Source organism: Mus musculus, chromosome 14, assembly GCF_000001635.26.
Source record: "Mus musculus strain C57BL/6J chromosome 14, GRCm38.p6 C57BL/6J".
Taxonomy (NCBI): domain Eukaryota; kingdom Metazoa; phylum Chordata; class Mammalia; order Rodentia; family Muridae; genus Mus; species Mus musculus.
This window is the reverse complement of record NC_000080.6, coordinates 17,299,241-17,443,419: the sequence shown is the minus strand read 5'-3', so window position 1 is coordinate 17,443,419 and position 144,179 is coordinate 17,299,241. Positions and strand designations below refer to the sequence as shown.

The window sequence follows — 144,179 nt, the reverse complement described above, 5'->3', positions numbered from 1 at the left end:
GAACTGCTGAATAATGCATGTTTTTTTGTGAGTTTTTGATTTTTGTTTTTTAATATTCTGAGAGCACACCATAGTCACACTGAACACACATAGTCATGCTACACAGTCACACTGCACAATCATTGCACACATGGTCACACCATACTGTCACACCACAGTCACTTCACATAGTCACACTCCACATACAGTCACACTGCACAGTCACACCACAGTCACATCACACAGTCACACTGCACAGTCACACCACACAGTCACAGCACAGTCATATCACACAATCACACTGCAAATACAGTCACATTTACCACACAGTCACATCTCACAGTCACACTGAACAGTAACAATGCATAGTCACAATATAAACCACCCTGGTAACTTAGTATTTTTCTTCCCAAGCTTGATACTTTAGAAAAAATACGGTTACGAAATTTCTTCATTTAACATTAAATCACAATCTTATGAACATTAGTGAAATGTCATGTAAATTCATTACACATATATTTTCAGTAATGCTTAAATCAGTTCATACAGTTCTGTCCCCCAACTTACTTACCATTTAATAATGGTGAAAGCACTCAGAGACTGAAACCATTCAGAGACGAGCCTGGTCTTTGGCCCTGAGGGTGGCAAATCTCAAAAGAGCTTCTTTCTGTCATACAACCAATAGCTAAGCACAGCACTTGCCCAGAGTGACACCCTGATCTCTCAATTACCCCAAGATTACACTGAGACCAGAGAGCTGTACCTTTTAAGTAAGGATGTGCTGAAAGCGAAGCAGCCTCCAGAAATCTGGTGTTGAGTCCCTATGTTGACCCAAAATCACCTTATAGAGCTAGCCATGTGAGTGACTAGCAGAAGTTAATAAAAACCCTCTCAGAGGAGGATGACATCTTCCCCAGTCTAAAAATCACTTGCATAGGCAATTAAGCATATTTAATTAATCCAAATTAAAAATAACATGTAAAAAATAACTATTTTTAAATTAATTCATTTATTTTAAAAGCCTATAGGACCTGACATAACTAGGTGATCTTCTGGTCTCTACACTGCTTAGCCTTAATAGATCAGATCATATTGAGTGCATTAGGGTAGTATGACCATAGACAATAATAAATTATTATATATATCATGATTAGAAATAACTTTTTCACCCAATTAAATAAGCCTAATATGAAAAACAGAGAAGAGGAAGAAAAACAAAACCAGATGGTGGACAATTCAAAAAAGTAAAAATTGAAAACAGTATGATAATTCTATTTTTCAACTTGACACAATCTTGAGTCACTTGGAAAGTAAGTTTCAGTGACGAACTGTCTGGATCAGGTTAGCCGAGGGGCATGTCAGTGAAGGACTGTATTTGTGATAGCGTTAACTGAAATGGGAAGACCCGCCTGGAGTGGTCACTGGGTTTGACTCTGGAGTTGTAGAAGAAAAAAGTAAACCATGTGAGAACATGCATGCAATCCTTTCTCTCTGTTCTCACCTCTGAATGTGCCTAGCTACTCTGAGATCTTGCCTTAAATTCCCCGCAGTGATTGACTGTAACCTAGACATGGAAGTTAAACCTTTCCTCTCCAAGTGGAAATAACACTGTAAGATGCCAGTCACTTCCTGCTTCTCACGGTTAGAGTGGCTGTGGAAGAAGACTTCCCGGACATGGCATCCTATTTCCTCTCTTCAACCATCACCAATGAAGTGACAGCTGAGTTATCTTTACCCACAGACTAAAATTTGAGACTCTTGGAGCCACTCCTTGGTCCTAAGTCCCTCTGACTTCAAAGTCCGTTGGTATTTATGAAATCTAGCTGATATTTTGCCACATAATTGCAGTGAAGTCTGCTGTTGTTCATTTACCATTAAGTTATTGAGCTACAATCCCCAGTTCCTAGTGTGCTGTGCATTGATGTCTTAGAGATGAGGATGGTTAAAATCCTCTTTACCTACAAGCAGCAGTGGGTCATTGTTCCGAATTTTTATAGCCATTCATATGTCTTAATTTGGGAAATACATTAGCACCTGGGGGCTTTATTAATGGATCCACTGAACAAATACTTACTAGTAAACTTAACCAGAAATCAAATTGAACAAGTACCCATTAAATACTCAAATTGATCCTGGGCAGCAGCATGTCCTCACTACTGGCCCCAATATTCTGGGTGAAAACACATACAGCCTTTATATTTTTATATGCCTGAAACTGTTCAATGGCTGGGCCACCTCCTAACCTCCACATGGTTAATCCAGCTCCTTCCAATATTCCCAAATCACTACTTATACTAAAATCTATATTCCATCTTTGTTGCCCTGGGCCCAGTCAGGGAACCCTCTTTGGGCCGCACTTCCTTTGGCTCCTACATTGCAGCTATGCTCTTTTTCTCTTGCACCTTCTCAGGCATGGCATCTTTCTTCTCCTTCCTCCCTGTCCCTAGCTTGGGAATCCTGAAAGTTCCATCTCCATCTGCCCTGCGCAGCCATTGTCTGCCTAGAACTTTATTTAAGAATCAGAACCAAATGGGGGTAGGGTCCTTCAGTGCAGATGTGTGGATTGTCAGGCAAACAATTTTGGAGACCCAAATTCACATGATATAAGCAGCATTAGGCAAAACCCACAATAAATAAGAATCAAGATTTCTGTCTGCATCCTAGCAGAGTCTTGGGTCCACACTGGAAAATTTCTAGCAGGATTGCCAAACCCTTAGGGAACTCTGTTAAATGTGTTCTAGAACAACTAGCCTTCTTTTCTAATAACTGCACAAATGGTGACACTTGCTGCAGAATCTGATATGATATCAGTTTGCATATGAATGGAAAGAATATATAATGACTAATCCTTGGATTCCTGAATTAGTGAGCTAAGTGGAAGGTGGCTAACTGTGCAGACCTTCAACCATGCACCTATTTGAGAGTATTGCAGAAGGAAGCCAGTGATGTATTTGTACCAAGGGACAGAGAGCCACCATTCAGGTATTCTTAGGTAGGATATCATCTAAGCTTTTATAAGTTATTTTTATAATTGTGGTCAAATATCTGACCAGAAGTAATTTAAGGGAGGAAGGGTTTATTCTGGCTTGCAGTTGAGGGGATGTAGCTCATCTCAGCAGGGAAGGTATGATTATAGGGATTTAAGGTTAAATGGCATCTACCATCAGGAAACAGACTAAATAGGAAGTGAGACTACACTATCAAGCGTCAGTGCCTTACCCAGGGTGACCAACTTCTTCCAGTGCCACTCCATCTCCCAAAGGTTCCATGACTTTCTAAAACAGTGCCACTACCTGGATACCGGATGTTCAAACGTAGGAGCTTACTGGCAAGTATTCCACAGAGAAACACAATTGGCTAAGCAGATTATGATAGTATGTTAGGATATCTTCACAGAAGGACATTCATTTTGAAATACAAAAAAATGAAATATAGACGATGACCTAGTTAACATTAACTGTCAACCTGACTATGGTGTTTGAATGAGAATGATCTCAATAGGCTCATGGGTTTGAATACTCGGTAGCCAGTTGTTGGAACCCTTTGGGAAGGGTTAAGAGGAGTTGGACCCTTGAAGGAGATGTGTCCCTGGTGGTGGGGCTTAGAGGTTTCCAAAGTCATGCCTTTTTCTCTCCCTCCCATTTGAAGATCAAGCTGTGAGCTCTCAGCTGCTGTTCTGCCACTGTGTCTTGGTTCCACTATTACTGATTCTAACTCTCTGAAACCATAAGCCAAATATTTTTATTTATTTATTGTAAATTGCTTGATTATGATGTAACAATACAGAAGTAACTAAGACACTGACACAGCATAGAGCCACCTTAAAAATGTCTAAACTGAGCAATTATCTTTATGCAAGTGACCTACAGGTATGTCTCTAATGAACTGTCATGATTCTCCTATCCCACTGTCAGCAGAGCCATTTCTTCTGCAGGTGATCCTGGACAATATAAATAAACTATGTAAATAAGAGTCTAAGCCTGCAACCGTCATTCCTCTATGGTTTTTGCCTTCAGGTTGCTGCCTTGAGATCCTGTTCTGATTCCCATCTGTGATGACATGTGACTTGGAAGTACAATGTAAAATAAACCCTTTCCTACCCAAGTTGTTTTTCATTAGAATGCTTTATCACAGCAACAGAGTAATACTGGAATGGATGGGTAGTATATGGATTTGAAAGAGAATGTCCCCATGGCATACATTTGAATACTTTGTGCCCAGCCGATAGCAGTGTTTGGGGAGGTTTAGAAGATATGTTATTGCTGGAGGAAGTATGTCACTGGAGGTAGTTCTCAGAAAATTCCCTCACTGCTTCCAGCTTTCTGTCTCTGCTTTGTTCTTGCAATTTAGATATGAGCTCTCAGCCTCCTGCTCCTGCCACGATGCCTTTGGGATGACTCAAAGCTTGCATTTTATCTTCTGAGCTCTACTAAGGTGTGATTATTAAAAACATTTCTATTTCATCTTTCTTGTCATTAACATGAGAGTTGTCTTAGTTAGGGTTCTACTGCTGTGAACAGACACCATGACCAAGGCAAGTCTTATAAAAAACAACATTTAATTGGGGCTGGCTTACAGGCTCAGAGGTTCAGTCCATTATCATCAAGGTGAGAGCATGTCAGTATCCAGGCAGGCATGGTGCAGGCAGAGCTGAGTGTTCTATGTCTTCATCCAAAGGCTACTAGTCGAACACTGACTTCCAGGCAACTAGGGTGAGGGTCTTAAGCCCACACCCACAGTGACACACCTACTCCTACCAGGTCACACCTGTTCCAACAAGGCCACACCTCCAAACGGTGCCACTTCCTGGTGCAAGAATATACAAACCATCACATTCCACTCCCTGGCCCCCATAGACTTGTTCAAACACATGAGTCTTTGGGAGGTAATACTTAAACATAGCATAATGCAAAATGCATTTAGTCCAACTTTTAAAGTCCTCATAGTCTATAGCAGTCTCAAAAGTGTTAAAAATCCAAAGTTCAAGGCCTCTTCTGAGATTCATCCAACCACTTAACTGTAATCCCCAAAGAAAGACAGTAAACCAGCTGGGCAAACTCCAAACTCTGCATCTCCATGGCTGATGTCAACGCAGTCTTCAGATCTCCACTCCTTTTTCCTCTTTGTTGACTGCAGCAAACTGCTTTCTCCTGGGTTGGTTTTACTCCCAGTTAGCAGCTTTCCTCAGCATGCATCCCATGGCTCTCACATCTTTGCATCTTTAACATCTTTGAGTCTCCAAGGCAATTTCAATGTTACAGCTTCTTGTTTCAGTGTCTGAGATTCCATTTGATCTTTTGGGCTCCTCCTAATGGCTGGCATCACTTCTCCAGCTCTGCCCTCTGTAGTACTCTAAGCTCAGGTTGATCCACTCCACTAAGGCTTCTGTTCTTGGTGATCATCCCATATTACTGACATCTCCAATACAATGGAGTGTTCCACTCCAACTAGGCCTTACCAATAGCCTCTCATAGGCTCTCTTCATGATGCCAAGCCTCAAATTTTTTGCATGACCCCTTCAGTCCTGGGCCATCAACTACAACTGAGGCTGCACCTTCATCAACGGCCTCTCACTGTGCAAAGCCTCAGCTGCTCTTCATAACTCTTCATGCTTTCAAAACCAGTACCACCTTAGTGACTCTTACACATTACCAAATACAGCTGCAGTGAGAAGTAAAACCTTGGCTATCTCTGGAACACAGCTTTTTTGTGCTCACAGAAAACACTTCCCAGAAGAGTTCACCTCAGTGACGCTGGTCTCTTTTTAATTACTGCTAATTTCTTAGCTCCAGCTAACTAGCATCGATTGTCCAAGTAGTCCCTTCTATTATTCCCTCTAAAGCCAGAGCCACATGGCTGAAACTGCAGAGTTCTGGTGCTTGCAGGGGCTGGAACATGGCCCCCTTGTTCTATTACATTATCACCAGCTTTCTGTTCTCCAACTCCTTCACTACCTAAGATTGGCTCTTCTGGATCTTGCTCTGTAGATTGACCTTGAACACAGAGATCAGCATGCCTGTCTCAGTCTCCTGAGATTAAAGGTGTATACCACCATGCCTGGATCTAAATTTAGCTGTGTAGGATCTTGCCCCAAGGTCCCACTCCCTTAATTTGTTATCTCTTAGAACACAAGAGTTTACTCCATTTCACTTCCTGCTACTCCTTTAATACTCGAACCATATAATTTATATTTTTCCTTTCTAAGCTTGCTATGCTTGTTCAAACATCTCTTCATAAGACTTAACCAGAGAACAAAGTATCTGCTGGGCTTTTTTGAAACTTCCCTTGACAATGCAATTAATCTGAGTCTTTTCACCTTAGTCTCAAACAGACTTTTCAGACAAGGGCAAAAAGTAGCCACATTCTTCACCAAAATACCACCAAAACAGTCTTTATGCCACAGTCTGAAATTTTTCTCCTTTGAAATCTCTTGGGCCAGGTCAACACAGTTCAAATTACTCCCAGCAACAAAGTCTTCCATATTCCTACTGGGATGACTCATTAAGCCCCAGCATTCCACTGCTTTCCAAATCCAAAGTTCCAAAATCCACATTATTTCAAATAAAAGCATGGTCAGACCTATCACGGCAATACCCCAGTCCCTGGTACCAACTTCTGTCTTACTTGGGGTTCTACTGCTGTGAACAGACACCATAACCAAGGCAAATCTTATAAAAAACAACATTTAATTGGGACTGGCTTACAGACTCAGAGGTTAAGTTCATTATCATCAAGGTGCATGGCAGTATCCAGGCAGGCATAGTGCAGGAGGAGCTGAGAGTTCTATGTTTTCATGCAAAGGCTGCTAGTGGAAGACTGACTTCCAGGCAACTAGAGTGAGGGTCTTAAGCCTACACCCACAGTGACACACCTACTCCTACCAGGACACACCTATTGTTACAAGGCCACACCTTCAAATGATGCCACTCCCTGGTGCAAGAATATACAAACCATCACAAGAATCTTATTTATATATTCTCCTTATGTTTGTGGGAGTCTTGAACTCCTTATAAAAGGCTTTACCTGTGCTGTACATTTGAATTTGATGGTAATATGTTAGGAGAATGTGTAGAATATATTTGTTCTCAGATAAAATATATTTGTGTGTCAGATAAAATTCGATATAGTCTATTTATAGTTTGTACACTTATAACAGTGGCTCCTTCCTCCAGAGAACTTGAAATCTCTTCACACAGGAAAAGACTAGTTCATTTTTATAGACTCATACGAATGGATGAGTCAGGTGAGGAGGAAATGTTTATAAGATTTGTTGCTGGGAGTAATTTGAACTGTGTTGACCTGGCCCAAGAGATTTCAAAGGAGAAAAATTTCAGAATGTGGCATAAAGACTGTTTTGGTGGTATTTTGGTGAAGAATGTGGCTACTTTTTGAAAGCATGAATAACTACTATCTTCTCAAATGAATATATCTTCTCAAATGAATCTTTAGCTTTATTAATTTTTAATTATTAAGAAATTCACAAGTACATTCTTCCTCTATCGGCAAAAATCCTAGATCACTGTCACAACCAAATCTTATAAACATTTCCTCCTCACCTGACTCATCCATCTTATGAGTCTATAAAAATGGACTAGTCTTTTCCTGTGTGAAGAGATTTCAAGTTCTCTGGAGGAAGGAGCCACTGTTATAAGTGTACAGACTATAAATAGACTCTATCGAATTTTATCTGACACACAAATAGGTGCTCAAGTGGTGTATTTGAAATGAATATAAGCCTGAAAAACAGAATAATTAAATATTGCATATATCGCAACAAATAGAGCTGTACCAAGTAGCAGAAGCTAGTAATACCAATGACTCAGGAGGCTCGTCAGGGAAATAGGAAGTTCAAGACCAGTTGGGGATGCAGTCAGCCTGAAAAGTTATTGCACACAGGGACAGGGTAGAATATTTACATGCTTAGAGGTAGAATATTTACATGTTGGAACTCACTTTCTCTGACCACCATATATCTATTTACACCTTGTCTTTCCAATTCAACTCACAAACAGTTATGGATCACAAGTATCTCTTTCCAAAACTGTATCTCAGTGGGTTCCTCACAAATGCCTTGATGTAGGCAGCTGGCAAGCTTTCTCGGTAACCTAGTTGTAAAGCATTTGGGGTTGCAACATGGCTTTTCAAATTAAGCACTGAAGACCATTCTTTGTCCTATTTATAGTAGGGCTTATCCAATATCCCTGACTTTCACCCACTACATGCTAATGGCTCTCATGTTGCAATAGTTGAACAAGGTCCCATACATTGGCTAGGGCTCTTATGAGAGAACACAAAACAAAACAAAATAAAACAAAACAACAATAAAAACCACTCTTCCATGAAAAGTGTTGGTCACAGTGATGCTATAGTCTCTGCCCTGGCTGCTACTATATACTAGGTCCCCCCTTTTTTTTTTTTTTTTTTTGAGGCAGAACTTCATGTACATTTGGCTGGCCTGGAACCTGAATTTTGACTTGGTTGTCTTTAAACTCAAGGAGATCTGTCAGGCTCTGCCTCCTGAATGCTGGGACTAAAGGCCTTGTCTCCACATTCAGCTCCAAGATCCCTGATGAACACAGTTGTTCTATCAAGTGAGACTTGAAGACTCTCTACTTTCCTCTTTGGTGTCTAGAAATGTCTTGTTCTGGCATTGTAAAGAGAAAGTGTCCCACTGCTATCCATTGACAGTGAGTCTGCAATACTTTCTCTTTGAGAAGATGGCACGTGTATGCTTGGGAAGGAAGGGAGAACAGGTCAGAAGTCGCCTTCAAAGTTTTCAAAGATAACCTGTAATCTACTCCTTCGGGGAAAACTTCCCATCCCATTCTAGTAGGCCTGAATGGAAGTAGCACCCCTCCAAGCTTCCACATCATGAGAAGACCCCCACTAATCCCCAGGACATCTATCAAGCTGGAGCTAGACCCTCAGGTAAAATTCTCTGAGCTTAGCATAGAAAATAAGAGTTACCAAATCAAAGACCTTAGTAAACAATGAGTGGCCAGATGGATGAGTCATGTTTTCAATGGTGAGCTTGATCTGGTACCAAGCTATTTCTATTTGAAGAACAACTGTTGACCCTGCTCAGCAGGTACTGGCTTTTGATCTTTTTACTTGCAATACTACCAAATGCATTTTCTTTTCCCAGTGAACATCTGCTAACCATTAAGTATTTTCAAAAGTCACACCAATTTGAGCTGGAGAGTAACTACTGAAAGTGCTCTCTGTGTTAGCATAAAGACTGAGTATGGAGCCCCAACATCCTATTTGAGAACTAGGTATGGGACATGGAATGCCTTTGTGACCCCAGGGCTTTCTGGGTTAGGGGGACAGCAGAGGGAATAAGGGAGATTCTGGGGTTTGATGGCAAGGCAGTCTAAGCAACCGGTATGTTTCAGAATTAGTGAGAGACTATCTGGAAAGCTAAGTTGGGAAATCAGTTCAGGAACACACACACACACACACACACACACACGATACCAATTTAACAAAGGATATAGTTTAAGGATACTTTAAAGGTTTTTCTGAAACGCTTTCTGTCTCCCTCTGACTGATCTGGCATTGGTCTGTAGGCTGACATCAGGCTCGCAGCAATCCTCCTGCCTCATCTCCACACATTCTGTGATTAAAGTTATGTAGTAATCTGCTCAGTTGTTAATATTTTCTAAAAATTACTGTTTAATTTATATGGCAAACAAACATTTTCCATCAAGATTTCAGTTGAATTCTATCATAAATAGTGTTTCAGTTCTAGTCTGCTCTGTTCTATATCTCTCCTAGACTTTGAAGTAAAGATGGATCTTTAAAACCATATCCATTTACTTTGAAAATAGAACAGCAGCTTCCATTCATTCTAAACAGATGTACTGTGGGTGTAATGTGCAAAAGGTATCAGTCCTTACTCTAAAGAAAGACATTTCATTCACATCCGAGCTGAATACATAAGGCCCAAACCATTCTCTTCTCTGTGACTGTTTCACACAAATCATTTATTAGTCACATCTTTTACATAACAAATTACATCATGTATGTCTGTTAAGAAGAATTATAATTTAATTACATAAATTTGAAATGAAGGCAAAAAATTTCCCTGGTGTGTTCTATATTTATACTTGAACTTCTTTCCTCTCTGGAGTATACAGTCCTGCCTTGACCCTGGGGAACTGTGGCTTCATCTTCTGAAAACACTTCTCTATTTTTATACCCTCATTAAAAAAAAAAAAAGACAAAAAATAAACCCTCCAACCTACAACAGAATTCCAGATACATAGCAGTCTGAAATACATAGGCAGGCCTACTCTCTTAGAAGCAGAAAAATCATCATGCAACCTGGGTTCCACATTCTTGATTCTTGACTGATAATAACCTAGTTCCGTTTCCTGAAGGAAAAAAGGAAGCCCATTTATTATCGACAGAGGCACCCTACACAATCAATCCTTCTTTAATGTCTCTGAGAAACCAGAAAATGTTATTTATGGCAGTTAATTTATCAGCTAAAGCAATAATAACAGATTGCTTATAAATGGTGTCACCATGGGCTGATGTGGGAGTCAGGCAGAACCAAGGGACAAGTCCCCTCCGTGGCTTTATGTATACTATTGGACATAGGACCCGAAGATCAGCTACAAAGCTTTAGCTTCTTAATTTTTCTTAGGACAATAATCGTTTCACAAAGCAAATGAGCTTAGACAAACATGGCTATTGAAATCTAATTTGAAAATGCAAGAAATGCTTAAGAGGGCTAAATTTTTGGATGGTAATGTAGCATCCTAAATACTAAATTTAAAAAAGTGGTACAACTGGGAATTGTTTATAAAGATGCGTGAACCTTAGCATTTGATTGGTGATGTTTCACTGTATGAATGAATGACTAGTGATGAAGGATAATTGGCAGCTGGCATAAGTGCACCCTGCATGCTTACTTGGTTATATCCTGCTACATCTATTATGTCCAGAAATGCCCCGCATTTCTAGAGCAGCAACAATGTTATTTACTTGGTTTGCATGAGTAAATTATTAACAAACCACTCAAATGACATTTTGTTTTTGCTTTTCCTCACAGGTTCCTTCACCATCGTTTACTGGGCAAGAGAAGGGCGTTTAAACCTGGCAGCAAAACTTGCCAGATATGGAAGGTCACACTTCTCTAGGGAATCTAGAACGCTTGTTTCTCTCTTTAGATAAACCAAGAAAACTTGAAGCTATCTAGTCTCAAGAGCCAAAGCCAAGTCCACAAGAAGACACCTTAATGTTATTTTTTTTTAATCCATACTGAATTTTAATCCATACTGAATGCTCAGCCTTGTCTTTCCCAGCTATCCTCACTAAATTAACTTGCATAAATTTTCTCTCAGACCCAAACTTCCCTAAGTCATTGTTCCCCTTTTATGGCAGTGGTCTTAGAAACACACTTAGTGTACAGAAGACACCTGGAAGATAATAGGATTAGTATCTGTGGAAGATAATAGGATTAGTATCTGAGCATTGTCTGACTATGCACTAGAGAAGCAACGGCTGACAACAGTCTCTCACATTTATTCCTATGGTTGCTACCCCTAGGTAGAAACATTATCAATAACCTCTTAACAACATAGTAATTAGTCTAAAATGAAAGGCTTCCATTATGAGCCACATCTTCTGGGGTTCTGATCTTTGAATCCTCACTCTCTGCATTAAATACAGCTCACCCTGTAAGCTGAATCTACAAACTGTTGAATCAGAGATGAGCTGTATCAGATGTGAAATTAAGACGAAAAGGTCGAGAAGTCCTTAGGCTACATTTTAGGAGCCCTGAGCTCAGACATAAGAAGTCCACAAACTGTACAGAAAGATCATCAGGAGAGGCAGGATGCTAAGCCCTGAGATACCTGTCAAGAGACAAAGAGGTGATCCCAGCTTCCTGTTCATCTCTGGATCCCTATAACAAGCCCACACCCACCAAGATCCAGTTCTGACCACCTTCTTGCAGCAGTTGCTAATAGATCACAGCTCAACTATGACCAGCAAAAACATCAACACATTAAACAGAACTCTATTATTTAACCCCCAAATGGTACTCAGGATACTGCAAAATTTTTAAATGGTCACTTTGAGCGCAAACATTTGGAGTAGTTTGATATTTCATAATAAATAGCTAGAGGCAAGAGGGGAAAAACAGCTTTGCCTTCTGTTTTAAGCCCACATTGACTAACACTTTTCTCTGCCCACTCCTTGCCTACTTTAACTTTTGATTATACATTTGACTATCACATATGACTAAGGTAAGAAAGTGCCTGCATGATATGTTAATCCTTGTTAATGGATCCCACTCATGGATGCATGTGGGGCATTGGGAGTGGGGGAAAGAGGGAGTGGGAGAAAATCCGTTTCCTACCAGAGTTTCGGTACTCTGGGCAGGCAGACATGGAAGGACTGCTGCATGCTTTCCACGAGGTCCCGGGTGGTGTCTGGCTGTGTGAAGCCACGGAATCTGAGCTTGCTGGGGGTGGGGGTGGGGGTAGGGAAGGACAAGGTGCAGTCCTAATAACAGGTTCTCAGTCTCTGGCATCTCACACTGGATACCACGGAAAATCTGAAAGCCAGCCCCAGGGCCGAAGGGAGGAAAGGGCAGGAGGAGGGGGTGGGGGTGGGGCGCTAGGTGGTTCTCACGTGGGCAAGAGTCCCTGGTCTGCGGTGGCTGGAGTGCAGGAAGGCCTTCCGGAGGAAAGTTAGACATGGCTCATTAAGGGAAAGTCTATCCCATCATTCATGTATTGTTGGGAGCCGCCCCCACATTCGCCGTCACAAGATGGCGCTGACATCCTGTGTTCTAAGTGGTAAACAAATAATCTGCGCATGTGCCAAGGGTATTTTTCCACTACATGTACTCTGCCTTTCCCGTGACGTCAACTCGGCCATGGGCTGCAGCCAATCAGGGAGTGATGCGTCCTAGGCGAAGGATAATTCTCCTTAAAGGGGACGGGGTTTCCGCCATTCTCTCTCTTGCTCTGCGCTCTGGCGCTCTGACGCTCTGGCGCTCTGGCTCCTAAAGATGTAAGCGGGGGGCCTTTCGTTTTTGGGGCTTGGGGCTTGCGCTCCTGCTCCTGAAGATGTAAGCAATAAAGTTTTGCCGCAGAAGATTCTGGTTTGTTGTGTTCTTCCTGGCCGGTCGTGAGAACGCGTTTAAGAATGTATGGTGGGCCTTGATAAACAGAGACAGTCTGTGGTTTTTAGAGCTTTATTGTAGAAAGAGAGAGGGGCAACCATAGCCACGTGGAAAGAAGGGGAAAGGGAGAGAGAGAGAGAGAAAGAGGGCTAGAGATGAGATTAGGAAAGTGAAAGCTTAAAGAGAGTGAGGAGGGGCCAAGCAGCCCCTTTTATAGTGGGCTGGGCTATCTTGATGATGTCAGGTAACTGTGGGGAGGAGCATACCTGGCTATATAGTCAGGTAACTGTGGGGGGTGGAGTCTAGACAGAATGCCAGAAGCTTGGGACATTGTCTGCATGACTGATGGTCACAGAATTATGGACTTGGGGGCCCTGTGGTGACAGGCACCTGGCTCTGGGAACATGGCTCGCTTTTCTGCCCCTTGTAGAGTTTTCTACTGTGTCACCAGAGCAAGCCTCATTCAACCAAAATAGGCCCCACAGATCCATTATGTATAAGGCTGTTTTTTTTCCCTCCTCTCTCTGTTTCTATTAACTTCTTGGACAAAGCTCTTCATTCTCTTGTGTAGCCCCTGGGCACCTGTTCCTTACAAATGCCAGAGGCTGTCACCAGAGAAGCTGCAGGTGGATCCTGCTGGCAGAGGGGGTCTGCTGGCATAGCTTGCTCTCCTTGCTTGTCCCACTTGCACACAGGGCTCCCTGCCAGGGCAGTGGTCTTTCAACAGCCTGTGTTCCTGACTGGGGGAAGAGGTGTACTGTTCAGGAGCAGCGGTGGAAGCATGCTGAATTTCACCCTATTTGCTGCAGCCTGGGTACTGAGAAACACCAGACTTAAAAGAGGCCTCCAATGCCTTCAAAGCTTTCTAGGTAGGCAAGGGCAGGGCAAGGTCCTGGTGACATTCAGGTCTCAAGCACAATGCTTGACTTTCAGTTCCATGTCTATGCCCTCTTGACCTCTTAAGTGTTTTACCCTGCAAATAACTCCTTCAGAGGTGCCAAGAATGTTCAAGAAGCATCTGCTACTACTGCCAGAGCCTTTCTTATACTGTTCTACCTCAGCCGAAGGCACCCTGGATTTCTATTTTTCGGCCAGCACCAGCATCCTGCAAGTATGGCAGGGTGGCCACAGACTATAGTCTGCTGTGCGTTCCCTGAAGACCCAGTAGCAAGTTGCTCAAAGAACCTAAAAGGAAAAGGTCTGTCTGATCAGTTTGCTACATCCATGTGGGGACAAATCCCAATGAACCACATTAAGATGTACAATTATAACACATTTACTACTGGTTTGAAAACACATTACAAATAAAATTTTTATCTTTGAAAAATAGAGTTTCATATTTTGTCAGGATTTGAGGAATTTAAGAACTGATTTTTTAAATAGTGACTCCTTGTGGGCTTTACTTTGCTTTCCGGACATTATTGAGATAACAACAATATTTCAGTAAGGCCTATAAACAAAATTTTGACTCTTTTTTTCAGTTCTTAAAATTTTTGTGGTTGTATGCAAGAATTCCCTGTATTTGGAAAACATTCAAAGGTGAAAGAGGATTCTGCTTGCACAATACTGGGTTCAGAACAATCATAGGTGGCAGAGAGTGTGTTGTTATTTGCAAGTATGTAACTGTAATAAGTTTTTTAAAATTAAAGACACATAAGACTTGGGTCTTAGCTCCACAGAAGCTCTATATGAAGAGCCTTTGGAATAGTGCCTACCTGTTGGTATTCATATAGCTCCCAGATAGTTCTACTGTGTAGCTCAAGATGACAAATACTGTATGAACCCTGCCAATAAGGAGAGGAGAGAATGGAAAGGATCGAGGCTGGTAGACAGTGAGCTAGCTTTGGTACTTCAAGTTCAGCCGGAGGTATACAAATGTCAAAGCAGATTTCCTAGCACTGTCTGCCTTAGTTACTGCTGTGAACAGACACCATGACCAAGGCAATTATTATAAGGACAACATTTAATTAGGGTTGGCTTACAGGTTCAGAGATCCAGTCCATTATCATTAAGGCTGGTCCATGGCAGAATGGTGCAGGAAAATTTCTACATCTTCATCTGAAGGCCGCTAGGAGAAAACTGACTCTCACATGGGTAGGAGGAGAATCTCCTTGCCTAGCCCGACAGTGACATACTTCCTCCAACAAGGCCATACCCCTTGAGAATGCCACTCCCTGAGCCAATCATAGTCAAACTACTATATTGTCTCCTATCTTTCTCCAGAGGTGTGGATGCTCAGCAACAGTGACCTGACAAACATCATTTTAACAAAAAAGTCATACACAGCAATGGGAGCAGAGATGCCCTGTTAACTTTAGAGAACTGAAAGTACAGAGTGTCCATTCTCACCCCTCCATGGTGTAAAAGAGAATGTAGTGGAACAGAATATGAGTTGGCATGTGTGGCCCCTGCTGGTGAGTAGACATCCTGCCTGTCACATACAGAATCCACCTGAATTTGTGTGGGCAACTAGCCTACTACTTCAGAACCAGCCAGGTAATTGTCACAGAAGCAGGAAATAAGCCAGACATGGTAGTTCACACCGACAAGCTGAGTCAGGGTAATTGTCATGAGTTTTAAGCCAGAGTGGGACATGAAGCATGTTTGGGGCTGGCCTGGCCTATGTAGAAAGCTCCAGACCACCCTGACCTACAGTGAGGCCCTCACTTAAAACAAAAACATAAAAACAAACAGAAAAAGATGAAAAAAAGAATGATAAACAACAACAACAACAACAAAAAACAAGAGAAATAATTTTTTATAAACCTTTTCTGCTATCTCCTGCAAACATCATGATGCATTTTATTTGCTTTTTAATCTGATTCTAAAAAGAAAATTAGCATTCTGAATAATTTGCATAAATATTGCTGCTCATGTTTGCACACTGCAATGCAAGTTTTAAGTACAAATGTGGGAGTATTTAAGGTACATGCACAATGACCGCGACAGCACAGTTTGCAGTTTGCAGTGGGGACATGCATATGGATTCAGGTTTGACAGAACAGCAAAAGTGCTGCACAACACCAGCCCAAAGGTTTGCATCTCCTCTGAGATAAGCTCTGGTTCTTTTCATATGCTCTCCCTCCTGGTTAGGTAACTCCACAAGGCAGAAAACTAGTATGGTCTGAGCCCCTTCCCCATAAGCCCACACAGTTCACTTTAAATGTTCTCAAGGTCCTGGTTTACAACCATGTTCACAAGTCACACTGCCAGCTGTTTCTGCTGGCCTTGCAAATTTATATCTATTCCTAACTGAAATAGAACAGAACTCTTTGCTTCCTGCTTTTGGCCTAGTTATGTTTCTGCCTTTCCAAGCCTGGAGAGAGCAGCGTGCAGTTAACAGCTAAGAGGGAAACACATTTCAGGTTGTCTTCCATCTGCAGACACACACAAACTGGCCATTGAAGTGCTGATTGATGAATTCAGTCTTACAGAGACTCAAATGTCTTTGAAGTATGGATAATATTGAAAATTTGTTGCATGTTTGAAAGAAAAAGGCAGCTCTGGACCCCTAAGACCAAGTTCTCAGCACAAGAGAGATTCATTTGCCCCAGAAGGCAGGGAATAAGAGGCAAAGACAGAAAATGGAGGACAAGGGGAAGGGCAGGGAACAAGGGAGAGGAAAGAGGGGTATTAGTCCTGGAGGAACAGAGAGCACCCTCTGGATAGAGAGTAGACAGATGTGGCCCATAGAATAATGACAGTTTATAAAGTTAAAAGAGGAAGCCCCATATTAGAATGATATGTTTAATTTTAATTGGCCATGTTAATTAGATGAGCCAAAGGGGCTGTTAATTGCTGGACTTCCATACTTTGATGGATGGACCTTGGTAGTCAGCCTCAGGAGAAGGTAGTCACAAAATAAGGGAATAGATTTTGGGGGTCGGGGTAGTTCAAGAATGTAATCTAATGGGTTTTAGCAAGGCAGGGGGAATGGAGGAGAAGGGCTTGGCTTGCCAGAGCCATGCTTGCCACACTCAAGCTGGCCAGAGTCCCTCAAGGCTGTTCTACTCTATTGAAAAGCCTAGTTCTGGAGTTGGAATTTGGGCTAACTGTTCCAGACTCATGCATGTTTGTTTAAAATTTCCCTCCAAATCAGTCAGGGTGGTCACCTTACTCTATGATGGGAACACAGATAGCAAAATAGAACTTCCCAGGAAAAGACCCTTAGCTTCAGAACCAGAGAGAAGTAACCTATTTCCCTTGAGGTTAGCAATGGCAAGGTGGCTCACTAAATACTGCCTCCTCATTTTGGGTTTCTGTATTTGAAGGTTTGCTTTTTTTGATAATTTAACTTTGTATATTTTAGGATTTATAAGTTTATTGAGTATGTTTCCTAAGGGAGCTATAAAATTTAAAGTTAGCTTATAATCTGTGACAAAAGGGAGAAAATAACTACATAGATAATCTTCATTTGTTATAGCATACACATTAGTAATTTGGACCCAACTCTTGCTTAGAAAAAGGCTATGTGCCTCATGAGCTCATCTTGGAACACTGTGTGGCTTGCCACCACCTTGGTTGGTACCCTCATCAAGATGGAAGCATGCTGTGTGACTTTACTAACGTATTGGTTAGAGTGACTGTTCACAAGGTATTCATCTATTGACAATTGTACTCCTCCTTTGAGACCAGCCTTTCCAGACAGCTTGTTTTAAAACCGGGTCATTAAAAAACCCTGAGATATTGTTGCTATTTTTGTTAAGCTTTAACTATTTGGAGAAACTGACTCATATAAAAAAGCAGAATTTTGTAAAACTAGACTATCAAAATGAAGTTCTCATTCTCTCTGTGGACTGCATTTGTGGTAATGGGTTTATTTTGTCACTAAAGGATCTTTAATTCATAATTATCCTTTTTTAAGACTCAAATTTAACATGGATAAAATTGAAAAACTATAACCCTATAAAAGGTACTGCTTAGTCAGGGTTTCTATTCCTGGACAAAACATCATGACTAAGAAGCAAGTTGGGGAAGAAAGGGTTTATTCAACTTACACTTCCATACTGCTATTCATCACCAAGGAAATCAGGACTGGAACTCAAGCAGGTTTGAAAGCAGGAGCTCATGCAGAAGCAATGGAGGGATGTTCTTTACTGGCTTGCTTCCCCTGGCTTGCTCAGCCTGCTCTCTTATAGAACCAAGACTACTAGCCCAGAGATGGCACCACCAACAAGGGAACCTCCCCCTTGATCACTAATTGAGAAAAGGCCTGACAGCTGGATCCTGTGGAGGCATTTCCCCAACTGAAGCTCCTTTCTCTGTGATAACTCCAGCCTGTGTCAAGTTGACACAAAAACTAGCCAGTACAATTGATCCCTTGTCAACTTGACACACAAACACATCACAAGTAAGCCTCAACCTTACTTATTCATTCCCAAGATCTAAACAACTTTAAAAGTCCCACAGTCTTTACATATTAAAAGTTAAATCCCTTTAAAAGATCTAATATCCTTTAAAATTCAAAATTTTTTAAAAATTCAAAGTCTCTTAACTGTGGACTCCAATAAAATATCTTCTTTCTTCAAGAGGGAAAATATATCAGGGCACAGTCACAATCAAAAGCGAAAATTAAACTCCAACTGTCCAATGCCTGGGATCCAACTCACGATCTTCTGGGCTCCTCCTAGGGCTGGGGTCTCTTCTCTAGCCCTTTCCTTTGTAGCAGACGTCTTGTCTTCTAGGCTCCAGCTACTGTTCTTGGTGGTCATCTCATGGTACTGGCATCTCCAAAATGCTGCTGTCTTCCACTGTAACAAGACTTCACCAATAGCCTCTCATAGGCTCTCTTCATGTTGCCAAGCCTCAACTCCTTTGCATGACCCTTTCAGTCCTGGGCCATCAATTGCAACTGAGGCCGCACCTTCACCAATGACCTTCCATGGCCTCTAGCCGTGCTGAGACTCAGCTGTTCTGCGTGACCCTTTCATGCCTTCAAAACCAGTACCACCTGGGAAACTCTTACACATTACCAAGTCCAATCACAGAACAAGGTATAACCTTGGCTATCTCTGGAACACAGCCTCTGTGCTCTCAGAAAACACTTCCCAGAAGGTGTCTCCTCAATGATTGATGTTGGTCTCTTCTTAATCACCGCTAATTTCTTAGCTTCAGCTAACCAACATCAATAGTCCCAGTAATGCAAAGGTTTCACTCTAGTAGTTCTGGTATCTTGTTAATCACAGCTGATTCTTCAGCCCCAGCTAACCAGAACCACAGTCTTCACAATCAAAATAACGATGGCCCTGAAAAGAGTCTTTAATTTTCCCTCTGAAATTTCACAAGCCAGTCCTCCATCTTCTGCACTGTTCTCAACAATATCTTCCAAGCTCCTACACACAGAATGGATCTTCTAGCCCAAAGTTCCAAATTCTTTCCACAGTCCTCCCCGAAACATGGTCAGTTTGTCACAGGAATACCTACTATGCTGATATCAATTTGTCTTTTTTTTTAATTAGGTATTTTACTCATTTAGATTTCCAATGCTATCCCAAAAGTTCCCCCATACCCTCCCCCCCCCACTCCCCTACCCACCTACTCCCTCTTTTTGGCCCTGGCGTTCCCTTGAACTGGGGCATATAAAGTTTTCAAGTCCAATGGGCCTCTTTTTCCAGTGATGGCCGACTAGGCCATCTTTTGATACATATGCAGCTAGAATCAAGAGCTCCAGGGTACTGGTTAGTTCATAATGTTGTTCCACCTATAGGGTTGCAGATCCCTTTAGATCCTTGGGTATTTTCTCTAGCTCCTACATTGGGGGCCCTGTGATCCATCCAATAGCTGACTGTGAGCATCAATGTATGTGTTTGCTAGGCCCCGGCGTAGTCGCACAAGAGGCAGCTATATCAGGGTCCTTTCAGCAAAATCTTGCTAGTGTATGCAATGGTGTCAGTGTTTGGAGGCTGATTATGGGATGGATCCCTGGATATGGCAATCTCTAGATGGTCCATCCTTTCATCTCAGCTCCAAACTTTGTCTCTGTAACTCCTTCCATGGGTGTTTTCTTCCCAATTCTAAGAAGGGGCAAAATGTCCACACTTTGGTCCTCATTCTTCTTGAGTTTCATGTGTTTTGCAAATTGTAACTTATATCTTGGGTATTTCTATCAGACCTTAAAAGAAGATCTAATTCCAGTTCTGCACAAACTATTCCACAAAATAGAAGTAGAAGGTACTCTACCCAACTCATTCTATGAAGCCACAATTACTCTGATACCTAAACCACAGAAAGATCCAACAAAGATGGAGAACTTCAGACCAATTTCCCTTATGAATATCGATGCAAAAATACTCAATAAAATTCTCGCTATCCGAATCCAAGAACACATTAAAACAATCATCCATCCTGACCAAGTAGGTTTTATTCAAGCGATACAGGGATGGTTTAATATATGGAAATCCATCAACATAATGCATTATATAAACAAACTCAAAGACAAAAACCACAGAATCATCTCGTTAGATGCAGAAAAAGCATTTGACAAAATCCAACACCCATTCATGATAAAAGTCTTGGAAAGATCAGGAATTCAAGGCCCATACCTAAACATGATAAAAGCAATCTACAGCAAACCAGTAGCCAACATCAAAGTAAATGGTGAGAAGCTGGAAGCAATCCCACTAAAATCAGGGACTAGACACGGCTGTCCACTTTCTCCCTACCTATTCAACATTGTACTTGAAGTCCTAGCCAGAGCAATTCGACAACAAAAGGAGATCAAGGGGATACAAATTGGAAAGGAAGAAGTCAAAATATCACTTTTTGCAGATGATATGATAGTATATATAAGTGACCCTAAAAATTCCACCAGAGAACTCCTAAACCTGATAAACAGCTTCAATGAAGTAGCTGGATATAAAATTAACTCAAACAAGTCAATGACATTTCTGTACACAAAGGATAAACAGGCTGAGAAAGAAATTAGGGAAACAACACCCTTCTCAATAGTCACAAATAATATAAAATACCTTGGTCTGACTCTAACTAAGGAAGTGAAAGATCTGTATGATAAGAAATTCAAGTCTTCTAAGAAAGAAATTAAAGAAGATCTCAGAAGATGGAAAGATCTCCCATGCTCATGGATTGGCAGGATCAACATTGTAAAAATGGCTATCTTGCCAAAAGCAATCTACAGATTCAATGCAATCCCCATCAAATTTCCAACTCAATTCTTCAATGAATTAGAAAGAGCAATCTGCAAATTCATCTGAAATAACAAAAAATCTAGGATAGCAAAAACTCATCTCAAGGATAACAGAACCTCTGGTGGAATCACCATGCCTGACCTAAAGCTGTACTACAGAGCAATTGTGATAAAAACGGCATGGTACTGGTATAGTGACAGAAAAGTAGACCAATGGAATAGAATTGAAGACCCAGAAATGAACCCACACACCTATGGTCACTTGATCTTTTACAAGGGAGCTAAAACCATCCAGTGGAAAAAAGACAGCATTTTCAACAAATGGTGCTGGCACAACTGGTTGTTATCATGTAGAAGAATGCGAATTGATCCATTCCTATCTCCTTGTACTAAGGTCAATTTGTCTTAGTCAGGGTTTCTATTCCTGGACAAAACATCATTACAAAGAAGCAAGTTGGTGAGGAAAGGGTTTATTTAACTTACACTTCCATACTGCTGTTCATCACCAAGGAAGTCAAGACTGGAATTCAAGCAGGTCTGAAAGCAGGAGCTGATGCAGAAGCAATGGAGGGATGTTCTTTACTGGCTTGCTTCCCCTGGCTTGCTCAGCCTGCTTTCTTATAGAACCCACGACTACCAACCCAGAGATGGTCCCACGCACAAGGGGACCTCCCCCCTTGATCACTAATTGAAAAAAATGCCTTACAGCTGGATCCTGTGGAGGCATTTCCCCAACTGAAGCTCCTTTCTCTGTGATAACTCCAGCCTGTGTCAAGTTGACACAAAACTAGCCAGTACAGGTACCAACTTGTAAACTGTTAAAGGTAATTAAGATATACAAGCTAGTTCAATTAGTGTTGCCCTTTACATTGGCTATTGTTAAGTACAGATATAATTTCTTTTCAGAGGCAAGCTTAGCAGAAGAGATTGGTCTAGCTTACTCATGATATAGCTTTCTGTATACATTTTCAAAATTAATCCTGAAGCAACTAACTCAAAACAAGTTTGAAGTAAATTTGATTTGCTTAACATAGAATAATGTTTAAATCAGGAATATAAAATTGGTTATGAAAAATTGAATGCTTGAGTAAAATGGATTAAATTTATAATACATTTGCATGGCAGGATATCCCCAGGCTCAAGTAACCCCCTTGGATAGAGCACAGTTTAGTTCCCTTAGATGGAGCACAAGTTTCTTGGATGGAACACCATCCCACCAGAGTAAGTCCCATGCTGGCTCATTACAGGACACGAATGCATGGTAAAAAAAATACCTGTTCAAAGTCTGCTCATTTTGCCTGTTGCTGCATAGGCCTGAGCAGCTCCAATCATGTAGAATAAACCAGAAAGAATTTCCTCCTTATGGATTACTCCTCTTGTCTCACACAGCAGAGGGTATATTCTCAGTGGAGAATCTCTATCTGCACCCACATCTTAAATGTCGAAAACAACAGAGAGTCAAATGACAATGACTCTGCCCTCCATGACTCCTGAACTGACTTCTAAGAAGACTGTAAACAAGGAACCTTGTACCTTTCATTTACTGGTATGAGAACTACATACCAGTTTGATTGGCCATGCTCTTTACCTGGTATTCGATTCCTCCTCTTACCACAAGCTAAATATAGGGTCCACCCTCTAGTTATGCTATTCCCTGAGTAAAAGAGGATGCCAGATACTGTCATGCAACTCACAGCTTTGGGAATTCATTCAGAATAACCAATAAGTGTCTATTACAGTTGTTTTTGTATCTGTAGAGTCAACAACTGATTCTATTTAGTGGTGATATCCCAAGGTCTCCAATTTTTTAGGAAGATATGACTTACATGAAAGAGATTTTCTCCAACCTCAGCTCATCTGTGGTGCTTTGAGAATATAATCTGGTCTCTACCCAGATAGAGAGCCAAGACCTTAAGAGCTCTTACCTTGAAGCCTACAAGGTAAGATGGTCTTTGGCAGTGAAGTAAAGTGTGTGCCTGAAAAGGAGATATCACTGTTCTCCAAGAGCTGAGCTAAGTTTTCTAAAAAATTCTAAAAGCCAATATTTGTTAAAACATTTAATTTGGTTATTTTACTTTACAAATCATGCCTCTAAACAACTGATCTATTTTTTTTTAATAAAATGGTATGAAGAAACTTGCTTACTGCTGTCAGAATGTAGTGAAATACCTAGAGATATGTCCAAAACCAAATGAACTAAAGAGTTTTAGCCTTCTTTGTTAGTTCACTCTACATTACAAACAGATTATTTGTTATAGGGTTGGCATAACTGACTGCTTTCGTTTTTCATCTTTTTGGTTGAGTGTATGGAACGAAAATGTTTTAGAGAATTTTTCAAAGGTTCTAATAGGGTTAATTTTAGAATACTTTGTAAAAATGAACCATTTATTCTTCACATGGCAGTCAGTGGATCAGATGTTCTAGAGTGTTCTGAAGAAGTGCCTGTTAAGAAAAAAGCAACACAATGTCTCTGGGAATATTTTTACATTGAAAATTAAGAGTTTTTTTTTTTTGGGAGATTACAACTTAGAATTGCATTGTTTCTTTATGTAGACTGCTAGTATAAAATACATTTACTGTGTATGTGGAACCGTGAAAGGCAGCCTGTTTTCTGGTTGAGCTAGGTTTAAACACCAGAGACCCAGCAGATAACTGCAAGGGATGGAAGGCTTTGGCCTGCCATACTTTTAGACACCAGGCTCCTGACATGTGGCCTCAGCTCTCCATAATTCTGTGGCCATCAGTCACTTAGGAGCAGCACCAAGCCCTTCCACATGCACATTAGGTATCTCCAAGCTCTCAGACTGAGCCAATGAAAAGTGCCTGCTGTCAGAACCTGACCCACCCCAAGACTGTATATAAGAATCCTATCCAGAAGGAATAAAGGTGTGTGAGAAATACTCCAACATCTGAGAGCTTTCATCATAAGATCTGTAACACTGCTGCTTGGGAAGAGGTCTGCTCTCCTGTAGCGCCACCTGAAGTTCCCCCGAACTCCTCTCTGGCTATTCTGCCTCCCAGCCCAGTCCAACTCAGCACAGGGGGGACATCAGAGTAACTGAGACAGCAACAGTGGAGACAGAGGTGGAACAGAGGTGGAGCGAGGCAACGGTGATGACTACCCCTTCCTGCTCACAGTCTCTCCCCTTTGCCTCTTTGCAGTCTTCCCTCGCACCTGGCTGGGCCAGAGATTTCCCTGGAAAGCCTCCAGTACTCAGGCCCACATGTGTATAGATAAAACAATTTAATATTTATTAACAAAATATGTTTACATATCTTACATGTTTACATATGATCATTTAAGGTAATAGTGCCATTTTAAAAAATTCCCATCAAATTGTTTATAAACAAAAATAATGTTTTACTTGAGATACTTGGCTTTTGTTCTATTGCTGATATCAGTAATATTTGAAGCAAATATGCAATATCATCTGTGGAAGCAAGGAATATTAACAACTTTTGTCAGATTTGATTCTGCCTTTAACTGACTTCTTTTACACAGGACCCAGGTTCTCATTCCTTCTGCAGGAGCCTGATTAATAAATTGCTGATTGCAGTGTCCTTTTCATGGTTCTGCCAGTTGTACAGTGACTACATCTAACTCATGTTAACCTTGATGTAAAGGTCTTCCTCACATAACTTTGTTTCTTAATGTCCTCCCCATAGCTGCATGGTAATTACCTCCTGATTTAGGTTCTGGATCTTTGCCATCTTTACGTTTTGTCATGGCCCCTTGGATGAATCTTGGTTTGAAGCATTCTAACCACTGCTCCCGTTGTCTTGCTTCTGTCATCCTCAAGGCAGTTACTGAGAGACTGATGCCCTCAAACCCCTAAAAGCCTTTTAGTGATCTCAAAAAGGAAGCAATGGGAACATGGCCCATCTCTCCTCCTGCTACCCTGGACAATGTTTTCAAGACTCAGACCCAAGACAGCTGTACTAAAATTAATGGGTTTTTATTAATTAGTAATTAATTAACCAAGAAATTAATCACTTAACCTCTCTGTCTCATCAGCTCAGACCAGCTTAACACCCTTCAGGACCAGCTTGACCCCTTGACGACTGCAGAGTTCCTAATTTAAAAGGGGCTAAACTCAATTGCTGCTGAGGATGAGATTTGTGACTTTGACTGCAAACGATACTGCTTACACACCAAGTCCTAACTGCTTTGCAATGGGGCCTAAGGACACAGGGATCAGACAAAAAGCTGCTTCCATTTCTCTCACTCTCTAATTCCTCCCTGTGATCTCTCTTCCCTCATTACCCTCACACCTACATTTCTTACTGTCTTTTTAAGTGTTTTACATATTGAAATTCACCCTATATGCAAACAAAACCTCCCATGAAAGCCTTCCTAATAGTTCACACCCTAAACAGCTCCATTTGTTCTCTATATACCTACAAAAAGACCTTTTAGATAGTGTGGGGAAAACTCTGGCTAAAAGTGACTGTCCTTTTTTCACCCCAAGCTAGACACAATCCTTTGCATTAGTCCTCATATCCTCTGGTTCCCTTCCTTGGATGCTCATAGAAATCATTACACCAGTTTAGTCTCCCAAAGTTCTGAGGTGCTTCCTTCCATAGTCAAGGTAGCCCCACCTACTGTTTGGGCAGGACATTGGTATAAGAGCTATGCACAGCAGATATCACAGGATATGCAGGAATATTTTAAGAGTGAATTAGAGCATTTTTTCTCAAAATGAATTGAGATATATTCTTGCTCATTTTGTATTGAAGATATATAATTTTCTTGTCAACAAAACAAGTAGGTAAGAGTATATTTTATCAAGCTTATAGCAAGATAAATTCATAGACAATGTCTAGCCATTAACCTCAGTCTGTTGAGAAGTCCTCTAAGCAAAGCTGAGCTAAAGTGACCCCTTTCCAAGTAAAAAACCTTGAATAAATTCCTGACAATTTTTGTTACATTCTATTTTTTCATAGAATAAGGCACGGTTTTAAAAATGAGACCAGATCCTATCATAGTTCTGACACAAAGTGTATTTGTCAGATTCTCTTTGTGGGAGAATTCACCAGGGTTCTCTAGCCATGGATCTACAGTTTAGAAAACTGATAGTTCAATATGAATCTGTGAAGAATCTGAGATTTCACCAACAAGAGCATCTCTTATAGGATCCTATACTTAACTTGACAGACGCCTGGGAGAGTCAGGTGACAGGAGCCAGAGAGGAAGACAAGCTCCCATGCTCTGTCACCTTCCTAGTCCCTGACTCCCCCAGAGAGGGGGCAAGTGCCAGTTTATGATTATATGGACTACATGATAGGAGAACTCAGAAAATCAAGGAACCCCAATATTTTATGGAGTTGTTGGTAGATCTCCTTGCCTCATCTAGGGGATAAAAGGAGGGAGGGAAAAAGAAAGGGAGGGAGATTGAGGAGAGGGACAGGGAAGGAGGGCAAAGTAGGAACATAGGAGAACCCTGCTATTTGGATGTTTCCAAATCTCTCTCTAGCTCTCAAGGCTGGAAGTGGAGCAACCTTGTCTTTGGTTTATAAGATCTGTGCCACTGGGGGGCAGAGAGTAATAGACAGAGAATTGTTTAGTAATACTGGCTTGCCATTCTAGAAACTCTGGCTCAGCAGAAGTTGCTATAGAGTGACAGGGTTTACGTTAAAGTCAAATTATTAAAAAATAAAAATAAAAAAATAAAAGAACAATGTAGTGTAGGTGATATCAACTTACAATAAAGCAGTAGCTGCAACCAATGAAAAAATTGCCAGCCTGCATTACAGTTGACATTGAAGGTACAGCATGGAGAGAGGAAGGAGAGAAGATACATTGTGAATTCTCACTAATGTTCTGCAAAGGATTTAATCACTATGAGTCATTACTTTTCACAGTACAGGTGCTGTGATAAGATTGTGTCACTGGTGTTGGCTTAAATAAACTATTTCCCTCAGGGATGGAGGCAGAGACTCACAAGATCCAGAGGACTTCTGGTCTCTGACGTTTTTTTGAGGAAGGCACAAATCTCATCATGGTTGCTCCATCTTCATAATGCAACCTAAATCTAGTTAGTCCCAGATTAAAGCTTTAATGTATGAGCTTTGTGGAACACATGTATTAGGCCCACATATTTTGATATATAATTTTTACTGGAAATGATGAGTATAATATACCACATTTGAACCTTTGGGTTTCTGCCAAAGAAATTGTTGTTGGTTATTTCTGCCATTCAAGTGGCATAAAATGCTTTCCCTGATGTGGACCCTCCTCTGTAAACTTTGTATACATTTTGTATACTTTGTAAACTTTGTAAACCCTCAAGACAGAATAGTGACCAGGCCTCTGCCTAAAGCTCTCCTTCAGCCAGGCTCTTCCCCAAGACCTCCCTAACTGCCACAATAGCTCTTTCATTCTCTGTAAGTGTCACAAAGGTTATGGCCAATAGCCTCAATAAGGCACTCCCCAGATTATGCTAATTTTATTAGCTATCAAAGTGTGTAAGAGCGTGCACTCTTACACACACACACATACACATAAATTATGAATTTAGTATTGCAGAGAAGGAATGAATACAAAAGACTTGGTATTGCATAAAAAATTATTTTAAAATATTTTACATAGACTTATGTTAGCTTGTCCCTTTCGCTTTTCCTCCTGATGATACTGTTGGAAGATCTTTCCCTTGTCCTATCACTACTGGGCCTCAATCAGAAGAACTCAGGTCACAAAGAGTGCTGTCTGGGCCAGAGATGATTGCCTGGGTAGACATATAGAGATAATTTAAACCTAAATATGTAACACATTTTATTTGTTCTACTTAATTATGAGAAAAGGAAGAAAGCTATTTTAGAAGAGAGATGGTTGCAGCAGAGGTGCTAAACTTCTTATAAAATTCACAGTAACATTGTAAGAAACGGATATAGGATCTTAGTAAAACAACTATGCAATTCAAAGTATTCCAGCAAGGTAAATAGCTCTCAGAATAGCAGAAGGGAGCAAACAAACACCCCTACAGAGGGTTTTTATTCCTAAAGCTAGGAAGTCTCCTGTGTCACATTGAGTAGAGGAATATGACTTCACATTCTTATGCTACTGGGTAATACAGTTTACAGGGAGACAGTAAACTTCAGCATATATTTTTATTCAACATCAGAGGAATTTGAGTTCCTGCCAAGTGGCTTCTTTACAATTATTGTCCGAGTGAAGTTTTACTTATTTAAATCTTTGGAAGAAAAGGCAGTGCATTTTGTTTAGGTTTACTACACATGCTCACACAGTGGGTCTTCCTGAAGGCTCTGTAAGGGAACACTTATAGAGTGTGGCCTTAGGGGTATTCTGTGTAAATTGGTTCTTCATGGACCTGTGAAGCTGTCCTCAGTCTGGACAATCAGCAAACTCTGATAAAGCCCCAACTCTCTACCATGCATTACACAAGGAACTGAGGCAAGCCCTGTCACCAGGAAGAGCTCACATGCTAGAGCTCATTTACTACTGTGCAAGTAACAAAGAGGAAGGAATAGTGCTAAGACATGATGAGAGCCTGCAGGGGCTGGGATAGCAGCAGTGTAGGAGAGATCCAATGTAATGGGCTATGGAGGGTAAGATTGCCTCAGACAAAAAGAGATTTTGTCAAAGAGTAAACGAGAGATCAAAACACTTAGGAAAGTTCAGTGGGTCTAAGGTATGAGAACTGAGAACAAGTGGTCATGTGACGAAGTTACAGAGCCGCATAAGCACTGAAGTCCAGGAAGTGCTGAGTCATGACATGTTGCAAACAGATGAGCATTTTGCAATTGTTTTTCTCACGGTGTGAAAAGTTTGGTCTCTCTTAGATCACTGCAGAAGCCAGCTATGGGGTGAGAATAAGTGTCTGCTCATCTATACAGAAGTATCATCTATACGGAAGTATCATCTATATGGAAGTATCATCTATACGGAAGTATCATCTATACGGAAGTATCATCTATACGGAAGTATCATCTATATGGAAGTATCATCTATATGGAAGTATCATCTATATGGAAGTATCATCTATATGGAAGTATACAGAGTATCTTCTACAGAAGACATTCAGGGAAGGGGGAACAAGGGTCTAGGCTGCCACCATGGCCCAGTCCAGCCTGGTCCAGATAGGAGGTCTTGAGACTGGAATGTGACCAGCTGCCCAGAAGGCACTAGGTGCTCCTATTTGGGTTGTCCATGGCTCATGAGCTCTCCCTGAGGGATGAACTTCCACATGCATCCAGTGCTAAACATCTGCAGGAAGCCCCTCTTGGCCAAGAGCAGTTCTCTGGAAGTAGCTCATGAGCAAGTCAGAAGTAAATCCCAGAGATGCTGAATGAGAGCACAAAAGAACTTCAGGAAACCTGGCAGAGCACTGGGATTATCCTCACTGCCCGGAAAGATGGACAGACAAGGTGTGCTAGCCAAGGTACAGCAGTGCGTACAAAACACTACAGTAACAATTTAAGACCCTGGCAAGCCTTAGCTTACTGGGGACTCCCTGAGTGAACAACACAGAGCCAGGAATCAATGCAAAAAGCAAGAAGAATTTGTTGTTCCAACATGTTGGGGTCGAACATGGAGAGAGAGGACAACCACAAGCAACCTTTATACAGTTCTCCAGGAAGCAGCCATTAGGCACAATGTGATTGGCAGAGCAGTGTGACTTTTAAACTGATTGGTCTATAGGGAATGAGGTAGGTGGCCAAAGGTCTTGGAATGTGTCTACCCCTACCCGCAGGTGGCCGGTGGTCAGTCCCTCCTCCCTGTGGTCTGAGGAATGTAATTAGCCCCTCCCTTCCAGAGGGGAGGGGTGCCTATGTTCTTTATGACCATTTGTTTCCAGGAGGGAAGGGGTCTGGTATAAAGTTCCTTGAGATGCCAAAGCTTTTAAATTCAGACTCCACTTTAGAGAACCTGACCTAACTTTGAACTCAGGTAGACTAACAGGTTGGTATCTAGCATTAGTTTCCAAATTGCCACCAACAAAAGCTGAGCCTAGCTCCAGTATCTAAGCTAATCCTCAACAAAAGCAGATTTTCTAGGTTACACCACCAACAAGACCAGTGTCTCTTGGCCCCCAACAAACCTGCACTCCAGGTTACAAGCCCACCCCTTGAATAATGACCACCAAAGCAGAGGGGAGCAGAAGTTAAGTTTATGATATGACTCCCAGAACCAGCCAGTTATGTTAAAGGCCACAGCAGCTTTCTAATTAGATGCTTGCACGCATATTCCCTGTTTCCTGATTACTAGAAAGCCTTGCCCCGTAGACCTTTGCGTCTTCTCCACCACCAAACCCATCCTGCATGATGGTGGTGCATTGAGGGAGTCTGAGCTAGCTGGAATAGAATAAAGACATTGCTGTGAGCATCAGAATGGCTCCTATGTGTTTTGGGGGATCACGAACATTTCCGTGGCACAACAACCTCTTCAACATAAGCTCAAATAATTATGGACAGTGTTTAAGAAGAAAGGCACCTATAGCCAAGAATATGCTCTACTCTATAAAACACATGTAAAATTTAGAGTAACACTGTGGGAGCATCCCCAGACTTTGAACTGATGCACAAACCAATGGAAATGCTTCCAGTGCGAAGACAGAGCCCAGACTAGGATGGAGCTGAAGAAAAAAAAAAATGTGTGAAGCATCCATTGGCCAGTAAGGAGCTTAGCTACTGGGTTTTAGTTAATTAATTCTTGATACATGGCCTCACCAGCCCTGTCTAGACTGGAATTCTCCATGTAAGCATCGCCAGCCTATAACTCACAGAGATCTGCCTACCTCTCCTTTGCTGAGATTAGAGGTGAGTGCTGTTTGGTTGTTGTTGTTGTTGTTGTTGTTGTTGTTGTTGTTTTAATGAGTCTCAGTCTGTAGAGGAGTACTGAAAAGATCTATGCAGGCATCTCTTCTGCTGTATTCTTAGCTAGTCTCTCAGAGTTTATTTACTAAAAGGAAGACAACATATTTTTTTCTGAAAGTGTTGTTGGTTGGATGCCCTTGGAAAAAGCAAACAGATGAATCAAGGCATTAGTCTCATTAGCTTATACTAAAATTCTGCCCTCTTTCTGAAATACGTCTTTGGCTGCTCTAGTTGGTTTCACTAATGGAAAGACTGGCTGAAAAAGTGTGCAAGAAACATAGTGTACTGATTCCATTTGATAATTGCCTCTAGAGCTCCTTGGGGAAAACACATATCTGAAAATGGAATTTTTATAACATTCTCAAAATAATCCTTGAATAACTTAGAAAATAGGTTTGTCAATTAATCTTTTGTTCAGTGTACATCTTGCAGAGCCAGTCAGTACAGACATGTTCAAAACATTCCTTCCTGTCTTTGGGAATCAGCAATATCTCTTTAGTAACAAGATATATAGAAGACAGTGTCCCAGAGTAGAGGCCAAGTGTGTAGGAGTAAGTTCCCATTGCTTATGGAAGATAGAAAGTGCCGAAAATAAGGCATTTTATTTACCTAGCCACAGAAGTCATGCCTATCATATATTTCTTTTAACTTGGATTTCCTTTCAGGGTAGCAAGAGGCTCTAAAAAAACCCAGCTTTTAAAACATTCTTTCTGTTTTTAAACCTTCCTTGTCCATAGGACTGTACCCCCTGGCTGGTCAGCGGTAATAGCTGGCTTTTGTTTGAGCAGACCTTGTAAGACCTGCCCAGGGTTTTCTTGACAGAACAGCATTTATAGTGGTGCAGTCAACAATGATTGGTTACTCAGAGTCTGTGCTTAAACAAGTCTGGGAAGTGTGAAACTGGCCCAAGTGTAAGAGGCTGGGAGTCCTTCAGAGTAAATGGTCTAGGGTAGAAAAATGGGGACAGAAAGAGTAAAGAATTGTGGCAAACCTGGTTCATGTCAAAAAGGGTTTTAGCCTCTGGCTTGTGAGAGGTTCTGCTCCACAGCAGACTAATAGCATATCTGACCATCACAGGAGATCAGCTTTGCAGGAAATTTGTTAGGTAGAAATTTTGTATCCTAGGTATCAAATATTCAGATTCTTAAATTTTAGACATTTGATTGCTTTGGTATAAGTGCTAAAATACCCCTAATGTTAGTAAGATCTTGTTATCTTAACTTTGCATTAAGTGGCCCTACTTACACTCTCATGATTGTTTAGCTGAAAGGAAGGCTCCTAGTGCTTTGTTTCATAGGTCAGTGTTTGCTCTCAGCTAGCTTTTGGTTTCAGTTCCCTTAGTTCTCAAGTTACAACATGCCCCGCCTCCACTTATCTTCCCTTCTTACTATAACCTCTCTTCATCTGGACCTCCTTGAGTGTCTGCAGTGTGTACACGCTGCCTGCCTGCTCTTCCTTTGTTGCCCTGGGCCCACTCTGGCTTACACATACTTATGCACTCCATCTTCCTCTGCCCCGCAGACTTCCCAAGCACTCATGTGCACACATGGAAACCTCAGCCATACTAGGAAGAAATTTTCTCTAAGTAAATCACAGGTGCTATATATTCCTTAGATAGTGGTGGAGCCCCCAAGATCATCTTAACTCTCTGGACCACCCATGTCTATTATGTACTCTTAGTCATAGTTATCTGCATCTATAACCAAGGCTTCATTTATTACTTTCAACGTAGTGGATGTTGGTCTTGATCACTCTCAGTATATACTGGATTTCCCCAAGGTTGGAACGAGAGTTCATTCCCCTTACTCATGACTGCTGCTGGCACAGGCATCCCATTGACACTCACACACACAGGTATTTTCTATATGCAAATTTCCATTAAATTTCTGTGCCTAGTCCCAAACTACTGCTTTCTGAACTATCTCTCTCTCCCCCCCCCACACACAAACACATCACATATTTTATAATCTGTAAGTATTTTTGAATGAATTAAGGAACTTGTATATATTTTTTAATTATTCCCTTGTGGGAAACCACAGATTATTTAAGGCATGTTCTATATCCCCCAAATCCCACAACCTAAATTCAATCTGCTACAGTATACATTTTTATTTTAATATTGCCTTGTTTCTTTTAGAATATGCAAGAATGTCTTGTCCAAGAATTCCCTTGAGCCTCAGTTGTGACAGGTTGTGGTATCTGATAATGGGCACTTTCTGTCATGGACATAAACAATTTTTTATGTAGGTTTAGCTCCATCTTGCATAGTGCCATGTTTATTCAGGCACCATCCATTGACTTCCTGTATGCCCATACCCTTGGAGATAACCCATCTTTCCAGCGAGAGAAGAAATAGGGTGTCACAGAAAACACCGGCCTGAACATATGTTCTTCTTACAGTACAGGAAGTGTTCACTTCATAAAAGGTGAGGCACCTCATTTGAAGTTCTTTTGTAACTCCAGTGGGGCTGCATCTTCCGAGTGTTAAATGCCGTTCTGTACACTGCGTCTAACTCAGAAGGAGGACCTTTGTGGGATGTAGGGACTTTTGCTTTTGCTCAGTTAGTTTTGTGGCATACATATCAGCTCAGGAACCAAGAGAGGAGGGTATGAGAAGGGCTACTATTCTTATGAATCAGATGAAGGGAAGTGTGATTCATTTTCCTATGACTCGGGACCTTGCTGCTGTTTTAGAGTCATAGCTGTGGATGGAATGCTTCTATAAAGGAAGGTTGCCTTTGACTTGTCTCCTAGGACATTTGAGGCCATTGCCGTTTTAGGGGACAATTTACCGTGACACATTTGACACTGGTTCTCAAGGACTAATAGGGTGCATTTACAGTTTGGGGACCAAAAAAGGTAAGTATAGAACCTGAGGCATCCCTTGTGATACTAGAACTTTAGAGATGGAAAACAGACCATTTTACAACTTGAAGAACCTTGATCAACTTGGTCATGAAAGTTTGCAATGGAGACCAGCAGATAGATGCCATAAATACAAACCGGCCAGGTGTCTAGCTGGAAAACTGAGCATCGCCCCACGGTTTCTGCTTGTTCTTCTCCTGCTGGGATGTGCACTGATTTGCTTCCATTACCTTTGATCTCATTCCAGTTTCCTTCATGCTGTTGTGTTATGTGGTATCTTAATTGTTTGGGACTCTTAATTATTTGGGAATGATTGTAACTGTCTAACTGGGTCCAACGAGAAAGCAGCTACACTAGCATAATGAAGTCAGAGTAATATCCTGGCCTATATCTGGATGCAAAAATAATTAGACTTTCAGTTTCTTCTCTTTGGCAGGACTGAATGTTTACAACTGCAGACTGAGTATCCCTTATCTGAAATGCTGGAAGCCAGACATGTTTCAAGTTTCAGACACTTTTATGAGGTTGGAATACTTGCATAGACTTTACTAGATGAATATCCTAATTCAAAATCTAAAATGTGGACTATTTTAAATTCTATGTCCTTCAGTATTCCAAAAGCTTCAGATTTCAGAGCATTTTATATTCTCAGATTAAGCACTCTCAGCCTGAGGTACAGTTTTATAGAGTGTTTACCAGCGAAGTGGGGAGGGGGTGGGGAGTCTGTTAGGCTCAGCTCTCCTTTATGTTCGCTGTCTGGCCTCCAAGCTCCTGTTTCTGATTTCAGGAACCCCTCATTCTGTGAATTCTTTTAGTGGCAGAAGCTAGTTATCACTTACATTTTCAAAGACTAGATGTTTATGTAACACATTGGCAGATGAGAGAGTACCCGGTTTATGTTCAGTCCAGCACACTTGGCCTGGATTTTAGTCACGTCTGATGGTAGCATCAACTATACTGTGAAACCAAGCATTGTCTAGTCTTCAGAAGCCACCATAGCGCTGGGTTGTGGTGTGTCTAAGAGCCCCACTGAACGGACCCATGTCCAGGGGAAGCCCAGTTACTTATTGTCTGTTTTTGTTTTCTGCTGCCTTTGGAGTTCAAGTCCCATGCCCTGGGCTTCAGAGTAATCCTGGAAGATAGCTGTGTTAACTGTAAGTTGTTTATTCTCCCTCTGCCATCCAGATTCACCTTTCTGTTTCTTGAAATATGTTTAAGATCTGCGCTGAGATGTCCTCAAGGAACATGTTCAACTGGCTCCTCTGCATGTGGGATGTGGGCTGGGTGTTCAAAGGGACCCCTGAATCTCCCTTACCCAGAAGGCCCTGCTTGGTTGTACAAAACACTTGTCTCCATTCAGATGTTTATCCTTAGCAGTCAAGGAGAGAGCAAGATTAGCCCTGCGGTTGCCCTGACTACATGATTCATGGATACAGTCTCAATTTCCTGAGTCAGAAAACCTCAGGTGGGCTGCACAGTCCCAGGGAACTTTTGTGGTCTTTTTATCCTGATATTGCAACAAGAATATGAGCTACAGATCCTCCTTTCTCGTCTCAAAATGCCACAAAGACATTAACATAAATGCTTTGAAAAACAAATGAGCAAACCAAAGAGGGAGGACACAGGAAGAAGTGGGATCCAAAAATATGTGGCCTCCATTCCATTCACGCTGCGGAAGATGGGGAACCTGATGGTGTACTACGCAGCTTCTCCTTGCCTTCCACTGGAAACCAACTTAAATGGATAGAAAGGTGAGATTCCAAATCAGCAAAATCATAGATGAGTCCTTTCCAGACCTCGTGAAATCATCAGCTAATGACATGGTTTGGCAAAAGGGGCAATAGGAATCAACTAGTTGTTTACTGGAAAAACTTAGCTAAGCGTGGTTATTTTTTAATATGAAAAATATGTGGCTATCCCAGTTACTCATGAATGCTGGAAAAAATCACTAAAAGCACTTCTAAGAGAGTCAGATCAGACAGCAGGAGTAGAAGACAGGGCATGTTTGTGACCCTAGGATAGACCTGCAGGGGATTGAGGAGCAAATACTGAAGGTAGCTTTTATGGCTAGGTTAGAGAAGGATAAAACAGCCTCTAAAAACTACAGATACTGTAGGCAACTGGACCAAAGGAAAATGATCTTGGGCTGTAGAGACCCAGTGAGCAATCAGGGCATAATTCTGTGAATGAGCATAGCACTTCAGTTTATGCTCACTGCAGGTTATAGCTTGCCCCAGGTTACATTCAAGGACCAGGACTTTTGTTGAGGGAGCAAAGGCTGAAAATAGCCACACTTGGGCTCAGGCCAGCATCTGCTGCTATGTACATTTGGTTGGATTGCCACCACAAAGTGCTAAGGAGTCAGTTTCTTTTCAACAGTTTCTCTCACAGGCTAAAGTACAAGAGCAGGGTGAAGGTGTGGCCAGGCTGCAAACCTCAGAAGGGTGTGTTCCCAGCCACTCTTTGATGAGCACCAGCCTTCTCCCTGTTCTTCACATGGCCTTTCCTTAGTAACCATCAGTGTCCAATTTGTCTTCTCTTAGGGTTGCCAATCCTATAGGTTATCCCTCCTCCCCAACATCTCAGCTCAGCTTAACAAATCCTCCAAGGACCTGTATCCAACGCTGGAGTATCTAGGGATCACCTGGAGTTCAAGATTAGCCTCTCTCTGAAACAAAATTAAAACAAGGCAAAGAACCTTCGAGGTGCTTGGAGTTAGGACAGCAACATGAATTTTGAGTTAATTACTTTCTACATTTTACTGGAAATTTACTTAGCTCTTCTGAGACATCTTCTTCTTCTTAAATAAGATAGGGACTGCAGATAGTAGTGTGATGAGAATATATCAACTACAACCACAGCTAATGCTAATGTAGCAGAATACCATGAGCAGACAGTTCTAAGGCAATGGATGGCCTGGGAACTTGGAAGGCTATCCCAGCCCAGCCATGCCTGTGATTTCAGAACAGTCTCTGTCCTTCACAAGCTTGTTCTTGACTCCTGCTGCAGCATGGCTTTGAACAGAGGCTATCTCTCCATCTGGTCATTATCTCTCAGTCAGAAAGACATGACAGCTGACTATAAAAAATAGTTTGAATTACTTAAGAAAATTTTTGTTTTAGGAAATTGAAACAGAATGGTAGCAAAAGAGGATAAGTTTACATATATTACATTTCTTAGGCCCTGGTAACCTCTTGTGTTAATCATTCTTTTAACACAGCCATTTCCATTGAACCTTTCTCAGCATTAAATCAGGGACTTGATGCTAGGTTGAGAGATGTCAGCAGAGGGCAGCAGAGTGCCAGGTACCTGGGCTATGTGGGCTGACACCTACAAGAGAAAAAACAAAACAAAACAAAAAACCAGAAAAACCATCTCTACAGGGGAGGCACTCTGCATGTCCTCCTGGAAGCATGAAGAACTCCAATGCTGCATATTGTTGCAGACAGGAGCCATTAGCTTAGACAAGAAGGAGGCAGAGACCACACTGGAGGGTAGCAGTGGCTTATGCAGCCATCTAATAGAAGCCCAAGAAAGTTAGTTTTGAAACTGGGGAAGGGCTAGTATAGCTCGTAAAAATGACCAAATGACAGCCAGGCATGCTGCTCCAATGACAACCCATCCTAGAGAAGAATGTTTTGGAGTTTCTAAGTTGTGTTGGATTGAAGAGATTAGACAGGTCTTTTAAAGATACTTGTCAAGCACATTGGAACAGCAGGTGTTGGTGAGACAATAACTCAGGGCTATTCATGAGATCATCAGACACAAATGAAGACAGGTGGGCTCTAAGCATATGAATGAGGACAGAGAGGAGACAAGCCATTGAAAGGTTTGCAGAGGTCAGAAGGAAGACAAAACACCTACTCTGGACAGCCGCATGGGAAGCACTGTTATAGTGCCAATATACAGGTCTTCAAAAGCACAGAGATCCAAGGTTTGGCTCCTAGCTGCTGAGTCTGTTCCTTGAGAGACTGACTGGTCCAAAAGGCTCAGTGAATTATTGATGGAGTTCTGATTTGAGGATTTAGGAGCTTTAGACTGGTCAGTGGAGATGGCTTACAGGGTGGGAGGGTAGCTTTGCAGGGTCTCTTGCTCTGGCCCTTTTTTGTCTGGCTTTGTGTTTCTTGGATACCATGAGATACACAGTTGCACATCATGATTCTCCTGATTCTACAATGCTCTGTCTCATCTCAGTCCCTAAGCAAAGGCTTGGCTGACTGTGGCCTGATGCCTTGGAAAATATGAGCCCAAAGGCATCCTTTTTTCTCATTTCCCAACTCTAGCTACAACGTGTCTTTAGGCGGGAGGGAGTAATCAGAGGAAAGCTTATATACAGTAGTAGCTCATGCTTCGAATAACAGAACTCAGGAAGCAGGAGGATTGCCATGTAGTGCAAGCCTGCACTACAGTGTGAGACTCTATGAGAGAGAGAGAGAGAGAGAGAGAGAGAGAGAGAGAGAGAGAGAGAGAGAGAGAGAGAGAGGACATTCTGAATCATATGTACTTATGACACCTTGAGCCCCACTTGAGCCCTAGGAAGAGGCAGCAGGGCCTCTGCAGCTTCCTTCCACACGCACAGGGCAATTTTAGATCTACTGGCTGAATGGTTGATTGCTAGGTAGGTGGTGAGACAGAGGTTTTCAAATTCTGTTTGCCAATAATTTGAGGGAAACTTTTTCCCCCTGCAATGTGGTACTTTTGAGTCATCTTTTGTTTGAAATTATCTAAAAAGGTCAATTATGCAGCCCTGAGAATTAGCAAATCACAGGTATGTTTATTTTTGGAATAGAAATTCAGAATTGTAGAATGCATGAGGAGATTTGCTGGGAGCCAGGGTTTCTGGCACCCCAGATAGCCTGTTGGAGGATTTGTTTATCTTGCAAGTTCTCAAGGGAAGCCACGATTTCTAGTCTAGGGACTATACACTGAGAGTCACTGTGATAAAGGGGTCCTCCCTGTTCACTGGGTACATGGACATGCTTATTCTCTTTTTAACTCAGGCTTTAGTTATTCATGGAACCCCTGGACAGCATTAGACACACTGATATGTACCTGCCTTCCTCATGTCTGGTTGACTACTTTGGCCTGGGTATCAGTGGATTCCTAAATAAATAAGACACTACAGTTGAATGCCATTAGCTGGCTAGCCATGTACTGGCTACAGAGAGTCCTGTTTACAGAGAGTCTCAGAAACTGTGGGTTCAGATTCATGAGTCACCCTGCTGATGTTGAAAGCTTTTGAGAGTCAGCATAATTAGAAGCACCTAGTGAGGATATAAGCTTCACAGTCAGACATGGCTCATAAGCAATAGGCAGGGGTATCTAGGATCAGTGACTTGGCAGCAAAGTACAGAAATGGTTGAGACTTTGAAGGAATATATTGGTTTTCCAGAGTGAGGAGAAAACTGAAGAGCTGAACTTGAAATTATAAATTGGCAGCATAATAAAGTACTCAGAGACTTTTAGATGACTACTCATCTTCTCTTTTGTAAGACTATTTTTGTGCCCAGTGTCCATGAATGTTTTGAAAGACCCTGTTCTGGGGTTGTTAGGTGGCTCAGTGGTTAAGAGCCCTTGCTGTTTTTGCAGAAGACCAGGGTCAATTTCCAGCATCCACAACAGCTGCAATACCTGCAACTCCAGCTCCAAAGGATCTGATGCCATCTTTTGGACTCCCTAGGCACCTGCTACCATGTACACATATGCCTACACTACACTTCATTATACTACACTACACTACACACACACACACATTTCAAATCAAATTTTAAAAGTCTTTTAAAGGTCCTACTCATAGCATGCTGAACGTATTAGCCTCATTTTATAAGATATAAAATCTGAAGCATAGAGGACTTGAAATCACTTACTTTAACTCACACAACTAAGCACTGGGCAAAAAAGTATTTGAATTCAGAGATTCAAGAACTATGTGTCCAAGTGGGACAGTACAACAACACAGTGCAGCATGATGTTATTTATTGATTTCACACATGTGTGCCCCACACACATTTGGATTCATTATAGAATTGCAGTTACAAGGTGTTTCAAATGATCTCTAGGAATCTGTGGCTCATTAAGTTCTTTGGCCTGTGGCCACTGAGTGCAGCAGCCATGAGGAGGGAGGCACAATTAGTGCCCCTTGCCACATCCGGGTGCTCTGGTGTCACTGGAGTTGGCATTGAGGCAAATGTACATCCCAGCTCTGAAGCTCATTCTTGGATGGTGTCACTGGCCTTGTGTTCTAGGCCCCGGTTCTGTTCAAGAAGCAGCCTCTGCTCAAGTACTAAGCAGGAGCTGATCGCTGGTTTTTATGAAGAAAGAGCCTGGGAGCTGTGATCCTGAGAGCATCTCTCCCACGTTCCTTCTGTACAGAAGGGAGACCAGGTCCTATGAGCAGTGAATAAGGCCTGCTGACACTGCCATATGTCATGTGACAGAGAGCAGATGTGTGAAAGTCCACTGCAGGGGTATGCACTAACCTGCATGGTGAAAAAGGAGAGGACCCTGATGGGGGTAGCTTAGCAGGCATACATTCCGAGCAACCTCAGGCTTAGATTCCTTCTCCTCGCCTGCCCTCTAGTGGTACTTCTGAATACACAGTCTGTTGTCAAAGCCCAGCAGACATTTCCACAAACTTAGTTTTGAGGTCACTGTTGATTGCCCTGACGTTTTCTGGGTGATTAAGTATATTTTATTTGTTGTGTAGAAGAGAAAAATGGGCTTGCAATTCTTTTCTGACCAAAGTATTTCATTTCTGCTCAATAAATCATTTCTTAAACTTAATTATGAGATGCTTAATAGTACCACTTTGGAATACAGACAGTTATAAATTTTTTTATCTAGAACGGAAAATCAGAACAAGCAATAACGTGGATATTATTTTAAAATACAAGTCATTAGTTGCTTTGGTAGAAAATGCTAAAAAAGGAAACAAAACAAAAGAAAACAAACAAACACAAAGATTGGGATTTGGAAACGTCTTGAACTGACCTCAGAAGGTGGGGACTCGGGCAGGTTGGCTTCTATTCTCAGGTAGCACAGAGTGGTGTTTGGAATTAATGAACTCCAGCAGTAATGAAGGAAGTGCTGCTTTTTGCTACATCATTTCTGTGACCATGAGCTTTCCTGCTTTCCTGTGCATCATGAGTTTGTATAAAATCACTGTGGCTTCTCTACAGAATCAAGCAAGCATGGCTCATACTCTTCCTTAGCTTCCTGCTTCCCTAATACACACTGTATCTACTGGGCTAACAAGGGCTCATTTCTCCTCTAAAACTCTAATCTGGCAAACATTTGCCCTGATGAGTGAAGCATTCCACTATGTAAAAGTCAAACACAAAATTACAAGCAACAAAATGACACTTCAAATCAACATAATGCATCTTCAAGCCCCACTGATAATTACAAATTAAAACAGAATAGAAAGTTACATTTATTTGTTGGCAAGGTTAACTGAGTATTCAAATGCCAATATGCCATTAGTGTTTCTTGTCAACACAAAGGATAACTGAGCATAGTTGCTTGATTAAGCAATGTGTACTAAATGCTTAAACCTCTCAGTTGAAAAGTGATTTTTAAATATTGCTTATGCTACTCACAAATGTAGTTGAAATTCTTGAAAATCACTAGTAGGTTAGAGAAACAATTTGATGCTTTGATTCAACAGGCAGTGAACACTTATTGCAGGACACATGATTTGGCCTTATCTGGACTGCTGTGCTCACTTTCCAGCCCTGTATGTAAGATGTTTAGGAGCAGGGTGAAAAACAATGAAGTATCATGAGGTTCCTTGTAAAATTGGATCAATCAGACGGTGTGTTGCTTTGCTGGTTACCATGGATTTTCCCAATGCTCTATTCCAGAAATTTGTGGCTTCTTTAGCAGAAAAAGCTGAGAGGAAGCTGCCTGTTTTCTGTTTCCTGTTATAATAGAATTTTATAATAAAGGGAGAACTAAAAGACATCTACCTTATGAGAGAAACCTAAGGCACAAAAAAAGGTCGTGATGTTTCTGAGACCAGAGCTAGGAAGAGAGAAAATAAATCACAAGGCTTCTGATCTTCTCTTCCCAGTGCATTGGCTTAAAACCATAAAGACTTTCCAGCCATAACCAGAATGCAATGTCATCTTGTGAGCAACAATTAAACCAACATTCTTCAATAGTACCTTTAAATTTGGTCTTTTTGCATGAGGCCCTTATGTGGGATGTGTGGACCCACTCGCTGGGCTGCTTGGTCACCACACTTGTGACAGCACTGAGAACTCAGCTGGAACTTGCTACAAAGCCCACTTAAAACTGACTTTAATAAACTCGTAATCCTGCCTCCACTTGAACACTCACAGAACACATCTTGTCATAGTTTATTAGTAGCAAAGTCTTCTTTGTATATCCAGAAGATAGATGAATGTATGCTACAAATGTTTTACTTTGATAATTTTATGATTATCTTATAATGAGTTCATAGCAGGCAGGATTTTTTAGAAGAAAAACAATCAAACTGATCAGTTCAGTATCTGTACCTAATAGTATTAATCTGATTGTTAAAGATCAAACTTGAATAGAGGCATAACTAGTCACTCCACATGAGGTTATATCTGTAAGATCAAAACTGAAAAATGAGAAAAAATAGAATTAAAAAATAACAGGTTTGTGTAAATGCTCCAAATATAGAGAAACTGTCAGTCTATCCCGGATGCTGTAATGAAATCCTGAGTGCTTTATGAAGACAAAGATGTATTTCTCAGAGGTTTGGACCTGGGGAAGTCAAAGTTGTAGCTGTCCATGTCTGGTGAGGACAAACCTGGTGGTCATAGATGACATCTGTTTGCTTTGTCTTTATACACCTCAGAAGGCATGGGATCTCCCTCGGACCTATTTTGCAAAGACTCTTTGAGTGTTCTGATTTCATGACCTAAGCACAGTCCAGAGGCCCCTTGTAATACCATCCCTGGGGACTAGGGTTTCAATAGATGAATCTGGAATGACAGGCCTACACAAACCCTCTGACTGTAGCAGAGGTCTACTTGATAGTTTTGTCTGCACTTTTAGATCTATAAATCCTCATCCTGTCAAGGATGAATTCCCAGACATTAGACTCAGAAGCACTATGCTGCGTTCCAAGTGGATAGACACATCCTGTGGACCAATAGTGATAAACTATGGGCTTGGGCATGCACAGGACTCGAGAAGCCCCAGTGTGACCATAGGTAATGCGTGAAATTGGATATGTGCTATTTTTATTTGTTTTTCACTTTCCTTTTGAAAAATTGCCTTAAAATGCAAATACAACAATAACAACCCCCCCCTCACCTGCCATAAAACTGAAGGCATAAATATTGGAGAGTGGAAAGGGAAAAGGAGCAAGGGAGGGCAGTAAAGGAAGTGGTAACTTTGGGACAGCCTAGTCTACAGCAATGGCATAAGGAATCTCTTTACCTTGTACAATCAATGTATGTGCACATTTTTAAATTGCTTTCTTCATCAGATGACCGGAAACAATGGCAGTGAGCATTCTGTAAGTCTCTGGGCTGTGTCCTGAGCACAGACAATGTGAAATAGCAGCTCATTCTGTCCTTGAGACTCAGTGCAGCCTTGGTTTCCACTGGGTGATTTGACACCACCTCCAGAAATGATGTTTAAAAAATAAGGCATTAAATCACTTGCCCACTTTCTGATGAGCTTATTGCTTTTGAGCACTTACCTTTGCCTGTTAGATGTCAATTCAGTGCACTTGGAAGCAGAAAGTAATCCTTCAGAGAATGCACACAGCTCAGTCAAATACATTTGCCCATAAAACCTTCTGGCTTTTCAATAAGCAATGAGCCAGAGATAGGTATATTCCTGATGTCTGTCACTAGCAGCACACACAGAAAATCCCCTCCAGACATTCAACTTCAGGACTATGTACAATATAGCTTTTGTTCAGCCATTTTATTTTAATCTGAATGTGCAGAGACTTTCAGCAACTGTTTTTTATGGGCTGTATGCTACATAATGTTGACAAACCAGCTTTTTATTGGCACATAAAAGCCTTTCGAGTCAAACAAGTCAGCACTGCTATCTATTTTTTCGTGTTAATATGAATATGAATCTTGTGCATCCTAGTTCAGACTTTTGAAACCTCAGAGTGGGTTAGCTTATACTTCTAAGTAGGCTCAATTTGATTCTGTAGAGTATCTCTTTTACAGAGTTCTGTGTTTAAGGATGGCATTGATGCCTACCTTAAAAAAACAAACAAAAACAAAAAGAAAAAAATCAAAACAAAACATGTAATCTCCTACTTACAATGTCTGAGTCTTGAAACTCACAAGTCTCTGGTGGAGCCAGGTGCCACTTGTCAACGTACACATCATACCTTACAGGGTATAGTCACCAGTTCTCAGATAACTTACTTAGCTTAGGTCTACAGCACTGCTTAACAAATTGTACACTGCATCTACTCATTAAGCATGCACAGCTAAGCTTGCAAATACCAGGTGGAAGGGCCAACTTCATCTCTGATCATTGAGTATGTGCAGTTTGGGGCTTTACAGTTACTGTGGCTGTGCCACATAAGAAAGCCAGGACTTCTGGTCATAGCATTTGCCCAGGGAGTGTTAGAAGATCATCAATGGGGGTTGGCGAAGGATTTGGCCTGGTAATGTTAGTGGTTGGAATATTTATATTTTATAAATCCATGACCAATTCAAAGGACCCTTATGTTTCTACATTCCGAGATAAAATGAATGTTCCTATAACCCGAACTTCCACATAAGTTATCACAGTATCTGTTGCCATTTTGTATCTGAGATGTTGTGAGCTCCCGACTTGCCAGCAAGAATGATGCCACAACAGGATCCTTCTGCACATGTTTATTGGGAGAGCTTGATTGCAGAGGCGAAAAGACTCCAAGCCCAGAACTGGTGCTGCTTATATAGGCCTAGGAGAGGCGTGTCTCACACCTGGATTGGTTATGCATTCTACCTCATTTGCATGTCTCACATCTGATTGGTTATACTCTCTCAGTACCTCTCAGAACCTCACAGAACCTCATTATCATACCTCATTTACATGTCTCTCATCCAATTGGTTATACTCTCAGTACCTCACAGAACCTCACAGAACCTCATTATCATGCCCGGGCCAGGCAGTGACTTGGCAAAAAACTTTACTGCATATGTACACATTGGTTGTTTACCCAACCTTATGCGTGGTGGCCAGCGGTAGCCAGCGCCACCTTGTAATGGCATATGTGGCTTCCCACAAGATGTGCTGTCCCTTGTGCCTCTGGCCTGGTGGAGTGGTTACAGTCTCATTTGAACAGGGAGGCCTGTTCCAGTTCTGGCTCTGGGCAGCCAATGCCTGACTGTCCCTTGGCTGGTTCTCATCAGTTGCCTGCCTCTCTTTTCCCTTTTGTGAGTCCTCTCTACTCTTCAATATATTTCTTTTTCTCCTGCTTACAACCACATTATCTCTGAGTTCCCTGAACCCCAGTAAACTGCACCACACACTACTGTGCACAATTTATGCAGAGCACGTCTACACAGTGGTAGTTGCTGAGGAATTCTACAGGAAGAGAAAGGGCCTGCAATTATTTCATTTGATGAAAGTATTGGTTACAGATTTACACATAAATGGACATAAAAAGTTATGCACTGTGCTTAGACCTAATAAGACACAGGTCAGCCAGGGGTTGTGGTATTTTGTCCAGCCAGAGTCTTTGGGGCTCCCTGAAGACAGGACACAGCTTCTGTTCTTTATATGCTTTATACTCGTCTTAAGATCTCAAGTTAGATTTTCCCTGCCAAAAATAAAGACTTCTTTACCACGATTTTCAACCTCAGCAATATTTCCCCCCTCATTTTACTGAATGCATTTTTAAAGTACTGTAACTTTTTAATCCTATGATTTCATAATTACTCTTTATTTGTTTCTTTGTTTCCATGCTGGAGATAGAACCCAGGGTCTCATACATACTACACAAGTTCTCTTTGTTCTCAGCCTTTACATACTGTATTATGGCCTCTTCTATATTTGGCTACTGAAGAACCTCTTTATTACAATACTAGCTCATTGGGGAGGGAAGAAGAAGCTTTCACTGCCTCAAATAAAACATTTCTGTACAGGTACTGGTAATACCGTGTCAAGACCATGATAAAACATTCCCTTGGCTGAGAAAATAGTTCATGCTGTTGCTGAATGAGCTAAGGCTATTGTAGTTTGAATGAGAATGGCCCTCATTGGCTAGTATATTTGCATACTTAGTCACCAGAGAGTGACAGTGTTAGAAAGGATTGCAAGGATTAGGAGGTGTGGCCTTGTTGGAGGAAGTGTGCCATTTTGAGGTTTCAAAAGCCTATGCCCAACTCTCTCCCTTTGATTAATGCTTAGAGATCAGGATGTGACTCTAGGCTTCTTCTCCAGTACCATGTCTACATTGTTCCCATCATGATGATAATAGAGTAAGCATCTGAAATTGTAAGCCAGACTCTAATAGAGTGTTTTCCTTTAAATGAGTTGTCATGGTCATGTTATTTCTTCACAGTGATAGAACTCTGACTCAGTTTCTTTTTATGTAAGAGAAGAAAATTCCTGAGACAAAAGTTTTGATAAGTTGTCTTGTCATATTTCTGCATTCTTATTTCTAGTCGTGTCACAATGTTTGCTAGTGAGATAGGCCACAGAAAAGTAATTCTCACAGTTTGAGGGTCCAGTGTCAAATTGGACATGGGTTTGGTCAGGGCTCACTTACTAGCCCATGGCATGGCTTTCTCTCATATGGCAATGTTATATCAGGAAACATTCATGAACCCTAAAAAGACCACTAAGGAGCTGATTCTGGTGCAATCGCATTAGGGTCTCTTTATTCAAGCTCAAGCTTGGGCAACACTACCATATCTGATACAGGAGAATGGGGGGGGGGCAAGCCTAGTTTTAGGCAAGCATTTATAGAGGGACTATCTAGCCTGGAAGAAAGGACCATTATGGCTTTTAACATAATTGGCTAGTATTGGGAACCAAATCATAAACTTAACCTCTGTTTTCCTCCTGATTGATGGTTGTTAGGAAGTGAGAGTGGGCTTATAACCTGGAGGTGTAGATTTGTTGGGGAATAACCTGGAAACTGGTGCTAGACTCAAGTTTTGTTGGGGATAACCTGGAAATTCGAGTTAGGTATGGGCCTGTTAGTTAACTTGAGCTTAACGTTAGGTCTGGTTTTCTAAGAAGGAATCTGAACTCAAAAGATCTGGTCTCTCAGCAGAAAGAACAAAGATTCTAGCAGATGCTTTTTTTATAAGGGATTTTTTTTTCCAGTGCTGTGTCTTCTGTCCTTGGGATATAATTAACTTCCAAAGGCTTACTTCCTAGTAAGGGTTCAGAATTCAATAGGAGTTTTGTGGAGCTTGACATACATGGGACAAACAGCAGGTAAGGCTTTAAGTTAGCAAAGCACCACAAAAGAATACTGAAAGACCCCCGTTCCTGGGGAGACCCTCGCTCAAGTCCTAGGATGAACCGATGCTCCAATCACTCAAGAAAAACCATTCTTGATGCAATATCACATGAGATTTATTCGGAAATCAGCATGTTCATAACCCACACGGGGGCACAGGAGATCAACCCTCAGCAGTTGCAGTCAAAGGTTTTAAAGACTAAACCACAAAGTTAGGAGAGGATAAGACCACAAAGAATGGGGATGCTGACTAAACATCGTGAGAATGCGGATGGTGAATTACTGCTCATCTCTCATGGAAAGGTTACAGGCTATATTTTCCAAACATTTTTGGTCCCTTAAAGAATGAGAAAGTTGGACTTTGTCAGAGCACCTGAGGGAGTCATCTTGGTTCCTGGATCCCTCAGAGACTAGTCTGCACAGGTGAGAGTTTGGACTATGGAAGCTAACAGCTTCTGGGACAGGTGGAAGCCACACAACTTCTGGGACAGGCCCTGTTTTGGGCCTTCATCTTCTGCCAGGAGGCAGGTCCGAATGCCAGATACCTGTGCACCTTTGCTGCAAGAGGAGAGCTTGCCTGCAGAAAGTACTCTGACCACTGAAACTAAGGAGAGAGCTAGTCTCCCAGGTCTGCTGATAGAGGCTAACAGAATCACAGAAGGAACAAGCTCTAACCAGAGACAACTATAACAACTAACTTCAGAGATTACCAGATAGCGAAAGGCAAGCATACGAATCTTACTAGCAGAAACCAAGACCACTCACCATCATCAGAACCCAGCACTCCCACCTCAGCCAGTCCTGGGCACGCCAACACACCCGAAAAGCTAGACCCAGATTTAAAAGCAAATCTCATGATGATGGTAGAGGACATCAAGAAGGACTTTAATAACGCACTTAAAGAAATAAAGGAGAACACTGCTAAAGAGGTACAAGTCCTTAAGTAGAACAGGAAAACACAACCAAACAGGTAGAAGTCTCCGAGCCCAGAACTGGTGCTGCTTATATAGGCCTAGGAGAGGTGTGTCTCACACGTGGATTGGTTATGCATTCTACCTCATTTGCATGTCTCACATCTGATTGGTTATACTCTCTCAGTACCTCTCAGAACCTTACAGAACCTCATTATCTTTAGCAAACCTCAAAGCACACATTGCACCTCACACAATAATAGTGGGAGATTTCAACACACCACTTTTATCAATGGACAGATCAGGGAAACAGAAACTAAACAGGGAAACAGTGAAACTAACAGAAGTTGTGAAACAAATGGATTTGACAGATATCTACAGAACATTTTATCTTAAAACAAAAGGATATACCTTCTTCTCAGCACCTCATGGTACCTTCTTCAAAACTGACCGTATAATTGGCCACAAAACAGGCCTCAACATATACAAAAATATTGAAATTGTCCCATGTATCTTATCAGATCACCATGGACTAAGGCTTATCTTGAATAGCAACATAAATAATAGAAAGCCACCATTCATGTGGAACCTGAACAACAATCTACTCAATGATACCTTGGTCAAGAAGGAATAAAGAAAGAAATTAAAGACTTTTTAGAGTTTAATGATTGAAGTAACAACATACCCAAACTTATGGGACACAATGAAAGCATTTGTAAGAGGAAAACTCATAGCTCTGAGTGCCTCCAAAAAGAAACTAGAGAGAGCACACACTAGCAGCTTGATAACACACCTAAAAGCTATAGAACAGTCATTAATAGTCTCCCAACCAAAAAAAAAAAAAACCCCAGGATCAGATGGGTTTAGTGCAGAGTTCTACCAGACCTTCAAAGAAGATCTAATTCCAGTTCTTCACAAACTATTCCACAAAATAGAAGCAGAAGGTACTCTACCCAATTCATTCTATGAAGCCACATTTACTCTGATACCTAAACCACAGAAAGACCCAACAAAGATCGAGAATTTCAGACCAATTTCCCTTATGAATATTGATGCAAAAATACTCAATAAAATTCTCACTAACCGAATCCAAGAACACATCAAAACAATCATCCATCCTGACCAAGTAGGTTTCTCTCCAGGGATGAGGGATGGTTTAATATACAGAAATCCATCAACGTAATCCACTATATAAACAAACTCAAAGACAAAAACTACATGATCATCTCGTTAGATGCAGAGAAAGCATTTGACAAAACCCAACACCTCCTCATGATAAAAGTCTTGGAAAGATCAGGAATTCAAGGCCCATATCCAAACATTATAGAAGCAATATACAGAAATTCAGTAGGCAACATCAAACTAAATGGAGAGAAACTTGAAGCAATCCCATTAAAATCAGGGACTAGACAAGGCTGCCCACTTTCTCTCTACCTATTCAACATGATACTTGAAGTCCTAGCCAGAGGAATTAGACAACAAAAGGAGATCAAGGGGATACAAATTGGAAAGGAAGAAGTCAAAATATCACTTTTTGCAGATGATATGATAGTATATATAAGTGACCCTAAAAATTCCACCAGAGAACTCCTAAACCTGATAAACAGCTTCAGTGAAGTAGCTGAATATAAAATTAACTCAAACAAGTCAATGGCCTTTCTCTACACAAAGGACAAACAGGATGAGAAAGAAATTAGGGAAACAACACCCTTCTCAATAGTCACAGATAATATAAAATACCTTGGTGTGACTCTAACTAAGGAAGTGAAAGATCTGTATGATAAGAACTTCAAGTCTCTGAAGAAGGAAATTAAAGAAGATCTCAGAAGATGGAAAGATCTCCCATGCTCATGGATTGGCAGGATCAATATAGTAGAAATGGCTATCTTGCCAAAAGCAATCTACAGATTCAATGCAATCCCCATCAAAATTCTAACTCAATTCTCCAACGAATTAGAAAGGGCATTTTGCATATTCATCTGGAATAAAAAAAAAACTAGGATAGCAAAAACTCTTCTCAAGGATAAAAGAACCTCGGGTGAAATCACCATGCCTGAACTAAAGCTGTACTACAGAGCAATTGTAATAAAAACTGCATGGTACTGGTATAGTGACAGACAAGTAGACCAATGAAATAGAATTGAAGACCCAGAAATGAACCCACACACCCATGGTCACTTGATCTTTGACAAGGGAGCTAAAACCATCCAGTGGAAAAAAGACAGCATCTTCAACCCCTGGTGCTGGCACAACTGGCAGTTATCATGTAGAAGAATTGGAATTGATCCATTCCTGTCTCCTTGTACTAAGGTCAAATCTAAGTGGATCAAGGAACTCCACATAAAACCAGATACAGTGAAACGTATAGAGGAGAAAGTGGGGAACAGTCTCGAAGATATGGGCACAGGGGAAAAATTCCTGAATAGAACAGCAATGGCTTGTGCTATAAGATTGAGAATCGACAATGGGACCTCATAAAATTACAAAGCTTCTGTAAGCTAAATGACACTGTCAATAAGACAAAAAGGACACCAACAGATTGGGAAAGGATCTTTAACAATCCTAAATCAGATAGGGGACTTATATCCTATATATATAAAGAAATTAAGAAGGTGGACTCCAGAAAATCAAATAACCCCATTAAAAATGGGGTTCAGAGCTAAACAAACAATTCTCACCTGAGGAATACTGAATGGCTGAGAAGCACCTGAAAAAATATTTAGCATCCTTAATCATCAGGGAAATGCAAATCAAAACAACCCTGAGATTCCACCTAATACCAGTCAGTTTGGCTAAGATCAAAATTCAGGTAACAGCAGATGCTGGCAAGGATGTGGAGAAAGAGGCACACTCCTCCATTGTTGGTGGGTTGCAAGCTTGTACAACCACTCTGGAAATCAGTCTGGCAATTCCTCAGAAAATTGGACAAAGCACTACTGGAGGATCCTGCAATACCTCTCCTGGGCATATATCCTGATGATGTTCCAACTGGTAAGAAGGACACGTGCTCCGCTATGTTCATAGCAGCCTTATTTATAATAACCAGAAGCTGGAAAGAACCCAGATGTCCCTCAACAGAGGAATGGATACAGAAAATGTGGTACATTTACACAATGGAGTACTACTTAGCTATTAAAAATAATGAATTTATGAAATTCTTAGGCAAATGGATGGACCTGGAGGGCATCATCCTGAGTGAGGTAATCCAATCATAAAAGATCTCACAAGATATGTAGTCACTGATAAGTGGATATTAGCCCAGAAACTTAGAATACCCAAGATATAAGATACAATTTGCAAAACACATGAAACTCAAGAAGACCAAAGACCAAAGTGTGGAAACTTTGCCCCTTCTTAGAATTGGGAACAAAACACCCATGGAAGGAGTTATAGAGACAAAGATTGGAGCTGAGAGGAAAGGATGGACCATGTAGAGACTGCCATACCCGGGGATCCATCCCATAATCAGTCTCTAAATGCTGACACCATTGCATACACCAGCAAGATTTTGCTGAAAGGACCCTGATATAGCTGTCTCTTGTGAGGCTAATTTGGTGCCTGGCAAACACAGAAGTGGATGCTCATAGTCAGCTATTTAATGGAACGTAGGGGCCCCAATGGAGGAGCTAGAAAAAGTACCCAAGGAGCTAAAGGGGTCTGCAACCGTATAGGTGGAACAACAATATTAACTAACCAGTTCCCCAGGAGCTTGTGTCTAGCTGCATATGTATCAGAAGATGACCTAGTAGGCCATCATCATTGGGAAGAGAGGCCCCTTGGTCTTACAAACTTTATATGCCTCAGTAAGGGGAATGCCATAGTCAAAAATGGAAGTGGTTGGGTAGGGAAGTGTGTGTGTGGGAGGGTCTGGGGGACTTTTGGGATAGCATTTGAAATGTAAATGAAGAAAATGCCTAATTACAAAAAATAAATTAAAAAAAATGTGGAAGTTGAGTAAACAATGTAAAAATGGGGATGGTGAATTACAGCTCATCTTTCATGCTGAAGGTGAAAGTACAAAGAACTCCATGCTGGGCTTTGTTTCTAGGGGTCTAAGAAACACATTGAGTTGGGGTCTTACAATACTATAGCTCTGTTGTGGATAGCCCTGGGGCTAATTATATTTGATGTTAAATTCTCCTGTGAGTAACACTTTGAACAAGGAATGAGTCAGAACCCAGGTGATTTCCTGTAAACCTGCTTCCCACCTTAATTTGTAAAATAAAGGAGAGCTGATAATTGGGCAGATAAAAGGAAAGGTGGAGCAGAATGTGGGAGAGAGAAGGAGAAAATGGAAGAGGGAGAGGGTGCAGAGGAGGAGGAAGATGAAGAAAAGTGGAGCAGAAGTACGTGGCCTGGAGAAACTGCAAGTTCTAAGGGGTCTCATAAGCTGTGGAAGATGGTAGATCTGCCCAGTCTAGGCATGCAGCATGTAATCATATTAACTGTGTTGTGTTTTCATTGCTGAGGCATATTTGAAAGGAGATTTACAGCAACATAGATCCATTTTTAGTTTTGCTCTGTCCATTTATGAGATTTATTCATGTTTTGATGTGCTCACATTTCTCTAAGAAGCAGGTTGGGAGCATAGTACATACCTGGTATCACAGCACTCAGACTGAAGCAAAAGGATTTAGAGTTGGAGGCCAGATTGGACTACAAGAGAGACTCTGCCTCAGAAACAGACAAGTAAAGAAACAAACATCACAAAGAGTGGCTTTTTTCTTAATGTGGTCTGTGTAGATGCACTGTTCTTCCTGCTTTTTTTTTTTTTCCTGAATCTCTTTCCTGATTCATCTGTTCATTCTGTCTACCCACATCACCAAGGCTGTTCTCACTTGAAACCCCATTAGGTAAACAGTGAAACCTTGTGATCCAGCACCCAAGAGAGAAAGAAGATGGACTGAAATGTTTAAAAGTCCTGTGGCCAAGGCTTACCCCCACCTCACGGAGACAAAGCTGTTCATCTCTTTCTGCATGGCTGATTTCATCCTTTAGTGTGATCCCTTTAAGGAGCTGAGTGTCGAATGCCACTCCATGTCAAGTTGCAGCATGATTTTGCTTTAATTACCACAGACATGGGAACAGGAAGCCAAAAAAAAACAGGAGGCACCAATTTAACTGCTCTCTAACATGATTGACAGAGAGAGCTCTTTGAAGACTTGAGACAAACCTGACTCTACTGCATGCTGTACAAATTGAGTTATCAATTCCTGGTATCATGGAATATTTAAATTATACAGTCAGTTGTTCTTGCTTTTTGTTCTGTGCTAAACGAGGATTCTCTGAGTATTGATTGGAAACTTGAGTTTCTTCTTACCAGATACAGAGATCATTTAACTCGGTGGTTGAAGACAATGTTCCACAGCTTTGTGTCATGACATTCTCCATGATGAGCTGCTATCCTTAGTCAGAATAATTCCGTTGCATGGAATTTCCAACTCTGGTCCACCCAGTCTGTTGTGAAGACGGAAGTGTCCCAAGTGATGTGCTACAGATACACTGTGATTTTAGTACCAAAATATTCTGAGACCCACAGAACTTCCTCACCTGGCTGGTACTTCTTTTTTGGAATTGGCTTTACTGAAGGGAGTCACCTTCTCCAAAGTCCTGCCCCTTCCCAGGACTCAGGTCATCCAGAAACTGGTCAGAACAGAACAAAGGCCTTTTCCTAATGGGGAGCATCTCTGGAGCTCAAAATGGGTCCTCAGGGCATCTGCTAAGACTGAATTCGAGCCCTGCTTCTTCCACACTATCCATTTCTTCCTCCACCCTCTGTGGGTGTTGTGATCAAGAACACTTCTTATGTAAGTGTCTCCTATATGCTCAGAATCTATTTCCTGAAAAATGTATCCTTTGGTGACCCTTGGCTATGAACTGAGTTTCTATATCTCGCTTTACACATTGAAGCTCCAACCTCTTAACGTGGCAGTTGTTTTTAAATTACTTATTTTAAAGATGAACTGGCCTCTACTTGTGATCATCCTGCCCACATGCTAAGGTTACAGACACATTATAACATTTGGAAAAAACAAACAAACACAAAAGCAAAAACAACTTTGTGGAGCTAACTCAGGCTAGATGAGCCCATAAAAATTAGGGTTCCAAATACAGGCATCCTTAAAAGAAGAAAGGAAAATATGTCTATATATACTTACTAAGAAAGGACACAGAAACCATCTGTCTGCAAACCACTGTGTGAGTAGACCCTAACCTGTGCAGCCAGTCTCCAGAAAAACAGCTCTGTTGATCCTGTCATCTGTGGCATTTCCTCACAAGATGAAAACTGACACTGTCCCACTCCCTAACTTTGTGTGACCCCCCACTGATCTTCTCTCTCACTTCATGTTTGCTTTAAACTTGGAGAGTGGTCAGTCAAAGACTTGAGCACTTACACCCTGAGTCACTTTTTTTTTTTTTTTTTTTTTTTTTTTTTTTTTTTTTTGCTAAACTATTTACTGAGGTCAGTTTGTCAGTCAAAGACTTGAGCACTTACACCCTGAGTCACTTTTTTTTTTTTTTTTTTTTTTTTTTTGCTAAACTATTTACTGAGGTCAGTTTGCATACAATCCACCCCTGGACTGGGAGAGGGACGGTCAGTGGAGTTTCACAAAAGCAACAGGTAAGACACAGGCACCAAGGATGAACAAAGCAACTGTCTTTTAGTCCCAAATGGCCACTTTGGTTTTTTGGTTCATTTGAACAACTGTGATTTATACATTTTTTTTTTCTCTGGAAGGAAAAAGAAGTACTGATTTTAAAGCCTCTGTTTTGCTCACTTTCATCTTAATTCTGTTCTTTCATTATTTCCTTCCTATTTACTTACACATGATTACCTTCTTATCTAAAAAATTTCACATTCTTGATTTTAGATCTTCCTTTATTTCTGATATTAGCATTTACCACAACAGAGTCAGCTGGAAACATGTCTTTAAATATACCCCCTATATTCAGTATATGTCATTTTAACTGTATTAATTAGAAATGCTCTGAAGTTTCCTTATAATTGTCTTTTCTCTGAGACAAAGCTTACTTAAAAACACCTGAGTTACTTTTTGCTTATTTGATTTTTTTCTATGAATTTTGCTACTCACATCTAGACTAATTTTATTTTTATCAGAGAGCAATTATAATCACAATTTTTAAAATGTATTTTCTGTCTGTGAATGTATATGTGTGCATGCACACACACATGTACCTAAGTGAGTAAATTTTCAGGTAATCCTTATTTGTCTGAGAAGGGATTTAATGTTTCAGTTATGATAAGAGAGTAATCTGCTTCATATTTAATTCAATATTGAGTTCGTGGATTTTGAGTTTGATTTGGGGATTTGATGTGCTTAAGTTTGCTGCAGATTTTCTAGAAGAGTGATATTCTATCACTTTTCTTCTTTGACACAAAGTTTTATTGATCTAATATTACCAGAATCAGTTCAACTTTCTCAATATTTTATTTAATTTTCAAACTTCTTACTTTCTGACCATAACTGAGTCACCATGCTTTTAAATCTTTTCCCCTCTGCATTATGATACTTTATCCTTTAATATTTAAAGTTAATTATAGACATTAGAAATTTAAATAGGTCATTTTACTAACATTTGTTTATGTACTTTTCATTTCTCCTTATATTTTTATTGGATTGGTAGATATTTTTATAATTCTACTCTAATCAATATTTTAAGTATATAAATACTTGAATTTTCATTAACATTTTTCTAGAGATTAGAATGAGTCTTTAGCTCACCCAGTGCTTTGTTAAAAGCAACACTGGAATCTTTCATTTTCCCTCCATCATTCAGGGGGTAGTTTTTACATGTGTAGTACCTATTTATGTAAAAAAATTTGAAGAATCTCAATGCATATAGCTTTCTTTTAAAATTTTAGGTACACTAAATTTAAATCTTTCTAGCCACATATTTGCTCTTCTTTTTCTTCTTTTTCTTGTGGAGTTGTCTTAGTTACTTTTCTTTCACTGGGGCAGTCCATCATGGCAGGATGTCTCTTTAGTAGGCCATCATGGCAGCAGACGCTTGAGTGAAACTGCATCTGCACCAAGAAGCAGAAATGATGAATGCAAGTGTTGGGCTTACTTTCTTCTTTCTATATAGTCCAGGACCACAGCAAATGCATGGTGCCACCCACAGTAGTAGGTAGTGATTCTAATTCTCTTCAATTGAAAATTAGGATAAATTATCACAAGTATCACTCACTTATTGAATGACTCCTTTAGCATCTGTTTTAGTCTAATTTGCTGGGGCTATAGATGGTTTTTTTCACATGTAAATATTTTATTTAACATTCATTCTTACTGATTGGCATAAACATTCAGGTTGATAGTTTGCATGCTATCTCAGCTACATTAATTATTTTATTTTCTCTTAATTTCAATAATTAATAATATAATGACAGTGACATTTTGATTCTCTAATATATAAATAAACTAATTTTTTCTGGTTAATTTTAATTTTTACTTACTTTTTAGAATTAAATATTTTAACAAATACCTTACTGTTTTGGTTTATTTGTTTAATCCCTTACAAAACAAGCAGAGTTATAAATTAAAATGAAAACATATACATATGTTTTTACCAAATTTAAAATATTGTGAGCCATTCTTTTTTTTGTTCTTTTTATCTTCTTCTCGTTGCATATATTTTTGCCTTTTAGTCCTGAAATTTCATATTTTAAATAGACTTATTATAATGTTAAAATGATGACATGTGACTCCTTTTGTCATCCATTTTATATTTTCCTTCCATAAGTTCATGTTCTCAAGCCCTGTAAACTGAGTGACTGGTTCAGTGTGAAGGGATTTCCTGTCTTTCTGACACGCAGTTACCTTCCCTTTGGTCAATTTCCATGTCTAAGATTCTGAGTTCTCTTGGGAATCTTTGAGTGAGGGTAGATATGTTACCAAAAATATACTGGGGGATTCCAAAGGTGCGATCTGACACTAATCACTGTTGTATAAGGCATTGCACAATCAGGTCAAGCTGCAGGCCAGAGGAGTCTGCTGCTATATTTGCTTAGTAGCTGGTTTCTTTGCACTTCATATCCTCTCAGAAGACAAAGCTGTCTTCTTTTACTGCAGCCTCTGTGGCGTTGCTTATGAGTAGAGACATCAGCATGTGCTGGCTTCAGTCTGAGAACAGGAAAATTACTACAGAAAGTGGCCACACTGGAATTGGAAGTGTAATGCCCATGTCTGCCCATTGCCACAGTATGAAACCACATGGGCAAAAAGGACTTAGCTCAGTTTACTCACTGTGCTTCCTTAAGGGAAATGCCACCCACCAGTATTTATTAGGGTACTTGGCTGTAATAGCTCTGGTTTATTCTTATTTAACTTTTTTAAAGATTTGTTTTACTTTTATTTATGTGTATGTGTGTTTATCAGTGTATGGTGCCTGTAGAGGTGGGAAAAGACCTGTAGATCCCCTGTAGCTGGAATTACAGGTGGTTGTGTGCTGCTTCATATGGATGTTGGGAATCACACTGGGATTCTTTTCAAGAGCACCAAGCTGAGCCATCTATCTAGCCCCCTTAGATGATTTTATTTTTAAATAGACAGTATTTTGTGAAAAACTTTCCATTACAAATTCTTTCAATCAGAAATTTAAAATTCCATGTCACTGAGTAAAGAGTTGGGAATTTCAAAGTAGCAGAAGTAGGAAGATGTGCCTTAGAAACAGTGATTGAATCAGGAGTTACACCTCCTTTATTGATCCTGGGTTTGTGACCCAAGCAGAGAGACACTAGCCACACTGAAAGAGAAAGGAGGCATGCTCCAAGGACTGGTCCCCTGCTGCCTGGGAGCTAGTATAAAGGAGGATTTGGGGGAGGAAAGGAAGAAGTGACAGTTAGGGACTTATTGCCCAACTTGTTTCTGGTAGAAATGTTTCCAGACATTGATGGGTGCAATCTGGGGTGAAAATTGTCTCCAGATGAAAACCACTGCTCTAAGGCTTAGCAAATATCAGACAGATCAGAGTTTGAGTTATTGCCATATGTTCAGCAGGAATTGTATAATTGAAAGCTAAGTCCTAATATCATCCTTTGGATTAAGAGAGCACAGAACATTTGAAAAATGTTTTATGTCTAAATAATCCATTTATTAGGCTCCTGTTAATACAAATAATCTGGCATTTAGGTAAATAGCTGATGGTTCTTTCACCTGCTGGTACCCACAGCTATCTATTTCAGCTTGGTCAACATTCTTGCTACTACTTCAGAAAAGACTTGGAATATTCCCATAGAAAGCTTAGCACCTTCATTCAGTTCAATCTTGCTCTATTATGACCGAGAACTCTTGCCAGAAGAACACTGCCAAGTTGGTAACATTCCAAGAACACTTTCTAGTTCTAATGAAATTGTACAACCTTTTAAGAGAATAACAAGTTACATGTAATTATCCAAAGAACTTTGTCATGCAGGATTGAAAATTCAGAAGAAATATTTTCAACCCACAAGGTCATCAGCTAAGACAAGAGTAAGTGATGGGTGGGGACAGGAGAACTGTGGTCTCTTAGTATCTGAGGGGTTTAAATTCCACCATCAGATCCAACTGCATCAATGTCACTTAAACACAATTGCTCATTTATAAAGAGAAGTAGAAGAGTGTCTAGAGAACTGCCTTTATTTTTCTCTTTCCATATAATTTTCAGTGACATCCTATAGTTTTAAGCATTCATCCAAACACAATGACACTCCTTTGTGTGTGGGATTATGGTGGGGTAGCTGGAACAATGGCTAAGCCACTAAAGTACAAACATGAATACCTAAACTTGACCCAAAGTACCCATGCAAAAGGCTGTGTGTGGTGGCAAACACTTGTGATGCCAGCATTGGAAATCAACTACAGGGGCATCTCTGAGGATCTCTGGTGTCTGAAAAAAAACAAAGTGATTCCTCCTAAGGAGTGACACCTGAGATTGACCTCTGGCCTCCACAAACAATAGCACACACATGTACTCATATAACATGAATATCTTTTTGGATACCCATTTAACCCTATGGTTTGTACCTGAGAGGTACCAGTAGGTGCCATAGGTTGGTGCTTCCCATTGAGACACTTGTATTGAATCTCAACCAAAGAATGAAGAAGGTGTGTGAAAGCAAATCTCCATTGAAAAAGTCAAACTATCATGTGTTACTAAAACTTCTAGACCTTTATAGGAAATAGAAGTCTCTTGAGTAACAACTGTGGATGAATTTCTTTCCATTGCCTTTCTATCAAAATGTATATGCAGTGTGATGGGATACATGCCAATAAAGGGTAACCTGTGTTGAGTCCTTACATTTTGCCAGGGAGTTCTTAAGCTCTATCTACTATAAATCACAATGCTGGGTCAAAGTGCAAAAGATTCATTTAAGGAAAGAAATCAGCAGAGCCACTTTCTTCCCTCCCCCTACACACAGTCCTGAAGAGGGCTCAAGTGATGTCTTTTAAGGTTTGGAAACCATGGAAGGTGGTGACCTCTGAAGTCACACAAATAATCTTGTCAAAATATGGTAACGTTGCATTGGGAGGCCTTGTGTGAGGACTTAGAACTGCCCTGTATGTGCCATAGCTCTGCCATTAGCTGGATAATAGTCATTCCATAGCAATCCCCAGGAAAATGTGAACAAACAGCCCATCCTAACTGTAACTTTGGCTTTCAGTGGATACCAGTCTAGGCTGTTGGTGAGGATGAGCCGAGTATTCCAGCATGTTACTAACCTGTTTTCCTTATCTAGACTTTCAATGATAGTTAATTGTCAACTTGTTAAAAGTTAAAATCACCTGAGGGATGGGGCTCTGGGTCTGTCTCTGGGGTATTGATTACCTTTATTGAGGTAGGAAGACATATATACTGTGGATAGCACAATTCCCTGGGCAGGGAATCCTGGATTGTATAAGAGTGGACAAAGTGAGCCAAGAACTGGTATGCATGCATTCATTGCTGCCCTGTGATTGTAGACGTACTTTGACCAGCTGCTTAATGTTCTTTATGTCTTGAATTCCCCACATGATAGACTGTGCCCTGGAACTGTGAGTTAAAATATGCCCATTCTCCTCCTTTAAGTTGCCTTTGCCAGGATTCTTTCTTCCTTCCTTCCTTCCTTCCTTCCTTCCTTTCTTTCTTTCTTTCTTTCTCTCTCTTTTTTTCTTTCTTTCTTTCCTTATTTATTTATGTGTGTATTTAGTGTGTGCAACTTTTATATTATGAATGTGAATTATGTTTGTGCCTCCAGTTGGTTCTGATTGGTAAATAAAGATGCAGCAACCAATAGCTGGGCAGGGCAGACAGAGGTGGGACTTTGGAATTCCTGGACTTGGGACTGGGAGGGGAGAAAGATGGAGATCCGGTATGCAGGGATATTGTGGAGGAAAGGAGAGACACCATGTTTGAAAATAGTATAGGACAGAGAAACATGGCCACCATATGAAGGAGCCAGGAGAATGCACCCCAGAGCAGCCAAGATAGAATATAGAATAACGGGATTATTGGCAGGAGGTTGATTAGCCTGGTGTATACTTATAAAGGGATATAAGTATACACTCACAGATATTAATCTCCTTAAAAGGGAGGAATAAAGGAAAGTTTGTACTCTCTTCAGGATAGAAAGAAGAAATAGTGACAATTATTTATACTTAGAAAAATAAAGAAATCCAGGTCTTTGAACACAAATGTAGGAAACAAAGGCACAGGCACCTAATAATAATGGTTTAAAATTATTTTAATTGCTTTGAGTTGTTTTAATTATGAAAATAAAGATGGTTATAAGTTTGATGGTATTAATGACACTACTAATCCCCTGAGAGAGAGGCCAAAGTAGAACAGGCCCTAAGAAAAAGGAGGCTGTAAAATTGAACAATGGATTTCAGGCTGTTGGACCAAGAACATGGTATTTTGAGAGAGAGGCTCTGTATTTGTGTTAACAAGAAAGGGGAGCTTGTGTCTCTGGTTGCATATGTAGCAGAAGATGGCCTAGTTGGCCATCAATGGTCTTGCAAAGATCATATGCCCAAGTACAGGGGAATGCTAAGGCCAGGAAGCAGGAGTGGGTGGCTTGCGGAGCAGGGCAGGGGGAGGGTATAGGGGACTCTTACACGCGTTCTCACGACCGGCCAGGAAGAACACAACAAACCAGAATCTTCTGCGGCAAAACTTTTATTGCTTACATCTTCAGGAGCAAGAGTGCAAAACCCCCATTGCTTACATCTTTAGGAGCCAGAGCGCCAGAGCGCCAGAGTGCCAGAGCGCGGAGCAAGAGCTCTATTGTTTACATCTTTAGGAGCAAGAGAGCAAGCCCCCAAAGCCCCAAGCCCCAAAACGAAAGCGAAACCCCTTCCCTCTTTAGGAGAGTTATCCTTCGCCTAGGACGTATCACTCCCTGATTGGCTGCAGCCCATGGCGAGTTGTTGCCACGGGGAAGGCAGAGTACATGGGGTGGAGAAATACCCTTGGCACATGCGCAGATTATTTGTTTACCACTTAGAACACAGCTGTCAGCGCCATCTTGTGACGGCGAATGTGGGGGCGGCTTCCCACAGTTCCCCCTTTTCTATTAATAAGAGCAATAGGCCACCCATATTAATGAGAGTGGAGATAGAGGTCAAATCCCCAGTGTGCAGGTAAAGGAGCCGTACACATAACCTCCTTCCAGGCTCATCACCTAGAGGGGTCCTGGTCTGGTCCCGTGTCGTTTTACCTGGGGAGAAGGACACTTGGACACGCAACCTTCTTGAAAGATGACATGTCTCCCTAGAATAGGCTCATATATGCCGCAGAGCCCTTCTACTGCAGTGCTTAGCCGTGCAACTCTCTCGGGCTGCTGAAGCACACTCACTCTATCCCGTGCAATGAGACTAGCCTCGTGGTGTGCAAGAGCTGAGTGGCCAGCGACCTATTGCTTAAGCATAGATAACCATAAATCAGGGGAAGCACCATGTTCTAGTCCTGCAAGCGCCTGGGCAATAACCACCTTGTCTCTCCTAGTTTGGGCCTTAAGCTTACAAACCAACCAGAGAAGCAACACTAATCCACAGCAAAGTGTATCTCCAAATAATATCAATCCCACCCATTCTTTAAAGAAGGAAAATGCTGAGGAGATCCAATTGGGTAATCCTTTGGTCAGGGACAGGTCCAAGCGCGTGGAGTTGACCTGAAGTCTCAATTCCCGAAGGATCTGTTCAAATTCAGCCGTCCAATTCTGTAACATATACTGAGAAAGACTTTTTGACAAATTAGCTGCCCTAGTAAAATTCTCATACTGAATGGAAGTAACACACAATCCCGGAAACTTTTGTTCACATCCCAGCTATTTGCCATAATACATCTAGTTGTTCCTGGACAAGATCTATGAGTTGATTAACCAGCATGAGACCACCCTGTATCATGACATTAGCTGAGGCCTGTTTATCTATGACTGTAGTCACTGAGGCTGACAAAGTGTTAATGGTGTCAGTCGTCTGGACCTGTCCAGACAGAGCCAAGGCTGTCTGAATCAAGGCCAAACCCAGTTCCTAGTTAGTGGTAAAAAAGCAGGGGAATACTTGAGCATTATACATCACCGGCATTGGGAGTGGAAATGTCGACATTATCCCCCAACGCTGCTCTCTCTTTATTATTGACGCCCTGGACATCACCAAGACGAGGGACATCAGTATTCCCTTGGTCAGTCTGGATTTTTCGGGTGAGTCTTTCTGGTATCCAAAATGGGTTGTCTTCATTCTGTGGGAAAACACAAATAGCTCCCCTGGATCTTATCAAAATAGGATCCGGGCCATACCATTTATTATCAAGGACATTTTTCCATTTAACCATCTCATTGGGCCTATCTGGCTCTGAACAATGACGTTCAGCCGCAGTATGGCCATGAGCATCAATATTTAAAAAATTGAGTGTAAAGAGTGCCATAGACACAGACACTCTTGGTACTCGGGGTAGAGTCTCGACTCCCCTCTTCTGTTTTATTAGATAGGATTTGAGGGTGCGATGCGCACGCTCAACAATACCCTGTCCTTGAGGGTTGTATGAAAGTCCAGTCAGGTGGGTCACGTCCATCTGACGGCAGAACTGCTGGAATTTTTGAGATGTATAAGCTGGTCCATTATCAGTCTTAAGGAGTTTGGGTTTCCCCCAAGCACTCCATGCCTCAAGGCAATGTTGAATCACATGTGAGGCTTTTTCACCTGTTAAAGGTGTGGCAAACATTACACCAGAGCAGGTGTCAATAGAAACATGTAAATATTGATTTCTCCCAAAGGAGGAAGTATGCGTGTCATCCATTTGTCAGACCTGTAATGGCCTGATGCCACGAGGGTTTACCCCTACATGAGGAGTAGATAAAATTTGACAACAATCTAAAGGCATTATTAAGTAATCAGAATCATTTCCAGTAGAACCGATCCCTCTGGCAGCTCTAGGAATACCAGAGGAAGAAAAAACAGCCATGTAGGCTTGGCAAAATTATTAGTTGAGCTATTCTGTCCCCTTGTGATATAGAAAAGACAACTTGAGGACAAGAACAGAGAACCTGAAGTTCCCCTTTACAATCCTGATCTACAACTCCAGGGTGGACAATAAGACCTTGTAGGCTGCAAGAGCCTGCCTCTGTCATACTGGCCACAAAATCTGAGAAGGACTCCTGAGGTCCCTGGACGATCTTTGTTAGTTGTCCAGTGGCTTCACCTGCTCGGGAGAGCGCCTTCCAGGCCCTAATAGCCTTTTCATCTGATTCAGAACTACTAAGAACTGGCTCCTTGAGCTCATCTAGTGATGAGTATAGGTTCCTTCTCCTAGAGACCTCCGCTAATTGATCTTTTTTCTTTTCTTTTTTCTTTTCCTTCCTTCTAATCTCTCCCCAGGTATTCTTACCTGACCTAAACTTTTCCTCGGGTTCAAGACCCTTGGAAAGGCCTGTATACTTATTTTGTGTACCATATTTCCTCTTTGCTCCTACTCTCTCTCCCCGCTTTACTTCTGATAGATTGTCTCGAATTTCGTCCAGAATCCGCCCTGCCTTAACCACTTGATAACATGTGAAAAGGAACAAAAGGGCTCCTAACACTAGAAAAAGTTTAAGGCCAAACATACCTTGTAAAGCTATTTCCCACTTTACTTCTGATAGACTGTCTTGAATTTCGTTAGAAAGTTCAAGGCCAGGCGTACCTTGTAAAGCTATTCCCCACTTTACTTCTGATAGACTGTCTTGAATTTCGTTAGAAAGTTATAACTATACTAAAAAGTAAAAAAAGAAAGTAAAGCTATACTTACGGGTACCCTGTTCCCCAGCTGAAGAGTTCTGAATTCACGCAGTTGAATCCTTCTCAACAGTCTGTTTTACGGGAACCTTCATTACCATGACCCGCAGTTCTGGTTCCGGAATGAGGAATCTTCCTTGCGCCGGTGATGGTTAACTCCCGTCCCGAGTTTTCCTGTCCCGGGTTTTTTCTTCCCGGATTTTCTCGTCCCGGGTTTCGGCACCAACTCTTACACGCGTTCTCACGACCGGCCAGGAAGAACACAACAAACCAGAATCTTCTGCGGCAAAACTTTTATTGCTTACATCTTCAGGAGCAAGAGTGCAAAACCCCCATTGCTTACATCTTTAGGAGCCAGAGCGCCAGAGCGCCAGAGCGCCAGAGCGCGGAGCAAGAGCTCTATTGTTTACATCTTTAGGAGCAAGAGAGCAAGCCCCCAAAGCCCCAAGCCCCAAAACGAAAGCGAAACCCCTTCCCTCTTAAGGAGAGTTATCCTTCGCCTAGGACGTATCACTCCCTGATTGGCTGCAGCCCATGGCCGAGTTGTTGCCACGGGGAAGGCAGAGTACATGGGGTGGAGAAATACCCTTGGCACATGCGCAGATTATTTGTTTACCACTTAGAACACAGCTGTCAGCGCCATCTTGTGACGGCGAATGTGGGGGCGGCTTCCCACAGGGGACTTTTAGGATAGCATTTGAAATGTAAATGAAGAAAATATCTAATAAATTTTTCAAAAAATTTACAACAAAAACCAAAAAAAAAAAAAAGGTAAAAAGGCTTTGGACCCTTTCCAAAGTAATATGGATCAGATATTATAGGGGAAGACCCTTTCCTGGCTACAGACAGGAAAGAAAAATTCAAGAAGATCAAACAAGTCAGGTAACATAATTTGCTGATCCCTCCACATGGCAACATCCCTAAAAATGGCTTAGACATAAAAATGTCTCTAGCTAAAATTTCAGCTAAAATTAGCCAATATATTGTGTTGATTATAAAATCCTTAAAATTTATCATGCCATCCTTCACATGGCATGAATAAAGATTTATTACAATTGATTATTGACCAAACTAACTCATAGAAAAGTCTTTCACCTGCTTGAACAAGGAACAATATTCATCTTTAATTATTCTGTGCACCTTACACAATCCGTAAAAATATCTTTATAGAACTAAATTTTTGGTAGTAAGATTCATATATTACAGAATGAAACACCAAGGTACAGCTCTGACAAGATTCATCCTCTGGGATACTAAAACGGTCTGCTGTTCCAGCTCCTTGCCTCATCTGATGCTATTTCCAGAGACTTTCTCCCAGAACTGCTTCAAACTCTTTACGTTAGGATAGACTTTATCTAAACTGCCAAATATGATGGACTCAATATTATAAATGTATATCACACCTTACAATTTACATATTTGTTATAACTGTGTTCAATATATATATATATCTGAGAGAAAAGATATATATTTTTAATTGGACAAGAAGGGGGAAATGTAGCTACTTATATTATGAATAATAATTATGCTTTCCAAGAAAACTTTATATGAGAATTTCTGCACATAGCTTCTGAGAACCTGTCCCCACTTGGTTCTAATTCATAAATGAGGTTGCCAACAATTAATAGCTGGGCAAGGCAGACAGAACCAGGACTTTAGGACTCATGGGCTTGGGACTGGGAAAGGACAAAGAAGAAGATCCACCATACCAGGAAAGTGTGGAGGGACAGAGACACACTGTGTTTGAAAAGAGTAGAGGACAGAGAGACATGGTGTCTTAGTCAGGGTTTCTATACCTACACAAACATCATGACCAAGAAGCAAGTTGGGGAGGAAAGGTTTATTCAGCTTAGACTTTTCACATTGCTGTTCATCACCAAAGGAAGTCAGGACAGGAACTCAAGCAGGTCAGGAAGCAGGAGCTGATGCAAAGGCCAAGAAGGGATGTTACTTACTGGCTTGCTTTCCCTGGCTTACTCAGCTTGTTTTCTTATCCCAGGGATGGCACCACCCACAGTGAGCCCTCCCCTCCTTGATCACTAATTGAGAAAATGCCTTACAGCTGGATCTTATGGAGGCATTTCCTCAACTGAAGCTCCTTTCTCTGTGTTAACTCCAGCTTGTGTTAAGTTGACACAAATAAAACAAAACAAAAAAAGGTAGAGACACCTATTAAGATATTAAAACATAGGAGGGCATCAGAGCCGTCCAGTTGCCTGTGTTTGTGAGATAGTGTGTTGGGCTGATAATGCGTATTGTACATTTCATGTTAACTTCACAAGACAAGTGTGAAGGATAAAGCATAAGTCACACATGCTGGCTGGGGTATAGGAGGCTTGTGGAGGTCTCCCTGTCAAAGAGGTCAAGTTCTGAATGATAAGATTCTAAACGCACAGCATCACTAGAGCACCCACTGCCCTGTGTCAAACTCCGCAGGTAGTGGAGAATGACTAAGTTTATTGCCTTTCTCCCAGTAAGTGATTCCATTAACCAGCTTTCTCTGGAGTGTATCTCTGACAATTTAACATCTTCATCTTGTTTTATTTTTAAATAGTTAGTATTCAGGTCAAAGACTTTATGGCTGCTGTTGAAGGCATGTCAAAGAGCTTGGATTTGTGTGGATAAAATCCTCTATTTTTACTGTGCCCACAAAAATTAATACCAGCTTCCTATGCTCTAAGTTACTAATAAAAATCAAGTCCAAATGACTTAGGAAAACCCTAAAGATCTACCCACAGGCAGAGGGGGGAAGTTCTGCAGATGCGGTGTGTTACTTCTTGCAACAAGTACACTATCTAGCTGCACATCTTGGTGCCTTGCCCCAGATTTCACTGTAAACTTGCAGAGGTGAAGATCATCTACAGAGCTGGAAGCCATGTGTGGAAACCAGAGTGAATCTCTCTGGAGCAGGGCAAAGCTGACCTAAACTCTTCCCATGTCTGGGTCACCTTTTTACTTCTTCCACCCCCCACACAGATAAAAAACAAACCTTAAAGAAATAGATATCAATGAAAAAGAAATAACTGAAAATTAATTATGTAAATCAATGATTTACATTTTCAGACTCAATTGACAGATATACAATGTCAAGTTCTTAGCAGGTGCCTTGTCACAGCAAGGCAACTCAAGGATAACCTTCAGGGTTACTTTGCTAGTCGTCTTATCTGGCAGGCACCTAAGTGTCCATAAAACAATGATTGTTTATGGAAAAATGGCCTAATCCAAAAGACTTCTTCAGTTATCATTAAAAGGACAATCAGGAGGCTGGAGAGATAGATGGCCCCATAGTTAAGGGCACTGGCTGCTCTCCCAGAATCCTGCATTAGATTCTCAGCACCCAGGTAGTGGCTGACAACCACCTATTACTTCAGTCCCAATGGTATCAGATGTCCTTTTCCAGTCTCCAAGTGCATGGACATACATTCAAGCAAAACACCTGTTTTAGGGTTTCTATTGCTGCAATGAAATACCATGACCATTTTTGGTCATGTTGGAGACAAAAGGGTTTGGTCAGCTTACACTTCCACATTGCTGTTTATCATAAAGGAAGTCAGTACAGGAACTCAAACAGGGCAAGGACCTGGAAGTAGGAGCTGATGCAGAAGCCAGGGAAGGGTGCTGCTTACTGGCTTGCTCATCATAGTTTGTTCAGCACACATATGCAAATAGGAAAATAGATGCTAGAAAAAGAGAATCAAGTTGCTGAATCCCACCCAACCTTCACACGGACCTTGTTAGGTTTCCTAATGCAGCTTTACATTCTGCATGATGTGTCTTTTCACATCTCATCTCTGTCACCAAATACCTGAGTGTAGCTACTTAAGAGAGGAAAGTTTGTCTGGTTTGAGGTCACGTAGGGCTTCTGTTCATTGGCCAGGGAAGGCATGGCTGCAGAAGTCGCTCTATCTCTAGTGTCAGAACAGGAAGGCTGGGTCCTTGTTTTCATGGTGCACACAGGAAGTCTAGAGATAGACCAGAGCTGGGGTAGATATTGCCTTCAGAGCTCTTCCTAAATTACTTACTTAAACTAACCAGGCCCTACCTCCTGGTAGTTTCATGGAATTCAAAAGGGCACCACCCACAAGAGCTCACAACGATGAGTGTCACTCCACCTCAAGCAATATGGAAATAAAATGTGTTTTCCGAAGGTGCTGTCTCTGGCATATACAGCCTCAGCAAAGGCAAGCTCATCATGCCTGGCCTGTGTCAGATGGGGACTGTGGGTTTTGCAGCACAGGTTTGGCAGTTCCTATATATACACAAATTCTATTGACATTGCCCTTTATTGTTTCCTTGTCTTCTCAGAGAGATGTCTACTGGAAGCTCAACTGTGTTTCCAGTTTGATAATATCAGTCTACCACAGAAATTGATTACAAAATCTCTGCTACCTTAAGATTAGAATCTGTTTTAGGAACATGTACTACAAAATATCACAAAAGCAATACTCACCAGAAAAAGAAAAAAAAAAAAAAGCCAAACAAAACTTCTTCCGCAAAAGCAATGGCCTTTTCTACATTAAAACAAAATCTAACTTCACATATATTTTTCATTTAAAAACAGTTAATTGTCTTTGAAAAACACAGCCACTCAGTTCTTACTTTACCTAGGAGGAACAGAAAGCAAGTATCAACTCATATTTCTTCTGCCATATGATTATTTTAAATAAATATTTGTTTTGAAGATTAGGCAACATTTAAATGTGATTCTATTTTTTTTCTCTGATTGCTTTTCCCACCCAAGGATACAATTAATTGTGACACTCTTGCATTCAATCCCCAGGCCAAGGTGGTTTCACGAAGATGGTCTTGATGGCATAGTCTGCTGCTGAGAGGCTTGATCAAGGGGAGTTTTGGAATTAGAGGCAATTTGCATGATACTGTATCAATTTTATTTATAAAGACATTAGTAAATATTTTCCTCCAAGTAATTCGGCATTCTTTCTGTTCTCTACTGTGGCTGCTGGCTATTTTAAGTAAATAGAGATATGAAGTAGCACAGAGCAAGTGAGCAAGTTCCTCCAACTGGCTCCAGAAATGCCTTACTTAGGTCTGCGAAGTGTGGCTTGGAAGTGATAAACACAGACAGGATCTGGCTCTTGTTATAATCTCGACAGAATTAATTTCTAAATGTTTTGAGCTGAAGGGTTGGAGGAAGATAGGGAAAAGGTCCTCATGCATTTCTCAATATCTGCTCAATGCTCTTTTGTTATGAATCAGTTTTCAGAAAAGAAATCTGGACAAGTTTTGCCCACATAATTCAGCCTCAGAAAGATAAAAAACATTGGTAATGGGAAGCCAGATACACAGAACTGTTAGCTCCATGGAAACATTCAGGTGTCCAGCAAACTCTGAGCAATTACAATTTCAGAGAACACCTGCAGTGTTCTCAAAATGGGTCTGGGGAAGGCATCTCAGCAGACAACACTAACAGAAAGCCCAGCTGGGGTGAATGAAACTCATCCTTTGCTGTCAGGGCAGTCACATAGCTTGCAGAAAGCAACATGAAGGTGGCAAATGGGGCACCAAATAAAAGCCGTCTTTCCACAAACACTATGCAAAAGACACCGTCTTTATTTCTTCGATAATTGTTCAGTGTTATTAATTAGGGGATTGTGTTATGGAAAAATTGTCTTCTGCTAGTCAGGGTGGGAGATGCTGTGAGCATAGATTAAGATGTCTGTAAAACAAGATTTCCCTCATGATAATGCTTATAGAAAGTCATGGACAACATGTGGACTGAGCATTTATGCATTAATTTCATTCTAGGTATTGAACCTATGACATCACACATGCTAGGAAAGCACCATACCATTGTTATTTCTCCAGTCCTGTGTTTATTTTTGAGACTGAGTCTTGCTAAGTTACCCAGGATGGCCTAGAATTCTTATGCCTTCTACTTTGAAATGCAGTATAATTAGGATTTCAGGTCATAGCCACCAGGATGCTTAGACTCAGTGGCTTAAGACTATATCAATATTACTTTTTTTGATTCCTAGATAAGCAGGTTTTACACATTAGTGCCTACAGCACAGTCTCTAGAGACCTTGGTGACATGCATAGGGCTGTGGTTGGACATAGTTGTCTGCATTTCCTTTTTATTTTCCTCTTTCTTTTTCTTTTTCTTTTTCTTTTTTTCTTTTTCTTTTCCTTTTCCTTTTTCTTTTCCTTCCTTCCTTCCTTCCTTCCTTCCTTCCTTCCTTCCTTCCTTCCTTTTTCTGTGTATGTGTAGCCATGGCTATCCTGGAACTTACCATTTAGACTAAGTCATCCTTGTTCTCAGAGATCCACTTGCCTCTCTCTCCTAAAGGCTTAGATTCACACTACCAACTGGTAGGCAGCTGAATTTTAACCAATTACAGGTGGTATTGGTACTGCTGGCCAATAAAGCAGAAGATAGTATTCTAGGGAAATCTGTCAATGTATGAGAAATGGAAGAGCCAGCTTGGAGTCATGCACTATGATGGGATGGACTTTAGCTTTCAAACATGTAGCTGCACTTTGTGATAGAAAGAATTTACTAACTCCTGAGAATATACTCTCACACCAATTGCACACAATAATTTTAATAGAAGCAGAACAGAGACATGTGCTAAGCTCTCTGTGTTATAGTTTGTGCTCATGTCTTGAATGCTTGATCCAGATGGTCATGCCATTTTGGGAAGCTGTGGATTCTTTAGAAGGTGAACCTAGCTGGTGGCTAATCACCAGGTGTGAGATTTTGATGATCATATGTGGTCTCTATTCCTGCTGCTCTCTGTGGTTCCTACTCTCCTGTGATGTGACCAGCATCTAGGACATACTCTTGTCACACACATAACTTGAGCTTCTTCATCATGCATTCCCACCATGATGGATTGAAACCTTCAGCCAAAACATACCCTTCCTCCCTTATAAGGTTCTTTTATAAGGTTCTTTTAGCATTTCTGTCTTAGGGGCTGTTGGTCTTCTTTGTCTTCAAAGATGGAATTATGAAATCCCTGCCCAAGTATCTTCATGTTTCCATCTTCTATGCAAGTGGCTACATGGGATCTTATGGAACCATAGTCTGTTGCCTGAATCACATAGTTTGGATTGCTTTTATGCCCATCCAAATAACTGAGGTGATCTGCCCCTTTGAGGGCACAACTTAGCTTAATCACAACTGCAAAGACCAAACAGGGCAGCACCCACAGATTCCCACTCTTAGAACTGGATTCTTTAAGAATTTCATTTAGTATGCTTCCAACTAGCTGTGATGTTTAAGTTGTGTTCAGGAAGACTTACCAGCAGGATAGGTGACACTGAAGACTAGAAGTCTCAGGACTTCTGTCCACAGAAGTGTTAAGCTAGTCTTTAGTTCATGTGGTTCTGGGGATTAGTACAGAGAAGATCTCAGAGGAACTTAAGCCCTGCCTCACTCACAAGTTATGTACATTAACAACTACAGTAGAAAATATCACCCCGGTCACCATCTGGACCCAGGAACTAAGACTGTTCCATAGTCCTCTGTACACAGATCCTGCCAAGAGAGAGCTGGTCTCCCAGGAGTACTCTCACTCCTGGTTCAGAGGTGAGATTGCCATTTTCTCTCTAATAACTGTCAAAGCAGTACCTGCCAGGAGCACACAGGGCACAGGAACAGCGGAACATGTGGGACAGGATCCTTCCAGTCTCCATCTGCACCTGGGAGCTGGGGATATTCCATAGCCATCTGTCCACAGGTCCAACTGGTCTCTCCTAGGAGTGCTGACACAGGCTTACAGGCCCATAGGAGAGACAAGCTCTAGCCAGAGACAGCAAGACCAAAAACAACCAGAAATAACCAGGTGGTGAAAGGCAAGAACAAGAAGCTTACTAACAGAAACCAAGACTTCTTGGCATCGTTAGAACCCAGTTCTCTCACCCCAGCAAGTCCTGGATACCCCAACATATCAGAAAAGCAAGATTTGGATTTAAAACCACATCTCATGATGCTGATAGAGTACTTAAGAAGTACATAAATAACTACTTTAAAGAAGTACAGGAGAACACAGGTAAACAGGTAGAAGCCCTTAAAGAGGAAACACAAACATCCCTTAAAAAACTACAGGAAAACACAACCCAAAAGGTGAAGGAATTGAACAAAATCATCCAGCATCTAAAAATGGAAGTAGAAAAAATAAAGAAATTGTAGCCTCCCCCAGCCTGAAGTGGGCTGATCCAAACCTTGTCACCACTGAGGCCACCTGCGGTGCAGTTTTCTGACTTGGCTGGCTTCTTTTGAGTGGCTTCTTTTGAAGTGACAACTGCCCGAAGATGCTGCTGCTACCTGCCAAGAGGCTGAACCTGTCTTCTGAGATGTTCCTGAGATAGCTGACTACCTGTGAAATTGGTGACTTACTGCTAATGTTTCTGGCAGACTAGTGCTAACAACTTGGCAACAAAACATCCAGAAGCCTGGCGATGAGTGCTGATGCAATGGCTCCAGCCACCAAGAGTGGACTGGCGAGGGGGGGGGGCATGGTCTCTTAGTAAACTCTTGGGTTTGAACAGAATCCTGTCTTGGTCTCCATCAAACTTTCTCTGTCTAAGTCTTTTTCAGGCCCAGCCTGCCTCCCAGGTGTACCTGGAAGACAACCCTAGAGATAGAAAGCCTAGGAAAGAGATCAGGAGTCATGGATGCATCACCAACAGAATCCAAGAGATAGAAGAGAGGATTGTTGGACTGTGAAAGGCAGTCTGTGTTCTGCTTAAGTGAAGCTTACTCCAGAAACCCAGTAGAAAATTCTACAAGGAACCAAACCATAAGCTACGACCCAAGACACAGGTACCTGATCCCAGCAGCCTTCAAGTCCATAATCCTATGGCTATCAGTCACGTAGGCAATGTCCTTGTAGAATCCAAAATAAATTCAACACTACTCAGCCCTTCTTTGAAGGGACTTTCAGCATAGCAGTCAAAATGACCATGGATTGCCTCCTTTCATCTAGACTCATCATGCTGGAGCAATGGAATAGGCCTTCCCCAAAGAGCTGCATCTAATCTTCCACAGGAAGGCCTTCCAGCATTTCCAACTGCCAGACCAGACCAAAGACTCTTGCTTGCCCAGGAACCAGTGCGTTCTCCTGCCCCCATTCTGTCTTCAGCTCCAGGGCTGACAGAGCTACCCTGGGGCCCACACTTTGTTCTCAGCTCTTCTGTGTTATCCAGTGACATTCTGGGGTGTTCAAGACTGAGAACCCCTGAGACTGCACTTTCCCCAACCCCTAGAGCAAGGTCTGGCAGCCTCTAACAGCCCAAGGCTGATCTTACAGTGGTTTGGTGGGATCCTGCAGCAGTCTCCCTCATCTGCCCATCCATAGCCCCTGAGCTGTGGGGGATTCGGGTTGAAAAAGTATAACATAAAAGCAAAATTCTAGGCCTTTAGGCTCAGGCTTGAGAATGTGACCTCTGTGACTCAATGCTCCAAGGTATGCTAATCATAAAACAGATAGCGACATTCCTCCACCCACCGGCTTCCTGGGTTCAGGAGTGTTCATTTAAAGAAAGTCACCCTGACCATTGCTGGAACCTGCTATGCAAATGTGCTATTCTTTGGGGCTCTTAGAAACTTTCTTGAGAAATAACCTGCACAATTACCAGTTATTCCTTGTGACTCTTGTAACTTTGCACTTCCTTGTGACTCTTAACTGGTATTTTTGGTATTTTCCAACAACACCCTCCCCACCTCCTTGAGTTGTGGTTTCTTCCTTTAAATACCCCCTTACCCAGCTACTCAGGGCACCATGGTTCTATACCCCTGTGTGGTGTATGACTGTGGGCTTGAGAGCGCTCTTGAATAAAAGTCCTCTTGCAGTTTGCAGCAAGACCATTTCTCCTGAGTGATTTGGGGTGTCACCTCTCCTGAGTCAGAACGTGGGGGAGTCCTCACGTTGCGGATCTTTCATTTGGTGCATTGGCTGGGAAACGCGACCACCCCTCACACCCAAGAACCAACTTGGAGGTATGGGGATCTCCTCTTGTGTGTGTGCTGGCCGGTGTCTCTATTTTGAGTGTCTGTTTTCTTGCTGTGTTGGTTTGTTTGTCTGTGTCTCGTCCTATGTTTCTGAAGCACGGCGAAGTCTGAGTTTGAATCTGCCTGAGTTTATACAGGCAGTTTATAGTCCCATAACCACTAAAGAAATAGAAGCAGTCAGCAGTCATTAATAGCCTTCCAGCCAAAATAAATAAATAAGCCTAGGACTATATTAGATCTTTAAAGAAGACATACTACCAAAACTCTTCAAAATATTCCACAAAATATAAATATAAGGAACACTACCTAATTTGTTCTATGAAGCCACAGTAACTCTGATACCTAAACCACACAAAGGTCCAACAAAGAAAGAGATCTTCAGACCCATTTCCCTTATGAATATCCATGCAAAAACACTTAATAAAATTCTCACAAACTGAATCCATGAATGCATCAAAATGATCATCCATCATGATCAAGTAAGCTTCATCCCAGGGATGCAGTGTTGGTTTAATATACAGAAATACATCTAGAAAATTGACCATTTCATCTAGATTCTCCAGTTTCCTCCATATGGAGGAAAAAAAAAAAGACATCATTTTCAACAAATGGTGCTGGTTCAACTGGCAGGTAGCAGTTAGAAGTATGCAATTCAATTCATTCTTATCTCCTTGTACAAAGCTCAAATCCAAGTAGATCAAGGACCTCCACATAAAACCAGGTATATTCAAACTAATAGAAAAGAAAGTGGGGTAGAGCCTCCAGCACATGGGCACGGGGGAAATTTTCCTGAACAGTAAACCAATAGATTATGCTCTAAGATCAAGAATTGACAAATGGGACCTCACAAAATTGCAAAGCTTCTATAAAACAAATGACACTGTCAATAGGACAAAATGGCAACTAACAGACTGAGGAATCTTTACAAATCCTATATTGGATAGAGGGCCAATATCCAATATATACAAAGAACTCAAGAAGTTAAGACTTCAGAGAACCAAATAACACTATTAAAAATTAGGGTTCAGAGCTAAACAAGGAATTTTCAACTGAAGAATATTGAATGGCCGAGAAGCACCTAAAGAAATGTTCAACATCTGTCTTAGTCAGGGTTTCTATTCCTGCACAAACATCATGACCAAGAAGCAAGTTGGGGAGGAAAGGGTTTATTCGGCTTACATTTCCATGCTGCTGTTCACCACCAAAGGAAGTCAGGACTGGAACTCAAGCCGGTCAGGGAGCAGGAGCTGATGCAGAGGCCATGGAGGGATGTTCTTTACTGGCTTGCCTCACCTGGCTTGCTCAGCCTGCTTTCTTATAGAACCCAAGACTACCAGCCCTGAGATGGTCCCACCCACAAGGGGCCTTTCCCCCTTGATCACTAATTGAGAAAATGCCTTACAATTGCATCTCATGGAGGCATTTCCTCAACTGAAGCTCCTTTTTCTGTGATAACTCCAGCTGTGTCAAGTTGACACAAAACTAGCCAGTACAATTGACCCCTTGTCAACTTGACACACAAAAACATCACTAGTAAGCCTCAACCCTTACAATCTTATTCATCCCCAAGATCTAAACAACTTTAAAAGTCCCACAGTCTTTACATATTCTTAAATTTTCAATCTCTTTAAAATATCCATCTCATTTAAAATTCAAAGTCTTTTTACAATTAAAAGTCTCTTAACTGTGGCCTCCACTAAAACAGTTTCTTCCTTCAAGAGGGAAAACATCAGGGCACAGTCACAATCAAAAGCAAAAGTCAATCTCCAACCGTCCAATGTCTGGGATCCAACTCACGATCTTCTGGGCTCCTCCAAGGGCTTGGGTCACTTCTCCAGCCAGGCCTTTTGTAGCACACACATCATCCTCTAGGCTCCAGATGCCTGTACTCCACTGCTGCTGCTGCTCTTGGTGGTCATCTCATGGTACTGGCATCTCCAAAACACTGCATGACCCCTTCAGTCCTGGGCCTTCATTTGCAACTGAGGCTGCACCCTCACCAATGGCCTTCCATGGCCTCTCACAGTGCCGAGCCTCAGCTGCTTTGCGTGACCCCTTCATGCCGTCAAAACCAGTACCACCTGGGTGACCCTTACATATTACCAAGTTCTGCTGCAGCAGGAGTACAACCTTGGCCATCTCTGGAACACAGCCTCGTTGTGCTTTCAGAAAACACTTCCCAGAAGTTGTCACCTCAATGATGCTGGTCTCTTCTTAATCACCGCTAATTTCTTAGCTCCAGCTAACCAGCATCAATAGTCCCAGTAATGCAAAGGTTTTGCTTTAGTAGTTCTGGTATCTTGTTAATCACAACTGATTCTTCAGTCCCAGCTAACCAGAACCACAGAATAATCAAACTCCAAAATAGCAATGTCCCTGAAAAGAGTCTTTAATTTTCCCTCTGAAACTTCACAAGCCAGGCCTCCATCTTCTGCACTGTTCTCAACATTATCTTCCAAGCTCCTACACAACATCCGACAGAGCTCTTAACAACGGATGGATCTTCAAGTCCAAAGTTCCAAAGTCCTTCCACAGTCCTCCCCAAAACCTGGTCAGGTTGTCACAGGAATACCCCACTCTACTGGTACCAATTTGTCTTAGTCAGGGTTTCTATTCCTGCACAAACATCATGACCAAGAAGCAAGTTGGGGAGGAAAGGGTTTATTCGGCTTACACTTCCATGCTGCTGTTCACCACCAAAGGAAGTCAGGACTGGAACTCAAGCCGGTCAGGGAGCAGGAGCTGATGCAGAGGCCATGGAGGGATGTTCTTTACTGGCTTGCCTCACCTGGCTTGCTCAGCCTGCTTTCTTATAGAACCCAAGACTACCAGCCCTGAGATGGTCCCACCCACAAGGGGCCTTTCCCCCTTGATCACTAATTGAGAAAATGCCTTACAATTGCATCTCATGGAGGCATTTCCTCAACTGAAGCTCCTTTTTCTGTGATAACTCCAGCTGTGTCAAGTTGACACAAAACTAGCCAGTACAACATCCTTAGTCATCACAGAAACGCAAATCAAAACAACACTGATATTCCACCCCACACCAGTCAGAATGGCTATAATCAAAAACTCAGGTGACAGCTGATTATGGCAAAGATGTGGAGAAAGAGACACTCCTCCATTGCTGTTGGGATTGCAAGCTGGTAAAACCATTCTGGAAATCAGTTTGGTGGTTCCTCAGAAAATTGGACATAGAAATACCTGAGGATGCAGCTATATCACTCCTGGGCATATACCCAGAAGATGTTCCAACATGTAAAAAGGAAACATGTTCCACTACATTCATAGCAGCCTTATTTATAATAGCCAGAAGCTGGAAAGAACCCCGATGTCTCTCAACAGAGGAATGGATATAGAAAATGTGGTACATTTACACAATGGAGTACTACTCAGCTATTAAAAACAATGAATTCATGAAATTCTTAGGCAAATGGATGGAACTAGAAAATACCATCCTAAGTAAGGTAACCCAGTCACAAAAGAACACACATGGTATGCAACTCAATGATAAGTGGATATTAGCTCAAAAGGTCCGAATACCCAAGATACAAATCACAGACCACATGAAGCTCAAGACGAAGGAAGACAAAAGTGTAGATACTTCAGTCCTTCTTAGAAGGGGGAACAAAATACCCAAGGGAGGAGATACAGAGATAAACTGTGGAGCAGAGACTGAAGTAAAGGCCACCCAAAGACTGCCCCACCTGGGTATTCATCTCATATACAATTATCAAACCCACAGAGTATTGTGGATGCCAACAAGTGCTTTCTGACAGAATCCTGATATAGCTATCTTCTGAGAGGCTCTTCCAGTGCCTGACAATTACAGAAGTGGGTGCTCTCAGCCAACCATTAACTGAGCACAGGGTCTCTGAAGGGGTTTGCAGCCCTCTATGAGGAACAACAATATGAACCAACCAGTACCCCTAGAGCTCCCAGGGACTAAACCACCAACCCAAGAATACATGGAGGAGCCCATGGCTCCAACTGCATATGTAGCAGAGTATGGCCTTGTCAGACATCAATGAGAGGAGAGGTCCATGGTCCTTTGAAGGCTGGATGCCCCTGTGTAGGGTAATGCCAGGACGGGGAAGCTGGAGTGGGTGGGTTATTGAGCAGGGGGACAGGAGATGTGGTAGGGGGTTTTGGTAGAGGAATTGAAGAAAGGGGATAATATTTGAAACGTGAATAAAGAAAATATTTAATTTAAAAAAAAACAAGAAAAAAGAAAACATCAGAACAATGTACTTTAAGTATTTGTGCAATATATCTGTATAGCTTGCCTCTTGTATCTCTGCTAGTATACACTACTCTATCTTTCAACCCAAAACATTTTCCTATAGGAAAAAAAAAAAACAAAACAAAACCATAACACTTCAAAAGGGGGCTAGTGAGATAGCTCATCAGGCAAAGGCACTTGCCTAGGAATCCCCTTGATATCAGTTTCCTGGATCTCATGGAAGGAAAAAACTTATTTCACAAAGTTGTCCTCTGACTTCCACATATGTGCTCTGGTAACCATACACACACACACACACACACACACACACACACACACACACACACACACACACCAGAAAACCTGAAAAAGTTATAAATAATAGTGTATAGAAATCTGTGGGGCCATGGGTGTGGGGGAAAGAGGGAAGTGGGAGAGAACCCGTGTCCTGCCAGCATTCCAGTGCTCTGGGTGGGCAGATGTAGGAGGACTGCGCACAGTTTCCTCACGGCCCCAGATGTCTGGCTGTGTTAACCCACTGACCTCACACAGTGGGTGGTGTACAAGGGGCAGCCCCATGTATATGTATCCTCTACGCTGGATATGGCGGAGGAGCTGAGAACAGAATAGGGGCCCCACGATAGCACTCGGCCCTGGGGATGAAGGGAGGAGAGGGCAGGTGAGAGGGGCACTAGATGGTTCTCACATGGGCAAGAGTCGTTGGTCAGGTCCATGGCTAGAGCACAGGATGGCATTCTGGTAGGAGGTTAGACGCAGCTGGTTAGGAGAAAGCCTATCCCATCATTCAGCACCGTGGGCCTTCATGCTCAGAGACAGTCTATGGTTTTAGAGCTTTATTGTAGAAAGGCAGAGAGAAAGAGAGAGAAGGTAGAGAGAGACTAGCCATGGCCATGTGGAGAGAGGAAGGAAGGGAAAGAGATAGAAGGAGGGCTAGAGAGAGAGAGGAGGGGTCAAGCAGCCCCTCTTATAGTGGGCTGGACTATCTTGCTGTTGTCAGGTAACTGTGGGAAGGAGCATACCTGACTATGGTCAGGTAACTGTGGGGGTGGAGTCTAGCCAGAATCCCAGAAGCTTGGGACATTGTCTGCATGACTGAGTCACAGAATTATGGACAGACATCTGATTCTGGAAACGTGGCTCGCTTTTCCGTCCCTTGTAGATTTCTCTATCCAGTCACTGGAGCAAGCCTCATTCAACCAAAATAGGCTGCCTATCACAGTCCAACAGAAATCCCTGCCTGAGAGCAAGAGCCCCACATTGCAGGTCCATATCAAAACTAGGAAAATGAACTTGGAATAATCTAGTACAGGCTTATTTAGAAGATGTAATGCCAACTGACTGAAGGGAAACAAAAACCAGTTTCATTTTTTTATGTATATTTTAGAAATGGATGGGCCAGGGGTCATGATTCCAGCCTGCTTCATAAGACAAGGAAAAGATATTTCCTATGGATACAGGAAAGCTACTGTCATGAGATGGTGTCTTAAGTGAATGTTATGAAACTCATAAACCAGGCAACAGTGCAGTCACTTCTCATTTCAACTTTCCAGCAGCCAGTTATCAAATGAATTGAGAGACATGAATCGACATTAGGTTCAACTTAGAGAATGCAGCTGTTTACATGTGCAGTCAGAGCTTTTTATGTGATGGGTTTTTGAATTTCATTGTGAAACCACCTGGTCCGTAATGAATTGTAAAATATTTTAGGGGAGGTTATTGTTTTCCATGAAAGGATATTGTATCTGAATGTCAAGGTATATGAACACTTCTCCACTTTGGTTGCAGATTCCAGAAAGAATTCAGGAGAACAATCAAAAAGGAAGTGGTTAAAAGGGCAAGGGCTTTAGAATCAGCTGACACTCTCCAACGTTCAAAGACAGAGGAGCACAGGCTAGTGATGATAGTGGAGATCTGACTGAGTCCAAATCTTTCCAAATATCCTCAATGAATGCATAGATAGACACTAAGGATATGTATGTATGTATGCATGTATGTATGTATGTATGTATGTATGTATCTCCTGTCTTTCTAGCACAACCAAAGTCCACTTTACTATTACAAGCGTAATCACACAGGTACAACTCAGGAGATAGAGCTTGACCAGGCCAAGGTGCTTTCTCTGGTATCATTAGAACCCAGATGTCCCTTAATAGAAGTTCCACTTTCAGAGAATATTTTCCAACATGGTACCTTCAACATAATTACAGTACTATTACATCTAGCATCAGTCTTTGGGAAAGCAATGTATTTTTATTTCAAATCCTAGCTTTTGCCTTACATGAGACAGCAGAGATTGGGCTTACCTGCTCAAGCCTTCAAGATTTTGAATGCAGTACAAATACTTCCATGCCAACTATCTTCTATGAGTAGTTTAAAGATTTTCCCCAGTCCTCTGCACTTATGATGCTGACAAGTGCTGACTCTTCCTGGGATTCACAGTTACCCTTACTGTCTACTTTTAAAATGCAGATTTAAGTGAAAGAGATAATGCTTTATATAGATCAAACCAGGAAACAAGAATCTTGCTGACTCATCTTTTTCAAGGTGAGAAGGAGGCTGTCTTCTTATTAGAGCCTGAACATGGTACCTGCTTGATAAGCATTTACTGGATATAGGATGGAAAGATATTGTAACTTGGTGGCAAAGAAAATGCTATGACTTTGCTATTGTCATTCTGCCTTAGAGGATAGAATTTAGCATTACAGAAATACATGGCTATGATACCAATTTTCATTAGAAATTAGTATAGCATTGTATTAGTTATTGTTTTGTTGTTGGGATAAAACATCATAGTCAAGACAAGTTAAGAAATACAGGGTTGATTTTGGCTTGCTGAGGTCTAAGAGTCTATAGGGACAGAATGTTGAGAGCTTATGTATTGAACTACAAGCATGAAACAAACTGACATGGCAAGAGTCCTTAAGCTCTCAAGGAGAGCCTCCAGTGACATACTTCTCCCAGCAAGGCTACACTTCTTAAACCTCCTCAAACAGTGTCACTGGCTGGGAACCAACTGTTTAAATATGTGAGCCTACAGGGACCTGTAGGCTTAGATTTTTCAAAACCTACTTTAATAAGGGTTCTTAAACCCTTCAACCTCTTTTCTAGTCCACCAACCATCAAAGGTAGTAAAAGAGAAAGGTTAATAGGAAACAGGGTTGTGGATATTTCTAGAAATGGTTCTTTGGAGCTATTCCAATCTTTATTGTCACCAGTCCAGTTCTGTAGCCAAACACCAACAATCCACAATGACAGATCAGTCCATTCGGCAATCAGCAGTCACAAATCAGCAACCACAGTTCAATCCAGAAGAAACTGTGAGTCTCAGCCAGTTGACCAGAGGCTGCAGAAGTGGTAAGAAGCTACTGGAATATAATGAGAAGTTCTTTGGCAAGTTACTCTCTGTGAAGTCATGAGAAGCAAAGATCTTGATGCAGGGCAAACCAATGCCAGAGCCTCCTCCCACTGTCTTTGAGATCATATTTATATCTTTTTTAAACATCATGCATCTTCTTACAGGTCTGCTTCAGCAAATTTTCCTCTCTCCTATGTCTGCTTCAGTAAAATATTCTTTCACGAGTCTGCTTCAGCAAAACATCATATAACATAACTGAGTTTCCAAAGAAATCAGAAAGTTCCCTTTAGGGGACATTCTCATTTAAACACCATAGGGATAGAACTTGGCTGTTGGGTGGGGAGATTAGAGTCTAAAGAAACTTGGACTTATCCTTCCAGGATGAGAGAAAACTGTAGCTTCAGTTCACTTTCCCAGCCTTCAAACAGAGTTGACAACAGTGTCTACTTGTTGTAGTGTCTAACAGTCTGGCAGAGGACATCATACGAGGTAATTTGTAGAACAAGTACAGAAGGAAGGAGAACCTGACTGGCCAGTTCTCACCTCACTTATTTTTCTTTCAAGGCTCATATTTCAACCCTGAGTCAAACTTACAAAAGCTGTGACTTTTGTTGAAGGTGAAGCAAACTTTCCTAAAGTATGTATAAACTAAGAAACAAATCAATCTTACCAAAAGAAACTCTGAAGAACACTAAATCCTTCTGTAATTTTTCAAAGCATGAAACTCTACTTGACATAAGTCACAGCATGGTACATATTTCATCTAATACTTTGTTTAGCTCTCACCAATTCTTTTTCAAGACACTATTTTTAAATGTCTAGGTGAAATTATTTGCCATATGATCTTTCCATTGAGTTTTCTTATATTTTTGCTTGATGACCAAGTATCAATATTTTGACTGTATTTATTCTGGAAGCAATTTTTATTGTTCTTTTATTTAGTTGATGCAGTTTCCCTGTGTAGCCTTGTCTATTCTAGAGCTTTCTCTGTAGACAAGGCTGGCGTAGACCTTAGAGCTTTGCCTGTCTCTGCCTCCTAAGTCCTGAGCTTAAAAGGGGCACCATCATGCCAGGATGTTTCTTAGAGGTATGAACATAAAATGGTGCTTATTTTTACATGTTATGCCATGTTTGGGATAAGTGTCTATTTTATCAAACATTTATCATTTCTTTTTAATTAACATTTAAAAAAACTTTCTTCCAGGTGTTTGGAAACAAATATTATATTGTATATAGTTGCCCTATGTGATAGAACTCAAAACTCACTCATTATGGCTTAGTACACATTAGCCACAATCACTAATTTTAAAAGCCATTATTTTTATTTATGTGTTTATATGTGAATTCATGTGTGCCACATATGTGCAATAGCTTTGGAGATCAGATGGCATTAGATCCCTAAATCTGGGAGTACATATATTTGTGAGCCACCTGATGAGTGTATACTGAAAACTGAACAAAGCTTCTCTTTAAGAGCACTTAACCACACTTAGTTTCCAAGCCATTTCTTCAATTATCTATTTTTAACACAAGTTCCAGCTTTGCCAGGAAGTTTTCTGTGAAAGAAGAACCAGTGTGTGTACTCCACATTTTGGCTGTCTTCTTTATTATACCCATGCTTTCTCTGCCATCTCCTATGCTTCCTTTCCACACAGCTGAGGAAGGGAGAACTTTCCCCACCTCCCTCCAATTATGCTAGTTAGTACACAATCAACACAACATTACAGTTCTGTCTTATTTCTACTGACTGCCACATTGCAACAACATTTTCTGTTTCATAACAATCTGTATTACCTCACTAACACTTTGAGATCAATGAGTTACATTTAATGTTCTTGATAATTCCAGTGGAATTTCCTTGGCCAGCCTTTGAAGGGGCTCAGTTGTGTTTCTGCTCAGTAAATATGTTTTCATGCAGATATTTGGAGGTTAGAAGGCTAGCACTTAAAAGATGAAACTGTATCCTACCAATTTAGTACCACTGACGTTAAGAACCAGTCACTCAGATCTGCTTGAATGGGAGGCTGGGACCTGCTTGTAAAATCTGTCATCTTAATGGAATCGCTGTTAGAAACGTAGAAACGACTGTAGACTGACACTGTTAATACCACTGAAGACTATATAGGGATGCTGTCCTATAGTCTCACCATAGGTGTCTACACTTCACACTCATGAGGAGACCCTTTACTCTACCAAACACTATATTTTTGCTCTTTAACTATTTAAATGGTGAGGCCCAGACAGGTTGGATTCCATCATCAATGTTGAGGTATTCAGAAGTGGCAGAAACTGAACAAGAGCCCAGGTCTCGTCCCGAATTCTATTGTTGCAACATGGTCAAATTCTGAGCTACACTGATAATTAACAGTCATTTATAAAATACATTTAAGCCCATTTGGTTGAGACCTATAAACATGGCATAAATTTGTCTTTTCTGTGAGGCATCTCTATATTTCTCCCTTGCTTGAGAATGTAAATTCGTGTCTGCTAATTTTGCTGAATCAGTAGCTAGAATATACTGGAAGGAATGATTTTATTTATTTTAGCAAGGAGTTAATTGAAGGGTTTACTGTTTGAAATGTCTCTCTGCACTTAGTATAATCTCTGCCAAGCTGCAGAACATACTCAGTTCACATAGCTTATTCAATGCTTAGATGACATGCTTGGGGCAGAGAGTGCAGGGGACATTTAAGTGTCAACGGTTGGTCTTTGGTGTGTGGAAATTCTGTTGTTTTCTACAGTGTGCATTAGTCTCTAAAGGCTTGTTCCGCCCACTGTCAGGCTAGAATTTCCTACAGGTAAAGACATATCTGGGTCATCTGCTTGCATATCTTTCTAATCTAGCACAGGAAGTAGGTATATATCCAGAGCCTAGGTGTAGACTTTGAGGTTCTTTCAAATGAAGACTTACTGACAAGGATATTTGTAGCCAGTTCAGTTAATTTTCAGCCTGACTCTTTACTCTGAGTACCATGAATATAAGGTGACTCATATGATCTCTCTCTTACTCTGTCTCATTATCTGACTGAATTGAGAGGAGCACAATGAAAGTACACTGGGTAACTGCCAGGCACAATAGAAGCTGTGGCAGAGCATTAAAAACACACAGCAGGGGAATTGGATCTACAGTTAAGAAAACTTGCCCTCATAGAGGACTCAAGTTCAGTTCCCAGTATCCATGTTTGGTAGTTCACAAATGCCTTTGACTTAACTGCAGGGGGTTGAGATGCTATCTTTATCCTCTGCAGACACCTGTAAACAGGTGCATACACTCACCCATACAATATACACCAATAGAAATACATAATAAGTATGCAGAGACTGGGAATGGAGCTAAGTTACAGAACAGTTGTCTAGAGTTCATAAGGCCCTGGGCCCACCAACAAGCACAGAAATACAAAACATCAAGAAGTAGAATATACATCTGTATAAGTTTGGTCTATTGCTATGTATTGTAATACGAAATCCGCAAAAGCTTGTTGTCCCCCAGGGACAACGAAATCCTGCACCAAATTATCTTGCTCCTTAATTTAAAACTATTGGTTGAATAAAGATGCCTAAAGCCTGTAGCTGGGCAGAGGAGAGGTAGACAAGGTTTGGGTTCCTGGGCTTGGGGTCTGAGCACAGACCATGAGGCAGAAAGGAGAGAAAAGAAGGGAGGAGAAGATGCCATGAGAACATGGCCATGAGGGTTGGCTAATTAGAGTAAGAACAGCTTAGGCAGAACGTAGCCTAAGTGTGAGTGAACATTTATCACAGGGTTATCGACAGAGAAGTAGACAAAATAGCTTAGAGGGTTGATATCCACCCAGTCCTAGTGCTTTAAGGCTTATTACTAAATTTTGTGTCTTTTATTTGGGAACTTGAATGACAAAAGTGTCATAGAAACCCCAAGTATTTTTTTTTACTATAACATATATCAGTTTTAAGCCCAGAAAACATTACAGAATATGCACTCTACTATTAATTTTTTGATGGAAGTATAACCTTAGTAACAAAGGTCTCAAGCATTTTATCATATATTATGAAACTCTACTCACGAGGAAGACATCTCATGGAAATCACATAGGATTGGGTGGATTCTGTGAGTGGCTGGTTTTGCTCAGTGCCATGTCCTTGGGGTTAGTATGCTTTGTGCTCCTGTATCTGACTTCTTCTTTTCATGGCTGTATAATGTCCTCTGAAATGTACACACTGAATTTTCTGCAGACGTTCAACTGTTGGTGAATGGCTGTTGTGAGTGATGCCACAGTGAGGGGTTAAAATAGCTCTTCCAGATTCAGTTGCCAATTTTGCAAAGGTAATGTTGCATTTCACAAGTTGTAATGTACAAAGAAGCTCAGGAGATAGAAGCATTGCTCCTCCATCTTCAGACAGCTGAATGTAAGGTTCTCATGGCTTTATATGTTATTTAATACATTTTAATTAAAACCAAGTGGCTTTCCTATAAATGATTTATGATAAAAATGTTAGCCATTAGATTCTTTGTAAAATGGACTTTAAGTCCCCATTTGTGGGGCTATTGGTTTCTAAAGTGAAATCTGAGCCTGGGGACATGTTTGGATGCTTTGCCTGAACCTGTGCTTAGTGGTTTCTCTCTCTCTCTCTCTCTCTCTCTCTCTCTCTCTCTCTGTCTGTCTCTGTCTCTGTCTCTCTCTCTGTCTCTCTCTCTCTCTCTGTCTGTCTGTCTGTCTGTCTCTGTCTCTGTCTCTCCCTCTCTCTCTCTCTCTCTGTCTCTGTCTCTCCCTCTCTCTCTCTCTGTCTCTGTCTCTGTCTCTCTCTCTGTCTCTCTCTCTCTCTCTGTCTGTCTGTCTGTCTCTGTCTCTGTCTCTGTCTCTCCCTCTCTCTCTCTCTGTCTGTCTCTGTCTCTGTCTCTGTCTCTGTCTCTCTCTCTCCCTCTCCATCTCTGTCTCTGTCTCTGTCTCTGTCTCTCTCTCTGTCTCTCTCTCTCTCTGTCTGTCTGTCTGTCTCTGTCTCTGTCTCTGTCTCTCCCTCTCTCTCTCTCTGTCTGTCTCTGTCTCTGTCTCTGTCTCTCCCTCTCCGTCTCTGTCTCTGTCTCTGTCTCTGTCTCTCTCCTCTAGGTACCACTGAGCTGTGGTTTCACTAGGCTCTCCTGGTGTGTCACTTGATACTTCTCTAGCTCTCTGATTCTTGTGCCAATTTAGGACAACTCCCTAACTCCCTGTCACTTCAGATGCATTTCACAAGTCCCCTTACTATTCCTACCCATAGCAGGTATTTCATGTGCATATCACTTTGAGGAGGGTCAAAGTGAGCACTCACAGTACAGAGGACCTCCCTGGCCAGGCTTCCTCTGTCTTTGTTCTTAAGCGATTGCCCATTCAGAACTTCAGATTCATTTCTCACTGGTGTTTTATGGAAATATGTAGATGTTCATAAAAGGTCATGTGTGCCAATAAAGTATCTGAGTAAAAACCACTTTTCCCCCAAGTTTTATAGGTGTGTTTTTTTTTTCCAAAGCAGTAACTGGTACATTGGCTGACAACAGAGGTTTTCGACAAGAGGGTTGGATGGACTCACAGCATGCTTGACCATGGCTTGAAGAGATTCTTCTCCGATAGCATTATACACTGCATACATGGCTCCATCCTCCGGCTCCAGGCATTTTAAGGATAGTCCATTTTCAAACAGGACACTCCCATTTCTCCAACCAATAAGCTCCATAACATCTGAAAGTCACTGGGAAGCTCACTCTTCTAATTCTCCAGCAGTCCTCGTGCCTTGGCTATGAGAGGCCCTGAGTATAGACCTTCACTCACACACTTGCACCCTCAGTGGTCGGCAGCACAGCCCTGTATGCACTCCCTTTGTGTGGTAATTCACATCATGTTCCTATTCCTTTGTGAAAATGTGAAAACCTGAAGGTTTCCAGAACCATTTATACTAGGATCTGATGCTTTCTTCTGGCACACAAGTGCACATGTAGATACAGCACACATGTACATAAAAATAAATGAATGAATGAATGAATGAATAAATAAATAAATAAACATGCTTGATTTGCAAATGACATATAAGACTGTGCATAATTAAAAATAGAAAAATAAATCTTGCCTTTTCCTCAAAGGGCATTTATGTTGCCCAGTCTAATTCATTGTCCTGATTCTCCTGGTTAGAATAGGACAAGAGTAAGAAAGTCCTCTAGTCACAGATTCTAATTACTAATGTAAAAATGACTCAGAAATAAAATCTGAAAAGTAGTGTGTGTTCAGTAATACTTAGGGCAAAGGTTTCTGAAACATAGGAAATTAGAAGCAATGTGCCCAGTATTGTATGTATAGATCAATGTATTATGATATTGTCATATAATATAATGGTGTTGCTATTAAAACATTGCCTCTGATAAATATTTAAATAAACTAAAATGGTTACATTATAAAATGTATCTATCTTGGATCTTGGGGTATGGATATAAACAAAGCATATTCAAACAAAGGGAAAATATTTGCATTCTGAGTGAGACCCTTTGCTAGTCTGCTTACATTATTCAGAATTACCATAAACATTGCAGTTTATGATGTTAATTCAGAGCAAAAAAATAAACACTGGCTGAGATTTATGTGAAAGTTGATTAAGAGTAGTCTATGACTTTATACGTAATATCTCTGACTTGTATGTTGTTCAGTCTCACATTAAGTCTTGCAGAGGCTGCCACAGTATTCATAAAACATTGAACTCTCACTTAAAAAGCTCTAGTTGTGTAAGTGGTATAGAAAATCTTAGCACTTAAATGGTTGAAAATGGTGGTTAAATGGTGTTTTAACAAGAAGTCTCTAAGAAAAAGAATTTAAATATCATGTATCTATAATATACCTACCTACCTACCTACCTACCTACCTACCTACCTACCACCTACCTATCATCTCTCTAGTTACCTATAATCTACCATCTATTTTTCTAGTATACTTTCTTATTTATCTATCATCTAGTTCAATTTATCTAATTATTGATTATCTTTATGCCATTTGTTGGTCTGTCTATTCTGTCTGTCTGTCTGTCTATCTATCTTCTTTCTATCTGCAGATTTAGGAAACTGGCCTGAGTTCTCCTAAAGCTCTGAAGTCTGTCATCTTCAACATTAGGTTGAGGCTTCAACAGGAAGTAATTTTGAAGTGTTAAATTTGAAGACAGTTTACAGACAGAATTTCCTCCTCTTCAGATCATGTCAATCACTTTCTTCATTAACTGAATGCACAAAGTGTGTCCACAAAATGCAGAATAATTTACTCAGTCTACTGGATTAAAAGTCGAATGTAATGAATTCTTTTACAACATCCTCTACTATGGCATTTAAAACTAAGCCCCATGGAATAGCACACTTAAGATGAATCACTGAAAAATCACTACTACAGTAAGCTGAGTAATGATTAACCCTTAAGTTTAAAATGTCTGCATAAGTCTGAAAGCTAAATCATAGATTACCTAGCCAAGTAGTCTTTTCTTTCTATCCTATCTAATCAAACCCTGCTTTAGGGGAAAGTTTAGATGATTTACATTAAAAAATTAGTAGGTTGTGTTCATAAGTCAATCAATGAATGGACCGAGGCCTCAAGATAATTAAAAATAAGTCAGGGACACTTTTGTTTATGACCTGCCCCATCCTTTCACCTCTTTCTCTAAGATGAAAATTCAAGCTGGTTTTGTTGGCATTGCTGGTAGCTGACTCCAACACTATCCAATTACAAAAGTCCTTTTCTTGTCTAAACAAGAGTGGGCTATCGTTTTCTAGAACAAAGGACTTTGTGTGCAAGGTTTCAGACAATATCTGGAGGAATACTGCTTTGACACAACTAGCATGAATGGACATTCTCCCAGGGGCTGAGAATCATCTCAAAGTGCACATGACATCTCAGCCTCCAACCATAATCCAGCTTGGGCATCAGTAGTGCCAAGGCTGAGAGAGCCTACCTCATCAGACACCTTCCATTGTTATGACAAATACCTGTAGCCAATCTTGTGAAGAGAGGGAACGTTTGCTGTTAGTCCCTTTCTTGGATTTCAGTTCACTTCACTGCTGGTCTGAACGCCTTTGGTGAAGCTGTAGCTCATGCTGCAGAACTGCAGGTGCTTCTCATCTCAATGCAGCCAGAAAGCAGCATTCCATTTCAAACAACAATGTGACTCTGTGATGAGCAACTGCAAACTACAGAGTGGAAGTTTCTGTTGTCATGGAGAAAGTAGAAAAACAAAGATGATCACATGATTTTATTCTCTCTTTTGGGATAATGCAAAATCATTTCCTGATTGAGGAGCTGCCCAGGCTTCCTAGGACCAACAGTTACTTATTCTCAGGGTGTTGGAACACAATGCATCAGAGGACACTCCAGTCCAAAACACCTGGTGCCTCCTTAGACTCTGACACTTGAATCAACCAATGTGCCACTTAAGGAATGTTTCTATTTGACCTCTTGCTTTACAATGGCCAGCACTTCATAGTGAGAGCCATGACTCATGACTCCATGGGCCTTGTGGGGAGCTCTGTTCACTCAAGTATGTTGGGGATATGGTCAACTTCCTATTCCTTCCAGTTATCTCTAGATAAGATTCATAAGAATCTTAGCTGTTGTTATACTTAGGTGAATCTCTGGCTTTGACATTTGGACCTGGGCCAAGTTCTGTTCTGGAATCTTAGCTTCTCGTGGCTAAAATAAGTTGTTGGGATAAGGAACTGTCACCATTTGTGTAAGCTCAAGTACTTTGAATACTGAGCTTACAAGAGATTGGAAGAATTTGAAGAATTAATAACGTTTCCCCTGTGAAAGAACAAGCCAAGGGTGGCAGTAAGAAGGCAAGCACTGGGCGATGACGGCAGGATTGGCAGTGAAGAAGCATACAAGCTTCTCAGCTCCTTCAGTCAGGACTTTGAAACATGGATTAATTTTCTGGATTGTTGTATCATCAAAACTTTCTCATACACATGCACATACACATACACAATTTCATATCATTGGCTAACTATCCCATCCATTTATTTGAATTATGCTTTAAAGATTCACGGAACAATGGTGAAGGCAAACTTTGATGTAAAAATCCTTCTCTTTACCCCCACATAACATATACATTTATAATTTAGTTCTTTTCATCTTCTACTTATAAAGGCTAAGACTGAATTTATAGCCATCATTCCAGCCACTGTGTTCTACAATCATTGTTTGTGACTGTAATTCTGAATTAAAATATCACTTTTCTAACTTCAGGGCTATATTTAGATACAACAAAATGATTCAGTCAAGTAAGCAAATAACATTATATTGTCCTTTCTTCCAGGACATTGTTCGTTTCCTTTGAAATTTTTTGAGCAATGGACACATGCATTTTCCATTGAAGACTGTGGGAAACCACCATGTCAGCAAAACACTGCCTACCCCCACAGCACAGGTAGGTGTTTTGGAGACCCCTTTGTTCTTAAATCACCACCACCTTGCTCTCTGAGGCCTTCAAGTGAGTCTTGAAAGGTGGGCTCCTTGGGGGTGGTTAAAGCCCCTCTCAGTTCTCTATTTCTCTTTTCTTTTGAGCAATTCAGTTACAAGATCTTGTGTCCTTGAGTCTAATAATCAGCTCTTCACAAAGGAAGGCCTTTTCCCAGACCACTGCCAGAAGAGTTCCAAATCTTTTCAGCTCAGGCTCCTCCCCAATGTCTGGTTTGTTTTCTTGCCCAAGTTCCAATCAGCAGAGTTGAAGAGGGGTTTCTGGCTAGGATCTCACAGAACCCTCTTCGCTGCCATTCATATAGGCAGGCTTCTCCTAGGGAGCTTCCTGCAGATCCAGCTTCGTACTCGAAAGCCAAAGTGAGTACTTTCAGGTTTGTGTCAACAACATTCTTTATGTTCATTAAGCACTGTGTGCAAACTCTGGTCAGAACATATGGGGGATGCTTAATCATCCCAGTGGCTGCTAGGTGGATGCAGGATGATAACATTACAAACTTATCCTCAGCAACCTGTGAATTTGAGATTACATCAAAGACCCTGTCTCAGAAAAGAAGGAAATAAAATGAAATAAAAAGAAAAAGGAACATTGTCATTTCTGTGAGTCTTCAAGACTGTACCAATTTGAGGACAATAGGCTTGTCATTCAAGACTGAGACACTAGATCTTCAGTCTATTCAGGAAAGTGACAGATGAACTAATGTGTGATAGCTCCAGATGTGATGCCAGGTGATATCTGCTGTGGACTGTAAGAGCCCAGCTCTGTAAAAAAGAACCTGAGGGTTTTGAGGGGGAGGTGACATATCACCATGGCAGAGATAGATAAATTCAATGAGATCTAGAGTATCCTGAGCAGCTTCCCTGTATGCATGCATGCAAGCAAGCATGATCACTTCATCAGCACAAAAAGGAAAGATAAGAATGTGGTCCTATGAAGGCAGAGATCTGGGGAAAGAACTGAAGACTCTCTGCATTTTGAAATGCATGTCTTCATTTATTTATGCTACAGTTCTCTTGTTGAAACCTTTGGTTTTATAAAAAGAAAAGTCATTATTTTAGGGAGGACCATTTGCTAAGGTATAATACCCATTCTTTGCAGACATTGCCCTCCATCCTTTAGTTTTCACCTTGTAACTCTATCTATTCTCACACGAACAGTCCATTCTTCTCTATGGTGTGCTCCTCCCTGCCTTTTCTTGGCTTCACATTGATGCTTCAGTTTGACTGTTGATGATGACCTTAAATGTCCCTTCCTGTACTAGCCATTCCTTACGCTTCAAGATTCAGTTGGTTTCTCCCTTAGCCAAGAAAATTACAATACTCTGTGTATACCCCATCTTAATCTTTAGTATGTATGTTATGATTTTCTATTACTTGTCTCCATTAGGTCTGGATGGGGCCGCTCTAACAGGGTCCCTTCAGCAAAATCTTTCTGGAATATGCAATAGTGTCTGGGTTTGGTGGCTGATTATGGATGTATCCCCAGGTGGGGTATTCTCTGGATAGTCCATCCTTTTGACTTAGCTCCAAACTTTGTCTTTGTAACTCCTTTCATGGGTATTTTGTTCCTTATTCTAAGGAGGAATGAAGTATCCACCCATTGGTCTTCCTTCTTCTTGATTTTCTTGTGTTTTCCAAATTGTATCTTGGGTGTTCTATGTTTCTGGGATAATATCTGCTTATCAGTGAGTGCATATCTAATGATTTCTTTTGTGATTGGGTTACCTCACTAAGGATGATATCCTCCAGATACATCCATTTGTCCAAGAATTTCATAAATTCATCGTTTTTAATAGCTGAGTAGTACTCCATTGTGTAAATGCACATTTTCTGCATCCATTTTTCTGTTGAGGGACATCTGGGTTCTTTCCAGCTTCTGGCTGTTACAAATAACGCTGCTATGAACATAGTGGACCATGTGCTCTTATTACCAGTTGGAACTTCTTCTGGGTATATGCCCAGGAGAGGTATTGCTAGATCTTCTGGTAGTATTATGTCCAATTTTCTGAGGAACCTCCAGACTGACTTCCAGAGTGGTTGTACAAGCTTGCAATCCCACCAGCAGTGGAGGAGTGTTCCTCTTTCTTCACACCCTCGCCAGCATCTGCTGTCACCTGAATTTTTGATCTTAGCCATTCTGACTGGTGTGAGGTGGAAACTCAAGGTTGTTTTGATTTGCATTTCCCTGATGATTAAGGATGTTGAACATTTTTTTCAGGTGCTTCTCAGCCATTTGGTATTCCTCAGTTGAGAATTCTTTGTTTAGCTCGGAACCCCATTTTTTAATGGGGTTATTTGAATTTTTGAAGTCCAACTTCTTGAGCTCTTTGTATATATTGGATATTAGTCCCCTATCAGATTTAGGATTGGTAAAAATCCTTTCCCAATCTGTTGGTGGCCTTTTTGTCTTATTGACAATGTCTTTTGCCTTACAGAAGCTTTGCAATTTTATGAGGTCCCATTTGTCAATTCTTGATATTACAGCACAAGCCATTGCTGTTCTGTTTAGGAATTTTTCCCCTGTGCCCTTCCTTATCTTTGAGACTTTCCCCCACTTTCTCCTCTAATACTTTCAGTGTCTCTGGTCTTATGTGGAGGTCTTTGATCTACTTAGACTTGAGCTTTGTACAAGGAGATATGGATGGATCAATTCACATTCTTCTACATAACCGTCAGTTGTGCCAGTACAATTTGTTAAAGATGCTGTCTTTTTTCCACTGGATGATTTTAGCTCCCTTGTCAAAGATCAAGTGATCATAGGTGTGTGGATTCATTTCTGGGTCTTTAATTCTATTCCATTGATCTATCTGTCTGTTGCTGTACCAGTACCATGCAGTTTTTATCAGGATTGCTCTGTAGTACAGCTTAATGTCTGGCATGGTGATTCCACCAGAGGTTCTTTTATTGTTGAGAATAGTCTTTGCTATCCTAGGTTTTTTATTTTTCCAGATGAATTTGCAAATTGCCCTTTCTATCTCAGTGAAGAATTGAGTTGGGATTTTGATGGGGATTGCATTGAATCTCCCTGTTATAGCTGTCTCATATGAGGCTATACCAGTGCCTGGCAAATACAGAAGTGGATGCTCACAGTCATCTATAAAATGGAACACAGGGCCCCCAATGGAGAAGCTAGAGAAAGCACCCAAGGAGCTGAAGGGGTCTGCAACCCTTTAGGTGGAACAACAATATGAACTAACCAGTACCCCCAGAGCTTGTGTCTCTAGCTGCATATGTAGCAGAAGATGGCCTAGTCGGCCATCACTGGGAAGAGCGGCCCCTTAGTATTACAAACTTTATATGTCACCTCCCCCTTAAAACCCTCAGGTTCTTTTTTACAGAGCTGGGCTCACAGAACAGGGGAATGCCAGGGCCAAGAAGTGGGAATGGGTAGGTAGGGGAGCAGGGTGGAGGGAGGGTACAGGGAACTTTCAGGATAGCATTTGAAATGTATATAAAGAAAATATCTAATTAAAAAACAAGAAAAAAAAGGAAAATTAAAAAAAAAAGGACTGGATGGGGCATCCTATGGGGTGATAGTTTCTAGAATCTCTTTGATAATATAAGACATGGCAGATGCCAGGTTGTTGACTATTGGGCTACAGGATGAAAGAGTTCATAAGCAGACTCTTCATAGAGGACTCACAATTGTCTAAGAAACAGTACACTAATTGGAACATAGACTCCTGAACAGAATGCGCCTAGGCTTTCCTCAATCTAATGTGCCATGCGTTAGTCCATCTGAACTAACTGGTATTGCTAAGATTCAATCCACTGTGGCTCAATCATGACCTAGCAAGTTGCTTCTTTTGTATTTGGGCTTCTTTCCTGGGCCTTCTTCAACCCCAGAAGCTGACAACCCTCTTAGGAAAAAAAACAAAATATAGTGGGTTAAAGAAATCACAAAGCCTGCCCTGGAGCCTGCACACTTGCATGCTCTGAGTGAGCAGGTCACTTGTGACATTGTAGGGTAGGATAGCATGAGAGATCGAATACTCTGGGGTGAAGATCTATGGAGTCATCTTTGAGGCCTGTCATCACATCCAGCTGGGTAAACTTTTTCCTTCTTTTGAGAGAGAAAGTAGAGTCCTTTTCACCTAGCCACATCTCAGGGAGATGTTTCCTAAAGAAAAGGATGAAGCTGTTGTAAACTACACATGAGCTAAATGTGAGTCATTGACAGGCAGTCTTTGATCTATCTTCAGTATTCCACTGATGGTTGGATGGTCTCCTATATGCTTTGGCAATATAAATATTCCTTTTCAGTGGGTGTTATTTTCCTAATTGCAGAGAATAAGTTAGTGTCCAGTGTAGTTTCTGAAAAACAGGCATCTCCTTCATGACAGCCTTTGGCTTGGCCAATAGGGGGCCCTCGGGGAAAGTTTTTAGAGAAAGAAGCAAGGCTCCTACCTTCAAAATGGCAAGCTACACTTTTCATATTGGATCTCCTTGCCAATTGTAAATAAGTCATTTTAAGGATGTTTCCCATTCTGGTTTCCCTTCAGGCAGCTCTTATTCCTCTCCGGAAAAAGAAAAGATTTGCTTTATAGCTAACTGCAGGACTGAAATGACATATAAAATAGCAACAGCAGGGAACAAATGTGTCCCTAAAGTGGCAATATGGTGCCTTTTTGTGTGTTTTAAGGCTTTCTGGTGAGAGGCAATTTTTCTTCTCTGGCTTCTATTTAAATAGTTGTTGAAAATTTAGGAAACAATATTAGGTGTGTTCAGTAATGGGGCCTGACCCAATCTGTTCTGTGTTATTAGTGGTAGGGACACACACACACACACACACACACACACACACACACACTCACCAATATGCCATTTCTTTGACCAGTTGCTCTGATGACATTTAGAGGGCAAAGCCACCAGTTTCATAACTAACACTGTTCCATTACTAGAAGTATTTATTTTAGTTTAGCACATAATTTTTTTCACAAAAATCATTTCAGTTCTATGTCACTAATTGGAAAACTACAGAATAGAAGCATATTTTATTTCCTCGAATCTTCCTATTTTCTTGCTTTTAGTGTAAGAAATAGGCATTCTGACTGTCAAGACTACCTTCTTTTCTTTCTTTCTTTCTTTCTTTCTTTCTTTCTTTCTTTCTGTCAAATAGGACAATTCAAACATTTCTCTTCAAACAAAGAACCAGAAAGCCATAACAATTTCTGTATTTCTCCAAACTTCCTGCAGTATCAATAAATCCACCGGCTGACAGCACAGGGTGGGTTCTACACTGAAGAAAAAGCAAATTGGATCAACAGTGGTGTTCATTACCCTCCATACTGGGAAACTGCTGTAAAGAGAGGCTATTTCCTGGAGGGAAGACCCCTGTGTGACCTGCTTCCTCACTGCCAACCTGCCTGTACACTGTGGGCATAGCCCCCACTTGCCAGCATAGTATTATACAGGCAGAGGAAGGCTGGCATTCTCTTTTTGTTCTGCCTGCTTCCCTTCTGTTGCTCAACCAGTGGCTTCTTTAGCCTCTACACCCTCTACTCACTAAGTTTGAGAAGGACTCATCTCTGAAACTCATAGCTCTGCAGGTGGGAGAAGCTGGGCGGCCATGTGGTCAGATACTACTCCCCTACTCCACACACAATGCAGAGAAATCCTTCACAATGTCCAAGGGCCCAGGAATCCCATTCTTTGTTGGCCTCACACAAGCAGAACACCCTGTGACATGTCTGCTTGGTCATGTCAGTCATTCAGGGTCAGCCAGTAGCTCCTCTCTGTTCCTTCCAGTGGTTCTGAGTCTAGTATGGCAGGCTGAAGGAGCAGTACAGTTCATAATCTCTTAGTATCACAGTTTGGTTTACGGGGACTAGCACTCATGTGTTTTTCTGCAGTAGAGTAAAGGAACAAGAGAAACACTTATGAGAGCCAGAGGTCAAAAGGTCAACGTATTGATTAACTACAGGAAATAGTCCTACTCCTAACCTCCATGAGTACAACTTCATCCAAGCCACATGTGACAATATCTTGTGCTTACTACTTAATATGTACCTAGAGCCAATAAAATATAGTAAAGACTTTTTTGATAGTGGCTTTTTTGTTTTGTGAGTGTGAGGTGTGAGTGTGGGTGTGAGGGTATGAGGGGTGGCTCCTTTTACCTTCTCCCTCTCTTCCTCCCCTGCTCCTCTTCTTTTTCTTTGTCTTCCCACACACACACACACACACTTTGGGGGACAATCTTACTAATTAGCCAAGCCTGACTTTGAACTGGAAAGTCTCCAGCCAGTTTTCCAAATGTTGGAATCCCAGCCATGTGCCACCATGAGAAACAAGGCTCAGCTAATCCCTTAACTAAACTTCATTTAAGTGGAATGGCAAGATAATTGGGGTGCCCAAGGGTGCCTCTCCTGTGACATTTAGCTTTCACACCTGGGAAACTGCCTCAAAGCTGCTGTACATGTTCAGACTACAGTAGTTTCTAAGGACAAAGCAGACAGGGAACCTTCCCTGCAAAGGCAGCCACAGGGGAAGCTAAACAGAATGTGAGGCCTGGGGTGTAGATGTGATCTGTTGCTGACCCATGCAGGTGCCTTGATGTATCTTCTCCAAGTCATACCAAGCAGAGGTACCACTCCTTGGTAAGAAAATGAAATATTGGCAATGTACCTCCAAGGGGATAGATGCTATTTATAAATAGAACAACAGGAAATACAGACAGACGGGAAAAGTTTTCCCTAGAGGCAGCACACTTTTGCAGAACAATAAGAAAAGCCAGTCACCTAGTCCATATTAGAGACCATAGCAGAGGTATGATTGCTACTTGAGGAAGTCCAGCCCCAGAATGGGAGCAGGCTGGACAGGCATTCAGAGTCACCAGCTATGCATAAATGTTTTTACAACATACTTTTATCAATTATTTGGAAGTTTCTTGTCATGTACCCTGATCACACTCAGTTCCAAGACCACTCAGGTATGCCCCACCAAACTTCGTGACATCCCCCAACCCCCAAAAGAAGAAAAACAAAACACAAGTCCAATTTGTGTTGTAGGTATCCTCCCTGGAGCATGGCCATGTCCAGCCCCTTAAAGAAAACTGAGTCCTTCCCTACCCTCACCCCTGCAAGAATCCCTCAATTGTGGAGAGCAAAACTCCAGTATCCTTATCACAATTTTTAAGAGTTCTCTTTGATGGTTTTCTGTCTATATTGTTACTTTGGCAGGGTTGGGGGTGAAGGTGGGGGTGGGGTGATGGGATGTGGGTAGAGGTTGTCACCAAGGCCTATTTCTCTCTTTCTCAACTGTGAGTCTACAGTCATCCATACCACTGCAAAAGGAACTTCCTTGCCTTTTACAGTCAGTGGGAGCACAGATCATGGAGTTCCACATGGTTTTTTGGCAACAGGGGTTTCTGGAACAGCAGGGACCATGGAGAAGTTCAGGGTGAAGACAACAGTAGTAAGTCAAGCATAGAACCCTCCTCAACACCATGGAGCTAGCCCTTTAGGCAAGTTTAGATGTTCAAATTTAAGCCAGTTGAGGGAGAGAATTCTCCTGGAACCCCAAAGAACAAAAGGTCATTAAAGCATTTTGATGACAAAGGTCTCACCTGCAGTGAGAGCTGTAGGTAGGGTCCTTGCAGCTGCCCAGTTAGCACCACCTAGGGAGCTCTTAAATACTGATTCTTTCTTCCATCTAATCAACTAGGGGTGGTGTCCGGGAAATTTATATTTCCAGTGTTCCCAAGATGTACAGGTCTAGTGTACCGGAGGCAAGAACAGTGCTTTGATTTCTAATCAGCTCAATCATACCCTGGAAAACATTCCTTATGGCTCTAGATTTCTCCTGGAGATGGGAATATAAGTCTGGCACTAGATGGTAAGTGGAGCTTATAGTCTTTGGGGAATACAGATAATGTCCTTAGAGATGGCTCTGCAAGAGAAAGATGGAGAAATAGACCATAGCAGGTAGGATTCAGAAGACCTCCAGAGGAGACAACCCCACTGAGGTTCCTAAGCTGATCCTTCCCTGAGAAGTACCCTTGTAATTCATAAAAAGAAGTCAGGCAGCTGCACTCTTCAATGAAGCATCCTGATTGTTATGTGTACTTTAAAGTCATATATGAAAGAATAAGAACAACACAAAGCAGAATGGCTTTATCTCCACCACAAAAAATACTAAAAGAAGTTCATAAGCTGCTGATGGGCAGCTGAATTAAAGCTTCCCTAAACCAGACATTCCTGTATCAATGTTAGAAGAGGAAAACAGTTTCTTTATGGGGATGAAGTGGAAACTCCAAGGATAAATGGATTCCATCAGCTTCATGCAGTTTTAAACAAGCCTGAAACACAGCATGTCCCACCTACCACTTGCATCGTTCTGCTTCTACCTCAAAGAGCCTCCAGACCCAACAGGTCCTCACTGATGCATGGGAGTTACAGGTGACTACAAGTTCTTCTCCCATGGAAGCAGTGGGTCTCTTGATGGTTTAAATTGCCAAGCATGAATTGAATGATGCACATCTCACCTGGTGGCTTTTATTTAATGACATCCTTAGAACGTGCCATGTTTATCTAACTCCTGGTGGAAGTTTAGTAAATAGTTGCCTAGTGAATGAGTGGGTGAGCCAATGAGGCTAGACTCTTCACAGGCATTTGTGTTTTCTTAGTTCTTTTAACAGAGTAATAATTCCTTAATAATGGAAACTAACCTATTAGAAAACATTTTAAAGTCTCTCTAGTAATATTGAGTAAGAAAAGCAATCAGTGACCTTATTCCTTAATAGAAAGCAGTCGCATAGAAACAGACATTGCAATGTAGTTAGTAGTCAATAGCTCTGTTTCTTGCCTAACTCATGTTGCTGAGCAACATGGCATCAGAACGGCTTTATGGCTGAAAGGGGCCATTCCGAACTCTAATCTCCATGAGCCTATGTGCTACCAAGCACATATCTACAGTATGACAGCTTGTCTTGTAGCCCTGCCTCCACATTCACTTGCCTAACATGCTGCATCTTTAAATGATACAGGAGAAAGATCGTTTGTGTTAATTTAGGGGAAGGGAGTGAGGGAACAGGATGATAATAAACTCTTGCTGAACAGTTGACAGCTTTTCAAACATTTCCTCGTAAAGAATAAATCTCTGGAAGACCATTACTCCAGTTTCCTAGAACAAGGATTTTTGATAATGGAGTTCCATCACAGTGACAATGGAGTATGGATCTGGAAATCTGGATTGGCACTTTGGGTGGGGTTCTAACTACAACAGCTTACATGAGAATGCCTGTGCACAGTAGTTCTTGGGAAACATAGATAGGGTCATATCAGGTTGTTCTTTGATGACCTCTGAGTTTATAGTCAATTAAAAGTCTTTATTTTAGCTGGCTGGGACCACAAGCAAGTATTCAGTATGACTCTGAATGTTTCATACCTGAAGTTTTTAAAGGTAGATACCACATCCCTCAATCTTGCTAGGCAGCTACAGGGGGTTTCTCTGAAGTAAGTGATTTGAAGCAAGCAGTTGTAACAGACGATACAATAGCTGTTATGGGGTTCTATACAAATTCATAGTTTAACAGAAGCTAAGTTAGCTAGGACATGCTGACTTTTGTCTCCAAGAATATAGTTGGGTGTATTTCCATGGGATTCTCCACCAAAGAGATCAAATTCTAATTGAACCTGAAATAGCCTCAGCAAGAATACAAGATGGAGGAACTTCTGCACTATCTTGCCCTGCCACAAGATTGCCTGTAGCTGCGAATTAGTTAAATCACTTTGGCTCCTGGCAGGTTGTATGTGCTTGCATCTGCTCAACAGCTCTCTGGATTCTCCAATAAAAGACACACATGCCAGCTAATATGATATGTCTTTACTAGCTCAATGGGTGGGCATTTCTATTCCTCCCCACAGCTAGCATAGTTTTCTTTCTGGCATTCCTGGCTTAACACCTTCTAAATCTATGTTTTATACTTGCTGCCCTGTTACCTTCTGGTTACCCCCCACACACACCTGCCCTCCATAGAGCTGCTTCCCTTTCTACGTAAACTGCTGAAGGTTTCTCTATTGTAGCTCTTGAATCTGATACCTCTGCCTCCAAGTCAAGGTGATTCTCTTCCTCCTTTCTTCTCTCTTTGTCCCTTGCCCACACAATCTAAAAGTCCAGCCCCATCTCCTTGCCCAGCCATTGGCTATATGGCAATTATTTATTATCAGTTGAAGGCAGCTGTGGGCAGGGACTCTCAGGTCTGGAAGCATGACTTTTGGGAGCTGAAATAATATAAAGCATTAGAACCAATTCCCAACATCTCACTTTTCCTGTCCAAATTAAAAAAAAAAAATCTTCTTTCAGATACAAAGTGAGCATAACCGTAACAATTATGTAAATCACAAAGTATTGAATACAATTAACATCCAGCCTATCATATTTGTTAATTAGATAAAGTACTCTATTATTTATCTTAACTTAAAAAGTTAACAATTCTATATCCAAATTACGTTCTGATTTTAATTTGTATTACCATCTGAAAACCATCCTTTCTATATCATATCCCTCAATGTTAAGCAACTTGAGTTTGATTATGACACTATAATTGGTCTTCAACCCTGTAAAAAATCTGAAAACTAAATATTCCCTAAAGATATAGGAAGCACAAAACATAACATATCTTCGAAAACTACCACCTTGTAGAGACAACTGACTACTTGGACAGTCCACCATTCCTCAAAACGGAGCATCAGTTTTCAATCTTCAGGCCCAGGACCATCTGACAGACCCTAAAATGAAGCATTAACTACAAAGGACTTGTTTACTCTGTATTTGCAGAGTTTAACTGTCTACTATCCTGCATTGTGTGCCCTTTCTTGGGCAGTAGATTTTGTCTGTAAATGAATAGGGTAATTTTTGTCCAGTGGATATTTTGCCAAAACTGCAGCAACTCCATATGGAGGTTTTGATGTTCGACTATCCTTTGAACCAAGAAGGGGGTATTGTCAGGAGCAGACATGTACTAGTTAAATGATCTTTAGTAATGAATTAATATTAAATGTCATATTCTGTGGATTTCTGATGTTTTTGAAGACTATCTATTTATATAAAGTATATCTGAATTGTTGGACGTTGACTATTTTTAGTTATTTCTATAGAAATATATAGACATCACCTTAATGTAATTAGATCAGAATCTAATATAACCGCCAGTTTAGATCTGACCCTTAACTCGTGTTACTTTATCATCCTAAGCAGTTTGTACTAGCAGTTATTGAAGGGCTGGGTCTAAACCTTGTAATCTTAAATGGGTTGCATAGGTACAGTGCCTATCTAAGAGTAATAATATTAATTTCAAATTTTGTATCAATATAGGAATTTTACATCAAAGAATACCTTAAACCTGCATCAATCTATAAATTCTGTACCAATGTAAAATTATAAAGTAAATTTGTATCAATTATAAAGATTTCTACCGATGTAAGATTGTGGCTATATAATGTTTTGCTTAAGAATAAATTTAGTAATCCATCCCAGCTATTTCCTTTCTGCTCAAAATTATGACCATTTCCAAATTATCCTTTAAAATGATAACCCAGCTATAATTTAAAGAATAACCATAACCAGACAGCCAAACCCAAGGGATCAGGAAGACAACTCTGCACAACTTCCTCCTGCTGAATGGGGAAACAGGAAATTCTTTAAAGGGGTTGGGAGGGGTAGGAAAATTAGAAAATCTGGACTTAAGGAAGCTAGACTTAGCATCTGTTATCTAGTCTCTGTATGCTTAGAAGGCTCAGGACTTGACTTAGGTTTTGGTTGGATTCGTCTGAAACGCTGTATGAACTGAGGCCATATGGAATCATGAGTTACTCCTGAACCTGTTTTGGAAGCAATTTTCTGGAAACAGCTTTAGGAGGTAGGAGGTGTTGCATGTTGTTTTTAAAAACAGGCTACTGCCTTTTGCCTGTGACTCTGGACCACACTCTGGCCCCTCTAGACTCCTTTTTATTGCACCTGGCTTAGTTTTAGGATTGACTGCAACCAGCCATAACCCAGCTTCCTTTTGAATCTGTGGATAAAAGACACACAAACAGCTTTGTTACCTTAACTTCCCTGCTAAGCACAATTGCTGGTCACAAATATATCCTGGCTGGAAATTCCTGCCCTTACCAATTTATTATCTCAGTTTCTCCCTCTACCCTAAACTTAGTGGCTTATATCAGCTAGCACCTGCCAACATCCTTTGCCATCTGCCCATAGCAGAGGCCGCAGGCCCTAGCTGCCTGAGATTTTACATGATTGCTGTGTCCTCTTTATCTTGAAACATGGCAGAAAACAGACTCCTCTCTCTTTTCCTTCATCCCTTTTTCCTCTTGATACCTGGAAGTCTCACCTGGATCTTTTCTGACCAGGAATTGACTCTCAGCCTTCTTTATTGACAAATCAAGAACCAATTAGGAACTAGACCTTAGTGAAAAAACTCACAAAAGGGCTGGAATAGCAGGTTATATTACCATCCCAAAAAATCTTTCCAAAGCTGTACATTCTGTAACATATGAATGTCATAACCAAATTTCTAGTACTATAAAGATATTTTTATGGATTGTGCAAAGTGCACAGACCAGTTAAGGATGAATTTTGTTCCTTCTTTGAGCAGGTGAAAGACAACTGTCTTTTTATGAGTTAATGTGAGAGATAGCCAATTGTAATAAATCTTCTTTTGTGCTATGTGAAGGAGGGAATGAAGAACCTTAAGGATTCCATAACCAGTAAGATTTATTGTCTAAATTTAGGTGAAGTTTTGGTTAGAGATTTTTTTATGTCAAAGCCAGCCATTGGGCCGTTCCCATGTCGAGGAACCAGCAGATCAAGTTACATGTCCTATTCAGTCGTCTTGATTTTTTTCTTTTTCTTTTCTGTCTGTAGCCAAGATCAGATATGAAAGGGGAGGAACCCTTGAAGATCTTGGAAGGGTTCAAAGCCTTTTCTCCTTTCCTGTTACACAAATACAGAGCCTCTCTTCCAAAACCTTGGTCTAGTAATAGGAAATTATTAAAGGTATAGAATTAATCAAATTAATAGCCTAGTTCTCTGTCCCAGAGGATTTTTAATATCAAGCTTACAATCATCTTCATTTTGATAATTAAAACAACTCAAAGCAATTAAAACATTCTAAACAAATATTATCTGTTGGGATAGTGCTCCTCCACTATATTCTGTTTTGTTCTTATATGATTAATTTTTAACAGTGAGATCAAGGTCTAAGTTTCTACTGTCTGAGATAGGTTTAGGCTACCTATCCCTTGCTAATGGTCATACACATTTAAGATCAAAAGCTTCAAAGTATTTATTTATCTATATATTTAACTTTAAATAAATAAATTCTCTTCTACTTACTTGTAAGTCTATTTTCAGGCTCTAATTTTTGTCACACTAGGCTGAATGATCTCAGAAATTCTATGTTGAACATGTTCAAAGATTCCAAGAGCTGCCCTGGCATAGACTTTTTCAAATTTTCTTTAAAGCATTTTTCTTATTCATTCTCCCTAAATTCTCCCTTCTGTGGAGCTTAATATCTCTATGAATATATATTCCCTTTCTCTTTATATAGCTTTAATTCTCATAAGCTTCTATTATTTGTGTAAGGTAAGTTTATTCCCCCGTTTCTGGTCTATAATTTAAAATCAACAAACCAATATAGCAATTTTTATTCCCCTCTAATATTTACTATTTTTAGTATAATATAAGTTTTTAGTATAATATAAACTTATAATAGAGAAACAAAGTTTTTATTTATCTCTTTCTGGGGATAATTAACATGACTTTGCCAAGTGGCTAGCTGCCTATTTCTTTCCAGCAAGTCAGAGGCTGGAAAGAAAGTCTTCAATTAGTTAAATGGCCTACTCACCATGCAGGTAAATGCACTGACCACAGGGCCATCTTCTTTTTCCTGGGATAACAAGAAGATGTGAATGCTCTATTTGATGACCAAAACAGTTTTAGAGGGGTTAATATTTTTGCTATGGTCACACAGTTTGTAGGCAGAAGGATAGTATCTAAGCAGAGATGTCTGCTCATCAGTGATAGGTTATTTCTCTGCTGGTGAAATGAGTTAACTCAAGCCATGTTAGATTTTATTAAAGGCAGGTTTATTGGGAAGTTGCTTTCTTGTGAACTGGCCCCAAGGATTGAGGATAGGGGAGTAACCATAGGGAAAGGAGGAGGGGAGAGAGGGAGAAAGGGGGGAGGGAGAGAGAGAGAGGGAGATTATATATGGAGAAGCCTCTAGGATAAGGGCAGTCTAGTCCCTGGGCTGGGTAGTTCAAGGTTGGGGGCAGGGTAAGGCAGGTAGGGGCTGAGGGATGCTGGGAGAACCCGGAGGCCAGGTCTGCTTTAATAGGTAAAATATACATTTCTGTCCTCTGTCCTGGGTCCAAACACTCCAGTCTTTTGTTGGTTAAGAATGAGTAAAGGGTGCCATAATCACCCACGACCACTTCTTGCTGATCTTAGGACATCACTTTTGGGGTATGGGTATAAAGTTGGAATGTTAGCCAAGTCCAGGAAATATCTGGTTGTTTCACTGCTTTTGAGGTTGTGGGACTATCTTGGAGTAGGTGTGTGTAGGTAACTTGATCTGCTTATTCCCCGACATGGAAACTGCTCAATAGCTGGCTTTGGCATAAACATTTTTTCTAATCAAAACTTGAGCTAAATTAAGACAAAGAAGTCTGTGAGGCTGGACCAGAGCACTTGTCAGTAACTGTACTGGAGATTTTCTAGATGTAGGTTCTGAGAGAGCACATGGATGTTGGAGGCAGAAGATACAAGTTAAGGGAGAAAAACTTTTGGGTATATATTTGAAATTATTAGGCCCAGGTTCTTGGTAGTTGGATGAGGTTGTCTCAGTCAGGGTTTCAATTCCTGCACAAACATCATGACCAAGAAGCAGTTAGGGAGGAAAGGGTTTATTTGGCTTACATTTCCACATTGCTGTTTATCACTGGAGGAAGTCAGGACTGGAACTCAAGCAGGTCAGGAAGCAGGAGCTGATGCAGAGGCCACGGAGGGATGTTCTTTACTGGCTTGCTTCCCCCTGGCTTGCTCAGCCTGCTCTCTTATAGAACCAAGACTACTAGCATAGAGTTGGTCCCACCTACAAGGGGACCTCCCCACTTGATCACTAATTGAGGAAATGCCTTACAGTTGGATCTTGTGGAGGCATTTCCCCAACTGAAGCTCCTTTCTCTGTGATAACTCCAGCTGTGTCAAGTTGACACAAAAATTAGCCAGTACAGAGATGTTGGGGTTCCCAAGATCAGGGAAAAGGAAATAGATACCATCCCCAGGAATGGGTGATTGGGGAGGGAAACAGGCTATTAATTGACAGTTCTTATCTTGAGTCCATTTGATGGTGGGAGGTGGATTCCCGTAGATACTCTGAAGCTTACAAGAATCTTTTTAAGTTTACAAAAAGAAAAATCCTTCATAACTTGAGTTTACTAACATCGAAACACCTTTCTAGAATTTCAAATAGTTTCTTAGAAGTTTTTATATCCTTACAACTTACATAAACTTTTCTGATCTAATTATTTACCATGAGACATAGGTGGTTGATTACTGGATTCAAACCTCTCAGAGAGCTGAGAAGGATGTATTGTAATCTAATTGGCCTATATTTCAATTAAAATGACAGACTTACTTACGCATTTAGCAGACAGTCATCCCACTAGGTCCCTGTGACATTGATAGCTTCATTGGGAGCATAGATCCCAGGGCAGAACCTATCTTGGCTGCCAGGTCTGGCAAATCTGAGATGCCTTCCTGTAGAGGAGGAACTTGGGAGACTGGCTTTTCTTTGTCTTAAGCAATTCACGGCATGTCTGGTGTCCTGTTTGTCTACTGTTCAGGCTGGGCCTCAGCTGTAGGTAAGGCAATGGAGCAGTCTTTTTCAGTGGTTATTGTACCACAATCCAGGTGGAATTCTTTCTTGTGTGTCTTTATCTTCTTGGGGACCTTAGGGATGTCACTGATAGGATTTGGGAGTCTCTGTCAAGTTAAGCATCTCAAGTTTAAGATTTTAAATGCCATATGTAGCAGGTCTCTGACAATTTTGATGGGCAATAACAGGTAAGCAATCTGGGTTAGACAATCTATGTCTGTTCATAGTTAGCTGCTCTAAACTGTACATCTAGCAAACATAAAACAGGAAGCTGAATAAAGCTTAATAATTGCATCAGTTCTCAACATGACTTTAACTATAATTCTAAACACATTCAATGATATGATCATTTATAAGGTTTCTGGTTATCAACTTGCATTTTTTAGTTATATTAGCTTTTAGGAAACTAGAAACAAAAAAATCTTTATCTCAATTCACAAGTATCTTTTGGAGACCTGATTCCCTAGTCTACCTGTGTCACATGTTACTGCCCTTATACAGGATCCAGTGAAGCCCTAGTTTTACCCTCTTTATCCCAAAGTCAAGATGGTGACCAGTCAGGTGCTGTTTAGCTAGCCTGTATACTTTCTTCCTCTTGGTTCAGCAGGATATTTAAAAATTAGCAGGCTGGTCATTCACTGTCCCCACAGCAATCACTGCTGCTGCTGCTGCTGCTGCTGCTGCTGCTGCTGCTGCTGCTGCTGCTGCTGCTGCTGCTGCTGCAACCAGGTCCGGGCCACACAAGGACAGGAGGGAAGTCAGGGTGAGAGTTTGGGGAGGGTGAGGCTAGGCAGTGCCTGGAACCCTGAACTCCATCCTGTGAAGGGAGAATGAATTGGACACAGGGAGTTCAGGCCAATTTGAATAAATTTTTGTCTTAGATCTCATGGCACCCATCTTTCCAATGTTCATTGGAGATCCCCAAACTATGGAACTGATGTCTCAACTGTTAGTCTGTGATGGAACTAATGGTTTATGCACAGGGGGAGAGGGTAACTTCAGATAAAACATCTCTGTATCAAAGCCCCCCCCCCCCCCGAAAAAAAGACCTGGTCCCTGGTCATTGTTCAGATTAACTCTGATTGTTCAGGGTTAACTCTGGTGCAGCCTTGATGGAATGGTGTTTCCAGTGGAGAAAGATAGAGGGACAGACTGGTCCCCAATGGCCAGGAAAGACCCAGGCCATCAGGCTGGGGACTCAGCTGATCCTAGGTTTTGGCACCATCTGATAGGTTATTTCTCTGCCAGTGCAATGAGAAAATTCAAGTCATATTAGGCTATGCTAAATTCAAGTTCATTAGGAAGCTGCTTTTGGTGAGTTCATTAGCCCCAAGGATTGAGGTCAGGGTAGTTGCCATGGGGAAAGGGGATGGGAGGAAAGAAAGAGAGAAAGCACGCGCGCGCGCACACACACACACACACACACACACACACACACACACACAGAGAGAGAGAGAGAGAGAGAGAGAGAGAGAGAGAGAGAGAGAGAGAGAGAGAGAGGAGCCTCTGGGAAAAGGGCAAGATTGGGGGCAGGATATACCAAGTAGGGACTGAGGGATGCTGGGAGAACCTGAAGGCCAGGTCTACTTTGATAGGTAAAATATGTGTCTCAATCCCTTTGGGTCTGAAACCAATCACATCTACACTATATTGACTTCAAAAGGCAGCCTCCACACAGTGAGAGCTGATCATACCAATTCATAGACCAAACACCACTATAGTACTGTAACTAAGGGGACATTAATTTTCTTCAACTGCTTGCTGGTGTCTTCCCATCTTGTTGATAGTTGCTTTTAGGGCAGTTCTACAGTTTGCTTTTCTCAGTGGCATAGCAAACAGGCTTTACCACCCAAAGTAGGGAAACAGAGACTAGGAAGTAAATGAGTATAAAGAGTTCAGAGGCCAACACTGTCCTGGAGTCTGAAATGAATACTCCTTCTGAGATAATGACAACTCCATTTCCCTTATCAGAGGATGTAAGAGGGGCTCACTGGCTACAGTCTGTGAATTCCAAGGTTGGGTAAGGATTGGGAAGTCTGGGTGGGAGGTGTCTTGCTAATGAGTGATTTAATTCTCAGAAAGTTTAATATCAGTGTCTCAGATAGTGTCAGGAACTGCTTACATCTGCTTGATAATGTATTTGTATAAACATTGACTCTATATTCTGTTTTGGAGTCTCTGGGAAGCATCACGGGTGCCACTATATTCTTGGTCCCTTAGAGATGGGTCCCCATGTTTCTCCCCAGAGAGATTCATCATTATCTCTTTATTAACTTAAAAATAACAAAACATGCAAACAAAAACTGTTAACCATAGTAGTCTAGGAAAATGAAATATCTTGCTTAAGATTCTCTACGGGAAACTGTAGGCCCTTGAATAAAGGCTGCCTATATCTCATGCCCATGAGATTTGCCATACCAGGCTTAAGTTAAAGAAAAAAGGAGGCGTTAGCTTTCTCCTGTGTTGTAAGCAGAAATGCAGGAAAAGGGGGCTTGTGGCTGGGTGTGCAAGGCTCTGGTGTATGATGCTTCAAGTGTGAGTTTCGAACAATTTGCTTGTACTTCCTAAGTCTCAGAACTCTTCTCTATAAATTGATTGATTCAATAAAACTCCCTCCCTATCAGGGAAAAAGGTTTAGAAAGCAAAATTCTTCAAGGCTTCAATTATGTAAGAAAACTCTCCCAGATCCGTATTAGGGCAACCCAATTCCTCCCATATTTCTACTTACCTGTGCACTCTGGGGTTTTGTCCATGCTGGCCCTTGGGTTCTAAGAATGAATGAAAAATTCTCTCTCTTGTTTCATTTACCTGTAGGTGAGATTTCTCTTCCTTGTACTTTTACTCACAAAGCACATTTAAAAAATATATTTCTTTTTAGGAAAAATAAAGTACTTTTCTGATCTCTTAGTTGGATATTCCTATCAAAGTTTGTTATATCTCTATGCTCCGTGTTACTTCATGGCTTCCGTGATGGCAGTACATCTGTGCATACCCCTTCTAGTTACACTGTAAGGTGGTAATGGCTGTTCCACTGTCTTCTTCTCTCATGATTTGCTTGGTGTGCAGATGTGTTAGGTATTATATATTTGATGAGTGGATGAGCAGTTAACGGAGAACACTTCCTCTTTTGAGCATACGTAGGAGATGGATTAGAGGATCAGAAGTTCAAGGCCATCTTCTGCTACATAACACTGAAGGTTAGTATTTGCTACATGAGGCCTACAATGTAATAAGAGAAAAATAAAGAAAGATAATGAATGGGTGGTTAAAACAAAAGGATTTATTTAATTCTCAAGCATGTTTGAATTTCAGGCAAGGACCCAGACTCAGCCAATACTTTTCTAGTTTTGACACTGCAGAAGAAGATTCAGGTTCAAGTCAAGAATCCAAGTCTTACTTCTGATCAGTTTAACCTGTGGCTCCTGGTTACTGGGCAAGTGACATATATCAATCATCTAAAAAAGCTATCTGACCACACCAAACTCTTGAGTACTTTGCTGAATGTTCAAATAGCTGTTCTTAGTGAGAAACCCATTTACTGCTCAGAACCACCTAAAATAGTTACCCATTGGAAGACTACATTCTATGTTCCGCATGGACCCTGCTCAGAACTATCTAAAATACATGCAACTTAGATTACATTGTTGTTTAGAAAAATAGATATTTTTAAATAGCAACCATGTAGTTTGCCTCCATATTAATTGATGACTTCATCAGGATAGAAACAAATATGTGGCTGGCAGCCATCTTTACTAAGGCTAAACGAGAGCACATGCCATATAACCTCCCCACCATCTTGACTAGCCACTTGGTATAAACCAACTAAGACAATATCCATAAGACTTCTTAGTCTTACTGAGCTCTCTGGTTGTCATTGTATGTCCTTTTGAGACTAAGAAGGCAACTGAATATCTCCAAAATATTTTGGATTTGGATTCATTCTTTGGTTCTGGGAGTAAACATTTTATATTATAAATAATATATATGGTGAAAAAGGTATAATTGATTTATGAAATCAAGGTTACTGAATTCCTAAGGTCTGTTCAAGTTAGCAGGAACCAGCTTGAAGATATATAGCTTCTTTGTCTTTGCTAACTTTGTTAAGCTTCAGCTATTTGGATAAACTGAGTCATACAAGAAACTGTAATATCCTATATAGCTACACAATAAAAACATCAGGAAAATAAGATTTCTAATTCCTCTGTGGGTTGTATGTTTAGCCTTATAAAGTTCCCAGAATCTCTGTGGACTGAATTTGTGGCTCAGATTTTTATTTTGATGCTAAAGGGTCTTCAATTAAATCTTCAAGTTTTTTCAGATACAAACTTAACAGGGTAGAACTACAAAATCTTAATTTTCTAAAAGCTACTAACTTGGAAACTGTTAAAGATAGTTAAGACATGTACGTTAATAGACAGTCATTTTATAAATGATCAAATTCTAAAATGTGCTCAGAGCTTTGTAATCTTCCTAAGGAAAAATGTAATTCATTTACAGGGATAAGCTTTATTTAGCATTTTGTGTATATTTTCAAGGTTAAGGCTGAAGAAAACATATAAAAACAATAAAGTTGTTTAAAACCAGGTATACTTAATAGATTATAACCTTCAAAGATCTGCTGAATATGGCATTTTAAGTATTTAATGAAAAAGATTCACAGGATGAACTCCTCCAAATAAGATGAATAGGGCATAGAGGAACTCTATTAGGAGCTTGCTTCAAATAAGTCAAAATCAGGCATTGAGCAAACAACTGTCCCATAGCATGTCTATCACCAGGCCCTTATCTCAACTGTGAACACTGTTGAATTATATTCCGTGTTCTGTCTTAATAAGGTAGGACATTTTTCAAGTTTCTCATTCTCAGCAAAGTCTCTTGGATCTCCTCATTCTAACAGTGGACTAGATAGTGTTGCTCCATGAAGCAGCTGAAGACTTATGGCTGCTACACAGTCCTAAAGACTGAGGACTTATTCACCTAGAAAAGCCCTTGTTTTCATGGAGGAGGACAGCCATTCAGGTAGTGGATTATACTTCCTTTTCTAATTTATCCTTCTTTCAAATCTCTAATGATGCTGATGGCTAACAATAGCATTATCAGCTTAATAACAACAAGAGCTCAGTTCCCCTGCCCCTGATGCTGTAGCTGCCTTGTTAGTAAATGTCATATTTAAAAATCAGACCTTAATGGAACCCTTAGGACTAAGAACTAAGGAGCACCCTGGGACAGGATAATTCTGGTTTCCATTTGTGCCTAGAAATGATCCTGTGCCACAGATCTTCAGGCCCAAATACTGCCAGGAGAGAGATGATCTCCCAGGAGTGCAGACACACATGTGAGCACAGGTAAGACCACCACTTATGCTCAAATTCCTTGTCCTAGAGGGACCAGCCTAGAGCCATCAGGACACAGGAACCAAGGAACAGAAAGGGACAGGTTTCCATCTGTGCCTGGAGATGATCCTGTGCCACAGCTCTCCTTACCCAAATTACTCCCAGAGAGAACTGCTCTCCCAGGAGTACTGACATACAGGCTTGCAGGAGGGAAAAACTATAGTCACAAACAGCAAGAATAGCTAACACCAGAGATAGCCAGATGGTAAGAGGCAAGGGCAAGAAGAAAGGAACAGAAACCAAGGCTATTTGGCATTAAAACTCCCAACACAGTTCTCCCAACACAGCAAGCCCTGGATACTCAAACACACCAGAAAAGCAAAACTCTGATTTAAAATTGCATCTCATGATGATGATAGAGGACTTTAAGAAGGACATAAATAACTCCCTTAAAAAATACAGGAGAACACAGTTGAACAGATAGAAGACCTTAAAGAGGAAACACAAAAATCCCTTAAAGAATTAGAGGAAAATACAACCAAAAAGGTGAAGGAATTGAAAAAAAAATCCAGCATCAAAAAATGCAAATAAAAACAATTAAGAAATTACAAAAGGATACAACCCTGGAGATACAAAATCTAGTAAAAAGACCAGGAGTCATAAATGCAAGCAGCACCAATAGAATACAAGAGATAGAAGAGAGAATCTCAGGTGCAGAAAATATCATAGAAAACATTGACACAAGAGTCAAAGAAATGCAAAATGCAAAACGATCCTAACCCAAAACATCCAGGAAATCTAGGACACAATGGGAAGACCAAGCCTAAGCATAATAGGTATAGAAGAGAGTGAAGATTCCCAACTTAAAGGTCCAGTAAATTATACAAAATTTCTTCAACAAAGTTATAGTAGAACACTTCCCTAACCCAAAGAAAGAGATGTCTGAAAATATACAAGAAGCCTACAACACTCCAAATAGATTGTGCCAGAAATTCCTCCCATCACATAATAGTCAAAATACCACATGTACAAAAAAAAGAAAGAAAGAAAGAAAGAAAGAAAGAAAGAAAGAAAGAAAGGAAGGAAGGAAGGAAGGAAGGAAGGATATTAAAAGCAGTAAAGGGGAGCCCAAACTTGGTGGACAGTCCCACGTTCTCCAGAGGACTCTCCATCCCACAGTGGTCCTAGCATGCGCAGGATCTTAGGATAACTGGTGAGTGGAACACAATATCTGTTCCAAAAGAACTGGGGGTACCTGGGACCAGCTGAAGCACAGACACAAGAACACTGCCCGACCAGTGGCTCTGGTTCCTTCCAGTTGGCGCTGGTCTACCTTGGTTTTGAACTCAGCATACAGCTCCACGCTCCCCAGAGGAGGTACCATTTCCAGGCACTCTGACACACTCGAGATATTAGGATCCCAGTATCCTGGGTTCCTCGGTCACACCAGGATCTTAGGGTCTCAGAGAAGGTTTGACTGCCAAGAACTCTGACACACCCAGAATCTCAGGATCACAGAAACATGGGATCACAAAGAAAGCTGGACTCTGAGAATTTCTGACTCAACTGGGATTATAGGAAGGATAGGATTCAATCAGATATATTGAGGGCAGGGAGCACTTGAGTTAATCAGTTGGCAGGAGGCAAGCATAAGAACAGAAGCAACAGAAACCAAGATTACTTGGCACCATCAAAACCCAACTCTCCCACCATAGTAAGTCCTGGATAAACTATCACACAAGAAAATCAAAATATGGATCTAAAGTCACTTCTCATGATGATGATGGAGGACTATAAGAAGGTCATAAATAAAACCCTTAAAGAAATACAGGAGAATACATCCAAACAAGAGAAAGAATTGGACAAAACCATCCAGGTTCTAAAAATGGAAATAGAAACAATAAAGAAATCACAAAGGGAGACAACTCTGGAACTCTAGGAAAGAAATCAGGAGCCATAGATGCAAGCAGCACCAATAGAATACAAGAGATGGAAGAGAGAATCTCAGGTGCAGAAGATTTCATAGAAAACATGAACAGAACAATCAAAGAAAATGCAAAATGTAAAAAGATCCTAACCCAAGACATCCAGGAAATCCAGGACACTGAGAGAAGACCAAACCTAAGGATAATAGATATAGACCAGAAGGAAGATTTTTCAACTTAAAGGGCAAGTAAATATTTTCAACAAAATTATAGAAGAAAACTTCCTTAACCTAAAGAAAGAGATGTCCATGAACATACAAAAAGTCTATAGAACTCCAAATAGTTTGGACCACTAAAGAAATTCCTCCTGTCACATAATAATCAAAACACCAAATGCACAAAAAAGAAAGAATATTAAAAGCAGTAAGGGTAAAAAGTCAAATAACATATAAAGGCAGACCTATCAAAATTACACCTGAATTCTCCCCAGAGACTATGAAAGCTAGAAGATCCTGGGCAGATGTTATACAGACCCTAAGAGAACACAAATGCCAGCCCAGGCTACTATACTCAACAAACCCTCAATAACCATAGATGAAGAAACCAAGGTATTCCATGACAAAACCAAATTTACTCAATATCTTTCCCCAAATCCAGCCCTTCAAAGGATAATAACGGGAAAACTTCAAAACAAGGAGGGAAACTACACTCTAGAAAAAGCAAGAAAGTAATCTTTCAACAAATCTAAAAGAAGATAGCAACAAGAGCTAAATTACAACTCTAACAACAAAACTAACAGGGAGCAACAATGAAATTTCCTTAATATCTCTTAATATCAATGAAATCAATTCCCCAATAAAAAGACATAGACTAACCTAAACTAACAGGACTAACAGGACCCAACATTTTTCTGCATACCAGAGACCCACCTCAATGACAAAGACAGACACTACCCCAGAGTAAAAGACTGGGAAACAATTTTCTAAGCAAAAGATCCCAAGAAACAAGCTGGAGGAGCCATTAAAATATTGAATAAAATCGAATTTCAACCTAAAGTCATAAAAAAAGACAAGGAGAGATACTTCATACTCATCAAAGGTAAAATTTACCATGATGAATTCTCAATTCTGAACATCTATGCTCCAAATGCAAGGGCATTAACATTCATTAAAAAAATTTTAGTAAGCTCAAAACACACATTGCACCTCACACAATAATAGTGAGAGACTTCAATACCCCACTCTCATCAATGGACAGATCCTACAAACAGAAACTAAACAGAGACATAATGAACTTAACAGAAGTTATAAAACAAATGGATTTAACTGATATCTATAGAACATTTTATCCTAAAACAAAAGGATATACCATTTTCTCAGCACCTCATGATACCTTCTCTAAAACTGACCATATAATCAGTCACAAAACAGGGCTCAAAAGAAACAATAATATTGAAACAATCCCATGCTTCCTATCAGATAACCACAGACTAAGGCTGATTTTCCTTAACAATATAGATAATAGAAAGCCCACATACATTTCAAAATTCATCTGGAATAACAAAAACCTAGGATGGCAAAAATAATTCTCACCATTGAAAGAACCTCTGGTGGAATCACCATCCCTGACCTCAATCTGTACTACAGAGCAATTGCGATTAAAACTGCATGGTACTGGTACAGTGACAGACAGGTAGATCAATAGAATAGAATTGAAGATCCATAAATGAACCCACACACCTATGGTTACTTGATCTTTGACAAAGGAGCTAAAACCATCCAGTGGAAAAAAGACAGCATTTTCAACAAATGGTATTGGTTCAACTGGCAGTTATCATGTAGAAAAATGCAAATCAATCCATTGTTATCTCCTTGTCCAAAGCTAAAGTCTAAGTGGATCAAGGAACTCCACATAAAACCAGAGACACTAAAACTTATAGAGGAGAAAGTGGGGGAAAGCCTCGAGGATATTGGCACAGGGGAAAAATTCCTGAATATAACAGCAATGGCGTTGGAAGGCCTCAGCCTCAGGAGCAGCTGGTGCCACTTTGGTTCCGGGCCTCCGCCGAACTTAGGAAATTAGTCTGAACAGGTGAGAGGGTGCACCACAGAACCGGACAGCTTCTGGGACAGCAGAGGCACAGAGCTGCTGAGGCAGCACCCTTTTCGGGCCGCAGACAGCCGGCCACCGTCCGAACCAGAGGACAGGTGTCTGCCTGGCTCAGAAGGCCTCAGCCTCAGGAGCAGCGGGCGCCATCTTGGTTCCGGGACTCCACCGAACTTAGAACTTAGGAATTTAGTCTGCACAGGTGAGAGTCTGCACCACAGAAGCTGACAGCTTCTGGGACCTGCCAAAGTAACATAGCCTCTGAGAAAGGTCCTGTTTTGGGCCTTCTTCTTCAGCCAGGAGGAGGTCCAAACACAAGATATCTGCGCACCTTCCCTGTAAGAGAGCTTGCCAGCAGAGAGTGCTCTGAGCACTGAAACTCAGAGGAGAGAATCTGTCTCCCAGGTCTGCTGATAGACGGTAACAGAATCACCAGAAGAACAATCTCTAAACAGAGTCAACTATAACAACTAACTCCAGAGATTACCAGATGGCGAAAGGTAAACGTAGGAATCTTACTAACAGGAACCAAGACCACTCACCATCATCAGAACCCAGCACTCCCACTTTGCCCAGTCCAGGGCACCCCAACACACCTGAAAACCTAGACCCAGATTTAAAAGCATATCTAATGATGATGGTAGAGGACATCAAGAAGGACTTTAATAACTCACTTAAAGAAATACAGGAGAACACTGCAAAAGAGTTACAAGTCCTTAAAGAAAAACAGGAAAACACAATCAAACAGGTAGAAGTCCTTACAGAAAAAGAGGAAAAAACATACAAACAGGTGATGGAAAGGAACAAAACCATACTAGACCTAAAAAGGGAAGTAGACACAATAAAGAAAACCCAAAGTGAGGCAACGCTGGAGATAGAAACCCTGGGAAAGAAATCTGGAACCATAGATGTGAGCATCAGCAACAGAACAAGAGATGGAAGAGAGAATCTCAGGTGCAGAAGATTCCATAGAGAACATTGGCACAACAGTCAAAGAAAATGGAAAATTCGAAAAGATCCTAACTCAAAACATCCAGGAAATCCAGGACACAATGAGAAGACCAAACCTACCAATAATAGGAGTGGATGAGAATGAAGATTTTCAACTCAAAGGACCAGCAAACATCTTCAACAAAATTATTGAAGAAAACTTCCCAAATCTAAAGAAAGAGATGCCCATGAACATACAAGAAGTCTACAGAACTCCAAATAGACTGGACCAGAAAAGAAATTCCTCCTGACACATAATAATCAGAACAACAAATGCACTAAATAAAGATAGAATACTAAAAGCAGTAAGGGAAAAAGGTCAAGTAACATATAAAGGCAAGCCTATGAGAATTACACCAGATTTTTCACCAGAGACTATGAAAGCCAGAAGAGCCTGGACAGATGTTATACAGACACAAAGAGAACACAAATTCCAGCCCAGGCTACTATACCCAGCCAAACTCTCAATTACCATAGATGGAGAAACCAAAGTATTCCAGGACAAAACCAAATTCACACATTATCTCTCCACGAATCCAGCCCTTCAAAGGATAAGAACAGAAAAAAACCAATACAAGAAAGGGAACAACGCCTAGAAAAAACAAGAAGGTAATCCCTCAACAAACCTAAAAGAAGACAGCCACAGGAACAGAATGCCAACTTTAACAACAAACATAACATGAAGCAACAATTACTTTTCCTTAATATCTCTTAATATCAATGGTCTCAACTCCCCAATAAAAAGACATAGACTAACAAACTGGCTACACAAACAAGACCCAACATTTTGCTGCTTACAGGAAACTCATCTCAGAGAAAAAGATAGACACTACCTCAGAATGAAAGGTTGGAAAACAATTTTCCAAGCAAATGGTATGAAGAAACAAGCTGGAGTAGCCATCCTAATATCTGATAAGATTGACTTACAACCCAAAGTCATCAAAAAAGAGAAGAAGGGGCACTTCATTCTCATCAAAGGTAAAATCCTACAAGAGGAACTATCAATTCTGAATATCTATGCTCCAAATACAAGGGCAGCCACATTCATTAAAGAAACTTTAGTAAATCTCAAAGTACACATTGCACCTCACACAATAATAGTGGGAGACTTCAACACACCACTTTCACCAATTGACAGATCGTGGAAACAGAAACTAAACAGGGACACAGTGAAACTAACAGAAGTTATGAAACAAATGGATCTGACAGATATCTACAGAACATTTTATCCTAAAACAAAAGGATATACCTTCTTCTCAGCACCTCATGGTACCTTCTCCAAAATTGACCACATAATAGGTCACAAAACAGGCCTCAACAGATTCAAAAATATTGAAATTGTCCCATGCATCCTATCAGATCACCATGGACTAAGGCTGATCTTCAATAACAAAATAAATAATAGAAAGCCAACATTCATGTGGAAACTGAACAACACTCTTCTCAATGATACCTCAGTAAAGGATGGAATAAAGAAAGAAATTAAGGACTTCTTAGAGTTCAATGAAAATGAAGCCACTTCATACCCAAACTTGTGGGACACAATGAAAGCATTTCTAAGAGGAAAATTCATAGCTCTGAGTGCCTCCAAAAAGAAACTAGAGAGAGCATACATTAGCAGACATTGTTTAGGTGACAACACACCTAAAAGCTCTAGAACAAAAGGAGACAAACTCACCCAAGAGGAGTAGACTGCAGGAAATAATCAAACTCAGGGGCAAAATCAACCACGTGGAAACAAGAAGAACTATTCAGAGAATCAACCAATCGAGGAGCTGGTTCTTTGAGAAAATCAACAAGATAGACAAACCCTTAGCCAGACTCACTAGAGGGCACAGCGAAAGCATTCTAATTAACAAAATCAGAAATGAAAAGGGAGACATAACAACAGATCCTGAAGAAATCCAAAACACCATCAGATCCTTCTACAAAAGGCTATACTCAACAAAACTGGAGAACATTGGATGAAATGGAGAAGTTTCTAGACAGATACCAGGTACCAAAGTTGAATCAAGATCAGGTTTAATGATCTAAACAGCCTGATATCCCCCAAAGAAATAGAAGCAGTCATTAATAGTCTCCCAACCAAAAAAAGCCCAGGACCAGATGGGTTTAGTGCAGAGTTCTATCAGACCTTCAAAGAAGATCTAATCCCAGTTCTTCACAAACTATTCCACAAAATAGAAACAGAAGGTACTCTATCCAACTCATTCTATGAAGCCACAATTACTCTGATACCTAAACCACAAAAAGACCCTACATAGATAGAGAACTTCAGACCAATATTTCTTATGAATATTGATGCAAAAATCCTCAATAAAGTTCTTGCTAACTGAATCCAAGAACATCCTGACCAAGTAGGTTTCATCCCAGGGATGCAGGGATGGTTCAATATACGGAAATCCATCAACGTAATCCAGTATATAAACAAACTCAAAGACAAAAGCCACATGATCATCTCGTTAGATGTGGAGAAAACATTTGACAAAATCCAACATCCATTCATGATAAAAGACTTGGAAAGATCAGGAATTCAAGGCCCATACCTAAACATGATAAAAGCAATCTACAGCAAACCAGTAGCCAGCATCAAAGTAAATGGTGAGGAGCTTGAAGCAATCCCACTAAAATCAGGGACTAGACAAGGCTGTCCACTCTTTCCCTACCTATTCAACATTGTACTTGAAGTCCTAGCCAGAGCAATTCAACAACAAAAGGAGATCAAGGGGATACAAATTGGAAAGGAAGAAGTCAAATTATCACTTTTTGCAGATGATATGATAGTATATATATGTGACCCTAAAAATTCCACCAGAGAACTTCTAAGCCTGATAAACAGCTTCAGTGAAGTACCTTGATATAAAATTAACTCAAACAAGTCAATGGCCTTTCTCTACACAAAGGACAAACAGGCTGAGAAAGAAATTAGGGAAACAACACCCTTCTCAATAGCCACAAATAATATAAAATACCTAGGCGTGACTCTAACTAAGGACGTGAAAGATCTGTATGACAAGAACTTCAAGTCTCTGAAGAAAGAAATTAAAGAAGATCTCAGAAGATGGAAAGATCTCCCACGCTCGTGGATCGGCAGGATCAATATAGTAAAAATGGCTATCTTGCCAAAAGCAATCTACAGATTCAATGCAATCCCCATCAAAATTCCAACTCAATTCTTCAACGAATTAGAAAGGGCAATCGGCAGATTCATCTGGAATAACAAAAAACTTAGGATAGCAAAAACTCTTCTCAAGGATAAAAGAACCTCTGGCGGAATCACTATGCCCGACCTAAAGATGTACTACAGAGCAATTGTGATAAAAACTGCATTGGTACAGGTATAGCGACAGACAAGTAGACCAATGGAACAAACAGAGTTGAAGACCCAGAGATGAACCCAGACACCTATGGTCACTTGATCTTTGACAAGGGAGCTAAAACCATCCAGTGGAAAAAGGACAGCATTTTCAACAAATGGTGCTGGCACAACTGGCTGTTATCATGTAGAAGATTTCGAATTGTTTCAGTACTATCTCCTCGTACTAAGGTCAAATCTAAGTGGATTAAGGATCTCCACATAAAACCAGAGATACTGAAACTTATAGAGGAGAAAGTAGGGAAATGCCTCGAAGATACGGGTACATGGAAAAAATTCCTGAATAGAACAGCAATGGCTTGTTCTGTAAGATCGAGAATCAATAAATGGGACCTCATAAAATTGCAGAGTTTCTGCAAGGCAAAAGACACCGTCAATAAGACAAAAAGACCACCAACAGATTGGGAAAGGATCTTTACCTATCCCAAATCAGACAGGAGACTAATATCCAATATATATAAAGAACTCAAGAAGGTAGACTCCATAAAATCAAATAACCCCATTAAAAAATGGGGCTCAGAACTGAACAAAGATTTCTCTCCCGAGGAATACCGAATGGCAGAGAAGCACCTGAAAAAATGTTCAACATCCTTAATCATCAGGGAAATGCAAATCAAAACAACCCTGAGATTCCACCTCACACCAGTCAGAATGGCTACGATGAAAAATTCAGGTGACAGCAGATGCTGGCAAGGATGTGGAGAAAGAGGAACACTCCTCCACTGTTGGTGGGATTGCAAGCTTGTACAACCACTCTGGAAATCAGTCTGGGGTTCTTCAGAAAATTGGACATAGTACTATCGGAGGATCCAGCAATACCTCTCCTGGGCATATATCCAGAAGATGCCCCAACTGGTAAGGAGGACACATGCTCCACTATGTTCATAGCAGCCTTATTTATAATAGGCAGAAGATGGAAAGAACCCAGATGCCCCTCAACAGAGGAATGGATACAGAAAATATGGTACATTTACACAATGGAGTACTACTCAGCTATTAAAAAGAATGAATTTATGAAATTCCTAGCCAAATTGATGGACCTGGAGGGCATTATCCTGAGTGAGGTATCCCAATCACAAAGGAACTCTCACAATATGTACTCACGACAAGTCCCTTCCGCTGGACTCGAGCCCCGGGCTACCTTGCCAGCAGAGTCTTGCTCAACACCCGCAAGGGCCCACACGGGACTCCCCACGGATCCTAAGACCTCTGGTGAGTGGAACACAGCGCCTGCCCCAATCCAATCGCGCGGAACCTGAGACTGCGGTACATAGGGAAGCAGGCTACCCGGGCCTGATCTGGGGCACAAACCCCTTCCACTCCACTCGAGCCCCAGGCTACCTTGCCAGCAGAGTCTTGCCCAACACCCGCAAGGGCCCACACAGGATTCCACACGGGAACCTAAGACCTCTAGTGAGTGGAACACAACTTCTGCCAGGAGTCTGGTTCGAACACCAGATATCTGGGTACCTGCCCTGCAAGAAGAGAGCTTGCCTGCAGAGAATACTCTGCCCACTGGAACTAAGGAGAGTGCTACCCTCCAGGTCTGCTTATAGAGGCTAACAGAGTCACCTGAAGAACAAGCTCTTAACAGTGACAACTAAAACAGCTAGCTTCAGAGATTACCAGATGGGGAAAGGCAAACGTAAGAATCCTACTAACAGAAATCAAGACCACTCACCATCATCAGAACGCAGCACTCCCACCCCACCTAGTCCTGGGCACCCCAACACAACCGAAAATCTAGACCCAGATTTAAAAACATTTCTCATGATGATGATAGAGGACATCAAGAAGGACTTTCATAAGTCACTTAAAGAATTACAGGAGAGCACTGCTAAAGAGTTACAGGCCCTTAAAGAAGAGCAGGAAAACACAGCCAAACAGGTAGAAATCATTAAAGAAAAACAGGAAAACACATCCAAACAGGTGATGGAAATGAACAAAACCATACTAGAACTAAAAGGGGAAGTAGACACAATAAAGAAAACCCAAAGCGAGGCAACGCTGGAGATAGAAACCCTAGGAAAGAGATCTGGAACCATAGATGCAAGCATCAGCAACAGAATACAAGAAATGGAAGAGAGAATCTCAGGTGCAGAAGATTCCATAGAGAACATCGACACAACAGTCAAAGAAAATACAAAATGCAAAAGGATCCTAACTCAAAACATCCAGGTAATGCAGGACACAATGAGAAGACCAAACCTACGGATAATAGGAATTGATGAGAATGAAGATTTTCAACTTAAAGGGCCAGCTAATATCTTCAACAAAATTATTGAAGAAAACTTCCCAAATCTAACGAAAGAGATGCCCATGATCATACAAGAAGCCTACAGAACTCCAAATAGACTGGACCAGAAAAGAAATTCCTCCCGACACATAATAATCAGAACAACAAATGCACTAAATAAAGATAGAATATTAAAAGCAGTAAGGGAGAAAGGTCAAGTAACATATAAAGGAAGGCCTATCAGAATTACACCAGACTTTTCACCAGAGACTATGAAAGCCAGAAGAGCCTGGACAGATGTTATACAGACACTAAGAGAACACAAATGCCAACCCAGGCTACTATACCCGGCCAAACTCTCAATTACCATAGATGGAGAAACCAAAGTATTCCACGACAAAAACAAATTCACACAATATCTTTCCACGAATCCAGCCCTTCAAAGGATAATAACAGAAAAGAAGCAATACAAGGACGGAAATCACGCCCTAGAACAACCAAGAAAGTAATCATTCAACAAACCAAAAAGAAGACAGCCACAAGAACAGAATGCCAACTCTAACAACAAAAATAAAAGGAAGCAACAATTACTTTTCCTTAATATCTCTTAATATCAATGGACTCAATTCCCCAATAAAAAGACATAGACTAACAGACTGGCTACACAAACAGGACCCAACATTCTGCTGCTTACAGGAAACCCATCTCAGGGAAAAAGAGAAACACTACCTCAGAGTGAAAGGCTGGAAAACAATTTTCCAAGCAAATGGACTGAAGAAACAAGCTGGAGTAGCCATTTTAATATCGGATAAAATCGACTTCCAACCCAAAGTTATCAAAAAAGACAAGGAGGGACACTTCATACTCATCAAAGGTAAAATCCTCCAAGAGGAACTCTCAATTCTGAATATCTACGCACCAAATGCAAGGGCGGCCACATTCATTAGAGACACTTTAGTAAAGCTCAAAGCATACATTGCACCTCACACAATAATAGTGGGAGACTTCAACACACCACTTTCTTCAAAGGACAGATCGTGGAAACAGAAACTAAACAGGGACACAGTGAAACTAACAGAAGTTATGAAACAAATGGACCTGACAGATATCTACAGAACATTTTATCCTAAAACAAAAGGATATACCTTCTTCTCAGCACCTCACGGGACCTTCTCCAAAATTTACCATATAATTGGTCACAAAACAGGCCTCAATAGATACAAAAATATTGAAATTGTCCCATGTATCCTATCAGACCACCATGGCCTAAGACTGATCTTCAATAACAACATGAATAATGGAAAGCCAACATTCACGTGGAAACTGAATAACACTCTTCTCAATGATACATTGGTCAAGGAAGGAATAAAGAAAGAAATTAAAGACTTTTTAGAGTTTAATGAAAATGAAACCACAACGTACCCAAACCTATGGGACACAATGAAAGCATTTCTAAGAGGGAAACTCATAGCTCTGAGTGCCTCCAAGAAGAAACGGGAGACAGCACATAGTAGCATCTTGACAACACATCTAAAAGCCCTAGAAAAAAAGGAAGCAAATTCACCCAAGAGGAGTAGACGGCAGGAAATAATCAAACTCAGGGGTGAAATCAACCAAGTGGAAACAAGAAGAACTATTCAAAGAATTAACCAAACGAGGAGTTGGTTCTTTGAGAAAATCAACAAGATAGATAAACCCTTAGCTAGACTCACTAAAGGACACAGGGACAGCATCCTAATTAACAAAATCAGAAATGAAAAGGGAGACATAACAACAGATCCTGAAGAAATCCAAAACACCATCAGATCCTTCTACAAAAGGCTATACTCAACAAAACTGGAAAACCTGGACGAAATGGACAAATTTCTGGACAGATACCAGGTACCAAAGTTGAATCAGGATCAAGTTGATCATCTAAACAGTCCCATATCACCTAAAGAAATAGAAGCAGTTATTAATAGTCTCCCAACCAAAAACAGCCCAGGACCAGATGGGTTTAGTGCAGAGTTCTATCAGACCTTCAAAGAAGATCTAACTCCAGTTCTGTACAAACTATATCACAAAATAGAAGTAGAAGGTACTCTACCCAACTCATTTTATGAAGCCACTATTACTCTGATACCTAAACCACAGAAAGACCCAACAAAGATAGAGAACTTCAGACCAATTTCTCTTATGAATATCGATGCAAAAATCCTCAATAAAATTCTCGCTAACCGAATCCAAGAACACATTAAAGCAATCATCCATCCTGACCAAGTAGGTTTTATTCCAGGGATGCAGGGATGGTTTAATATACGAAAATCCATCAATGTAATCCATTATATAAACAAACTCAAAGACAAAAACCACATGATCATCTCCTTAGATGCAGAAAAAGCATTTGACAAGATCCAACACCCATTCATGATAAAAGTGTTGGAAAGATCAGGAATTCAAGGCCCATACCTAAACATGATAAAAGCAATCTACAGCAAACCAGTAGCCAACATCAAAGTAAATGGAGAGAAGCTGGAAGCAATCCCACTAAAATCAGGGACTAGACAAGGCTGCCCACTTTCTCCCTACCTTTTCAACATAGTACTTGAAGTATTAGCCAGAGCAATTCGACAACAAAAGGAGATCAAGGGGATACAAATTGGTAAATAGGAAGTCAAAATATCACTTTTTGCAGATGATATGATAGTATATATAAGTGACCCTAAAAATTCTACCAGAGAACTCCTAAACCTGATAAACAGCTTCGGTGAAGTAGCTTGATATAAAATAAACTCAAACAAGTCAATGGCCTTTCTCTATACAAAGAATAAACAGGCTGAGAAAGAAATTAGGGAAACAACACCCTTCTCAATAGTCACAAATAATATAAAATATCTTGGCGTGACTCTAACTAAGGAAGTGAAAGATCTGTATGATAAAAACTTCAAATCTCTGAAGAAAGAAATTAAGGAAGATCTCAGAAGATGGAAAGATCTCCCATGCTCATGGATTGGTAGGATCAACATTGTAAAAATGGCTATCTTGCCAAAAGCAATCTACAGATTCAATGCAATCCCCATCAAAATTCCAACTCAATTCTTCAACGAATTGGAAGGAGCAATTTGCAAATTTGTCTGGAATAACAAAAAAACCTAGGATAGCAAAAAGTATTTTCAAGGATAAAAGAACTTCTGGCGGAATCACCATGCCAGACCTAAAGCTTTACTACAGAGCAATTGTGATAAAAACTGCATGGTACTGGTATAGAGACAGACAAGTAGACCAATGGAATAGAATTGAAGACCTAGAAATGAACCCACACACCTATGGTCACTTGATCTTCGACAAGGGAGCTAAAACCATCCAGTGGAAGAAAGACAGCATTTTCAACAATTGGTGCTGGCACAACTGGTTGTTATCGTGTAGAAGAATGCGAATCGATCCATACTTATCTCCTTATACTAAGGTCAAATCTAAGTGGATCAAGGAACTTCACATAAAACCAGAGACACTGAAACTTATAGAGGAGAAAGTGGGGAAAAGCCTTGAAGATATGGGCACAGGGGAAAAATTCCTGAGCAGAACAGCAATGGCTTGTGCTGTAAGATCGAGAATTGACAAATGGGACCTAATGAAACTCCAAAGTTTCTGCAAGGCAAAAGACACCGTCAATAAGACAAAAAGACCACCAACAGACTGGGAAAGGATCTTTACCTATCCTAAATCAGATAGGGGACTAATATCCAACATATATAAAGAACTCAAGAAGGTGGACTTCAGAAAATCAAATAACCCCATTAAAAAATGGGGCTCAGAACTGAACAAAGAATTCTCACCTGAGGAATACCGAATGGCAGAGAAGCACCTGAAAAAATGTTCAACATCCTTAATCATCAGGGAAATGCAAATCAAAACAACCCTGAGATTCCACCTCACACCAGTCAGAATGGCTAAGATCAAAAATTCAGGTGACAGCAGATGCTGGCGTGGATGTGGAGAAAGAGGAACACTCCTCCATTGTTGGTGGGAGTGCAGGCTTGTACAACCACTCTGGAAATCAGTCTGGCGGTTCCTCAGAAAACTGGACATAGTACTACCGGAGGATCCAGCAATACCTCTCCTGGGCATATATCCAGAAGATGCCCCAACTGGTAAGAAGGACACATGCTCCACTATGTTCATAGCAGCCTTATTTATAATAGCCAGAAGCTGGAAAGAACCTAGATGCCCCTCAACATAGGAATGGATACAGAAAATGTGGTACATCTACACAATGGATTACTACTCAGCTATTAAAAAGAATGAATTTATGAAATTCCTAGCCAAATGGATGGACCTGGAGAGTATCATCCTGAGTGAGGTAACACATTCACAAAGAAACTCACACAATATGTACTCACTGATAAGTGGATATTAGCCCCAAACCTAGGATACCCAAGATATAAGATATAATTTGCTAAACACATGAAACTCAAGAAGAATGAAGACTGAAGTGTGGACACTATGCCCCTCCTTAGATTTGGGAACAAAACACCCATGGAAGGAGTTACAGAGACAAAGTTTGGAGCTGAGATGAAAGGATGGACCATGTAGAGACTGCCATAGCCAGGGATCCACCCCATAATCAGCATCCAAACGCTGACACCATTGCATTCACTAGCAAGATTTTATTGAAAGGACCCAGATGTAGCTGTCTCTTGTGAGACTATGCCGGGGCCTAGCAAACACAGAAGTGGATGCTCACAGTCAGCTAATGGATGGATCATAGGGCTCCCAATGGAGGAGCTAGAGAAAGTAGCCAAGGAGCTAAAGGGATCTGCAACCCTATAAGTGGAACAACATTATGAACTAACCAGTACCCCGGAGCTCTTGACTCTAGCTGCATATACATCAAAAGATGGCCTAGTCGGCCATCACTGGAAAGAGAGGCCCATTGGACTTGCAAACTTTATATGCCCCAGTACAGGGGAACACCAGGGCCAAAAAGGGGGAGTGGGTGGGCAGGGGAGTGGGGGTGGGTGGATATGGGGGACTTTTGGTATAGCATTGGAAATGTAAATGAGCTAAATACCTAATAAAAAATGGAAAAAAAAACAATATGTACTCACTGATAAGTGGATATTAGCCCAGAAATTTAGGATACCCAAGATATAAGATATAATTTGCTAAAAACATTAAACTCAAGAGAAAGAAGACCACAGTGTGGACACTTTGCCCCTTCTTAGAATAGGAAAAAAAAAAAACACCCATGGAAGGAGTTACAGAGACAAAATTTGGAAGTGTGACGAAAGGATGAACCATCTAGTGATTGCCATATCCAGAGATCCATCCCATGATGATCTTGTGAGACTATGCCAGGGCCTAGCAAACACAGAAGTGGATGCTCACAGTCAGCTATTGAATGGACCACAGGGCCCCCAATGGAGGAACTAGAGAAAGCACCCAAGGAACTAAAGGGAACTGCAACCCTATAGGTGGAACAACAGTATGAGCTAAGCAGTACCCCGGAGCTCTTGTCTCTAGCTGCATATGTATCAAAAGATGGCCTAGTAGGCCATCACTGCAAAGAGAGGCCCATTGGACTTGCAAACTTTATATGCCCCAGTACAGGGGAATGCCAGGGTCAAAAAGGGGGAGTGGGTGGGTAGGGGAGTGGGGGTGGGTGGGTATGGGGGACTTTTGGTATAGCATTGGAAATGTAAATGAGCTAAATACCTAATAAAAAATGGAAAAAAAAATAACAGCAATGGCTTGTGTGGTAAGATAGAGAATCGACAAATGGGACCTCATAAAATTACAAAGCTTTTGTAAGGGAAAGGACACTATCAATAAGATAAAAAGGCCACCAACATATTGGGTAAAGATCTTTACGTATCCTAAATCTGATATGGGGCTTTTATCCAATATGTATAAAGAACTCAAGATGTTGGACTCCAGAAAAACAAATAACCCTATTAAAATATTAGGTATAGAGCTAAACAAAAATTACTTAACTGATGAATACCAAATGGCTGGAAGCACTTTAAAAAAAATGTTCAACATCCTTAATTATCAGGGAAATGCAAATCAAAGCAACCCTGAGATTCCACTTCTAACCAATCAGAATGGCTAAGATCAAAAACTCAGGTGACAGCAGATGCTGAGGAGGATGTGTAGAAAAAGGAGCACTCCTCTATTGCTGGTCAGATTGCAAGCTGGTACAACGACTTTGCAAATCCGTTTGGTGGTTCCTCAGAAAATTTGACATATTACTATCAGAAGATCCAGCAGTATTACTCCTGGGCATATACCCAGAAGGTGCTCCAACTTGTAATAAAGGCACATTCTCCACTATGTTCACAGCAGCCTTCTTTATAATAGCCAGAAGCTGGAATGAACCCTAATGTCCCTCATCAGAGGAATGGATACAGAAAATGTGGTACATTTACACAATGGAATACTACTCAGCTTTTAAAAGCAATGAATTCATGGAACTCTTAGAAAAATGGATGGATCTGGAAGATATATCATCCTAAGTAAAGTAACCCAATCACAAAAGAACATACATCACATACACTCACTTATAAGTGGATATTATAAGTGGAGCTTGCTGATAGGAACCTGATATAGCTATCTCTTGAGAGGCTCTGCCAGTTTCTGACTAATCCAGAAGTAGATGCTCACAGTCATCCTTTAGAAGGAGCACAGGTTTCCCAATGAATGAGGTATAGAAAGTGCCCAAGGATCTGAAGGGGTTTGCAACCCCCTAGGAGGAACAACTATATGAACTAACCAGCAACCTCAGAGCTCCCTGGGACTCAACCACCCATCAAAGAAAACAGAAGGAGGGACTCGACTCGTGGCTCTAGGTGAATATGTAGCAGGTGATAGCCTAGTCGGTCATCAATGGGAGGAGAGGCTCTTGGTCCTATGAAGGTTCTATGCCCCTATATAGGGTAATGCCTGGGCCAGGAAGCAGGAATGTGTGGGTTGGGAAGCAGGAGGAGAGGAGAGGGGATAGGGAATTTTTGGAAGGGAAACTAGGAAAGTGGATAACATTTGAAATGTAAATAAAGTAAATATCTAATAAAAAAACCATAAAAGCAGTAAAGGAAAAAAGTCAAGTTATATATGCAGGCAGACCTATCAGAATTACACCAGACTTCTCACCAGAGACTATCTAGAAGATCCTGGGCAGATGTCATACGGATCCTAATAGAACAAAACTGCCAGCCTAGGTTACTATATGAATCAAAGATCTCAGTTACTATAGAGGGAAAAACCAAGATATTCCATGACAAAACCAAATTTACTCAATATCTTTCCACAAATCCAGCCTGTCAAAGGATAATAGATGGAAACACCAACCCAATTAGGAATACTACATTCTAGAAACAGCAAGAAAGGAATGTTTCTACAAACCCAAAATATAGCCACACGAACATAAAAGTAACATCAAAAATAACAGAAAGCAACAATCTGTATTCCTTAATATCTCTTAATACCAATGGACTCAATTCCCCAATAGAAAGACATAGACTAACAGACTGGATACCTAAACAGGAACCAGCATTTTGCTGCATACAGGAAACACACCCCAGTGTCAAAGAGAGACACCACCTCAGAATAAAGGGCTGGAAAACAATTTCCCAAGCAGATGATCCAAAGAAACAAACTTGAGTAGCCATTATAACATCAAATAAAATCAACTTTCAACCAAAAGTAATCCAAAAGAATAAGGAAGGACACTTCATACTCATCTAAGAAAAATGTACAAAGAAGAACTCTCAATTCTGAACATCTTTACTCCAAGTGCAAGGGCACCCACATTCATAACAGAAACTTAAAAAGCTCAAATCACACATTGTGGCTCCCACAATAATAGTGGGAGACTTCAACACCCCACTCTCCTCAATGCACACATCATGGAGATAGAAACTAAACAGAGACACAGTGAAACTAACAGAAGTTATGGACCAAATGGATTTAACAGATATCTATAGAACCTTTCATCCTAAAAGCAAGAACACACATGACATGTACTCACTGACAAGTGGGTATTAGGCAAAGAGTGTGGAATACCCAAGATCCAAGTCATGAAAGCTCAAGAGAAAGGAAAACCAAAGAGTGGATGCTTCAGTCCTACATAGAAGAGGGAACAAAATTACCAAGAAAAGTAGAGGGTGGGATGGACTTTAGAGGAAGGGAAGAGGGAAAGGAGAAAAGTGGAAAAATCAGGTATGGGACGAGATGGTGGAGATGTACAGAGGGTCAGGAAATTGAACTTAGGTAAGTAGCAATGGGGGATGGGAAATTGGGGGTAGCAAAGAGAAAGTCTCAGATGCCAGGAAATCACAAGTTTCCCAGGACCCAACAGGGATGACATTAGCTGAAGTACCCAACAAAGGGGAGGGAGAACCTGTCAAGACCATATCCAGAGGTTAGGCATGATCCCTCAGTTGAGGAAAGGAGCCACCCACCCATCTTCAAAAATTTTACCCCAGAATTGCTCCTGTCTAAAGGAAATACATGGACAAAGAGTAGAGCCAAAACATCCAGAAACTGCCCCAACTGGGAATCTATCCCACATGCAGACACAAAACCTAGACACTATTGCAGATGCTAAGAAGTGCTTATTGACAGGAGTCTGATATAGCTGTCTCCTGAGAGGCTTTGCCAATTCCTGACCAATAGAGGTGCAGATGTACACAGTCAAACTGACTCCAATGACTGGGCACAGGGACCCCAAAAGGGGAAGTTAGGGTGAGGACTGTAGAAGACTGAAGGGGTTTACAACCTCATAGGAAGAACAAAAACATAAACCAAGCTGGTCCCCCAAAGCTCCCAGACACTAAACCACCCACCAAAAAGTCCAGAGGGGGTACCCATGGCTCCAGCTGGATATGCAGCACAGGACTGCCTAATCTGGAATCACTGGAAGGGGAGCTGCTTGGTCCAGTGGAGGCTTGATGACCCACGATAGGGGAATGCTAGGCTGCTGAGGCAGGAGTAGGGGGTTAGGGGGAGCACCCTCATAGAGGCAGGGGTGTAAGAAAGGGATAGGGGGCTTGTGGAGGGGAAACTGGGAATGGGGATAACATTTGAATTGTAAATAAATAAAATAATGAATAAAAAATAAGAAAAAAAGAATTATTTAAACCACAAACATAAAAATATCAAAACTATTATTTTATTACTGTTTTTAGACATGCAACTTTCTGGGACTCTAGCTCCTGAAGTGAGAGTCACCTTCGTGCTGAAAGTGACTTTGTAACAAGGACTGGGATAATGTGGATCAGATGTCTACAGGAGTACTGCCTCCCTTTGGAGTCAACAAACATAAAACAAATAAAAAATAAAACCCTATGTGATAAAAATCAGACCTTGAGTTTTGTTTGTTCATATGTTTGTTTGTCTTGGCTTTGTTTCAGTTTGTTTATTCATTTGTTTGTTTTCCCTAGAGCTTCCAGATCTCCTGCTGAGAAAGGCAGAATTCGCCCTGAAAGAGATAAACTCACAAACCAGGTTTCAATGTAACTTGTTAGTATTCTTTTATTTAAAGATCTCAGTAATCAACCACTGAATTTCATGATAGATAGAAAAAGAAAGTACTTGAAGTTTATGTAAGTTGTGAGTCTATAAGAAAGTAATCTAATGTGTCTAAATGCAGGCTATAAAGGACTGAACATGTAGATGCTGAAGTAAGTTGTGAGGGCCTAAGAAAGAAATTTATAGCCCATAAGTCATAAAGGTCTAGGAAGTGATTTAAGGAGTGTTAAAAACGAGACACGTGTCAGAGCTTTCCTCTCTATGCAATTTTTTATACAAGACTTCACAAGTCCAGAGTTTTAGTGATAATCAATAGTGTTCTGATAAGCCTATTGATCAAGCCTACTGATCTAGACCTGGTAAAGCTCTGACCACTATTATAAAAATAGATTGAACCTTTACATTTCCTTTTCCAAGAACAGACTTTAAAGTGCTTTGCATTGTGTTGAAAGTATGTCTGTCCTAACTATCTATCCAGATCTGTGGACAGAGTAAAGAAATACTTTTGCTTTTAAACCCTAACCATAGCTCTTGCTATATAATGCAAAGACAAGTCTACTCCAGATGGTTACAGACACTTGTTAGCTGCTTTTTCTATAGTGTGGTATTCAGTACAGAACACAAACAGTGGCTATGCTAATATATCTCAAACTTATATCTCATTTTGTAAGCTTAAAATATTCTTATACCTTTCAGGGAGTCATAACTTGGATCTACCTGTCACAGGTCAAACAAGCCAGAGAAGTGCTCTGGAACAACTTATACATTCCAACCCACCGCCTCTCCTCATTTCTCTTTCCTTTCCTGGTCTTGGTACCCTTCTCCTCCTTCCAACTACCAAGACTAGAGGCCTGGAATATTCAAATGTACACATAGAAAAGGGCCTTTCCCTAAGATCCTTAAAGTTACCTTCTGTCCCTAGTCTATATTGGCTCTTTTGGGTTCTCAGCTTAGCAAACATAGACTGAGACTTACCAAATGCCATAGTTATATAAACCAAGTCTTTATAACACCCAGACCCCCAATTAATATAATACAGGCAGCACTGATTGAAGTATCTCTGCTTAAGATTGCAAAAGATGCCTTTTGAAGCATTTAGCTTGTGAACATTGTTTTCACATTTGATTGTGCTAAACTGATAAACAACAACAACAACAAAACACTAAGTAGTATTGCCAAGAAAACAGTTAAATTGGCCATGTTCATATGCTTCTTAAATGAAACTTTAGCAACTTTGACTACATTAACTGTAGATTTATTTTGTAGCAAGTATAGAGAGTAGTGTTTCTTACAAACTATAATTTGCATTCATTTCTCACAGAAATACAGCTACCCTGCCAGGCAGTGGTGGCACATGCCTTTAATCCCAGCACTTGGGAGGCCGAGGCAGGTGGATTTCTGAGTTCAAGGCCAGCCTGGTCTACAGAGTAAGTTTCAGGACAGCCATGGCTATACAGAGAAACCCTTCCTCAAAAACCAAACCAAACCAAAACAACAACAACAAAAGAAATACAGCTACCCCAATCAAAGGTAAATCTTAAGCTATGCTATAGAGAAAATAATTCATATTCATGAACGATGGAGAGATACAACCAACCTCATGGTGATTGTAAATTATATATAAGGTCAATTGGTCTTCCCTGTATTATTCCATAATTCCCAAATATCTCAGTCAGGCAGTGTATATGCTCTTTTACTGCTTCTGTGTTGGTGAGATTCATGATGGCTGAATGACACACTTGCATGGATATGTAAAATTGTGTGCCTTGGATTCTCATGTGTTCATTTCCTATTACACAAATACCTGTGCCAGATATGGAAGAAAGGGTACTTCCCTGGACTCTAAATCCCTAATATTAAAATGTGGGCTATAAACCTCAGTCTCTCTTATTCTTCTTTAGCAAAGCCCAGATCTTTTCCTTCCAGCCACCCACTTTTCTGCCTATGGAACAGAAGCAATATCTTGGACTTTTCTACAGTGTTTTGCTTCCCTGCTTCAGGTGTCTCAGCCCATCATTGTCTGAGTCATCTACAGTGCTGTTGCTATGTGGTCTCTCCATCATTTTATTGAGACATGTAGCCCTGGTAAAGTACTTAATCTCTAGACCTACTGGAGCAAGGACAGTCAGCCAAACTGTCATTTGTCCCTTGATCCTCTGAACTTTGGGTTTTTCCAGGGGTTGAAATGACTTGTTATTCCTCTATGAACTCTTTGAAGGTGGGATCATCAATGCTCCATTCCTTGTTCCTTATGACTGATCTACTTGCTGACTCCTATTTCTTCAGGCTAGACCTAGAGTCTCCTGCTCTAATTCAGGCTAATCCTTTTACTTTACATTTTTGACTATTGTCAGTAGGGCCTTGTCATGAGTCTGTGGACTGTGTTAGAAAAATGCCAGGAATGTAAGGATCACCAATATCCGTTAAAGTGTTATGGTAAAATAGTCAATACACAGCTTCTAATTACACAAAACTATTTTTGAAAAAAAAATTATTAGATATTTTCCTCATTTACATTTCAAATAATATCCTGAAAGTCCCCTATACAATACTCCCACCCTGCTCCCCAGCCTACCCACTCCCACTTCCTGGCCCTGGCATTTCCCTGTACGGGGGCATATAATCTTTACAAGACCAAGGGCTTCAACTCTCAATGATGGCAAAATCTTCTGCTACGTATGCAGCTAGAGACACCAGCTCTGGGGATACTGGTTAGTTCATATTGTGGTTCCTCCTCTCTAGGACCCCTTCAGCTCCTTGGGTACTTTCTCTAGCTCCTCCACTGGGGGCCCTGTGGCCATCCAATAAATAACTGTGAGCATCCACTACTCTATATGCCAGAAACTGGCATAACCTCACAAGAGACAGCTATATCAGGGTCCTGTCAGCAAAATCTTGCTGGCATATGCAATAGTGTCTGCCTTTGGTGGCTAATTACAGGATGGATCCCCAGGTAGGGCAGTCTCTGGATGGTCCTTCCTTCCATGTCAGCTCTAAACTTTGTCTCTGTGACTCCTTCCATATGTATTTTGTTCCCCATTCTAAGGAGGAACGAAACATCTACATTTTGGTCTTCCTTCTTGATTTTCCTGTGTTTTGCAAATTGTATTTTGGGTATTCTAAGTTTCTGGGCTAATATCCACTTATCAATGAGTGCATATCATGTGAGTTCTTTTGTGATTGGGTTACCTCACTCAGGGTGATAAACTCCAAATCCATCCATTTGCCTAAGAATTTCATAAATTTATTGTTTATTGTTTTTAATAGCTGAGTAGCACTCCATTGTGTAAATGTACCACATTTTCTGTATCCTTTGCTCTGTTGAGGGACATCTGGGTTCTTTACAGCTTCACGCTATTACAAATAAGGCTGCTATGAACATAGTGGGGCATGTGTCCTTATTACCAGTTGGAACATCTTCTAGGTATATGGCCAGGAGAGGTATTGCTAGATCTTCCTATAGTACTATGTCCAATTTTCTGAGGAACCTTCAGACTGATTTCCAAAGTGGTTGTGCCAGCTTGCATTTCTACCAGCAATGGAGGAGTGTTCCTCTTTCTCCACATCATTGCCAGCATCTGCTCTCACGTGAATATTTGATCTTAGCCATTCTGACTGGTGTGAGGTGGAATCTCAGGGTTGTTTTGATTTGCATTTCCCTGATGATTAAGGATGTTGAACATTTTTTTCAGGTGCTTCTCAGACATTTGGTATTCCTTAGTCAACAGTTCTTTGTTTAGTTTGTTACCCCATTTTTTATCTAATTTTTTATTAGGTATTTTCTTCATTTACATTTCAAATGCTATCCCAAAAGTCCCTCATACCCTTTCCCCCACTCCCCTATCCACCCACTCCCACTTCTTGGCCCTGGCATTCCCCTGTACTGAAGCATATAATGTTTGTAAGATCAAGGGGCCTCTCTTCCCAATGATGGCTGACTAGGCCATCTTCTGATACATATGCAGGTAGAGACACGAGCTCCAGGGGTACTGGTTAGTTCATATTTTTATTACACCTATAGGGTTGCAGACCCCTTTAGCTTCTTGGATGCTTTCTTTAGTTCCTCCATTGGGGGGCCCTGGAAGGAGTTACAGAGACAAAGTTTGGAGCTGAGACCATCTAGAGACTGCCACACCCAGGGATCCATCCCATAATCAGCCTCCAAACTCAGAAACCATTGCATATGCCAGCAAGATTTTGCTGAAAGGACCCTGATATAGCTGTCTCTTGTGAGGCTATGCCGGGGCTTGGCAAACACAGAAGTGGATGCTCACAATCAGCTATTAGATGGAACACAGGGCCCCAAATGGAGGTACCTCTTTTTTTTTTTTTAATAAAGTTATTTGATTTTCAGGTGTCCAACTTCTTGAGTTCTTTGTATATGTTGGATATTAGTACCCTATCAAATTTAGGATTGGTAAAGATCCTTTCCCAATCTGTTGATGGCTTTTTTGTCTTATTGACAGTATATTTTGCCTTAGAGACATTTTGCAATTTTATAAGGTCCCATTTGTTGATTCTTGATCTTACAGCACAAGCCATTGCTGTTCTGTTCAGGAATTTTTCCCCCTGTGCCCATATCTTCGAGGCTTTTCCCTACTTTCTCCTCTATAAGTTTTAGTGTCTCTGGTTTTATGTGGAGTTCCTTGATCCACTTAGACTGTAGTTTTAGACAAGGGGATAAAAATTGATCAATTTGTATTCTTCTACATGATAAGCACCAGTTGAGCCAGCACCATTTGTTGAAAATGCTGAATTTTTTCCGCTGGATGGTTTTAGCTCCTTTGTCAAAGATCAAGTGGCCATAGGTGTGTGGGTTCATTTCTGGATCATCAATTCTATTCCATTGATCTACTTGTCTTGTCACTGTACCAGTACCATGCAGATTTTATCAGAATTGCTCTGTAGTACAGCTTGAGGTCAGTCATGGTGATTCCCCCAAAGGTTCTTTTATTGTTGAGTATAGTTTTTGCTATCCCAGGTTTTTTGTTATTCCAGATTGATTTGGAAATTAACCTTTCTCACTCTGTGAAGAAATGAGTTAAAATTTTGTTGGGGATTGTGTTAATCTGTAGATTGCCTTAGGCAAGATAGACATTATATATATATTAGTCCTGTCAATCCTTGAGGATGGGAGATTTTTCCATCTTTTGAGATCTTTTTTGATTTATTTCTTCAGAGACTTGAAGTTCTTATCATACAGATCTTTCACTTCCGTAGTAAGAGTCACACCCAGTACCCGGGAGCTCTTGTCTTTAGCTGCATATGTATCAAAAGATGGCCTAGTCAGCCATCACTGCAAAGAGAGGCCCATTGGACTTGCAAACTTTATATGCCCCAGTACAGGGGAACGCCAGGGCCAAAAAGGGGAAGTGGGTGGGAGGGGATTGGGAGGGGTGGGTATAGGGGACCTTTGGGATAGCATTGAAAATGTAAACGAGGAAAATACCTAATTAAAAAAAAAAGAGTCACACCCAGGTATTTTATATCATTTGTGTCTATTGTGAAGGGTGTTGTTTCCCTAATTTCTTTCTCAGCTTGTTTATCCTTTGTGTAGAGAAAGGCCACTGATTTGTTTGAGTTAATTTTATATCCAGCTACTGCACTGAAGTTGTTTACCAGGTTTAGGTGTCCTCTGGTGGAACTTTTAGGGTCGCTTATATATACTATCATATCATCTGCAAATAGTGATATTTTGACTTCTTCCTTTCCAATTTTATTCCCCTTGGTCTAATTTTGTTGTCTAATTGCTCTGGCTAGGACTTCAAATACTATATTGAACAGGTAGGGAGAAAGTGGGCAGCCTTTTCTAGTCCCTGATTTTAGTTTGATTGCTTCAAGTTTCTCTCCATTTAGTTTGATGTTGGCTACTGGTTTGCTGTAGATTGCTTTTATTATGTTTGAGCCTTGAATTCCTGATCTTTCCAAGACTTTTATCATGAATGGGTGTTGGATTTTGTCAAATGCTTTCTCAGCATAAAAGGAGATGATCATGTGGTTTTTCTCTTTGAGTTTGTTTATGTAGTGGATTACATTGATGGATTTCTGAATATTAAACCATCCCTGCATTCCTGGGATGAAGCCTACTTGATCATGATGGATGCTCGTTTTGGTGTGTTCTTGGATTTTGCTTATAAGGATTTAATGAGTATTTGTGCATCGCTATTCATAAAGGAATTTGGTCTGAAGTTCTCCTTCTTTGTTGGGTGTTTGTGTGGTTTAGGTATCAGAGTAATTGTGGCTTTATGGAATGAATTGGGTAGAGTACCATCTGTTTCTATTTTGTGGAATAGTTTGAGGAGAATTGGAATTATGTCTTTTTTCAAGGTCTGATAGAACTCTGCACTAAACCCATCTGGTTCTGGGATTATTTTTGATTGGGAGACTATTAATGACTGCTTTTATTTCTTAAGGAGATATGGGACTGTTTAGATTATTATTCTTATCCTGTTTTAACTTCAGTACCTGGTATCTGTTTAGACAATTGTTTATTTCATCCAGGTTTTCCAGTTTTGTTGAGTATAGGCTTTTTAAATAGGATCTAATTATGTTTTGGATTTCCTCCGGTTCTGTTGTTATGTTTCCTTTTTCATATCTGATTTTGTTAATTAGGATACTGTCCCCGTGCCCTCTAGTTAGTCTGGCTAAGGATTATCTATCTTGTTTATTTTGTCAAAGAACCAACTCCTGGATTGGTTGATTCTTTCTATAGTTGTTTTTGTTTCTGTTTGGTTGGTTTCAGCCCTAAGATTGATTACTTCTTGCTGTCTGCTCCTCTTGGGTGAATTTGCTTTCTTTTTGTTCTAGCTCTTTTATGTGTGCTGTAAAAACTTCTCCTTTATGCTCTTTCCAGATTCTTTTTGGAGGCACTCAGAGCTATGAATTTTCCTCTTAGGACTGCTTTCATTGTTTTCCATAAGTTTGGGTATATTGTAGCTTCATTTTCATTAAACTCTAAAAAGACTTTAATTTCTTTCTTTATTTCTGCCTTGACTAGTATATCATTGAGTAGAGTGTTATTCAGCTTCCATGTGAATGTTGGCTTTCTATTATTTATGTTGGTATTGAAGATCAGCCTCAGTCCGTGGTGATCTGATAGGAAGCATGGAATAATTTTAATATTTTTGTATCTGTTGAGGCCTGTTTTATGACCATTTATATGGTCAATTTTGGAAAGGGTACCATGAAGTACTGAGAAGAAGGTATATCCTTTTGTTTTAGGATAAAATGTCCTGTAGATATCTCTTAAATCCATTTGTTTCATAACATCTGTTAGTTTCAATGTGTCTCTGTTAGTTTCTGTTTTCAGGATCTGTCCGTTGATGAGAGTGGGGTGTTGAAGTCTCCCACTATTATTGTGTGAGGTGCAATGTGTGTTTTGAGCTTTACTAAAGATTCTTTAATGAACGAGGATACACTTGCATTTGGAACATAGTTATTCAGAATTGAGAGTTCATCTGGGAAGATTTTACCTTTGATGAGTATGAAGTGCCCTTCCTTGTCTTTTTTGATAACTTTTGGTTGGAAATAGATTTTATTCAGTATTAGAATGCCTACTCCAGCTTGTTTCTTTGTACCGTTTGTTTGGAAAATTGTTTTCCAGCCTTTTACTTGGAGGTGGTGTCTGTCTTTGTCCCTGTAGTGGGTTTCCTGTATGCAACAAAATTTTGGATCTTGTTTATGTAGCCAGTCTGTTAGTCTATGTCTTTTATTAGGGAATTGAATCCATTGATATATGAGATATTAAGGAAAAGTAATTGTTGCTTCCTATTATTTTTGTTGTTAGAGTTGGGATTCTGTTATTGCTGCTATCTTCTTTTAGGTTTCTTGAAGGAGTACTTTCTTGCTTTTTCTAGTGCATAATTTCCCTCCTTGTGTTGGTGTTTTCCCTTTCTTATTCTTTGAAGAGCTGGATTCATGGAAAGATACTGTGTGAAAATGGTTTTGTTATGGAATACTTTGGTTTCTCCATGTATGTTAAGTGAGAGTTTTGCTGGGTATAGTAGCCTGGGCTGGCATTTGTGTTCTTTTAGTGTCTGTATAACTTCTATCTAAGATCTTTTGACTTTCATAGTCTCTGGTTAGGTGTCTGGTGTAATTCTAATACTTCTGCCTTTATATGTTACTTGACCTTTCTCCCTTACTGCTTTTAATATTCTGTGTTCATTTAATGCATTTTTTTTGTTCTGATCACTATGTGTCAGGAGAATTTTCTTTTCTGGTCCAGTCTATTTGGAGCTCTGTAGGCTTCTTGTATATTCATGGGCATCTCTTTCTTTAGGTTAGGGAAGTTTTCTTCTATAATTTTGTTGAAGCTATTTGTTGGCACTTTAAAGTAGAGAATCTTCATTCTCATCTACTCCTATTATCCATAGGTTTGGTCTTCTCATTGTGTCTTGGATTTCCTGGATGTTTTGAGTTAGGATTGCTTTGCATTTTGCATTTTCTTTGATTGTTGTGTCCATGTTTTCTATGGAATCTTCTGCACCTGAGATTCTCTCTTTCATATCTTGTAATCTGTTGCTGATGCTTGCATCTATGGTTCCTGATTTTTTCCTAGGATTTCTATCTCCATAGTTGTCTCCCTTTGGGTTTCCTTTATAGTTTCTACTTCCTTTTGTAAATCTTGGATGGTTTTGTTCAATTCCATCACCTCTTTGCTTGTGTTTTTCTGTAATTCTTTAAAGGATTTTTGTGTTTCCTTTTTAAGGACTTCTACCTGTTTAGCAGTGTTTTCCTGTAATTCTTTAAGGACTTCGATCTGTTTAGAAGTGTTCTCTTGTATTTCTTTAAATGAGTTATTGATGCCTTTCTTAAAATCCTCTACCAGCATCATGAGATATGATATTAAATTCTAATCTGGTTTATCGAGTGTGTTGGGTTATCCAGGACTCACTGTGGTGGGCATACTAGGTTCTGATGTTGCTGAGTGGTCTTGTTTTCTGTTAGTAAGATTCTTATGTTTGACTTTGGCCATCTGGTAATCTTTGGTGTTAGATGTTCTAGTTCTGGCTGGCTGGAGCTTTTTCCTCCTGTGATTCTGTTAGCCTCTGTCAGCACTTCTGTGAATCCAACTCTATCCTGAGTCCCAGTGGTCAGAGCACTCTCTCCAAGCAAACTCTCCTCTTGCAGGGAATGTGCACAGAAGTCTGGAGCTCAGATCAACCTCCTGAGTCCTGGGGTCATAGCCCTCCCTGGAGGTTGACTCTCCTCTGGCAGGGAAGGTGTCCAGGGGTCTGGGTCTCAGCTCTGTCTTCTGGGTTTGGATGAAGCCTCGAAGGGACCCTGTCCAAGAAGCTCTGCTGCTTCTTCTGCCCAAGTGCTCTACTGAGTAAGATGTTCTCAGTGATCCCAAGATCCTAGGTGTTCTAGGTCCTGCCGAGTTCATGCCCAACATGGCATAGTGCTGGTGCCTACTGTAATGAACCCTAGCCACTGGTTGGACAGGTTTCCTTTGTCCCTGCTCCTGGTAGCACAAGCCCCTCCACGATGTTTTGGAACAGATGTTGCATTCCCCTCACCAGTGATCCCAAGATCCTGCGTGTGCTAGGGCCCGCTGAGTTTGGGCCCAAGATGGTGTGGGGCTGTTGCCGACCAGAACGGACCCCAGCCACTGGTTGGGCAGGTTTCCTTTGTCTCTGTTCTTGCTGGCACAAGACCCTCCGGGTTTTTTGGAACAGATGTTGTGTTCCACTCACCAGTAATCTTAAGATCCTGGCTGTGCTAGGGCACCTATGGCATAGAGTCCTCTGGGGACCTTGGGACCCTCCTTCACCAAACTATTATTCCCCCAAAAGTTTATAGGTAGTGTCCATGGCATAGTTATATGTCAATAGAATTTCTAATGCCTCCATTTAAGCTACTACTGAATTCAGTACTGACAGTGCTCAGTCATCTGAATAAACTATGTATTAGTCTGATAAATTGTTGAAATAACATCTTGTTATGTTATAAGTTGATTTATAATTATATGACATGGCGGGAGACTTGCTGGAAAGTATTCTGCTTTGAAAACTATCCAGTAAACATTATGTCCCTCTCTTCTCACACATTCTTCTCTTACTCACTTTTTTGTTTTGTTTTGTTTTGTTTTGTTTTTGAGCAAAACAATATGACTATAAAAGAAATTGAAGGCCACATGTCATTCTTTGCTAGATCTCAAATGCAATCATGAGAAATCATACATTCTTGGGTCACACTTTTTGCCATCAGTGGCAGAGTTGGGACCAGGTCATGCTCACTCTTTGATAATGTACTGTAGACAATTTTAAGTCAGATTAACTTACTTATGTTTATTATATTGAGACACACAAATAATTTTAATAAACAAAATGATGTCTAATAAAACAAAAATACACTTGTTAATATATGCTAGGTTCACTGGAAGTTCTATAGCTCCTGTGTGGGAACCCATGCATGGTAAATATCAAAATGGGAGGTAATCTCATCACTCACAAGCACCCTGACAGATGCTTTCTGTGCAAGATGAAGAAATCATCTTACATCCATTGTCCTGCAGTCTAGTTCTTTGGGGTAAGATAATATGTTTGCTTTATAGGGGACAATGACATTCTTGCTTCGATTTACTTTTAAAGGGTAAATTAATAATTCAAAGCATCCCCCACAAATTACAGCAAGTCAATGTTCTGTACCTCTATCTACCTGCTTACATAAAGGATCACCCACACATTAAAGTCCACCTGCCATCTGCCCATTAGTGAATCATCTTTACATTAAGAATCTCTCAATAACCAATCTTTCTAATACTGGTAGGTAACTCTGATCTTCAATTTCTTGCCACGTGAATAACATTGCATCATATCTGCACAGAACAATGTAATCATCTTTTCTATTTGCAGCACTAAGACAGTCAACAGTATTTGATACAATCAGCATGTGTCTTGATAGGGAAGGCACATGGTGACAAGCCTAACTGAATGTAGTTATTCGACTGTCATGAAATGCACCTTATGGTGATAAACTCCCACCATAAAATTGGAAGACTATCACATAAACATGCTTCATGAAGAAATACACTAACAGAATTCACTGCCGGGTGATTGTTGGAAAACAGTGTTGAATTTATTGTGCTGTGGTGTTTACAGTGTGTGTCAGTGTTCTGATGCTCATTACCTTTTACAATGAAGTAATTACCAGGTGGTGATTTCTTTATTTTAGCCAACAATTTTACCTAATTAGTGAACAATATATTGAAACAATTAGATTAAGGGAATTTGGATGGACATTG

At 40.8% G+C, this 144,179-nt stretch overlaps 1 long non-coding RNA gene across 1 annotated transcript; it reads left to right on the top strand.

Moving 5' to 3' along the window:
- Positions 1-35,633: 35,633 nt before the first annotated feature.
- Gm32121 lies at positions 35,634-112,745 on the top strand. Its single transcript, XR_383103.1, has 3 exons — positions 35,634-35,713; positions 91,415-91,525; positions 112,716-112,745. It is a non-coding gene; the product is annotated as a predicted gene, 32121 (long non-coding RNA).
- The last annotated feature ends 31,434 nt before the right edge of the window (positions 112,746-144,179 follow it).